Below are 113,631 nucleotides of genomic sequence, written 5' to 3' on the forward strand. Positions count from 1 at the left end.
AAAATCAAAATGTACTCTTAATTTCATCATATCTTCATATATGTATGTATTTTTCTTTGTATAATTTTGTCCATGAAAAAGCTGCAGAAACCAATGAATGAAATACTGATTAAGAGTAAATATTTCATGTCTGTATGGCAACTGTCATTGGTTCAAACACAAGAAGTGATTCAATCAAGGCCACCACTCCTCACTATCATCATCTGGCATCATCTTCATATCTTTGGGCATGGAGTGTTGTACATGATGAGGAAAAGCAAGGCATCACTACCAAATAAAAAGGTCTGCCTGGTGATCACACTAAGCTACAGAGTACCCAACATTCCACATCTCAGGTCCAGTTTGGGAGTTGTCGGTCAGTTTGGCATTGACCTGTAGGACACACACTGTGTAATGACATTTGTGGTGACTGAATTTACAACAAAAGAAGAAGAATTGTCCAATTTTGGTTGACAGTTATATATCATGACTATCAAATAGATGAGGAAACACTTAAGCACACCACAGTATTGATACTAAACAATCACCCTCAAGCTGCATAATATGTGAGCAAATATCACTATGCTAGAATTCTGTTTCAAAAATCATGTACTCTGACATTCATAATGTTCAAGTTTTGAAGCATTTATTAACCTGTAAAAGGCCAGACAATGGATCTCCCATAGTTTGCACAAACCGCCAGAGAAGCAGAAATATCCCTCAAATTCATGAAAATATCCTGTAGCTAAGGGCAACAATGCAGCCATTTATTCAAATTTTATTGAATGCTATAACCGCTAAATGAATTGAATGTTAGTGATTTTGATATAAAAAAGACAGTTTTCTCCCCATTTTAAAATGATATATGAGGTTCCTAATGCTTCATCTTTTGTTTGCCAATAAAGGGTAGTTCTTATGAGAGCTGTCAGTCTGAATGCACTCATGTGAAAATGTAGCTGGCCTCCTTAGGTGGTGATTAGGCACATGCATGCACTGATTGGAATTGGGCTAATAATTTTCAACCACAATATTGTCATACTTTTATTTATTAATATTTTTAACACAACATCAGAGACATGGTAGTGTGCAGAACCATGCAGCACAGACTTTTTTCACTCCCAGAAACACTATTGTTAGATACTGCTCTTGGCACAATTTAGATTTTGCAAATTTTCACTAGGCACCCAGGCACGGATAGTTGTCATTTGAAGAAAATCTCATCTTCACAATTAAACTTTAACAAACCTGGGAACCCACACCCCTCCCCTCCCCCCCCCCCCCCAAAAAAAAAAGAAAAAAAGAAAAAAAAAAGAGAGTAGAAATCAACATTTTTGACTTTAGAGGTTACAGTGACAAAATATCATGATCTACAAAAAGGAATGTTACGGTAGCTGGGCAGCTACTTGTGACTGATTGGAAAATGCCTTTATTTTTATTTTCTATTTTTCAATAAGTACTAACTGTTTAAGTTTACTTTGCCGTTTAAAACAAGACACCCCTATTTTCTACCCCATTCACGACCAGAGTTCCAATCTTAGGCTACTATAACTGCTATCCACTCTAGACCAATTTTGACACCAATGAATAACCTAACGTACACCATGTTTGTAAATCCTGTGCTGCCACACTGCTTTATGACTCTTGTGATCGAACATCAAATCTTGCATTTTGCACAAGTACATTTCATTTGTGTTTAATGTGATCAGAAAGAAGGATTACAGGAAAAATAAAACGCAAGGCTTTGGATCTGTCTGTCTGTCTGTATGTATTGTAGTGTCCTTGCTCCAAATTTTGTTGGTGCCCCCTTCTGTGCATGTGCAATGCTCAATGCTTCAACAATTTCTTGCAATTTAACTCACTGCCTATGGAGAAACTGGTAAGTCCTGTACAAAGTCTATGAGACATTTACAGAGTCCAGTAGGAAGTGGGTTGAACTGAGATTCAATGAAGTCATGTTTAATAACTTCAAATCACCAGCGATGTTCAGAGTTACTCCCGAGCATACCTGACCTACTTCTATTACATATTACTTTGAAAAGGTTACGGAAAAACAGGTATGCATGTACATGTCTCACTTTGATTTAAGTAAAGTTCCTGATACCTTTCCTTCAATTTTTGGCTTATTTCCTGGACATTTTGATCACTTCCTGGCATTTTGTAAAACTTCCTTTTTCTACTGCAAGAAAAAAAGAAGAAAGCAAGCAACAAAGTCTGAAGTGTTTCATTGCAAGGTCATTTGATTCTGCTTCCAAGAAATATGAAAATTAGAACTACCGGATCTTCAGATTGATTTTATATCTAATACACAATATGCGGTTCCTGCCAATCCAGCTTTTATTTGAAGTTCTGAGTTTTAACTACCCAAATATTGCAAAAATAGGTTACCTTCCTGCTCACAGTTTTTGTGTCATTTCAGTTTCGAAACACTATACATGCTTTGATGAGGATAAAATACTAAAACTATCAGCTGCTTAGGCATGGCTTCCCCTGTAACTTCATAACAGCAAAATCATGACTTGGATGCCCCACTGCATCATACTCATACACGAAGCATAGACCAGCCCTACACAGCCTGTAACGACTGAATTCATAGGCAGTGTGACCTCGGCATACGTTAACGATCAATTTCAGAACTGCAGCAGCAACAGTGTAGCTACATGTGTATGAGGCTCCTCTTCGAGGAGAGTTTGACAATCACAAGCACAGACAGACTGGCGATCTGCCCTGGGAGCTTAAAGGACAAGTCCACCTTCATAAACATGTGGATTGAGTGAATGCAACAATATTCGTGGAAAACATCAGTGAAAGTTTGGGGAAAATCGGACAATCCGTTCAAAAGTTACGAATTTTTAAAGTATTTTTAAAGTAATTTTCCTCAAACTCTCACTGATGCTTTCTACTAATATTGCTGCATTCACTCAACCCACATGTCGATGAAGGTGAACTTGTCCTTTAAGGGGCTTTCACATCTGACCAGTGTAGAGTTACATAGTGCGGTGTACCAAATATGCCAAGATCAGGCTGCATACTCATTATAAGATATGTAGAATCTTGGATCCAAAGGATTTTTTGTCAGACAGGTAAAGGGTAGCACACTATTGCATAGCAATTGCGTACAGTAGAGTAGTATTGTGTACACTTGCACACAAACTGCCCCTTTCCTGCATCCTGTGCTCTACACCCAAAGTATGCAAAATAACTGAACGTGTGTAATTGTTAAGTACATCTTGCGTACCCCTTTGCGTCACTCATCATATAACATGTTACACAGGGCACCCTAGGCACAGCATAGAGCGGCGTAAGCTTGGTGTAGTCAGTATGCAGCACCATGGAACTCTACGCGGGCCCCGTGTGAAGAACGCCTCTTTAGAGCGTTGCAGCTATCGGAGTAAAGCTGTAAGCGGCGGCCGTTGTCACCGCATCTTCTTCCATGACGACCGTCGCCATGACGAGGAGGTGAAGAATCTTGCCAGGACCAGGAGCAGCATGATGAAGAGGATCATGGACATGACAATCACGTAGTGACTGATGCTGCAGGGTGGGGGAACAATTTTTGAAGTACTGTAAAACAAGGAATGTTCGCCTGCATCTTAATTTCATGAACTTCGCAAGAGCAAAGATTCGCAAAATTAAAATGCACGTGATAGTTCTTGCCAACACTATACGCATTGAATGTTAGAGGCAACTCGTTAAAATTTCATGCTGCGAAGAAGGCCATCGGCTCCAATCTGCGAAAATTTCATGCCGCGAAAATATCATGTTTTACAGTGATAGCTTTGTCATCAATTTTCTCTCACTAACTTATTCAAATCATCTATTTTCAGGTCATTATCCATCCTAAAAGAAAACGTGGATGAAGGGAGGAAAGCTTCTTCAGCATACTGCATAACATCAAAGGTTAAGACTGGACTTTAGACTCTACAAAAGTGAAAGGAAAGTCTTAGTTTGGAGTGCATGAAGGAATTCCATATGGCTATACACACACTACAGCAAAATGGCTTTGAAGTCATAATTTCTCTACATTGTCACAAAATGTGGCTCTTATGTCCACTTTGTGACAACATTAATGACTGTCATTTGTTTCTGTAAGAAAGATTCTTACCCCAGAACTACTCCATGACATCTATCACACTGATGAAAATTGATAACCATGGGGTATCTTATTTAGATTTCTTTTTCTTTATAAATCTGACAGTTTATATTGAGACAAACACAATATCTATACACCACGTCAGACCGCTTTTTGATGACTTCTTTCTCAATTATTACTTGATAATATATCAATTTGCAACGTAAGAGAAGAAAAGGAGAAGAAGAGGAGGAGGATGAGGAGAAAGTAAAAAAGGAGGAAGTACAACATGACGAAGGGAAAGACGGGGTTTCTGCACCGTTTACAAAATCAAACTTCACGACTTTTCTATGACGTTTCCATGCAAAATTGTACAAAATCCAGGACCCCTTTTTTGGACAGCACTTTCAAGAAAACTTTATATGTGGTTAGTGTTAGATGAATAGAAATTACTATTACATAAATAGTGTTCATGTAAAATGTCAGTGTGTTTACTACACCAACACTGTCTGTGGCAGACAAGATGGTCTGATTTCATTTGATAAAATGTTTTCCTTAAACACCAAATAACACTTAAAAGAGAAAAAGAAAAAAAGATGATCACTAAAAGGGCAAAAGAAAAATCCATAAATTTATATATTTCAATGACTTTTCCATGACACATTTTATAATTCTGCATTTTCCATCACTTTTCCCAGCCTGGAAAAACATTTCGAAATTCCATGACTTTTCCAGATTTTCCATGACTGCAGGAAACTTGGGAAGAGGAGGAGAAGAAAGAAGGAGAAGGAAGAGACGAAGGAGAAGAAGAAAAGGAGGAAGAAAAAGAATTAAAAAAAAGATGATAATGGTGATGATAACCGCACTGACCTTGTGCCAATCTCCAGCCAGCTGCCCGAATCCTTGACCAGGAAGAAGAAATGAAGTGCCATGGCGTCGGAGAGGAGCACCACCACCAAGTAGAGGCTGGCCGTGGGAAGACGTAGCAGTATGTGTACAGCCTGGAAGGTGCAGGCCACCAGGAGGAACAGTATCACGTTCTGGAAGCGGATCACAAAATACAGGCCATTTAGAAGAAGGATGTGACATTATGCAAGAAGTTGCCAATTTGCACCCTTTCTTAATCAGGCTCAGTATCATTAAACATTCTCTATTTTCAAAAAGAGTACAAGATATCACATTTCTTCCAGTGATTTAAAAAAAAAATCTATCTTATTCATTAATACACACATTCCATTAGAATGTATACTGCATAAGCTATTATTTTCGCAAGGGTTTAATTTTTGCGATTTTCACAAATCACGGTTGGACCGCGAATTTAACAATAAGCGAAAATGTCGCCATGTCCAAGGGTAATAGTGCACTTAGGATAGCCTCGGTGTCAATTCACAAAAACAATATCTCGCGAAAATGTCCAAGACCTCCTCCTTCACAAAAATATCTGTCTGCAAAAATAACAGCTTATACAATATATGTACAAAACAAATACACAAAACATGACATTCCACATCAAAGAAAACACTCAACAAAATGAAAATGGAATCTCCTACGAAACCATGACTCCCCTCCCCCCGCCCAAATTCACAGATACTATTCAAAATCTTTTTATCATTGTGCTATCAAAAGGATTGCTGTATGATTTCATTCTCATAAGCAGATGAATGAAATACTCTTTCTCAAACAATTCTAAGTAGTAATCAAATAAACAGTTAAAGGGACATTCCAGACGATTTTCGTAATTTCACATCATGTAGTACATCAATCGACAACTCCATGTATAGATTTGTGGAATTTATTGTGGTTCTTGAGCAGAGAAACAATACTTTGAAAAACCTTAAACAAATTACACTGAACAAGGATGATGACATCATAGGAGGTTCACATATTTCAGAAATGTAGCAGTGTAATTAAATTGCAATACCGCTTGCTTGTGAGTTCACCTGTGTATAATCTATGCATGCCTTCTTCTTTTGTTCTGCTTCCTTGAGCCCCAACTCATACATTCTTATGGTGACTCTGCCATGTCATCATCCTTGTTCATTGCAATTTGTTCTAAATTTTGAAAATATTCTTTTTCTTCATCCCAATTATCACAAATTCTGAAACTCTGTCCTCAGTATAACTAATTTATAGTTGTTCAAATGTAAAAATCTGAAACTCATCCGGAGGTCTCCTTTAAGGAATCAGTATCATAATACAAATGAGCCTCTGTCTCCTCATGTATTAGTAATTCCTCTCTCTACCCTGTACATAGCTCCTCCTCCCTGCCCCGCCTTCCCTTCCACCTACCCCTCCCCTCGCTTACTCTCCTACTCCCTTGTATAACATTAATACAAACATACATACACACGCAGACACATAAAAACCAATCCAATGTACTCCGATTCTAACACATATGTACTGAAACCGGATTTTGAAATACAAGAACTAAAGGTCCATTCAGTTTCATGTCACAGTTGTAGTTACTCAACTCTAAAATCTTTCATGTGCAATATAAGATCATGTTAATTGTTTTGTCGTACTTAATGTTGACTATTAAGCATTTGAGAATTGCGAATCATGATCGTGAAAGAACCACAAGTGGATTAATTGATGTTTATCCACTGATGTTGATAAATGGTCTCACTATTCAAAAACAACAAGGAGATTAATCCTGGTCTTTATGCTTTATAATAATGTCTCATCAATTCTGTTTGATCTTGTAATGGATTTTGAATTTCTTTCCGACGTATAAAGATGCACACTTGATAAAATTACAAGGCAATCATTCAGGAGATATTCATTGCTAACAAGAAAGTAATATCTACCTGAGCAAAATAACCATTTCTTTAATACTTGGCACTTATATACAGGAGCTCCTTGTCTGTACATTTGTATTCTTTGGGCACATTTTTCAGTATTCTAGCTCAGTCTTTGAAACAGTTTACCTGGAACAAACTTGCAAGTCTGGAAGGATTTACATGTAGAAATAAAACTGGTGTATGCCTCTTCTTAACACAACTTAAGTCAGCACAAGGCATAGAATGTACTGTAAAAGTGGAAATTTGTGTGCATTTAAGGCAACCAGACACTGGTGCAGAAATAAAAGCAGACAAAAAATTTTGCTTGTTCTGTGTAACATCTTTTATCTCACCCGGCCAAGCACGAACATTTATGTGCACTAAATTTCCACTTTTACAGTACTTCACAGAAAGGAGAATCTGTTTCTTAAAGTTGGGGGAGGGGGTAGAAGAGGTTAATCAATGTATTGTCTGACCTTCCACAGGAGTAGTGCCCCCATGACAAACGGGTTGAAGACGGTCAGGAAGCAGTAGACGGCCGAGGGGTCAAAGCTGTGCAGGATTCAGAGAAAACAGAGACCAGCATCAAAACCAAAATGTAATCATTCACGTTTTGATCTAACATGTACAGGTCTCCTCATTTTCAAACAGTATGAGCTGACGAAGCATGTTTGCTGGCTGTCGAGATTGCAATTTCCTCACTTGGACAGTTCAAAGTATGTTAACAGCACAAACATGCCTTCAGAAGTAAAAATCAAAGTTTTAAAAGGTGATTGAAAGGTCTTTATGAGCACGATGACTCCAAACCAGTACTTAAAAACTGACATGAAGTTGGCCTACAGAATCCTGTGAAAGATGGGCTGTCCATCAGATTCATCAAAGGGATTACTTCATTATGAATTGAACATTTAGGCAAGGTCACCAAGTGGCATGAGGTCAATGACCTGAAGCTGCCGGTGCACACTCTAATAGATCTCAGAGTTTGACTTCTTGACAGTAGCCCTCAATCAATTCCAAGTGATGAAACTGGTGATGATGGTGACCGTGGAGATGATGAAATTCTCGTCATGGTGATAATGACAATCATGGTCAATTATGGCGGATGCTGTCAAGATGATTGCATTGATGATGATGATGACGATGGTGCTGGTAGTGATGATAACGATGATGGCGATGATTGTGGTAGTAGTGATGATGACAATAACACTGATGGTATTGAATATGGCTATTGTGTTGAAGGGGAAGATGATGACGGTGATGATGGTGGTGATGGTGGTGATGTTGATGATGGTGATGGTGATGATGGTGATGATGGTGATGATGGTGATGATGGTGATGATGGTGATGATGGTGATGATGGTGATGATGGTGATGATGGTGATGATGGTGATGATGGTGATGATGATGATGATGATGGTGATGGTGATGATGGTGATGATGATGATGATGCTGCTGCTGCTGATGATGACGATGAAGAGAGTGAATCTTTAATGACGACAAAGACAACACTCTTCCCTCCTTCCCTCACCTATTGATACTTGCGATGTTGCCCGTCCCGAAAAAAGCTGCGAGGATGAAGAAGACGAAGCTCCACGCGCAGCGAAGGTCGGACAGGACCAGAGTGCGGGGCGGAGCCCGCTCAAGATCAGACTCCTCCTCAAACGAGATATGATGCAGCTACGAGAAATCAGAGGAGGCAAAACAATTCTTTTATAGTGAATGAAGTCAAAAGTCTATCGCAAGAAACATCATCATCACTTGAAAGTGTGCATAATAATATGCAAGTTTTACATTCATGGCTGATATTACACAGTCATATTGTGAGAACATTATTAGGGATTTTTCCCTCACACTTGATCAAAAGGAGGAACATCAAATTTCATTTTGCACAAACCACATAGTCTAGTATTCTACATGCCAGACCACATTTGGGTGTCAGCGCTGGTTCACAATTCCAGTCACACGGAGGTATTGGGGTCGTGGGAAAGCTACATACATGGAGAACCACAACTGGTTCATTTCAATCAGTGTATGGCTAACCACCATCCAGCGGTGTGTCCTTTCAGAATACAATGACACACCCATAATGGTTGTAATCTGTCCAAATGTTTAACATCAGAAATTGGCGGCTTTATGCTGTGAAAGCTGAGTGATATGGCTTGGTTAAGAATGGTTATATTTAGGCACTCTCACGTTTCGTTTCTACCAATATGAAGTGAAAGAGGTGTAAAAGATAAGTTGTGGTCTATTGGCAGAAAGAAAATAAGTTGTGGTCTTTTAGCAAAAAAAAAAAGAAAAGTGAATTTTGAAGAAAAGTTTAACAAAATGTTTGAACATTTGTCACTCATCACCACAGTGCAGAAAACACATAAACATGTAAAATAAAAAGTCACACTTTATACATCTCTTAAATTTTAACAGGTATGTGTCTTTTCATTCATAGGTATGTGTCCTTTCATTTAACGTTAGCGACAATGAAGTTTGGTCATTATTCTGTGCTAAAAGGTGTGAGAGATTGAAGGAGCTCTGAAGCGACAGAACATACATGTGACAAAAATCATGATTGTGGTTATTGTTCTTGTTGTTGTAATTTTATACAAAGTTTCTGGTTTAGATTTCCACCATTGTGTTCACAGCCTGGGGGTACTTCAGCAAACGGTCATCCCCTCTCTGCTGGTCACTTTGTGATTACTGGACACAATTTCCCAATAATCTTGGGACCATCTAATCTAACAAGGCACCCTATCAATGATGGTTTGATTCTAATAGAATGAGTCCAACTTGAGGGACACAAAAGATCAACTGGCAGAGTCTGTGGAGTATGGAATAGACCGGTTCTGTAATGTTTTAAGACTCTATGTATGCGGTCTTTGTTCACAAAAGTTGCCCTTAGCAACCACAAAGCTAGCTGGAGGCTTGCCTGACATAGCAACAACTAGGTGAAGTCCTGCCTATGAAACTCAATGGAAGGGAGCTTCGTTACTAGGCTGTTTGGAAAGGAAACATCCATCAATTGTAAGAAATAACAAAAAACGGTCGACTGATAGGAACAAACCGCTCACCTTGACTTTGTCTTGCTCGTTGAGGCTGAACTCGCAGAGGATCCAGAAGAACATGACGTAACACAGACAGAGGCAGAACAGGCCCTCATGACTGCAGGTTGAGAGTGAGGAGTCAAGGTTGCTATGACAACCGCATCAATCGTAGCCTGATAGGCCTGGTTGGCCTTACTATGCATGCATCACACACATTTGGGGAGGGGCTGGGGAAAAGGGGGAAATCAGGACCTAACTGTACAACAACTACAAAAAAAAAGTAAAATAAAATGACTTAAACTTGATACTTTGATAGCACCCTCTAACAATGACAGCAACTACACTTGTACAATAGCTAGTAGAAATCCTGTGAATGCTTTGTTACTTGCTAATACTGAGTATACTTTAACAGGAAAAGTTTCATTAAAATCTGACAAAAAATAAAGAAGTTGTGAACTTCTTAAATACATCACATTATTTTCTGAAAACAGAAATATCCATGATCTCAATCTGAAGAAGTGGGAGACTTTTGAGAGCAAAATATGATGACCTCATCTGATTTGCATAGAACTTAGCCTGACATCCAGGTAATCCTTGGAAAAAAGGAATGAATGAAACATTACAATTCCATTAATTCCTCACTTTTCAATCTAGTCCTAGTGACATTTTCACCATTGTGCTTGCTTTATGTTACTCCATTAAGTCAACTTGACCATGGAGTGCTCTTTACTTTTAACCGCTGGTCATTGGAATAATTTGTCCTACAAACAACACATAGAGACCAATCAACTCTTTGTGTACCACACTATTCTCAGAACGCAATGCATGAGCACTTCCAGAAAGCGTTGTCTTCGTCAAAGCCGTGTCACTTACTATCGAAGCGTTAATGCTAGAAATGGAGTAGATCAAAGTTGTACAGAAAACGGCAAGGTCTGCTGTGATGTGAATTTTACAACAAAGCTATGGCTATGATGCTTTCAGTGTCGTGCGGCATATTGCGATTTATTGATCGGTTTGTGCTTGGTTACGTATTTGAGCAAAATATGCGAACTTGGCACACCATCGACTGAGTCGGGCATATGAACATGACACATTAAGAGTTAATGTTCTATATCGTGGAGGTATACAATGTAGAGGAGACTGGTGTCTGTGTTCTCACTGCACAACAAGGATACGATGTGCTCATGAGCAGGAAGACTGAAGAAAGGCTGATGGCTAACGAGAGGAGGCGGTGACTGATGAGCTCGCTGGAGAACCGCGGCAGGACGAACACACCCAGCAGCATGGCCCAGCTGAATATTTTGTTCGGGAGTGGGACGCCCTCTTTGCTGGCTATCTGCCGCCAGGTGAGGTGCATGACGAGGACTGAGGCGAGGAGCAGGCCCGTCTGGATGGCGAAGAGGGGAACGTTCATCCCGACCGCGGACGAGCGTCTGGAGAGGTGCCTCGTCAACGCCACGGCGCTTAGGGCGGACAACGCCCCTGCCAGACCTCTGTGATGACGAAACAGAGAAACGACGATGCAGACAAGCATACAATAAATCCATATTCATAATTGACAGGTGTTGATGAGAAAAGCCAGTCAAACTTGATATTCATACCATCTACAGGTCTCCTAATTACGGAGACCTCTCCCCTCACTCCCACACAGGCATCCAAAGCTCTTCACACGCCTCGGGCTATTCTGGTCAATGAAATTGGGAGCGGACCACCTGGTTCCACAGTTACGTCAAATGTCAGTTCAAGTTTTTGATGTATTTAGCAGCGAGAAAGGGAAGTATTCCTTTCACTTTCCTTCAGCTTCTTTGAACATCCAGGACATCTTTCCTATCATCAGATTATATTCACCAATCTAGCAAAAATATGACATTGCACCCATTTATGGAATGCTTAATTTTGCAAAAGAACTTATTATTTCCAGCTACAATGGCCCTATCTCTTTTCCATACGACCGCCCATTAGCTTAATGACTTGTAAATGAGCACTATAACCACAGCAGGGAGACAGCTAAGCGGCAGACAAGCAACAATCTATGCCGTGAGAACGTGGAAGCTGCAAGAAAGACACAATAATTGAAAGTACGAAGGAAAATCAGCATTGTCTAGGACATATGAAGGAAGCATAGGTGGACAGATGATATTTTATCTTACGACTATAAACAATAAAGATTCATTTATTTCCATGTCAGAAAGCGATGACAGATATTCAACTACAACGACAACAGCCATGATACCCACATCTTCTCACTATGCAGATAAAATGTGACCGTGCACCTCAAAACGAACATAAAGTCGCACACACTGATTTTGCGTGAGGACTGAAAATAAGTGAAATGGGTCAACCTAGCCGAACTTGACTTTTTCATATTTTCTGAAAGAGCTGGTCTTCTTTTACATTATGCTAAAATTTGGTATCATAAAACGGACAGGAAAGTGTGTTTTTTTAGCAGTTTATCTCGAACATTTTTGGTAGAATAGTGTGATTAGGTGTGTCTTTAGAATCCCTTTTTCATTTCTGAAAAACCTTGTCCACACTCTTCACTTTCTACTAACTTTTGAAAGGATAGTGCTAGTATGCTTTGAAAGTTGACATTAATTATGGACAGAATGTGTTAATGAGGCATGTTTAATTTCAGTTTAATCTGATAATTCCTTCATTGTTGTTACTCTGGTGGTTTACTTCCTGTTTTTTGTCCCATTCATCGCACAGCCAGCACGGTTTGGTATTAAGCGCTTGAATAGACACTGTACTTCAGAGTCTCTTTTCTCAGTTCACACTTTTCCTGAGTTTGTGCTTTCTTTCCAATATTTAGATAGGTTAGGAGAGTCCATTTGATTTGAGTTATACATCATTTTAAAGCTTAAAGTCTGCTCTTTCAGAATACGGTCTTCACTGAAAATTCGTATCTGGCGACTTTTTGTTTGTTTTGAGGTGCAGGGTCACAAATAAAGTTTTGGGTGATCATGTCATGTGCCATAATTAACTTTTGCTTGCTGTCAATCAAAATTTATAAGGTATGTTATGAACACAACAACAGAATTGGGGAATGAAACTCGATGGACCAACTTCATGGAGGTGGTTTAAATTCAAACCATGGTTTATGTAAATTTCTTATGCGTAAATACGATTGACAGATTGCGTACGGCAACAGACGTCCAGTAACAAATGCGCGTTGATGCACGCATGTCAAAGGCACGCCTATTTCACGCTTATTTTAGACCATGGTCTAAATTTATACCTTGATCTAAGCTTACAGCACCTTTGTGAATTTGGGCCAATGGATACGCATGTGGACTGAGTGAATGAAGAAATATCAGTAGAATACATCAGTGAAATTTGAGGAATAATTGGACAATCCGTTGAAAAGTTACGAATAGTCAAAGTGGAACTGCCTTCGCTGGATATAATGAGCAATATAGAGAAAACATACAGAGAATTCAACAAAATTTAATTTTCCACGAAAAGTACACGTTCCATTGTTACTGACATATGTTAAGGGTAACACTCTTTATGTTCTCCGAAAGATATAAGTCCAGTGCTCTTTCATTACGTTGGAAGAGAGAAAACATGTACAATTTTCTGCATATTTTCTTTATATCATTGTCAATACATGACGTCACTAAGTGTTGGAGTCTTCCCATCCGGCGGTGACTGCACTACAACTTTCACAATCTATAACTTTTAAATGGATTGTCCGATTTTCCTCAAACTTTGCTGTTGTGCTCTACAGTATGTCAAAAAAAAAAAATCACAATCAGATTTTCGTACTGATATATACGTATAAATGCTACTTCAGGGTCTTGAAATGCAACATCTTAGCTCTATTTTGCAGAAAACCCATTCAATTTGGTTAAGCGGTCAAAGAGAAATGTGGATTGTTGTGAAGCATGTCATGAGTCTGATTCTTCCAAGTTTAGCACTTGGATGCTCTTATGTGTGAACACAATAGACAGAACTTGGAGGGAAGAGATTCCTGACTTGCTCTACAAAATTCCTCATTTCTCTTTGACCACTGAAGCAAATCGAATGGGGTTTTCTGTAAGATGTGGGCAATGAGTTGTAGTTTCATACCCTGAATTTGTATTTGGGTTGATTTACTGTTTTTTTAATCATTGCGGAGGGTCCAGTTGTAATTTTCTTGGGGGACATACGGTACAGATATTGCTGTATTCCCTCAATTTACATATGTTTGGGTTCCATTCTACTCAAAGTAACGACACTTTTTTTTTTGAAGAAAAAATTTTTGAAGGTAGGAAGAAGGAAGAGATAAATCTATTCTGTTATTTGAATAAAAGAAAAACCACAATATGACAAATGCATGTTACTGCATTAAGATTGGTACTTTAACTTGAACGTTTAGATTCATCAATGAATATTCGTTGTGTTTGGAAAGCAGGCCAACCAGAACGAAAACAAACACACCAGTATTGCCGTCACCAACACGTTACAGCTTCATGTCAACATTTGCCCTCTGAGTCTGAGCATGGTGCAAATGAGTAATCATTGTTTTTCTTCTTTTTTTTTCTGTATTTGTGTTGGCTAGGATGGCTGATTTCAACCGAAGACTTTCAGGAATTTAAAGCAAATCCTGGAAAAGAAGATGAAGGGCGAAGGTGATACTCACACGAGGGGGATGTTGGCATCTCTGCCAACGACCGGGAGCAGAGGAAATACAGCCAGCACCAGACAGGAGACCAACCAACCAATGGCGTACACCTATTATCAAGATTTAAATTCAAAACACAAGACAGAAGAAGTTACACAGACATCCAGTAACCTCTAGCTTTTCTATGCTATGTATGTTTATTTTTTTCTAATCGTTTAGTTTCATATGCACGGGACCATGCAATGCAATTTTGTATACAATTATTGCATAATACAATAGCATTTATATTAACTTTAAGAGTAACTTTCGAACAGGAGTTCCACACTACAGTGCCAGTAAAGGTTGGTTCAATGACATCAAATGTGATTTTCAGAGAGGGAGAGCACATTTATTGTATGTGCAACCTTTGCTGGAGTGTACATTTGATAAGTGAGTGAACTACTTCTTTAATTTGAAGTGCCGTAACATTGCAAAAAGGTGAAATAAAGTGAAAATCAAACAAAATACTAGACTCTTCACTACTCTTTATAGATAGCACAATCCACAAGATGTTGGCATGAGGGTAGAATTTACCCCCACAAAAAAAAAAAAAACACCACACATACAAACAAACAAACAAACAAAACAAACTGAAAAAGGGATGCTTGTATGAGTTAAAGGTAAGGAACACATCACTGAAAACTTGTTTAAAAGTGGAGAAATGATGAGAAAGTTGCATATGAACTTCAGATAACACAGATCTAGTTTGTAGTGTAAGTAATGGACCCCTCACTGTCCACTCATAGCGAGTGTCCAACAGGTGACTGCGAACATGCAATGCAGACAGCAATTGAGAGCTACCAGTAAAATGTCATAAAAGTCCACTCTTGGACAGCAAATATGATTTGTCATGTATTATGAGGGTAGCAAGTCTGTGTTTAACATAGATCAACCACCCTCCTGACTAAAATTGATTCATTTATCAGCTGTGTGGATGAGGGGAGGTGGTGGGGGGGGGGGGGGGGGGGGCACAAAGTTGTGGTACTTGAGAAAAGCTGTGAGTTTTAGCATGCGTACATTATTGGCTTGACAGCAAGCGGCTCTAATTATGGCGTAAATAATATTAGCCTGGCTGATTATCAGAAGGCTGGACATTTTGCATGCCACCACGCCACAGGTTATAGGATTGAGAAGTCACAACATGAATCACACATGATAAAATATTGTAATTTTTCAATCCACGCCGAGCATTTTCATTGCAAACTTCAAACAAAGTTGGGAAACTCACAAAAAGTTGGGAAACTCACACTCTCATTAGCGACTTTTCTGGCAATGTTTCCGGCCGGCCTTAGGCACAACTGCTGGGTAACTTTCATGGAATGTTGCAACTTTCTGATGTTCTGATTTTTTTTTTTTTTTTTTTTTGCACTGGCAGTGTGAATGACCCTGTTGTGCATATATATCAGTTCTTTCCTAGTCACCACATACATGTATTTAATTTCATTAATCTTTTCACCAGGTGAAATCGAAGATCCTGCAAGAAGGTATCAACTACTACACGAAAGAAGGCGTCGCCACATTTGATGTGGCATCCATGGTACAAAATGCCGGTACTAAATGAGAACATTTAGTATAGATCTTACAAGAGCTGCCATACAACACACACACTGCTATTCAGCAGGTGAAATTGAAGATCCTGGTAATACTATAAGTGGTTAATTTCCTGCTTCTGCAGTATAACACATGATCACTTACCCGTTTTCCAGGAAACCTGCCCTAGCAGTGGCAAGTAAAGTCAAAGATCACGTCGGCTTCATGTTAGCCAAACACAAAAAAACAACAAAAACTCTTCACAACAGACAAACATTTGCTGCAAATTCAGCGAGTACTACAGTGTCTGCAAAGAGCTATAACATTCTACCAATTTTCATTTTTGTAAAAATTCAAAATGTCTCTCTCTACTTTAAAAAGAAAAAAAACCCACAAAATAAACAACCTTATTTTATTCTTCTTTTTAATTAGTTGTCACTCTTTCCTTTGTTCAGAGCTACCAAGTCTCACACATTCTGCATGAGACTCAAGCATTTAGGGTCCGTCTCACGATCTCACGTATGGTGCCCATTATTCTCACGCATCGGGCGATGTCTGCAACTTGGGCCTATAATAATGAGCATAGCTCAAAGGATTCAAGTGATAGTTGCAATTGAAGGTATATATTTCCCTTTTGTCTTTCAAAATAAGAGAAAAATATCAACTCACTGAAGTACCGGTATGCACTTGATCGCACCATTAAGAGCTAACAATTGAAAAAGCTCCCTATACCGGGCCGTGGGAAGGGGGAAAACCCCTCCCACACCCTTGCGCGTCGAGATGCCGAGTCATGAAAATCTCACTCATAATTTTTTTTTGAACTTGGCATCCCTGTTTGTTTGCAGCATGATGTCCTCTCTTTGAGTTGACACTCTACTCAGGTAAGAAACCCTTGGTGGATTCAATGTAGAAGCGAAGGGCAAACACAAGACTATTGCGGCTAAAATCGACAAGCGTGGCATGCCCAAGAGAGTGGTAGCCTGGACAGAAATGTATCTCAGTGATTGAGGGTAAGGCAGTGTGGGTAATGGTCTCACTCATAATTAAACGATGTGACAGATTTACCAACACTTTATAGTAAGCACTTCAACAGCAGCCAAAACTGCAGAAAAATTTCCATGATAACAGCACTTAATTACAAAATACTGTATACGCCATATATTTTGCGAGTCTAAATTTTCGCGAATCTGGACTTCCAGACAATTTCGCGAGTGGATAATTCTTGATCATGGAGTCCTGTACGGAATGGAGAAATGTATACACGTACGTCACATTCATATCGGCATTAGAGTCAATATTTTCGTGTGTTTTTAATTTCTCGAATAGCAGCTGACTCGCGAAATTTGCAAAAAAATAAAAACCTCGCAAAATATTCGGCGTATACGGTAATCATCATTATCAGCGCTGTGATTGGCATTATAGTGACTCTTTATCATCATCATTTTTTGTGCAAGTATCATCACTATTATTATCATCATCACTGTCATCATCAAATTATCATCACCATCATCGTCATCCTTTATTACTATTGTCAAGGTATATAATTATCACAACTTACGGCAAATTTGAAAGGGAGAAACATAGTGTTCGTCCAGGGATTGATAGTTCCATCACACTGATGAAGAGATTCAGATTTTGGAACAAGAAATTGCCCTGCATCAGACTGTAAAACCAGTTGGTAATGGCTGCTCTAAAGATGTCTTGGTAATGGCATAATTTATAATGTGTGACAGGAGCGCAAGAAGTCATCCTGAATTGGTGAGCCATGCATCTTATAACACCTAAACCACTTTCTTAAAATTATGCTACGGTCACACTTTTGCACACACACTTAAAGGTACACAACAGACATGGAATTCCAGAGGGTGCTGCTGGATGGCGTGATGATCGGCGCCATCTCCATTACGATTAACCCTGTTAGTTCTAGTTAACAAGTTAACTGTTAATAAGAGTAGATCACCTATCTATGCGTAAGTTTTTACACTAGCTAGTAAGCAAACTTTGTCAAGGATTGGTATGTACTAGGCGGAACAAGCCAGAAACAACTGCGGAATAGATCTAGACAATCTGAGATTGAAATCATTTCAAATATTTTCAACATACTCACGATACAAATCATTTTATATTCAGACATCAGGAACATATAAATGTGGCAGACGCTGTAAAAGCGGACATTTTTGCGGTGCTGAAATTTTTGTGCATTTATCGCAAGCAGAAACCAGTGCGAAAATTAAAACACAAGAATATTTTTACTTGCTGTGTGTTCCAGTAGTTCATGTCTTGATTCCACGGAATTGGAAACACGCCAAACTAATCTTAACCGGCTGAGCCCAAAAAATTACTCACGCGAAAATATCCACTTTGACAGTACATTAAACACGGGTCCGTGCAACAGCGCCCTCTTGAGTCCTGGGTCAGTTTCCCTTTAACGTCTTCCAGTGAGGGGGAGACAAAAAAAAAAAAAAATGATCCAAGCCTAATCATGGGTCGATGGCGTGGGAATTTTTGATAGTGGATCATCTCTGATGACCCCAGTCTCCCTTTTTCCCCACTCGGTCATTGTCTTTGTCCCTTTCACTCCCAAGCTTTTTTTTTTTAATTTTTCTGTCTCCGTTCTGCAGCATCCAGTCTGGCGCTAGCTACGCTCGTACCTTTCATGAGATCGGCCCGATGCAGCGGCTGTCCGAATGATCACACGTGGATCTCGTGGGGGGGGGGGGGGGGGGGGGGTGGGGAAAATTACCACTGAGCATGGAGCTACCTGCACTGAGGGTCTCAAACTCGGAAAAGCACTGACCTCGTTTGCTAGCGATCTACCACATGGGCACAGCAGTCTCTGGAAATGAGCTCTGATGGGAACTCACTTTTCTGTCTGTCTCTTTCTCTCTTTTCTGACATTTTTCCCAGATCTTGGGAGTAGGAAGTCCCTCGAGATCATTCAAGTCAATCTGAATGCCTCTCTTGTTCATTTTTTTTTTTTTTTTGGCAGTTCTTGCCTTTATGAGAGCAATTTCATGTTCTCCTGCATTAAAGACACTGCTTAGCATATACCTAGTGACTCAAATTTTGACAAAAATCAAACTTTCCTGACTAAGGTATACAATGATGTTTAAATATGAAGGAACACTTTCCTAAGTAGAATTTTGAAAAGTATATGTTGTCACTATCAGGCAGTATACCAACAAACATCATGCTGTAAAAGTATTTCAAAACAGAACGGTCTACATTTTTTACTGTACATCAGTTTCTCAGATTTATATTTTGCACAATATTGGAGTCACAGGATGTATGTAGGGATATATAAAGCGACACTGTACACTGACACTGGTCCAACGGTCCCTGGCCAGCAAAAATCACTGTTGGAACAGTAACTCTTTCAGGAATAGACCAGTAAAAAGTGGAAAAACTGGATACCTACTGGTCAAAGAGGCAGTTTGGACCAGTACAAAAAAATGGGTTTGTGTGCAGCCCTGAATAAAGAGCTTCAATTTTTCTTTTTCGTTTTCTTTTTCGGACTGACGCACTGTGAAATAGCACCTTTAATGTCCCAGAAAATATAATAGCTCAATAAGTGTGAAGCTCATGCACAGATCCTCTTGAAAGCAGTTTCCACAATCTTTACTTCTTTCTTGTTTATCTTAGGGGGAAATTTCTGAGGATGAGTATGTGGTGTATCCTGCTCCTAGTAGTTTTGTTTCTTTAAATTGCTCATAGTATAAAACATAATGATACATCCAAGTGAGGATTCTGAAGGCATGCAAACTGTCACTTAAAAAAATCCACCCAAAACCAAAGACAAATGTAGATTGAGTGAAAGCAGCAACATTAGTAGAACACATCATAGAAAGCTTGAGGAAATGGGACAATCGATGCAAACGTTATGAATTTTTAAAGTTTTGGTGTTGGAACCGCTGGATAAGGAGACTACTAGAGGTTATGACGTCATGTGTGGACAACAATATCAAGAAAATATAAAGGGAATTCCACAAAAATTCACTTTTCTAGCATAATGAAAGAGCACTTAACAAACCACTTTCAGAAAGCAGGGGGAATAATTGCTGCCCCTAACATATGTCAGTACCCAGGCGATGGAAGGTGCAATTTTCGTGAAAAATTAATTTTTGTGGGGCAGGTCCAGTTGGGGTTTATGACCATTTCTCTCTCTCTCTCTCCTACTTGCTTGAAACTTGAGTTTCAGAATAAGTAGCCATCTTATTATGTTTTGTGGAGGATTCTGTCAGCATGAATGGGCTAAATATAGCTGGACTGGCGAGTCAAGTGGTTTATTATGACCCGTCACCAGGATACCCTGAGAAAAATTGTAGACATCAAAACTGGCAAAACAGCACTGTATGGGAATTTGACTGAACTATAACAACATGTTATGTTTCGTTCGGAAATGGGATACTCGATATCTAGAGGCCAATTTCCCAATCATTTTCTTCCCGTGGCAGGTTTTAGAAATGAGGTGTGAAAGCAAAACTGAAAAAACAAAACAAAACAAAGAAAGTGAAAAAAAAAATTGAAAGAAAAATTGTCAGAATCCATCATAAATAATTTGGCCCAATGTTTCAGTGGGTATTGTCCCCTAAATTTTGCAAAATTACAAGATGAGGAAAGTAAGAGCATGACTAATGACAAGATGTCAAAAAAGACAATTTCTCTCAGCAAAGGGTTTCCTGCATAAAAATACAACTTTACACTGTGGAGTACTTTTACACCAACCATCCCACTTTACAACCATGCTCTGTGTTTGGCAGTGAAGCCAGGGCTCTTACAGAGCACAACCACCATTACACCAAGAATGGTGATGATTTTTCATGACAGATTTTTCTCTTTTTTCACGCAATCACACAATACACATCAAATCAAGACTAAATTACCACTGAACATCTCTTAAGTAGGCAAAAAATGGCTTTGTCACTAAAATATAACATTCTATTTTCATTTTTCACACTCAATCTTTTGAGAGCAGCTTTGGTTTTGTCATGAACCTGCTGTGTTTTACGCATTAACAGATCAAAACTTTGGTTCCAAACTTAATCACTTCTTTATCTCCCCTGTGGCATAGAAGATAGTAACTGTCAACAGGACATTACATTTTGGTCTTTAACCTGTTGTGTACTGGAACCTGGTGGCCTGCGTATTAAGTCTCTAGAAATTCAGAATTCAGTATGGAATGGGTTTACAACAAAGTGCTAGAATACACTGTGAACCAGAGCTCAATATCAACTCAGTGTCAGTGTCTACCAAACTTATAATCAACTAATTAACAAATTGCCCTTTGTCGATGTAAATGAACACTGTATGTTTTGAGGAGAAGCTGGGATAAAAATCCATGGGAGAATACATACTCGGGTGGGATTTGAACCCAAGACCTCATGATATGTTGCTAGGCAGGCGTTTTATCCACTAGACTACTGAGCTTTCGCCCGATAGTCAGTGATGGTTCTACTCGCTTATAAATGGCAGAGGGTACTGCATATTTACCTAATGATTCTTGCACCAAGTTGTTTTTAATGCATTTGATTGACAAATAAAAACAACTTGATGCAAGAATTATTACCTTGAATACACAGCAAGATCAATAATTACAGCTTCTCAAAATACAGGGTTTCGTATGACTACAAAGACACCTTAGTGAGTTTCCTTAGCAAAATAATCATGACAGATCTTGGTCAGTACTTTTGTTTCGTGATGCAACAAAAAAAATACTAACTTCTCAAGTATCTAGTTGGACATCTCCGAGGTAGCCCCTATGTTTACAATGTGTTTTAAACTTGAAAAGGGTGGAGTTGATACTGTGCCATCACTAATCATATTTTGCGTCTATTCAATTCAGATGCAACCAAGCCTAAAAACTGTAACAAGTAACACAAGAGTCGTGAAAATATTTTGACACTGAGTTGATGGGTACCCCCCATGCACGACACAATGAACAAACAACACCCTGATGAATTACGCAGAGCTATAGGAGAGCAACTCTTGCCCCATCCCCGTGGCACCCAGGCCGTGTCGCAGTTGCGCAGGATGCCTGTGCCAGGAATTCTGCTCGTAACACGCACGCACGCACGCATGCAAAAAAAAAAAAAAACTGCACTAGTAATGAGCGTGATTGGTATGGTGTGACCGAAGAGCAAGGTTTTTCACACGAATTGTTTGCAAAATTTGTCATCAGTATGAAATTGCACCCCGGGAGTGCCCATACGTTTGTCTTTGAGTCACGGTGGCATCTTTGATGATCACCCGCGAAGGGGCGTCACTGGAAGGGGCGGTGGGGGTGGGGGCAGGGGAGAAAAACCCTGCATGCGGTCTTCAGTGTCGCAAAATGACAAAGGCACTTTGGATAATCACAGGCTGGAGGTGGAGGGGCAGGTGTTGAAACCCATCACCTTCAACCCTAAACTGTTACAGAAGCAGGGGGGGTCAAAGTCAGCATCTCTCCGGTTTAAACAAAGTCATTGTCTGGGCGGGGGACATTCATCACTGTCTGTCTTAATTGGTTAATCCCAGCGCAGACTGGTTTATGCAAACCATCCAGGCACCATTAATCCCCACTCAAGTGGCATACATGTACGTATGCACTCTCACAATAATCCAGCACCCCCGGCAACCACATACTGTGCACAAAATTGATTGATATTAGCACAATGTCAGTACCTCATTTGTAATTGAATGTGACTCCTGATAAATTCAATGCATGGTGGACACCCTGTCTCTACAAGAAATGCGTTTATGAGGAGAAAGGAAGATCATGCTGGTAGAATAGAATCTATTTCATACATCTCATGGTCAAATTTTGTGTTTAATGCATTGACAAAATAGCAAGACAGATATATATGTAATTGTGGATAATTATGCACTTGCTCTTAAGATAACATTCAAGAATTGCCCAATTCTTCATGACTCATTTCTAAAAAGACAGAACATGGCTTGTGCTACAACCAAGCAAAGGCTTTATACACAAGGGACAACCTGTACCCCTGATTCACATAGTAAAGTAGCAATCCTGAAGTAGAGGCTTTTCCAAAAATCCCTGTAGAGGGCGACATTTCACTCACAGCCTGATGTGGACACTTCCAATTTCTGCACTGGCAAGGGAAGAAAACATTCCATTTTTTTTTTCTCAATCCCTCTCCCTCTCTATACCAAATTGCTTGGTGCATTTACACAAAAATAATCTTGAACACTGAATTGTCATACTTTCATCTCGAACAATCTGAAGTGCAACAATAAGCTAATTGTACCCCTCAGCATATAGGCATATTTTCATCAATACAAATACCATTACACTGCAAACGCAATTTTTTGTTGTACTTCTGACTTCTTTATCTTAAGGCCATGTCACACCGTTCCGGGCAAGCTACGCGGGCTTGTAGCGAGGAGGTAGTTTCCAGCACGTAGAAGATTTTCAGCGGGCGAACAAGAATGTTTGCAATTTTCATTCATGCCTTGTCATACTGCACGGGGAAAGTTTTGCGGCTTGACTAGCGGGGAAACAAATTTACTCCCCGGAGCTCTCCGCAGTTGGTCCGCACCTGACAGTATTTAGCGCGTAGTTGCCCGGAGGTGCTCACGCAAGTCCGATTTAACCTCAGCCAAGTTTTGAGCATGACCAAAACTTTTTCCGGGTGAGTCGCGGGAATGCCCGTAGAGGTCCACGCAGAACGCCAGTAGGAGGCCCTTAGCGGCAGCACTTCCCAGGCAGCTCCCACGCAGGTACTTGGCAATCTCGTATGCAGCCAAGATAATACAATTCTGTGGGATTTCAGCCATTCCATTAGAGGAATTCCTTCACTGAGTTGTCAGCCCCCACGCGACTGGTACAAAGGTCACACAGTATACTCGCAAGTATAATTTAAGTAGAACGCGTCCAGCAAGTAAGACACATGCGCTGACTCGCTCAAATCCTTTTCCGCTCTCAGGAATGTCCGGTATGCTGGAAAATCCCTACATGTAACAAGCCTGAGTAGCTTGCCCGCAAAGGTGTGACAGGGCCTAAACACGGTTGCGGGTAAAAAAATATGCGTGCGCACCTCCGAACGACTACGGTTGAGATACATGCTAGGTACTGTCATGTGCGGATCATCTACAGGGACCTCCGGGTAGTCAAAATTGTTCTTTGCAAGTCGCACGCAAGGCTTGCCCGGAAAGGTGTGACACGGCCTTTACAGAAAGGGTCAGTATACACCTTTGTAGATCATGTGTCTCCAGCAGCAAATTTATCAGGAAGGGGTGGGGGGGGGGGGAGGTATGCTTCTTTGAGAAACATGTGACATTCCTAGCAATCCATATCTACAAGAACTACAAGGGGTATCCTTGAAAGCACAATTATTGGAGCGGGCGAGAGAGACAACTCCTCTTGCGATGGGCCTACAGAATGCCACAAAACTCGCAGTTTGCTAGCCCATAGTCGTGGCTGTGACTTGCACTAATGGCGTTTTATGAGTTTCAGATATAGAGTAATTCAAGTCAAAATTAAAACTAATGCTCCCCTCGTTCTAATCTTTGTTCCCCTTTAAGTCTTAACAAATTCATTACTACAACGATACTGCAGAACATCATTTACATTCATTTCTTTAATCAAGCATCTACTACCTCCTCACTAAGAGTGAGCGTCTTGATTTCAGTAACCAAGAAAAGCTAACTCTGTCATCCTATATCACTCCATGACAGACGTGAGGCCAATGCCTCGGATGACTAAACACATCCCATTGGGGAAAACCACAAAGTGCCACGAAGCTACTGAAATGGGGAAAACCCCATTCATTGATCGATAAATGACTTTCAGGTAGACCCCCCCCCCCACACACACACACACACGCCCACATTCACACATTGCATCAAGGCATAATTAGAACAATAAAACGGTTATAGCATTTCATATACTACAGGTTGTAGCATTCTGCCAATGGACTCAGACTCAAAATACAGCCATTCTAGATGATGTACCTGTGGGCCCATTCACACAAAAGAATAATCACGTTTTTAATCGCGTCGCAAAAATCAATTGTAACTGTTCACACATGGCGATACAAAAATCAATTCAGCCGCAAGTGTAGCCCTTTAAATCTCTCAACTGTGCATGCCTATGAAGCAATTGCCGGAATGTGACTCCAAGCATCACTGTGTGCAGATACCTGGTGTGGCAAGCTGCATACACCCGCGGAACGGGATTAAAAATACATTATGTTCTCTAATTTGTGTGGGTGTGTTGTTAACACACTGCATGGGGCAAATTATTTGCAATGGTTTGAAAAAAATAAATGAATAAAGATGGACCGATCTTGGCATTGCTACGTGGATCACGGGAGTCGAAAGAATCATTCTGCGCAAGAATTAAATTTTTTTTGGATCGGAATACATGTAATCAATTTTCAACTAGAAATATCGCTGTGGCAACTGGTATGCCTCCTTCATAATGCACGGTTCTCCTACTACGTCTATAGTGCAATGTCTTGACAATGTCTTGACCCTAATGTTCCCAAGAGAATCACTGTCAGGTAGAACATGCATAAATATGTATTAAGTTTCATGATGATACCTTGAGTCACTTTCGAGATATGGAGGAAGAAGTGAAATTTAGCACTTTAACTTGACATTTGACCTTTTGGCAAGAGACTTCCCACAGAATCTCTATTGGGTAATATATCAAGTTTCAAGAAAAATCCTGCAGGCATTGCATAAATATTTATTTATTTATTTATTTATTCAGTTTTCTTTACCCAGGGTAGCCCCATCAGTGGTTTACACACTGTTATCCTAGGGGGCCCTGCAACAGAATGACAAAATATAACAGTTCAACAAACACAAAATAACAAATCAAGGACAATCCTTTTTACATCATAACATCAACACAATATCAATACTCTTTGTAAATAAAAAAAAATGCAAAATTAATCCGTCACGATAATAATACACAGACTCATATTATTTGAGAAAAAAAAATAATACCTTAACATTAAACAGGAATATCAAAAATACCAAAATTCTACCCCAAGTGAGATATGTATGCTTGAAGAGAGGTGGCGTTTCGGACTTCAGCGGGGAGCCGATTCCAAATACATGATGCATAGTGTGAAAATGATTTTTTTCCTGCTTGAGTTTTAGCTTGTGGGATTATGAGACCATTATTACTTGTGTTTCGTGTACGATATGAATGTATGTTACCAAGGGGCATAATGAGTTCTTGCACATATTTGGGCATGTTGCCATGAAGTGTCTTAAAGACTGCTTTACAAGTGTTCAAACGCCACCTCTCTTCAAGCGTCATCCAATGTAACCTTCCAAGCACCTGGTTGGTTGGCACTGTGTGATCCACTCTCCTTACCACTCTGGCCATTTTCTTGTGTTGTTTGATAAGCACATCTTTAAGGGTTTGTGAGCAGTTTGACCATGCACAAGAACAATAATCAAAATACGGTAGGATTAACGAGTTTGCCAGGATTTTAGCGCTACTTTCGGTAAGGTATGAGGGAAGTAGTGACATTTTGAGGAGTTGACCTCGACCTTTGACCCACTGACCTTTGACCCCTGACCCCCAAATTCCCTAGGTAATCACTGCCAGTGAGTACATGCATATATACATACATGAACTAAGTTCCGTGAAAATACCTTGAACCATTTGTGAGATAGTTATGGAGAAAATGTGAAATTTCCACATTTTGACTTGACCTTTGACCTTTGACTTCATGACCCAAAACTCTCTCTGGAGAATCTTTATTTGTTAATACATGTATACACTAAGTTTCAAGAAAATACCTTCAGGCATTGCATGGATATGGGGGAAATAGTGAAATTTTGAGCATTTGACCTTGACTATTTGACCTTTGACCTTGAGCATGTGCGCCTTAAAGTTGATAGGCACAACTTTGCCCACTCATACATATACATGCCAAGTTTCAGTACGATACCTCAAACAATTTTTTAGTTACACTGCCCACAAAATTGATTACGGATGGAAGGACGGATGGACGGACAACCCAAAAACATAATGCCTCCAGCACCACTTCGTGGCGGAGGCATAAAAAGTTAATTTCGGGTGCATACAAATGGGGGACTTCTGTAAAACTCTATGCAAGCAAAACCTTAAGAGGAAAGATTCTAGTAGGCTGCTTCCTCAAATAACTAGTTGTGCCTTGTTCCAGACGCTCTCATCATGAGACTATGGGTGCGTTCGAGCGCTCTAAAGCGAACCAAAGCGAACTGAACCAAAGCATACCGTAACGAACTGCACCAGATTTGAAGCGTTGGGGCGCTCTGTTGAGAAAGCGTACCTCACAAGTTATTTTTAGAAAAGATCACACATTTTTGTAGCAAGATTGTCATCCACCTGGCACTTGAACTACTTACAGCTATCCCGAACAAAGAGAATGATGTCTTTGCATTATGATGTATGCTCATGATACGCGCATGCTTTACAGCGAACTTTTGGTACGCTTTTGGAGCACATTGGGAAGTGGTCCGCTTTTGGCTCGGTACAGTACAGTACGGTACACTTTTGGAGCATTCGAGCGCTCCTCTGGCGCAGGTACGGTACGGTACAGTTCGCTTTAGGAGAGCGCTCGAACGCACCCTTTGGCTGCATTTATCATCATTCTCATATTTGAAATGCGTTTCACTATCCACTATCAAATCGTGTTTGCAAACACCTTTTGGATCGCATTTCTTGAGTTGTTGCATTTACCAAATCTGTCGTAAGTCGATTGAGAGGCCTTGTCATTGCGCAGTTTGACCCAAGGAGCAGAGATGTGTAGTTGGCAGTTGTTGGCGTGGGCAGATCCTAGCTACTAACACATTTCAAAACGACTTTGCATTTACCATCTGTACAGAAACAAGTTTCTGGCTCAAATGTGTTTGTGATCACACTTTTTTCAGCGTTTCAGAAACACATTTATAACCCCATAATCAAAACAGCTTTGCATTAATCAACTGCAAAAAACTCCCTGAGAGTTGTCTGGAAAAACTGACACTACGCCAAAAATGAGTTGATAAATGCAGCCTGAGTTTCTTCTGTAAATGTAGCATGCATGATCACATCACCTCCCTGTCTTGGTTGGAGAAATGAAAGTGCCGCTACAACTTTCAGTTTGTTTGGGTTTTTTTTTTCCCACTGTGGATATTATATAGGTGAAAAGTCATTCATACTCAAAGTTATAGTCACACTGTGCAAGTCTTCATTTAGTAGTTCAACCACCTCACAAACATACTTTCCGCATTTAAAATTTATGACTCTACGAAGCAGACACGTCTGATAAGTGTTAAAGGCACCTGACAAGCAGACACTACTGTTAACGCTATATTTTTTTGCACACAGATATATATATAAATGAGTTCAAATCTCTCAGGGGAAAAAAAAAAGAATACTGTTTGTAGTATTCCAAGGAATTGAGCAAGAGGCCAGATAGCAAACTAGTAATAGTAGTCACTTGTAATGCAACACTAGTGTGTTGGCCTGGGACAGTGCGTGCAGGGCAACATTTTGTTTGCATTTTTCTCAATATTCTTCGAGGTCGAGAGCCCATTCGAGAAATTTGTGAAAATAAAACCACCACAAAAACGTTAAGCACTTTAATATGATATTTAATCTGGCATTACCCCACTATTCTAACTGTTGCAAAACTAAGTGAGCACGTTGTCATTCCAAGCTCTTAAAAGTACGTGAACTGACAATGATCTAAATCATCAGTGATTCTGAATGCAACAGACATTAAAGGGACTGTATAGTACTGGTTTAGGTAGGGATTCACGTTTCGAACATTCCTAAGTGAGATAATGAAAAGCCTCTTATGAAATATGAAAGAGCATGTAATTCAACGAAGGATTCAATGTTCATTCGATGAAAATTGGTTTTCAAATGGCTGAGATATCCCAAAAAGTGCTAATAATAAAAGGCGACATGCCACAACTTTATTAGGATATCTTTGTTTCACCTTGTTTTTGGATATCTCAGCCATTTCAAAACCGATTTTCATCAAATAAACTTTTGATACCCCTTAGAATTGCATGCTCTCTGACATCTCATAGAGTAGTTTCTGAATATCTCGCAAAACTTTAAAAGCTAAATCTTCACCTCGACCAGAACTGTACACACCCTTTCATACTGATGTCATTTGTTTGCTGACTGAAAGCTCCTTATGATAGTAAGAATATGATATGTAGCAAAATGAAGGAATAATTGCCCATGATTTTGAGGGAGGATAATATTGACATTTGCATTATTTTCTGTATTTGACAAAGCACAGGTCATGTCTGTAAATTCATTTATAAGCAGAAAAAATGCACACAAAACAATTTCAAAATTTGACTGGCAAATGCTATTTAGCAGGTACATGACATCATTTTGTTGTGATACTTCATATAGAATATTTCCAGTGAGATGAAAGGATCTTTGTATCACCAATCATCTTGTAGAGCAATAACCCTTTGGCCCAAATTCATGAAGGTGGTACAAATGAAACCATGGTTTAAACCATGGACAAAAACCATGGAGCGCCAAATGTTGCATGGAATATTTCGTTATGAAATTGGTCATTTCGTCGACAAAATGACCGTTTCGTTAACGAAATTATCATATCGTGGACGAAATGTTCATTTCGTTACAAAATGTTGTCATTTCATTACAAAATGTTGTCATTTCATCAACGAAATCACTGATTTCGTAACGAAATATTCCATGCGACACTTGGCACTCCATGGTTTTTGTCCATGGTTTAAACCATGGTTTCATTTGTACCACCTTCGTGAATTCGGGCCTTTGTGTGCTTACTGGCACAGAAAACCCTATACACTTGTACAGACTACTGTACACGCCAGATATTTCGCGAGGTTTTAATTTTTGTGCACTTCGCAAGTCAGGTGCTCTTCGCGAATTTAAAGACATGCGAAAATACTGACTGATCCCGACATGAATGTGACGTGCATGCATACATTTTCTCCGTTCAGTACTGTGCTCCACGATCGCAAATTTAACCACTCGTGAAATTGTTAGGAAGTCCTAATGAGGGAACAATTAGACTCGCTTAATATGTGCCCTATACAGTAATCTAAAGTCTCTGAATATAAAGGGCAAAGGCAGCATAAATGCCTTTTTTGAAGCTCAACTGACAATGTGCTGGTAAAAAATGCACACTGTCGGGCTGTTGTAATTGTTGTTATTGCTTTTTATTGGGGGGGGGGGGGGAGAGAAGATGTCCCCAGATCTGGGATGGCTGGTTCAAATTCTTTGAGAGCATGAGTAATACTGATGGCATGGAATCCTCTTTCCTACAACAAAAGTTGGATGACCTTCCCACTCCATCAAGATCTAGGGCACACACAGCCCACTGGCAACCCAGTTTGTTTGCTGCTCCAGTTTTTTCTCTCCTTTGGCGTCAAACAACTGAAGTACGTTTGAAGAATCACAAGACGCCCCGTTAATCTCTGCCCCTCCCATTTCATCCTGAATGTTCCTCTTTATTACTTTTTTTTGGGCTCTTTTTTTTGGTTCAGGGTCTTAATCCGTTTGTCTATCGAAAATGGAAACCGCTGAAGAGGAACTTTAGATTGGAGATTAAGCACGGCATTGCAATTATGCCATGTGGGATTCCCAGCATCCTGCAGCTGTGCTCAGCGAGGAAGTGCAGCAGTACCTGGTACTCATAGGTACTCACACTGTCTGGAGGCTTCAAAAGCTTTGCCCTCATTGTATCTTGATGGGTGAATAAAAGCGAAATCATGTGACGAGTGTGAAATGTCACCTGATAGAGGAGACCCTTTTGTTTGTCTAGATGAAGAAGTTACAGACATTCACAGACAATTGAAGTGACGCGAGAGGTATACTGGTAGATGCCAAGAATTTCGCGGGCGTCACATTTGGCGAAATCAGGAGTAGAAAGACAATTTTCGCAGGTGGTTGAATCCGTGATTGGGAGCGCGAATATTCTAGTGCTTTCGTATGCTCAGCGTATTGGCATAAATGTGCAAATGGAAGGCTAGACATCTGTGTGTAGCTGTTGCTTGCCCATGCTGCTTGTACATACAGCACATCATTCTCATACTTACCGGTAGTACTCATGTAACCGGAGTAACATACTTTTGCGGGTTGTTGATTTCAAAATGATTTCAACTCATGAAATTCAAGCAAACAAAACCCTCACAAAATATCCAGCATCTACGGTATGCTATTCCTGCCTGCCAAATGCGTGACACTTTTTTTTGTGCTGAAATGTGACATACGCCATTCTGACACCAAAGGCTATGTTCTAACAAAATTTGGAAGATGCTGGAAAAACTCCCAGAAGGGGGTCTCATTTCCAACTAAGGACTCCTGCCATCGGCTTTAAACTTGATGACGTTATACTACCTGATTTGATGCATAGCACATATTACCGGTATTCTAACCCCATTGTCTGTAATGACCTGGGGATCCTGTACATGATCTTTGAAGTCTATAGCATTGCCAAAAACAGCAGGAGCATAGATTTGACCATCATTTACCTGAGTGAAGCCAACAAAAATATGACCTTTGACCCCATAAAAGGCAGAATGCTAGGGGAACCACTACCAGAGACCATGGGTCTAAATTGCAGCATGATGCATGTCCATACAACTTTGGAAAATCAAGAAAATCAATGAAGAATATCTATATACAGAGCACACACAAGAAATAATGCATAGTGGCTGCCTAGGACCCAATAAAAAGGTAGAACACTGGGGGTTGCACAACCAAAACTAGTCCAGGCCAAGATTTGACAATGATACACTTTTGTACAAAACTTGCATAAAATCTGACCAAATATGTGGCCAGTAAAACAAGACGGCTGCCCTAGGACATATAAAAGGAAGAACATTGGGGGCAGCATCATAAAAAATTCTAGGAGTTCAGATTAGACTATAATAAACTTCCACACAAAACTTGAATAAATCTGTCAAGAAATGTGGCTAGTAGAGCACACACAAGGAGACAATCAATAAATCAACCTTTTTGAGTATATAAAGGCAGATCAATGAGGGCACTATCACCAAAAGTTACGGGCAGTATGAGATTTTTTTCATGATGTACCTCTTTAAGAAATCTGAAATAAATCCACTTGGTTGTTGTCTTTTTTTCTGGTCATCATGTCAAAAGAAGTACTATTTATTAGGCATATCAGAAACAAAATGACAGGCTCATACTCCTTCAATGATTAAAGTGTGTATTTGCAAGTGAAAAAAAAGATGTTTCTATTCAGTTACTAGTCACAGTTCATTAATCTGAAAGTTTACAATTCCAAAAATGAAGTAACATTTGTTGTTCTGAAGGTTCTTTTATCTGAAAAAAAAAAGTTCTTCATTCTGAATACACGTCCATTTATCCAAAACCAAAATAAGGTTCTTAATTCTAAAGGTTCATGAGCACGCACCTCTTTTTCATTTTCAGATGAACAAACCTTCAGAATGCTGAGCCTCATTTAATTTTTAAAATTACAAACCTTGGAAATAACCAACAGCACCCAAATTACTTACTTACAATTTTCATTTGCTAGAGTAATTATAAGTTAGTATCCCTCAACGCCATTCAATCCAGGGTAGTTTCAAAACCACAACCACGCAGACTTATATTTATACTAGAATTTAAAAATAAAAAGATGAAAAAAAAAATCTACTCAGTCCAACAAGCTATCAGCAAATATTTGAAGAAAGTTTTTTTAAAGTCAGTGGACATTGTATCTTGTTTTGGATGAGAATCAACATGGCTCTTAATAGAGCATGCATAAACCAGTTCTGCACATTGAACCATGGCAACAATCGCTATGGTAACAGAAGACGTCCTGTTTGACAAGTTTCCTATGTCAGAGACACCATGATGTACCTGGATCCCGTCCAAACAGGACATCTTTGCGGAATCCGAGGAGACGTTTCATCATGCGGCACTACATTTCAAAGGAACGCGTTGGATAACGAACCTGGGCTACGACAAACTAATAAAAAACAAACATGACTTTATGTCTTCGCTGTATTCCCAATGCCTCAGGGGAGGGTCTGTGGATCCACCTCCCAAGCTTCCTCCTTTTCTTCCTGAATGGTCCTGTCACTTGTCCCACTCCTCCCCCCCCCCCCCCCAAAAAAAAAAAACACAAAAAAACACACACACACACATAACAAACAAAACACAACAACAACCCATAGTTTTCTGCCATTTAATGCTCAGTTTCAGATTTGTGTAACCACCCTAGAAATGTAATGCTGAAACACTATTTCAAAAGTTTTTGTTGTTGCATTTCCTTCCTTTCCGTGTTTGAATATATGCTAAAGAGATAAGATTAAACAAACAATGCTAAAACAATAACATTGGTAATAACAAGAAGAGTTTTATGCAACATATGTAGTTTTATGTGTTACACCCACTACTGGCAACAATACATTTTCACCTAAAATCTCAAAGCATACCAGACTGTGTAAAGGGTGGATAAGTAAAGTGCTCACCTCCAGCCCAAAGATGAAGGGGGGGAAAAAAAGATAGATCAACCTCAATTAACCATAAAAAGGGAATATCTAGGGAGAAAGGTTGTCAAAAGGAAATAAACAAACACACCCAGTCAAACAAATGCTCGATAAAAGTCTTGCTTCCTTCCCTTGCACTGGAACCCAAAACTGCTGGCTTGATTCTGAGAACACCAGAATATGAGCGCTGCATGATATTCAAAGCTAAGTTTGGAGTAAAGTTCGGCCAGAATCGTTCCACGAAAAGATGCTTTGCTTGAGACTAACTTTCAAGTGCCATTCCTTTCACAAATATTTATTCATGCACTGTAGATCATTCTTTGATACTTTTGTTTCATTTCACATTTGGAAATCAGGTTTCCAAAAATGTTCAGCTTCTTCTATTTAAAAACGTTGGCAAAAGTTTTAAGTTTCAGGAGGATGTTGTGCAAGATAACAGATTGGTTTAGTTGATGAGCCACAAAGATGCTACATACACACACACAAAGGGGTTTCTAGGAAATCCCAGGATGGTTCTAAGGGCCCATTCTTAGTCAGGGCACATTAGTTCTGGCATCGTACTCTAGCCTCCAGTTCTGTCCAGATCTATTCTTCATGCCCTATTTTTACTTCATTCACCTTGGCACAAGACTGGGCAGTTCAGGTTTGTCTGGGATATGCTATAACACCTTGAAGCACAACTTCTTGCACCCCTATCACAACAAGCCCATTCACATACACTGAAAAAACATGATTGGAATCGCAATTCGTTGTTTTGGGGAGTTTTTTTTGCTCCCTTTCATACGTGTGTAAGCAAAAAAACAAAACAAAACAGAACAAACAATTGCGATCCAAATCGCACTAGTCCATGAAGAAAAATCCACACCCACATTGCGACTGTTTGAGCGAGGCCAATGTGTGCATGTGTGAGCCTCAGAGTTTGACCTGACCTTGACCCGACTGTCTTGAAGTGTCCAACATGTGCCTTACATTATGGGATATTTGGAAAACGGTATTATTTTGCACACCGTTGATAATCAGCAAGTAATTGTGACTGTCCAAAAAGAATTGTGACCATTTCAGAAACGTCACAATAATAGTGGTGCGCAAGTTGTTGCGACTTGAAACTTGCTAATAGGCCCATACTGTCTCACACATAAAAAAAAAACCTGGTCACTTTCGTCATGATTCAAATCATGATGCAAATATTCGCGACTATCGGTGGCAGAGTGAATTGATTTTTATATGCATATACCATAGTGCACCTTGTACTGGCAACCCACATTCAGTGCAAACAATGCACATTACTGTAAAAGTGGATATTTTTGCGCAACTAATTTTTCGTGCTCGGCGGGGTCAGAAGAGTTTCGCGTGTTTTTAATTCTGCGGAATCAAGACATCAACTATTGGAATATATGGCATGCAAAAATATTTGTGTGCTTTTATTTTCGCTCTAGTTTCTGGTTGCGCAAAATGCGCGAAATTTTTCAACACCGTGAAAATTTCCACTTTTACAGTTCATCAATTTTTTGATTGCCTTTGACATGGAAGGGGGAGGTGAAATAATATCAGTCCAAGATAATTTAGTAAACTCATTCATAAATTCAAGAAAAACAACAGAACTTATGTGACATATATAATTTCAGCTTACATGAAATGGGGCTAAAAGATTTATCTCTTATGTATGAAATACAGCAACAAAGTGTGATGCCATTGCCATTCATTGCCATGGAAACTGGCTCTAAACAACCTCACTTGGCTCGAGTGTTTATGCTCGGACCTGGTTCCAACCCACGCTGCAAATAACAAAAGCAAGACTGTGACATCATCACTTTGGTACTCTATAGGAGTGACACACACACAAAAAAGGGCATGGTAGCAACCATAGCCCTATGGGTATGTGAGTGTGTTTGTGTGTATAACATGCCACACTGACAATGGTATTGCACATGTAATGTCTATATAGTAGAGTTGGTGCTCTCTTTGTGTGTGCAGTTGTATTTGTGCCAAAATCCAAAGCTGGTATTTGCCAAAAAACACCTCGTAAACTTTTCAGGGGATGGGGTTGTTAGTAAGGATCCTGATCACAGAGTATGTAGTCAATTGTAACTCTAGATGAGATGTTTTGTTCACCCCTGAAGCAGGGGCGGATCCAGGAATTCCGTAAAGGGGAGGCACCTTAGCAAAATTAAAGGGGGGTGCACGCATCCCCCCATTTTTAAAAATTTCTTTTGTTTTAACCAAAAACAAAGAGGGGGCGCACGTCCGGTGCGCCTAGCGCGCCCCCCTCTGGATCCGCCACTGCCTGAAGTATATCGAGTCTGATGTACTGTAAAACATGATATATTCGCAGCATGAAATTTTCGCGAATTGGAGCCAACGGCCTTTTTCGTGGCATGAAATTTTCGCTAATTGCCACTGGCCTTCAATGCATATAGTGTTGACAAGAACTTTCGCGGGCATTTTAATTTCGCGAATCTTGGTGCTCGCGAAATTTGCGAAATTAAAATGCATGCGAACATTCCTCGTTTTACAGTATTCTGCATCAAAACCAGTGTGCATTTGTACCATTTTAAAATACCATATTTGCAAGTGTGAGTAATGTAAATTCATCAATTATGGGAAGATTGCTTTTAGGTCTGTTTGTTTTTTCCCTATTCTTTTTTTCAGATGCAAGACCTGTGTTTTTTGTGACATGCACTGAAAGATCAAAGCATTTATCTAGAATCTCCACAAACTGAATCTATGCATTGACTTGTATGTACACTGTATGTATGAAAAACAGTTGATCTTTGAAAACGAAACAAAATAGATAAAATTGTATGGAGCAGCATTTTCAGTTGATATGTGCCATTACAATATAATGTCATACTCCCTGCTTTATTCTCCAGGTCTTTAAGTACTAACAAAAACATACCGGTAATAGAAAACATAATAGTTGTGGTACTTGTTGCTATGCTTTTAGACAAGTAATAAAGAAAATGAACAGCCTGGCAAACCACATCATCTTTGACTTTCCCCATCTATTAAACTGGTTTGAAGGTATGATAAGACACAAAAAATAGCAACAAGTATGCACATTCAAGGAACATAGTTTATAGCTCTCTGTTTAACACTCTAAGGTTTGGTTATCAAAAAAAACCTCTCACATAAGTCAGATGAGTTCGCACAAGCACCTTGATATCACATGTCCAAGCACAACACTTCCCAAACTAATTTTCCAGATAACCGTAATCCATTTGCAGACTAGCAAGGGCATCAAGAAAAAATAAAAAAGGAGGGGGGAACAAAATGATTTGGTGCTGATAAGAGTCCACTGACCCTAGCACAATTGGGCAAATTTATTACCCAACACTACAGCCAACTGATTGCCATCATCAATTACCACTGCATGGGACTGATAGCCCTTGGCAATGGTTGGCAGTACAGCCAGACACCGTGGCTTAAAAGGCATCAAGCTTTTAAGTGTCTCACCAAAAAAAAAAAAAAAGGAAAAAAGAAATACATTCTGGAAATCCAGTTCCTCCGAGTCCCTCACAGACAAATATTCTTCTTAATTCACCTTGTCGCTGAATTTCATCTTTTTGGGGGGCACTGACTTTACACCCCCCCCCCCCCCCCCCCAAGCTGATAGTAGCTTCACATCACATGGAAATTTACAAGTGGGGATTTTTTTTGGAAGCCCATGCTTCACATGAATGTCCTCATTTTTCAAGGTCTGTTCAGTGAAATCACCCCCTCACAACATATCAAATTCCAAGAGCATCTTTGTTGGCTGTTGCGTTCACCCATGCCTTTGATATGAATATGGACAAGAGCGACCCAAAATAGGCAGGTTGGTAATAAAATCTACAGTATGCTTCGCAATCCCCTCACACAACATGGTACTGTACTCTTACAGAATATTTATGGACACAAACTTCCAATGACTTGTGTGTGCTCACTGGTGCGTACGATATAGCTTTTATTTTTAATGTGCAAACTGTCTTTAGGCTTCATTCGGGACGTTTTGGCCTCTTGACTCCACAAACATGAAACTGACCAGAATGAAATTGTACACAATCACTTCACTAGCCCAACTCAAACTGGGGGGCAAAGAGTCGAGTCATCCGAGGAGGGGAAAATGATTTTATTCAAGATCAGTCGCCCATGAATATTACCTCTGCCTTTTCATCTGCTTTTGACCTTTAACCTTGATATAGTTAAGGAAATTAGCTTGACTGCCTATATAAACATCTCAACAGGATTACCCCTGCATCTAAAATGCGACAACAAGCGTGTATGAATGAAAATAGGCTTTTCAAAAATGGAAACAAAGATAAAAAACAGGGAATTTGTTACAATAAACACCCCTTTTTTTCTACCATTCCTTAGCTGTAAACGGGGAGTGAACATTGCTCATTTACCCCCTTTTGTTCTCTTTGACACCACCTGAACCCTTTGTGTGATTTGAATGCTGATTGACTCATAAAAACTCCACAGAGTTGCACACACTGTCAAGGGTCCCTGGCACAGACAGTGTCAAATGTCCACTCCCATCCAAATTGTGTTGTCTGCCACAGAAATGTGGAGTGGAAAAGGCAGAGACAATAGCAGGCGAGATAAACTCATCTATCCAGATGCTCCATGGACTCATCTCATGTACCAACTTTATAGTAACAGGAGCACAATTCCAGGCTCTTCATCTCTTATCTTTACCTCTTTTTCATTGTCAATATGAACGAAGACTGACATCTAGTTGGTTCACCAACCATCTCAATTCCCTGCATTTTCTCATCGGGGGGAGAATTTTCCAAGGGAGTGAGAAGCCTCTTTTTGTTTGGTCACACCAAAAATGAATCGATTATGGGACATACCTTGTTTCTGCCCCTCTGCTCACTGCATAACGGCCACACCGCCACTCCCAGAAGTCCGAGCGAGATCACCTCCCGGTGGAAGAGGCTCAACACGAGTGTTTCTATGGCAACCAGGCCCAGCACTGCAGCGGCCACCACCCTCTGCCAGCTGTACCTCGCAGCAATGGCCCGTAATGATCGGCGGAACACGTCCCACCTATCAATCGAGAGATAAAAATCATTCCTGGTAGAGGGCATCGTCCTTGGCACGAACGCTTGGATCCTGCCTCTGGCGAAAATGTCAGACCGCATGACTCATGCATTGTAGCCCTGTTTACTGACACTCCATTTTTTCCCCCTTTCTCCAAGTATACATTATTGAACATCAAATGCAGTGTCATAGCTAATAACCTAGTGAGAATTAATACCCCAAATCCAGTTAGCTTTGTTCACCTAAACACCGACACCCATAAGCTTTCTTGATTTCTTTCTCTATCCTATTTTCTTTGTTCTTTTTTTTCTGGTCATCACACTGAAAGCAGCAAGGTTATCACCATATATGGTGCGAAACAGCGCGCTCTATTCTCAATGATCGTTAAGGTCAATCACGCCCATTACTGTCTGAAACAAAGGAGACGATTAACGGCCATGACATACACTTAAAACCGCAGAAACCAAAGCACCAGCCCTGTTAACATAACGTGGGATACTTTTTATCGTTGGACCCATGTGCAACAAGAGTGGACGTCTGCCAATATTCTTGCATCAACATATGTGTGACAGTTTGATTTTCTCGCTGCCCACGTCACGCACACGTAAACGTGCGGATGTGGCTCAATGAGATTTTGTAATTTCCCGACTGGTCGCGTGATCGTAAACAACCATCTTTTAACAAAGTCTAGTGGCTTGTTCAGAGAACCAATTTACAGAGCAATGCAGGAAATGTGTATCTGTATTTTTTCCCCATATTACCTTCATCCTTTATACACACAGTTCCACGAATAAATTATAACCGTCATTGAATCTTAATAAATGAAGTCCAAAAGAGAAATATTATGCCAATATCATCACTACTCGGGCTAATCAAAACAATGGCATACATTAAGACCCAGCAAAATGTGATAAATTCTACATGCCCTGCATTATCATCTCAGTTAGGTTCTAATGGTGTTGGCTAGGTACAAAGGGCAGTAACACATACATAACACCGTACAGCACATAAGGCAAGTAGCTAATTTGCATCAAAAAGAAAGAAAGAACTAATGGAACAAGTGAAAACTCACTTGTCATATAATGATAGTTCACACAAACTATTACATGATTGAAACCGGTATTTTTTTCCCAACAGGGCCAAACAAATTATATTTTGCGGGACAAAGATAATTTATGTAATGTATACTGTGTTTGATGAACAAAGATCTGACATAAAAAGAGCAGAGAAATGTAACCTGCTATGGCTTCACTGTTTTGACTGTTCTCCTTCACTATTCTTCCCAAAACAAAATCTTCAGTATCTTCCCTTCTCTTATTCTTTGACATCCTCTTCTCCTGCTCATGCTCTGCCTCTTCCTCCTCATTTTTTTTTTCTCTCCTGAAGTTTTCTCCTCCTTCTGGTCTCCTCCACCTCCTTCTTGATACTCTTTCCTCCTAATCTTCTTCCTCCCTCTCCAATTGTTTTCTCCTCCGACTGCTCTTTCTCCTCCTCAAACTCTTCCTCCTTTTCCTCTCCTCTTCCTCCCCATCTTCCTCCTCATTTTCTCCTCCTACTGTTCCACCTCTTCCTCATCCTCCTCTAACTCCTCCCATCCTATCCTTCTCCTCTTCCCCTCTCTCTCCTCAATCTCCTCTACCTCTTACCCCTTGTCCTCTTCATCTTTAGTTGTTCTCCTCTTCTGCTCCTGGTCCTACTTTTTCATCTCTTTCCTTTTTCAACTTTCCCTGCTCCTTCTCCTCCTCCTCCCCTCCTCTTCCTCCTCCTCCTCTTCCTACTCATCCTCCTCCTCCTTCTTCCTATCCATTCATTCATCTTCATCCTAATCATTCCTCTGCTTGTGTGCATGCAAAATGGTCAAACCACATCTCAGCATTACAATTCGCGAGGATGCAAATATATGTGACTAATGTATGGCATGGTGAATGCCTACTGAACTGTGGGTGGATTTGTTTTTCTTTTCAGAACAGTTAAAATTAAATGGAGATACATAGTCACTCACAAATATTCATGAGTAAATGGTGTCATACCATCTCCAGCAGGTATGACATAAAGGCTGCATTTAATCCAACAATATGCATGACAACTTGTCCTTTGAGTTGCAATAAAATCATTTCCTGTCCTGTACCAGTTTCCATAGCTTGACGGTAAAAATTGTCATGATTATGCAATTTTCCCTCATATCAATTTTGCATAACCTCCATGTCAAAAAAAAAAGGGGGAAAAAAAAGTAAATAGCTTTGTCATGGTGGCAAAAATGACATCTACAATGTCAGTGCCAGCTACATTTGGGATTTCTTCCGCCTATCCTTGTAATAGAATGACGTGCGAAGTGAAGCTCGGCCAATATTTGAAATAAAGATTGACAACCAACACCGGTCTTCCAATTACAGATCTGGGTTACAGCTAACTACTTTAACCCGCTGAAAGTACGCCATGGTGCGATTTGCCCCACGGTCATTTTGGAAATGACATCGCTGTGTTTCACATAACTCTGTCTCTAAAACAAAGGTATTAAGGATATTGCAATTTATTTGATACAACTATTATTTTCCTTTTGTTTATTTATCAATGTTTAGGTGTGGAAAACTTGAGAAACACTGAGTTACAGAGCAAATGGAGTTTTTAGAGTGTTGTGATTAAGACAGGTATGACGCTGCTGAGCATTTGAGCAATTTGTTGTTTTACCATATCACATTCTATAACAGTTCTTTTCTTGTGCATGTCTATCTTATTAAAAATCAACTCTGAAATTACATGAAAAAGAAAGAAAAATCTTCCAACACCCACGAGATCTAACTTTGTGATTCATGTAAACACATGACCATAACTTAGATGCTGTAAGGGTGCTTCCTTTTAGAGAAACACCCCATTGAGCTCCAACAACCTATTCATCATCTATTCATTATCTGTCTCATGCAGAGTCAATATGTTTTGTAAAAAGATTTCTCCTCACTGAATAATAAACAGATGGTAATTCACACTTGAAAACCTTCCAAAATCCACTAGCATTCTACTGACCACATTTCGCGTAATTACACATCAATAAGAAATGTCTGATCACCACTGGTTAGTTGTGCAACTAAAAAAAAGGGGGGGGGGGGGAGGGGAATTGTCTACTCTTGAATGCGCCTGACTTGATTGAGGCTGTTTCACACCCACGAATCATGATAGTCTACCACACCTGTCAGAAAATGGCTGTATGAGCTTGTAAACAAACCCACAGAAATAATAATAATAATAAGAAGAAAAAAAACCAATACCAAAACTTTTTTTTTGGCACACACTACCATAGGTGAGTCAGACATGGCATGTGTGAAAAGACTGTGTATAGTTTCTCTGTACAAGATATGCACTTCCTGCACATGGGGCCTATCCTCTTCCCCAAAAACAACAAAAAGAGAGAAGTGTTTGTTAACCAGTCAATGTTTGTTTTTCAGGTAGTGAACAGATGTGAAGTAACGCAGAAAAGCTTGACAGAATTCACATCCTGTATGCTGGCATATTTTTTTTCACAGCACTGATCACTGATAGTGTCCAAAAGTGCACCCTCAAGACTTGTACACTTTTGGACATGCCAAACTAACATACACACATATACTCACAGACACACAAGAGGCAAAGGAAGTGGGGAAACTCTGCAAAATCAGGAAAAGCAGACCGAATGATGCTCATCGGATGTCATTTTCGAGACTTTATAACACCTTTCTGATTTCCTTTCTAATCTCGTCTTTCTGCCAAAAATGCCATGGATCCATTTTTCCTTTGATGAGACATGTGGGTATTTAATCAACATGTCTTGCCTCAGCGAGTGAAAACTATAGAGGGAGTGCTTCATGGCTGCTTTATGGACAGCCTGTTGCAGACTGTGGCTCTTTGAAGGAGAATTCCAGAACAGTTCAAAGTTAGTCTCATTAGAAAGATTTTATTTAGATTTTACAAGCACAACAGTGAAAATCTGATCGAAATTGGATAAAACTTGAGGAAGCGATGAAAATGTAAAGTTTCGCTAATTTTCGGCAAACACATCTTGAACAGTCAATATGAATGTGCATATGAGTGAACTGACATCATCGCTTCAAAACCTGCCATATTGCTTGTACACAAAATCTTGAAATTTCCTCTGTTTTGTTCAAATGCAATTATGCCCTAGTCTCAAATCTTAATATATCTGACTGATCATTATTTTGAAGTTATTAAGCCAGGAATAACATTATTTTGAACAATTTTACAGCAGAAGAATGGAATTTTCATATATTTCTTTTTATGATCAATGGAAAATTGCGAGATGATGACATCACCAGCTCACGTAATAATTTGCACATTCATTTCACTGTCCAGAACTGCTTTGCAAAAATTAGTGAAACTTCACAATTTCATGATTACTTCCCCAATTCTGATCTGGATATGACCAAATTTTCACTGTTGTTATAAAATTGGACTCTTTCTCTACAGATAACCTTTAACTGGTCACAAATTCCCTTTTAAAGGTGCCTCCAATATGACGTAATTCCCCATAGGGCTAAGATGTGACACATCTGGTTTCCATTAAAAAAAAAAAGAATGCCTTTATGTCAATTTTGTGAATGTTCTTCTTCAAACATACATCAGTCACACACCTCTCCATTTATACACAGCCCATAAATGGCCAATCAATGACATACTTGTTGAAAACTAGGGGATTACTGGCTCGTTTTTTTTTTTTCTGCTCCCTTGACACAATCCTCTGACCATTCTCACTGTAACTCCTTACCAGGTATCTGGAGAGTCGACTCACAGACTTCAATGCAAGAAGTGCACGCATGCACCAAAACACCCCCATCAATGCCACTCATCTGCTGTACCAACATCCATCCCATCCATTCCACCTCGTACCTTACTCCACCCATCACCTACCAACGCCCAAGTTAATCCTCCTGGATCTATTCTAAAATTGATGCACCCCAACAACAATGGAACGCCTTGATCTCATCGATGACCACATTGCGCCGCCACCCACACCAACACCCGCCACCCAGCCTGATGTGGCCGACAATCTCCTTGTAGGTCCGCACTCTCCACACATAGGTCGCCTCCACTTAGGTTACACCTCACCTTTGATGAGGGACAGCCGATTTGACCAAAATGTCACGCACTTAGAGTATCTTAGTTATTCTCATACTAGATCTCGAGCTTTTGCTCATTTATTTTTACAATTCTCCACTGCTTTCTCCTATCATATACAGTCTGTAGTTTAACTTCTCCTCAATTTCATCTTCTTCCTTCCTCTTTCTATTTCCTACTTTCCTAATGACCCAGTGGTCCTTATCAGGACCACTTCACCACTTTACAGTTATTTACAGGGACCAATATCTCAGTTCTTTGGCCCCCTTTTGGGATTACATTTTCACTTTGTCTTCTCTTCCACATTCATCCTTTTAATGAAGTCCTTTTTTCAGGACTATACTATTAATCATTATTCTTTCTCTACCACAGGAGTCCATCCCAGGATCCATTCAAGTACTGAATACACCATATATTTAGCAAGTCTAAATTGTCGCGAACTGGGACTTCTCGACGATTTCGCAAGTGGTTAAATTTGCGATCGTGGAGTACAGGGCTGAATGGAGAAATGTAGGTGTGCGTGGCATTCAAGTCGGGGATCAGAGTCAATATTTTTGTGTCTTTAAATTCCCTTATAGCATATGACTCGAGAAATCTGCAAAAATAAAAACCTTGCGAAATATTTGGCATATACAGTATGCATTCTCAATCGCTCACTGACTTTGTCTTTTCTCACTTCACTTTGTGATGCAAAGTTTCTAATTTCACCTTTTTTTTCATTTCTCTCACCTATCTTCATGATTTTCCAACCTTCTCCTTTCCCCTCTCCTGCCTCCTTTCTGCTTCATCCTTCTCATCCCACTGACTTCCGAACCCTTCAGCTGATTTTCACTCTCACATATACCTATCCCTGTCTCTTATCCTCCCATCTAAATTAGTGCAACCTCAACTTCAGTTCACTGCTGCCCTTCGACTGCCACCATTTGACTCCCTCCATGCCGCTTCCCTCCTCTACTCTCCTCTCTCTCGATTCTTCTTCTTTCGGCAGCCAACAGTCCTTTCAAGGACTACATAAACATGATGTTACCCAAAAACCTCTCTTCCATACAAAAGTCATTAGCATTGAAGTGATATGATAAATGGCTGATGCATGAAATTAAAAAAATAGCTGAATTAAACATGAGGTATCTCTCACAAATGAAATAGGTTTACAAGATTGGATGAATGCGACCAATATCAGCAAAATGAAAAAAAAAAAAAGAAAATCCTCTTGACACTGCCATTTTAACTCTAATACAAAAAGACTTCATATCTCAGCAACGTCTGAGGAGTTAATATTTCGGATGTCTCTCAGATAAGTTACCTCCTAGCCACGGCATACCACAGTGGAATCGGGAGGACAGTGTAGATGTAGTGCTTCACAGGAGAAGACTGAACTGCCAGGAGAATGCTGATCAGACCGGCCAGGGCAGAGAACCCCGGTAGCAGCCAACGCGGTTCTCTGTCGCCCCTGGCAACGGATGCGGTGGGTGGTATGGCCAGGTCGGTGTGGTGCTTCAGGAGAAGGTGAAGTATGTAGCCCATCCAACCAAGGTAGCTCATTGTGACGCTGGAGCTGTATGCCACAACAAAAAGCACATCCGCTACATCACTGATATCACTTTCCACCATGCAGGTCAAAATTTTGCAGCACAAGGTAGTGCAGCCCTACTGGAGAGTGACTGATTTTTTAAAGCAAGCATGTGGAAGAACACTCCAGGTATCAACACACTCACAGGGGCAAACATATAAAATATTGGCATGAAGTTTCGAGGAAGAAATCACATTAAAAACAGTCAGATGCACATTAATTTGATACAGTCTTTATCTATTAACATGTCATACGTACTAATGGGGATTGTTGGAAAAAGTACTCCTTGAGCTGATGTTTCAGGTGCTCTTGTGGAGTGTGCAAAAATCTAAAATTTCTAATTTTCTGTCAATTCACATGCTGTTCTTCTGGCGCTCTCAGCTGATGAATAAATTTGCATAAAAATTGTGACATAATAACTTCTTGCCCTAAAGTTCATGTGATACCAATCTATGCCTCAATTACTCGAGGCTTCATACTCAATGAAACAACAAGCAAAGCTCCATCTGTCTTGTACTTACCCAAGAAAAAAGCGGTCATAAGTCTGATAATAATTTAGCCCATCCAAGGCCACATCTATTAGCTTCTTTGTTTCAATGATCTGTTGAAAAGATATTAGACATGGTAGTACACTGTGAACAAATGCTGCTTGTGTTAGCATTTAACACACATACTGAAAGGGCCAAGAGAGTGTTTACAGTACCTTAAAAATGTGGCAATAGATGAAACTAAAACTCTAAAACCCTCATAGTTCCCAAACTGCTCCACAGCACTAAACTGCCCCATATTACTAAACTGCCAATTTTTTTTTTTTTTTTTTTTTTTTGTACATATGTAGTATGTATGTACATTTACTATAAACACTAGGCCTCCATTGCATATAAGGTTACCCTTGTCCGATTTGATCACAAAGTGAACATATGATGGCAGCACTTAATGTGTGAACTAGCTAGCGCAATCAGCCAAGTATAGCATGACATCAACAGATCACTTGGTGCAATGATATCAACAATACCCTGAAAAGCAGTCCATATCTGTATAACATGACACCCCTTGAATTATGCCGTAGGTTTAAGTCCCGTGTTACGGCATAGGTTGATGATAGGAAAGGATACATACAGAAAAGTTTTATGATTATGATAACAATGAAATCTATGAATGCCTTATGACTATATCTAATACTGAAATCTTTGAAAGCTTCCGCGGCGGTAGAACGTTGGGTGGTAGAAGGCTTAACCGTGCACCACGTATTCTTTCTAGGGTATGTGTTTGGCCCTGAAAAGGGCCTACCTAGTCCAATGTTTCGGCAAGCATGTTCTGCCGTTCAAGCATGTTCTCGCCGAGAATGGCGAGAACATGCTTGCCAAAACATCGGGACTGGGTAGGCCCTTTTCAGGGCCAAACACATACCCTAGAAAGAACATGTGGTGCACCGTTAAGCCTTCTACCATCTATATCTAAAACTATTCAACATATCAATTCAAATCATATGTTTCAATGAAAGCAGTCATTGACTTTCTTTGCAAAACACAAACTTTACAGTTATCGATTCTGTCAAAGCTCCAGTGCAATAATTGGTCTGGGAATGAGGACTACAAAACAAAAAGTGTAGTGTAGATGTCACACATGCGCTTGAAATCAAAATCCAGGTGCTCTCATTAACTTTGTTCTCACTTATCTAATCCTTTCCGAATTCTTTCACGTATTTCTTCATTAAGTCATCCACACATTCTTCAAGATATTCATTCATTGAGTAACTTATTCTATTTTTCCGTTGGTTATTTTTTTTTTCTAAATAGATTCACAAAGACACGCATATGTCCCTGGGATGACAAGACATATTATTTCAAATTAACATGTATTAAAAAAAGCAAAACAATGTTCCTACATTATTGGCATCAACATTGATGTCTTTTTTTTTCATGTTGTGAATATAAAAATCCTTCTTTAGCTCTCATGAAAATTCACTGTTTTGAGATGCACGGTCTTGTTACCCCAGGGACAATATGGAGTTCAAACTTCTGAAACATTCTATCTTGAACTTTCAGCTGGATTGAGACTTGTAATCAAGAGAAAGATTAGTGGCTAACAACAATGAAATACAAAGATGAGAATGATGAAAAAAATGAGAAGTGACTGCTATCACAATCCAAGAATCAAGGGGGTTTCACCTCACTTATATTTCTTACATCAAACACTACTTAGCTATTTGTTCCTGCACTATTCTGGAAACCATTTAAAACAAAAATGATCATGGCATATTTTGGAGTGAAACATTTTTCCTTCTTGTTTTCTGTGGGATTTTTTTGTCTTCCGCATTTGTCATCTTGGCACATTCTCTACTGTATAATATTGTTAATACAGGAAACTGCTCCAATGAGTGAAAGATTCCAATGATTTTCAGAATGTCCTTTCAAACCAATCTCATTATGCAAATGCTTTTGAAAGCGTGGTTTAAACAAACTGGATAAAATGTGAGAGAGTGTGCACAGAATTTGTGGCTCTCATAGGACGCTGGGACAAAACTGGAGGTCACGATAATTTCCCGGTATGAAAGTTATAGCTTCATTCCAAGCACTGCAAGCAAATCATATACTGAAAAACCAGAAACCATCATGTGCATAAAAATTTAAACGAATTTCTTGAAGAGCAAAGATTCACATTTTCTATAAGTAAAATGCATGCGAAAGTTTTGTCTTCAATGCATTGAATGCCAGTGGCATTTTGTGAAAGTTTCATGGCACAAAAAAGGCAATCGGCTCCAATTTGCAAAAGTTTCTGTATTTAAAGTAATTTCCTGCACTCACTGCGTCAGCAAAGACTCGGTTCATCATGTGGGTGTTGATTCGCTTGAGAAGCGCCTCCTTCTCACCTCCACTCAGTCTCCTGAAGGGAACGAAGAGCGCCCTCAGTGTTGTGGCTTCCTTCTGCGTCTCTTTCACCTATGGCCATGAATTTACACAGAGCAAAATTGTGAGCTAGATACCTCTCATCATGAGTGTCTCGGAGCATGAAATGTTCCTCCCACTTCTCCTCTCTCCTTATTCCTTCTCCTTTTCCTTTTCCATTTCATTTTCTCTTTTTTCTTTGTCTGAACTAATCAATATCATTGAAAAAAAAAAATGATTCTTAGTTCAGCAGACAAAATGTGTCTTTGTGTCTTGCTTGAAGGTTGCTTGAATGTGTCTTTAGATTACATCGAAAGAAATCACAAATATTGAAACAACAATTGAACTCACATGAAACTACGGCCGTGGGATGGCAAAACAATGCATCTACATCCAACATCATTGCCAGGAAATCGAGTTTGAAGTTTCGCAAACCTACAGCCCTTTTTTCTGTTTTTGTGAAACACTTCATATCTTACCCTAGAAGGACCAACAGTATCAGTAATACAGTGAATGCAAATTGATTTCACTAGACCCTTTATTTTTAGAATAATTTGAATTCAATCAAAACATACGTTGTTTTGCCGTCTCAACATAACCATTCTATTGCCATTGCTACGGCAAAACAATGTAAGTCTCCATCCCTGGCGCGCCTATAATGTCCAACAACGTCAATATGCACGCGCTTCTGCAGCCGCACGCAGCCTACTCCTGCGTAAACATGTAGATGGCAAAACAACATATTGCATGCAGATACGTTGTTTTTCCAAGTCCATGCCCGACGTGTGTTGAGCAGGAGCAAGCGTATCATCGCTTACATTGTTTTGCCAACAAAATTTGAACAATTCATACTGGGAGGGGTCGTCATATCTCAGTAACGGAATGGGTTCTGATTTCAAGATTAGGTCAAGAGTTAGATTATACTAAAATAAGTTGAGATATGTGACTAAGTCAATTTTCATGAATTTTAGACATATATGTTGTTTTGCCATTTCATGTCCAACTAGGCAAAACTCTGCCTGGCATTTCTTTTCATCTCTTTCTGAATGAACCGACCCCACTGGAGAGATGATGAGAGGTACAACAGCAAGAGTTGGTGCAAGTTCGACAACAAAAATGTACATACTGATGACTCTGAGGAACACCAAATATTGAGAACAGACACATTGGACTCACATCGAACTGGGCCAAAATCTGCTTGGCATTGGTCAGCAAGCAGCGTGCCTTGTATTCCTCACCGCCGTCCAGGTATTCGACGGGGAGGACGCCCCACCGAGTTGAGGGGGTAAGGCACGCCTATCAGAGAGGCCATCAGTGGGGCGATGTCCGCCTGGTTCACGTCGATGCGCTCCACGTGGTCCAGATGCCACTCTGTTCAAGAGTGAACGAGAGAAAGAACGTTCAGTTCAGAATTTGAACCATCTACCCATCTGGATCTGGTGATAAATCCCTCCCCCCCCCCCCCCCAATCAAACATCCCTCTCCCCATCCCCCCCCCCCCCCCAAAAAAAAAGGGCAGTGTGTGTTTTCAACACAATGTCAGTTGAGCTTTCAAAAAATTCTCAATAAAGGGACTTTAGAGGGGAATGATATCCGAATATATATGCGGATTGAGTAAGTGCAGCAATATTAGTAGAACGCATCAGTGACACTTGAGGAAAATCAGACAATCTGTTTCACAAGTTATAAAGTATTCAAGTTTTGGTAAACTCATCGCTGGACAAGAAGACTACGACTGATTGTGAGGTCAGCGCAGGACAATGAAAATACAAAGAGAATTTTACAAAATGTTATTTTCTGCAAAAAAAGTACACATTCCCTCAGTTTGTTACTGATATACATCTATGATATGGGTAATATTATTCCCACGGCTTTCTGAAAAGAGGTAAGTCAAGTGCTCTTTCACTATGCAACTGGGCTTTGGGGGCATGGTGTCTATTTGAATAAATTGAGATCCTACCACCCTAGGGATGCTACATGGCAGATTTGGTGAAAATAGTCAAGGGGTTTTCAAGAAGCTTAAAATGTAGAAAGTTTATGCATGACTTGTGACACAGATGTTGAATGATCACAATGGCTATTCTGAGCTTTTGGTTCAGGTGAGCTGAAAAAAACAAAAAAAACAAAACAAAACAAAACAGATTATCAAATTTTCCTTAAATTACACTGATGTTGTCTACTAATATTGCAGCATTCACTCAATCCCCATATCAGATATATAGATTTGGGTATCATTCCCCTTTAATAATAGAGGTCTTACCTTTCAAGAAGTTGTCACTGAACCTCTGATCCCCTCCTGCCCTGGCTGCTCTGATGCCAGCCCCCCAGGCTACCAGGGGGGTCAGAGTCTCTGAGGGATGGCTAGCCCCATGGGATCCTGCAGGCAGAGACACAGGGGGGATGGAAAATATCACAAAATTTGATTCATAGGCACAAATGAATACTTACACAATTGTCATATTACTATATACTTTTATTTCATCACACCATTCAGATACTGGTATATGATCAAATCGTTTGTTTCCAAAAAAAAATGGTGAACACATCATGATAAGTTTTTAAACTCATTGCCTTTGTGCTGCAACCCAACCTCCTGAACACTTTTGTGAGCACCATTAATGCGCAGCAGGCAGAAACAAGGAAAATTTGAAATAATTCCTTCTCTTTCTTTACTCCATCATTGTTTACAGGAATATTTCAGTGTATATCCTCAGCTTTTTATCTGTACTGCTAGTTCAACATGTGCAGTGTCAATCAGTCAATTGAGCAAAAGACAAAAATATCATAGACTCCTTGAATAGACTACGAGCGTGAGTGTGGCAGAAGAGACATTGCAACTGATTGACAAATTGCCCTACATCGACAAAAATAAGCATTGAATTGATCAGTGTTTTTAGTAGTAGTCATAATAAAAGAAATCATGGGCATATGTACTCAAGCAGGATTTCGAAACTTACGACCTCCTGTTCTCTGGGACAGGCGTCACCTCCACTAGACCACCGAGCTTTCACCTGACAGCAAGTGGTGGTTCTCATCGGGCGGAAGCTCGGGGGTCTAGTGGAGATGACGCCTGTCTGGAGATCAGGAGGTCATAGGTTCGAATCCTGCTTGAGTACAAATGTACATACGCCCATAATTTCTTTTATCATGGCCACTACTAAAAACACTGATCAATTCAGTGCTTATTTACGTCGATGTAGGGCAATTTGTCAGTAAGTTGCAATGAAAACATCTCGACAGAAGAATTTCATGAATTTGAAGAAGAGACATTGTTTGTTTCACCCCAATCTGTCATGCCGTGGTCAGCGGTCAGCACATAGGCAGTCTTCCCGTCGTGCCCGAAGGTGTCCTCCAGGGTCTTCACCACGTCCTGTACCCCTCTGTCCACCAGGCGGATGTTGTCCAGATACTCCCGAGAGTATGGCTTGTGCGAGTGACCGTTGGTGTCCAGACCAAGGAGGTGCAGGAAGAGGACGATGCGATCTCTCCGAAGTTTGGCGTTCAGCGTCGCATCATCTCTGGCTCTGTCTAGGAACTCCTGTCATTTAAAATTTTTGCACATTGAAAACGTTGGAGGAGCTCCAGTTGCTCTATATGCGGTAAACGTGGTATATTTCAAGGTGTTTTTATTTTCACAGATTTCTTGAATAAACCAACATTCATGACATTTTGTGAATTTGGTTAATATGTATCCTAATCAAATGATTGGCTGAGAGCAATCACATGACCAGTTTTTTATTTTGCCCAACATGCCCAGCAGGCATAAGTTTTTACCACTGACCGTGTACTAATGACCAGTACTAATTACTGCTCAGAGATAAGCACATGACTGCGACTTGCTGTAATCACGCTCAATGATATCATAATTGCATACTTTAGCAATGCGCACTTAATTAGTTACCAGCGCGCACTCAATCACCTATTTACCGTCAACAAGTTTGCATTCAGTACCGGTATGTTTTGGGCATTTCTTCGGACATCTTGGCTTTTTCAAATTTAAAGCAAGTTCTACATGTAGCTGACTGGTATTCATCTGCGAAGGTAAATGAAAAAATAGTTCATACTACCATTCCTAAGGCAAATAATGCACATTTTTAAGTTTGGGTCGTTAGTGGAGATGCAGTCTCGGTGATTCACAATGTTGTGCAGCATGCACTTATTTGTATATTGCAACATGTTGCATAAATGTTGTATGTATCGATTCCAAGGTGGGAAATTGCAATTTTTTTCTCTCGAGAAGTGACAATATTTCATTCTCATGAATCACAAATTAATCAAAAATTCAACCACTTACAAACTTGCCTCACAAGTCCCAATTGCTTATACAGAATTTGCTCATGCTTTCATCAAAGCAGTGTGATGGGAAAGCAATTTATTTCTCTGTCTGAATGACACAGAGACAACTAAATCAGTGGAATTTCAAACATCTTGTATACCTTGACCCTGTCAAAGACCCAAGTGTCCAGCGCAGATGAATCGGCGCCTGCAAAGTCCTCACTCTCCGCCGGATACATATGAATGAAGACGTGATCCCCAGATGCACCTGGAATGCACATTACATAACATCCCAATGACATAGACGCAGGTAACGCAATTTTCTGTAAATTTTTGTCATAGTTTCCAGACTTATTTCCCATTCCGTGTGAAAGAGGCTCATGGTATTATCTAAGCCCTATCACTTCTGGTTCTAGAGAAGATTGTTCAAGATTCCTTAATTTTAGGGGGTTTGGGCCCCCTGGGGGCCCCCCAGGTGGGCCATGGTGCCCATGTAAACAAATTGAGATCCTATTCCCCTAGGGATGCTACCTACCAAGTTTGGTGAAAATCAGACATGGCGATCTCAAAGTAAAGATGAAAATGTACAATTTAGGCCCCATTAGGACCTCTCCCCACCCCCTCCCCTGGGTCCCAAGGGGGGCACCCTGATTCTGCCATGAACAAACTTGAAACTACAGTCATCAATGTACTAGCTCATAGTATTAACTTAGCTCTATCACTTCTGGTTCTAGAGAAGAAGATTTTAAAGATTCCTTCATTTTGGGGGGTTGGGCCCCCCCTGGGGGCCCCCTGGGTGGGGCATGATGCCCATTTTAACAAACTGAGTTCCTAACCCCCTAGGGATGCTACCTGCCAAGTTTGGTGAAAATTGGTTTAGCGGTTTTTGAGAAGAAGATGAAAATGTAAAAAGTTTACGCACGACGGACGAAGGGCGATCGCAATAGCTCACTTGAGCTTTCGGCTCAGGTGAGCTGAAAAGGGAGCTCCGATTATTCATCCAAACACCATTTATGAATCTAGCTGGTAGAACTTCGAGATTAGCCTGTCATGAAGAAAATTGGTCAAGTACTTTATCACAGCACTTCCTATACAGAAGTGAAAATACACCAGATGGTGGACTACACTTACTCGAAAGAAGAGAAGAGGAGAGATTACTTACTATTTACCACAATATGAAAACGTACCCTTTGCAAACATGGGAAGGATGTCGGGGCTTCCCCACGACCATGTGTACCTGCTTTCGTTGAAAACAGAGTCAAATTCCACTGGGTTCTCCTTCCAACCTGCAGAAAGATGATTTGCATATGGTCAGAATGTCAGTTTCACAGGGAGTAAAACCTTTAGAATGTAGCCTTTAGAATCAATTTTTTTTTTTTTTTGCTCTGTGCTCAGGTCTGATAGTAAACACCTTGTGTCTGGATGTATGACAGCAGAAGAAACAATTCTGCAGCAACTTACTTTACAGGAATCAAATTGACAAATGAAATGCTAACTTATTTTGAAGATGGTCCACACAAATTTATTGAAAGCTGTCAAATTGGCAACACCAAAATGTTGCCATGACTACACGCATTTACACTGTATTTGTCAAACAGTAAGACGTGCATCATTGCAAATAGACAAACGTCCTCTCATAAAGCCAAGGAGAAAGTGTTAATTTAGAAATCTCAGAAGGGAAACGTACAATGTACATTTGAGAATTTTCTCTTCTCTTGTCCAATGTGTAGAGCTGTATTCTACAAAGACTTTCAGACAAAGTCATGCGATGATGCCACACACAATCAAAAGTTCAGTTTAATAGGGCATTTCAAAATATTCATTTTTGCTGTCAAATGAAAAAAACAAACAAACATGCAGAGTTCAGTCCAAAAGCAACCGTGGTCACTTCACTTGACCAAGGTGCTGAGTGAATTCTGATTCAGATATCAACTTTCCGTTAAGAAGTCATATTTGGCTGTATATCACATACAAGAGAAGTAAGTTTGATGAATATCTATCTCATGTGTTCCATTTCAATGTCTTCTGGGTTTTTTTTTTCAGCTATCTGCAGCTTTTGTATTAAAGCAGAAATTTGCAAAACACACTTGAAAGCAAATCTCCCTTTTGGAAGTACATATGCTCCTCCTGGCTTACCTTTGGCTACAGCACTGACATCTTCATAGAATCCTGCGATAACAGCAACATGGCCAGGCCTGGATTCGGTCGGGACCCTTGTGTGGGAAACGCCCCAAGATCCCTGTTTCTCCATGATGTTCCTAAAGAGAATACCCAGCAAAGAGAATGCAAATAATTCTAGAGGTAGTTGAGGTGTTGATGAAGTATTTCATCGCATCCTCTGATTTTGATTTGTCAAGAAATGGATTTTAAGAGGCTTAAAGTGGCTTTAAGATGATGTATGATATGGCCCAGTGTCGGATATTAAAAACAGCTTTAAAAAAATGAGAAAAACTGTCTCAATGTTCATGCGCCCTGTTCAAGATCCTAACCTGTTTTTATCTTAGACAACTGTCTCATAATGATTGTGATCATGCAGGATGGCCACTGTAAACATGCCATCATGTACTTGAGCAAGAGTTTGCACACTTAGCAAGAGATAGCTTCTGTATAAGCTGTTATTTTCACGAGGGTTTAATTTTTGCAAATTTCGTGAATCACACATGGGCCGCAAATTTAACAACACGCAAAAATGTCACTGTGTGCTAAGGTAATAGTGCACTTATGAAGATCTCTGCATCACTTCGCGAAAACAACATCTCGCGGAAATGTCTGTGATCCCCTCATTCGTGAAAATATCTGTACGCGAAAATAACAGCGTATACAGTGATTATGCATGTTATGTGGCAAAAATTTGTTCGCTATTCTATAAAACGGATGATGCTTTCCTTGCATCATTACGAATAGTGTGTATGCAGGAACTATAGAATCTAGTCTAACCCTCAAGGCTGCACCTCGCAGGTTATCAATTCTATAGTTATCACAGGGGTACAATTCCTTCTGACACACTCAGACCTGTGCATCATTCATATAATGACACATACAGACCTGTGTACACCCTAGCAATGGGGGCAGAATCTCAAGCTGGTCAAAACAATATGTGACTCTGCATCACAAAATCATCATAAAGTTGCCAGACATGGATTTTTAGTTGAAAGGCCATTCCCAAATGAAGTGACATTTTTGCGCATTTTGTGTGACCAGAAGCTAACGTAAAAATAAAAGCATGCATGTACTTTTGCTTGTTATACGTAACACTATTTAATGTCTCTATTCTGCTGAATCATGAATCGCATCTTTTACCCAGCTAAACACAAAAATTACTCACACAAACATTTCCACTTTTACAGTGTACAAATAAGTCGTACCATACCTCAAATAGGGAGCCCTTGTCCTCCCCTCTTCATTGAGTTCAAACAGCTTATCGGCTCGAAGGCCATCAGCCACGAACAGGACGAGTCTCTTGGCTGGCGGCTCGTGGGGCGTGGCATACGGGGTCATGCCGTGGACCAGAGGGGACGTGAAGTAGATGTCGAAGATGGAGGCGAACAGGATGAGATGGACAATGAAACCGACAACCACGAGCACCAGATTCATGATGGTACATTCTGCCAGAAACATATGAAGAGTATGACCGCAAAATGGGTAGCATTTTTAAATATTTTAAGTTAATTCCACCATGAGGTAGAGCAAAATAGAACCTTTCCAATGATATTTCACTCATTGCATAACAAGGAATATTCTGAAAGTGATGATTAAAAATATGCCATATTTTCTTAGTGTTTTTCTCTTTTTTTTTTGCAGGTTTAATTGCAAATATCTCAAATTGACAAGAAAGGATTTAACTTGTTTTGAGATGAAACTCTTGATTTGCAGAAGGCACTATACTGTACTAGGATATAGCTCTTTGCTAGAGGCATACTTTGTAGCCCAACAAGAAAACAGATATTCATATGACACACATACAAAAAGAGTGGCATATAACACTAAATCAACACTGTTAATATTTGACCAAAAATATTCGAACTGAAGCAGTTTACAGAAAGAGAAAAAGTTTCATGATCTATTCAACCATACGAACCACCCGCCCCCTTCCTGTTCTTCTTGAATATCTAAAATTCAGGTGAATGTTGATATACATACCTAAACTTTCATATACCATGTTTAGAAACATTAATCTTCAGATTGCTAGTTGGGTCATCCACAATTGTCAGTCTATCACAGGGTAGAACACTATCTAACTTTTCATACAATGTATGTTTATTCTGTGGCATTTTCAGCTGCACACAAAGTTCGAAATGTGGAACCTTGCAGTTGTCCAAACAGAAAATCATCAGAATCAGATAGGGTTTGCTGTCTTAATACCTTTATTTGGCTTTGTGAACTGTCATTACTAAGATCATAGTATATTCCCAATTTTTGCCAGTCAATGGTCATACGATACCCTTAACCAACAGGTTACATGATCCACAATTGCTGGACTCATCACTACTAAATGCAGTATGTTCCTGTGTTGCACAGCAAAAATTTTACTGGATTAAGAGACATGTGCCAACTTATTTCTGTACTCATACAGTATACATTTGTGATTCTTTGTTGTTTATATATTTCATACATAAAAATGAGCTAAAGAAGTTCTGAAGCTTATAATTTATATGAATATTTGTTCAGGGGTTGGCAAGCCAGGTTAAAAAATTCCACAAGGAAGAGCATCTACGTCAGTACTCAGCAAAGTGCAATTCTTGATACAGTGAAACCCCGTTATAACGAGTTCGGTTATAACGAGGAACCGCTTATAACGAGGTGATCGCGTCGGTCCCGTTTTCCTTTGCATGCAAACCTATGGCAGAACGAATCGGTTATAACGAGTTCAGTTATAACGAGATTCCGGTTATAACGAGGACAATTTCGGTGCATCATTATAAAGAAAAACATAAGCAATTTGATCGGATATAACGAGGTTCCATTTCTGGACCAAATTGTCACTTTCAAACACGCGACAAACGAAACATTGAAAACTGAAATGACGCTATCCACGTCTTTTTCCCGTTTTGCAGAGAGCCGTTCCTTCCATTTTTTGTTCTAAACCACGCAATAAGACACAGGAATGCCTTCCGATGTTCCTACTGAATTATTAAACATAATCATTCAATTTTCTTTTTCGCGAGATACGCGTGCGTGATAGGTCAGACCACAGCGCAACGAGGAAAAAAAAAGGATAACGCATTCAAAAACTTTCATGTAGCGACATTTGTGGCCAAAAATGGACAATTGGAATGCGTGTCAATTATCATTTAATATCCTTTCCATTTTTAGTTCCGAATTCCAGTTCTTTTGCTGGTTAGCAAATATGAGTGTGGATGATTAAATCATCGCGCTCCCGCCGAGTGACAGTAGCGTAAAAGTTGTTGAATAACGCATGTTAACCTATTTAATCGCTGTTCAGAAAAAGAAACAAACGCATTTATTTAGTTTGAATAGATATGGATTTGTTCATTATCATTTAACAAATGATAATTTGAATATGAGTGAATATGATTAAAGCCGAAATAATTAATGAAATCATTGCGATCCCGCCAGGTGACGGTAGCGTAAAAATAGTTGAATAACGCATGTTAACCTTCGAATCGGTGTTTAGAAAAAGAAACAAACGCATTTATTAGTTTGAATAGATCTGGATTTGTTCATTATCATTTAACAAATGATAATTTAAATATGAGTGTGTATGATTGAAGCCGAAATGATTAATGAAATCATCGCGATCTCGCAGGGTAACCGTAGCATAAAAGATAGTTGAATAATGCATGTTAACCTACTTAATCAGTGTTCGGAAATACAAACAAATGCATTTAACAGTTCAAGACGGAATCGATGTACAAAACGCGAAGAGATTTTCGGAAGAAAATAAAGAACGCATTTTTAATCCCTTCGGGCGCAACGATCATGCATTGTATAAGATTACAGCCGAAATGATTCATGAAATTATCGTATTCCCGCTGGGCACTAACAGCGCAAAATACCTCGCAAGTTAACGGTAAACAACGCATGTATGTTACCCTGAAATCATCGCGATCTCGCCAGGTGACAGTAGCGTAAAAAAGTTGAATGACGCATGTTAACCTAAATCAGAAAAAGAAACCAACACATATATTAGTTTGAATAGATCTGGGTTTGTTCATTATTACAATTTAGCACTGCATTTCACAATGAAGATTTTTCTTTCTTTCAGAATGGTCAACCAGGTACAGATTTGCGTACAAAGGATCACAACCTTCCACATTCAATCCTGTTGCATATTTTTCAAGAACGGATGTACAAAACGCGAAGAGATTTTTGGGAAGAAAATAAAGAACGCATTTTTAATCCCTTCGGGCGCAATGATCATACATTGTACAAGATTACAGCCAAAATGATTCATTAAATCGTCGCATTCCCGCTGGGCACAAACAGCGTAAAAATACCTTGCAAGTTACGGTAAACAAGGCCTGTAAGTTACTCTATTTGTGCTGGTGTTTAGAAAAACTTCACAAACAAGAATTATTACAATAAAGATTTAACTCATTTCAGCCCCTACTTTTTCATCTAATTCACAAATAATTTCCCTTTATTCTCTCAATAATAATGATCCATAATTGTTTAATAACAACGCAAAGGATGTCCTTAAGTTTCATTTATGGGTATATGATGTCGTGCTTATGTTTTTCTTTGTTTTTGAGGCGTACGGTTATAACGAGGTAATATCGCCGGTCCCACAGACCTCGTTATAACGGGGTTTCACTGTATGATGACAAGGATCAAGGGTGAAACTTGCATAGGGGTCTATGTGAAGCTGGTGGATGGCTCACAGCTATGCAAATATTCACATGGTGCAAGTCAAAACTACCTCCAGTGTACAGTTTGGAGCTAGCATGCATGCAGAAATGCGAGTTCTGAAGCGGAATTAGGCCATTGTGGGCAATACCATTATTAGACAGAAAGATCTTCTGTCTGGAGGAGTCTTTTATTTCTTTGATGTTATCGCTCTCCTCTGTAGGCAGACAAAAGGTTGTCCTGTACCTCGCTGTAGGGAAGCTCTTAACCACGCACTGTCTCAATGGAGAATTGGGTGAGGTACAACGTACCTCACCCTTCTCGATTGCTTCTAATTCACAGACCTAGATCAGCAAATTTAAACTCATATAGCAATATCAACATTTCAAGAATGCATTGCACTCACCAGATTAATGAATTATCCAACATTTTGGTAGAATTTTCATGAAAAAAGATGCAACTACCAGCCCATTGGTACGGCCGAAACAGCTCTTCAACATATGAATCCGTTAGCCAATCACATGCAAGGTAGATTTCTATGTGTTTTATTAAAACACGTTCCTCGCATGTGATTGGCTAACGGATTCAAAATGGCGACTTACAGCTAGCGAACGGCAATGTTGTGATATGGATACAAATTTCTGCGATGTAACCTAGTTATTGTGGGTATTTCGATTGCACAATGTGAGAAAGTTACCCCAAATATTGATGCATAATGTGTCATGTCATATCAAACTTGTTTGAATGTAAAAAAGCTGTATTAAATTGGGTTTGTCATAACGTTTGGTCTGTGCATGACCGCTGGCAGAGCATCCCTACAGCACCACACAGGAGCCAGTATGATAGCCTTCGGTCTGTATGGGAGGGATCAGTGAAGCCAGATGCAGTCTCCACGGAACATATCCGCGATGATCGACCAGATACAGAACGATCTTTCGGTCAATGCCATTATTACTAAACCGGTTTTGATATGGAATGTTACTACTACTAGTGTACTACTAGACTAATGATATTGTTAGATCTAGAGTAAAATATCCCGTTTGCAGCAGTTTAAGCATTGTTAAGGGTTTTTCCAACTTGTAAACAAATCAGGCAAATTACGTGTATTTTCAACCATTTCATATATCATAGACAAGATTATTCATTTAACGCAATTGTTTTCATGAAAGAAATTTACCATTGACCGACGCAGTTTTCATGATTTACCAGGGCAAAACCCGGCACAATTTTCGCCGATAAGGGCGATATGCGACGTAGTATTTCTGCTTGCGGCACGATGTACAATCCCTATGCAATGCGCGCGTGCTCCGCGATCTTCAGCTGAACGCCTTCACATGTCTCGCGAACATTGCGTAAGCGCCAATTCCCAAAGCGAAAGCACGTGAAAATAGCGGGTGCACATGCATTGGCCGCAAACAAGATCGCAATTCTGGCGGTGTTGTTGATGTCTTTCTCGTGTTTTTCTGAATTTTTTCGATGGTAACATCCACTTTCCGAACAAAAATGGCGGCCCACATCGGCTCGCGAAAGTTCTATTTTATGTGAGGATATGTTTTCAAAATCCATGAGCATCGGGAAAACGACAAAAAATCAAGTTTCTTGGACCATTATTTCTTAATTGTTATGTTAAGAAGTACCGAAAATTTTATTTTGGATGCGATATGTTGTCATTTAGGTGAGAAAATTTCACTTTCGTCAGAGATCGTGCCCATTTTATCGGTTGGTTTTTGTTGATTGCTAGTGTGTTAGTATATGTGTAGTGTGCATGTAACAGTGCAATGCTGTGTTTAGCTGTATATTACCGTGTATGTTGTACCTGCCGCGAACGGCTGCACGGCCGCTTACTGACGCAGTTACTCTAATTTAACTTATCGTAGTTATGGGTGAACTCGGCCTAGCAGGTAACCGCATTAAGCGGTCATTAAGTAGTTGTACTGTACGCGCTGGGTGCCGACTTTTACCCTCTAGGCCGAGTTTACCCATTCATTGCCTTAACTTAGGCGGGCATAACTACGGTACATATGTACAGCTAGAATCTAGATCTACACCACACCAATACACAGCAATGAGCAGTCTAAGTGGTTTGGGTTTGGAACCACACACAGAGAGAATTTGTGAGAAAAAAAAAAAACAAGATCCAGAAAAGCTTACCGATAAATTTTTACTGACTGGGGAACCAATATGGCAATAATTTAAATATCGAGAGAGATCCTAACTGCGACCAGCCCCAACGTGCAGCGGTCCGCGTGCTAGAGAGATCCGAGACAGTGATTGCACTAACACAGTAATGCATGCACGGGACTGGCCCTCTTCAACCCGCTGGTCGACGTACTTTTGCTTGAATTGGCAACTTCCTCGGTAAATGAGATCCATAAGTCTACTATATCCCATAGTTTGCTTGCTAAAAGTCTGCCAATATATTGATCGCGATGTATGGGATATTAGACCACACACAGCTTTCTCACGCAACAGTTAATTCATTTCTTATACTCTTACCACCAGCGAACAGGAAGGCTTCTAATCAGCAGTCAGAGCAGCATGCGTACCACAGTACGCGTGTACAGTATGTATGTGTGTGTGTGGGGGGGGGGGGGGGGGGGGGGCGACAGAGCAGTTCCCCCCCCCCCCCCTCATTTTAACTTTCCACTCGGATTTTATCAATGACTTGATCAGTAAATGAGAAAATAAACCAACTACTACACAATCTTGAACAGCATCGCAAGGCAAACAAGGCAAATCTTTTATGAATTTTCCAGTTATATTTGAGCATTTTTTGGTAGAACCACAGAAACAGCTCTGGCAATAATTACTGAACAGCGCCAGCTTGTGGATGGATACTGCAATAATCATAATTTCCATAGCATACTGATTATAGTACCCCTCACAGTCTTACACATCCTATCACATCAGTCGCTTGAATTTCTCAGTAGAAATGAGACGTAAGTGTTATCCCCAATAAAGAGAAGAGTTAGCAATTTCCCACCTTTTTAGAGACAACTTGCACTGCATTTCTGCCACAGTAAGAAATATTTTCCCAAATAATTTCGCATATATTGGTTGACTTGTGCAAATTCTGATTACTAGTATTCTGATTATTTACAAGAATTTATCTGAGTCTCATCACCAAAATGAATGTAACACTTACTGTGCTGATCCTTTAATAGTTGCGAAGAACTGGAAAATCCAACTTCATTTTCTGTTAAAAATCACGCAATCACTGCTGGGCAGCTCCAACCATCCATTAACTCTCATCTTGTCGTCTTCTATCACTTTTATCTTTTGTCTTCACACTATATTAGAAGTTTCTCTCTCTCTCTCTCTCTCTCTTTCCTTTCTGTTCCTGCATGACAGCGACTTAGTGTAAGGATTTGTCCAAGGTGTGTGTTTCAGGTGAGTTAGGTTTCCATTTCTTAGTTTCTTTTGTATTTCCGCTTTTTTAGGAATACCAGTATATCAATCATATACTGTCAAACATGATATATTCGCGGCATGAATTTTTTGCGAATTGGAGCCGAAGGCCTTTTTTGCGGCATTAAATTTTCGCAAACTGCCACTGGCATTCAATGCATATAGTGTAGACAAGAACTTTCGCGTGCATTTTAATTTCGCGAATCTTGGCGCTCGCGAAATTTGCGAAATTAAAATGCACGCGAAAATTCCTCGTTTTACGGTACTTTGTTGCATTACTTGTGCGTGGAATGCACCCTACAAGCACTGCTTTTATGCATTCATCCCCATTTCAAGCATTTCTGTATTAAACTTATCTTTAACAAGCATTTCTGTATTAAACTTATCTTTAATTATGTATTGTGATGTAATTCATGTATTCAGTTTCTGTAAAATATTTATGTTTCTGTTGAAAATGGGATGGATGGATGGATGGATGGATAGATGGATGGATGGATGGATGGATGGATGGATGGATGGATGGATGGATGGATGGATGGATGGATGGATGGATGAATGAATGAATGAATTAATCATAGAGTAAAATATGAAGCATACTGGTATACAATTGTCACTCCCTCCTCCACACTGCTCCAGGATGCTTCACTGGCCTTAAACCACACCACCATGATCTCCCATTCCTCTCTCTCACTCATCTTCCTAACAACGACCTCATTATGTCGACCTCACTTCAGCCATCTCGTTTGCCATAAAACACAACGACATCAAAAACTTGGGGGCCGATTACGCTAAACAAGATCGTTTTCTACATGTTTATTTCATGAGAAAATTTCCACCAGGAGAAACTTTCCCCTTTTTTTCGCTGCCGCTGTACAGTGGCTAAACTGTGATCACATTGTATAACGATAGAATACAGTGGGTCAATTAACAAGTCAACATGTTAATACACATCAAATATATCCACTGATGACCTCGTGTCGGTCTTTCCGCCATCTCTACCTCGTTCGAAACAACAAATGTCTACATTTGCACACAAAGGCACAAATGGATGCAAGGAACTAGTACACTTTTGGAATTTCTAGCTACCTGCCGTGTTAGACCTTTTATATTTTCTTCTTCTTTTTTTTTCCAAGCTCTGTATACCCACTGTGTTTTACTCACTAGTTATCTCCTTCGAAAATTAATAACTCGTAAACACCACTAGTGTAACTTCAATGCCATATAACAGGAGTCCCTACGATAAATGTAGAGACTGCAAGCACATATGTAATACACTCAATGACATGAAATTTTCTCTGATCCTACAGAGCTCCAGCAATATCACAATAATGGGAAGAGGAGGATATTTAAAGGGAGAGATGACATATATCATCACAATGAATTTGGTTAATGTGTATAGGAGTAAACAGATGTAGTCCGAGAAGTGTCGTCTACCTTTAAAGCAGAAAAAATAATATGACAAGAGATGCCAGATATCACACACTGGAGATATGCATTAACATGACTTAATTTTCTGTAAACATAAGCTTTGGAAAGTGACACAATGAACTTAGACACAATTCTCACTTTCTTCTTCTTTTCTTTTCCTTGTGTGTGTTGAAAAAACCCCAACCAATTAGCCATCTAATGGCATCGTACTTTAAAAGCATACACCTGTTAAGATGAGACTTCTGAAAATACTATACCAGTGATTCTGTCTATTTCTGAGCAGTGATTTCGCACTGGTCTGGTACCGAACCCCAAAGGACTTCCTAATGCACTTTTACTGTGATGTACATCAGTTGTCACAGACAGACAAACAAACAAACAAACAAGAAAAGAGCAAATCATAAAATGGCCTGTGTAATTTTACATCCTGTTTGAATTCCTAAGTGTGATGAGCTACTGCCAATTTTATTTTCTTTATAGAAAGTTTGCTGTTGTCTATAAACTTTGCTGCTGATGCACATTGCATAGCAAGACATGCAACTAACATAACCGACTTCAATTCCTCTCACAGAGATTCTAGTTGATATAAAAAAGTAAGAGAGGATAACAATGTGAGCTGGCTAGCAGTAATCTCAAAATAAGAACTATTGGTTATTCAATACTGCCCCTCAGGTCCTATATAAATAATATATAGAACTTGTTACGGCTTCACATGAGTTGTGTTGTGATACAGTCTCTATTTATTTTGACTGGGTGTAACAAGAGACAAAAGATGGGTGCTTGGTGAATTAACCATCGTCAAAGGAACAACAAAGACTAAGTATCATGCAACTTGAAGGAGGGCAGTGGCACACCACATGTCATTCAAACTCCTTTTAGCTGTTAGCAATGTGGGCTTGAAGAGGAGTTATATGTTTTATAGATTACTGCAACAAACCCATGTCTTGTTCTACAATACAACAACTACGAGCTGAAATGCAAGTATTCACCTGGTTAACCGCATTAGGATATTTCATGGTAGGCATTTTACCCCTACTCTGCATTTTAATCTCCACAAAGACATGATCAGTTTTTCCAAACCCTTACAAAATGGTGTCAAATTTACTCCAATTATTCACTGGGTAGAGGCTGACATTATGAGAAGTCTCTCAAGTGATGAAGGATTAAGCTGAGATAACTGTGAACGTGTATGCTGCAGGCTTCCCTATATCCAGCGGGTCTAGAAGCATTCCAAACTGGTCATACTGTTTGGCTACGGGTAAATGGCCTTCAAAGTCATCACATCAGATATGAAGAAACATAACAAAGTGCAGTAAAAAACAAACAAACAACAATTCAAGATGCATCCACTGGTATCAACACAACGCTTCACAGGAGAACAACAAATTGAAAACTGCTTCAACAATGCCAACACTCTGTGTCCAAAAACGTGGCACAAATTCAGAGACATCCAAAAAATACAAAACAAAATGTGATACACCAAATTGTGCACTGGCCAAGATGATCCAAAAAGCTGCAACAGTAATACACCCATAAATTGTCATCCTGACAAACATTGTTACTTTGTCTTTTGTTTGTTTGTTTGCTGCTATCTTTTTTTTTTCCGCTGGAAAAGGCTCATTGAAATGCAATTTGCAACATCTTCAGAATGATCCAAGCCAGGACGAGAAACGTTTCATGTGAGACTAAAATGACTCTGTCTGTAAATAAACTCCAGCTAAATCAAGCCAGAGACTTAAACAGGCTTCCCATTAAATTTCAATAACATTTTGAAATCTTTGTACTTTAGATAGGTTTAAATGCTTCAAACGAATGTGTTCGTATGTGCTGCCATTGTAATGATTCCCTTGTTAATGAAGTCTACTTATGAATGTCTTGTCATGCTGACTGTTAAGTATAACATATGTTATTAGTAGTATCGATTCAAACTGTCTGAATTTCCTCTTTCAAGTTGGGAGGTTTTCAACGAGAACAAAACATGGGGATTATAGGTTAGGGACATAAAGGTAGTTAACATGTAAGGACACATAACTACGAGAATTCACACAGGTAGCTTTTACCATTTAGGCCACTACAATAATCTTCAAACAGTCAAACTTCACGTGAAAGTAACACAAAAATTCAATGGGTAAGACGCACAGTCCCAACATCACACGACTACCGGTAGTACATTATATGCAAAATATATGATTCGTATTTGGGGACTGGAGAGAAGATTGCAAAAAAAACACTTCACAGTCTCGGCAGAATACACGACATACAATAAAAACGAGTTAACACGCTATAGGGCTGGCTCCATAAGCATACCGCCAGCTTTGCGAGATTTTTCTCCCACAATTGAGGAGTTGACCGACTAGGTTTAAGCAGACTCGATCAGGACCAACAGGACCAATGACGCATCACCGCTATAGAGAGAGCAGCAATGCAACAAAAATAGAGATATCTACAGCTTGGCCTCCTCTATGTACATGATAGATATTTACATCGTCAGTGGTTTTGTACTGGCTGTATAATCCACTTAAGTACAAAACAAAACTGAAACAAATTCACAAGCTGGAGATTAAAAACCCAAGGCCAAATATATATCTGTGCCTGACACTGCGGAGGTTACAGTGAACATGGGAGGTGCAAGGTCTGCCCAATGAAGTCCCTCCATGATGTGAACTGTCCACTCCTATTTACATTACAGGCATTCGGTCGGGAGCCAAACACTTGTCATCACCAGCAGAGGGCGCTCTAGAGACAGAACACATCATGGTACGACATTGGACGACACAGAACGAGCGCATCAAACAGACTTGTAGAGAAAGTTCCGTCTTCATTTTAAGCGGTTCTTTGACAAAAGCTTTGCATTACATTTTACCCGTCGGCTTTTCTGTCAGTTCGGCTGAGCTGATTTCCTGACTCACCCTACAACAGTGGAAAAATGAACTCAACGAAGTGAAGTCTGTCATTGGTCAGCCATCTCTAATTTAATTTGAAAAATTGAGCAGATTTCTCCTGAGAATATGACAACTTGCACATGCATCCACCCACAATGCAATCTGCAAAGTTTGCCTCTTTAACCTACATAATAAGCCAGTGGCATCAGTACTTCCCCCAAATTTCCACACAGTGATCAAAAATGAAATTAAAGATGTGGCCTAACATCGTTCCAAAATATCTAATCTGATGTTGCATATGGGCAATCACCAACAGCAAGACAAAATCAACAGATGCACTAGGTCATGAGAACCCCTAGGGAAAATAAAAGATGGCCATGGCAATCAAAACACATTCATTTAACTAGTGAGAGGCCACAGTTCTCTTTGACATGTAACATCTCATAACATGCAATATCATCAGTCTTCAACTGTGGCTACCAACTTAAAGAGAGAAAAAAAAAGAAGAAGGGTGAGACCAACACATTTTCTGTGGTTCTTTAACAACAATGGAAAAGAGAAACAAGAACTTAATTCTCTACTGTCAGCTGCAGTTCATAAACATATAGATGTTAAGAATATGGGGTACAGATATTAAATGAGAATACATGATAAGCCATCCATGATAGAAAAAATTGCTCGACTCGGGTTTGCCACGACACATTAGAGTACCAATATCAAATACAAGCAACACTTTCCTTAAATGGCTAGCTACAGGCTACTCAGCTTATTGGTGACAGCCCCTCTCTGGACGAGACATACGAGTGTAATCTAGTTAAAGAGGGTAATTGAGAATCAGAGTCTACAGTTTAACACAGGCTTTGAACAGCATCACTAAAATTGCTTCGTGCCTTTGAAGACTGATCTGCTTCTCAGTGATTGTAACGACAATAACTAACAAAAAGAGGACTGTGTTTTTGATTTGTGGTTTTCTAACTGGTGAGCCAATGGAACATAAGCGCGTTTACTGTGCTCTAAAAGCAGTCATTTAATCAGTATTGAGATTGCCAGCAACCAGACTCCCTGAATGTGAAGATGATCCTCAAGGGCCCCATAGACTCCACTTGACACGACACGGTGAGTGCAGACGACTACTGGTGCATGACACAATTCCGTCCACTTCACGGCGAGTCCTCCTCTCTTTTGCGCAAAATGGAATATATATTCCATGCGTGATGCAATATACTCCCGTGTACGGTTGGAATATAATCTGGGTGACGGGATGCGGATCGACACAGAGAGAGACTGGACTTGCGGGGGAGACGGGCAGATATTCTTCAAAACAGCGACAACACACAAGAAGAGGAGCGATAGCGCGCACACAGAGTACCATCCATCCAGACTGCAGCAGCCGTAAGCCCACCAAAATCCCGAACCCATCAATCCCCATCACGTGCCTGACCTCGAATGCATGCACGGTGGGTGGTCGTGGCATCAACCGGGCAGGAGGTCGAAGTCGCGGTTGACCTCCACAATGGGGACGTGGGTGGAGGTGACCTGGGGTGGGTTCTTGAAGTCCCACAGCTTCAGCTCCTGCAGCTTCAGCTCCCACTCCAGCTTCTGGATGGCGTACAGCGACGACGCTTCGTGCTGGTGGCGCTGTAGCAGCTCCTCCTGCCAGACAAGACCAGAGAGGAGAAGCGTTATATCGCTATTATCATGTCACCCAAAACATCTTAATTATCCAGCATTTTTTTGTGTATGTATGTGTTGGTGTGTAACTAATACAGGGCTCAACATTCTTCTATGGTGGCCCGTGCCAGTCACTAAAATTGATGAATTTGAAATTTTGGTGGCCAAAATCAAAGGAAATGTGAAATTTCATTTTAATTTTCAGGTGCCCAATCAGGCCACCAAAAGATAACCTTTTGGGAAATTGGTGGCCCAACATCAATCATTAGTGGCCCTGGGCCACCACTAATGTAAAGCCCTTATTAATATTAGATGTTAGCACTGTAAATATATAAACAAACCCAAATTCATCATCAGAAGGGATAACTGTTGGAGGTCCCAATTGCCTGTGATTACAGAAAGGCATGAGCATTTGACAGTAGACAAATGAAAATACAAACATATCATCAACACACTTTCTATTCTACTGAGTCTCCTCGCATTTCCTGCATTCTCTGCAGTGTAGTTCTGCAGGAGTTCATTTGATTTGAATGACAAATGCTATGTTTCTCCAGCAAACATGTCATGGAATGTACGATGACAATGAGGAACAAAAGTACAGATTTTCACAAAAACACTGAAACACTTCCTCACCTTCAGCTTTTCGTACTTTTCGACGACGTCTTGTAACCAGGAGAGTAGATGGCGGCCATTGAAGCGCTGCCTGATGCTGCTCTTGTCTTCAGGCGGCTGGGTGTGGAAACGGTGATTAACAAAAACATGGAAATGAGTACACGACTTCACAACAAATTTATCGATGACTGATATGAATCCTTTCTTGCCCTCCAAAATCCTCCTTTTCTTTGGCTTGGATTATTGTAGTAATTGATTTCAAACCAACAGCATAATTATACTTATTACCCAAATTTACACTCTATCCATATACACAAAACTGCACACTTGTAATTTGATACTTTCACAGGGGCTCACTGCAATTCAGTGAACTGAGGGAATGCAAACCTCACAAACAGCACTGAAGTATTCTGAGGGCTGAAAAGACACATTTTTCTCTCTTTTTTTGTATGTGGAAAAACAGTATTTTCACTTTTTCCTGCAATAGACATGTGTAGTAACGCAATTTGGGGGAAAATAGTATTTTCCATGAATCCTGGAGTATTTCTGCCAAGAAAAACAGTACAAAAAATACTGATAAAAAAGTAACAGTTGGCATCTTTTGTTAGGTTCTCAGGAGGAAAAAAAAATCATCCATGAATTCAGGCACATTACAGAACGTGCCTATCAAATCATTTTGACTGATTCCTTACTGTGCTATCTTTTACGGTGACTGAGGCCCTTCTTACCAGGGGATCGGGCATGTTGTACACTTCCAAATCCTTGAGGACCATGCACACACTGAAGGGAATTGTTTGGTTGACTAACGCCCTCGCTGCCCGCCCGTGACACCGTACCATGTCCTGCTCGGCAGCCAGCATCAGTTTCTCCTGAAAGAGTCGCGGTCAACACCACAAAAGAGGGTGACGGTTAGAAACGCAAAGGAACGGACAATTTGATGAGGCAGGAAATATATCCTTGGTCTTTATAGGGAAAGACCCTCCCCATCCCCTGTGGCACATCACACAAGAGATAAATGTTTTACACTTTGTTTGCACAAAATACTGCTCACTACTTCACAAAACAATGACAACGGGATTAGAATTACGAGTTGTATGAGGCAAACATCATTCTGTTTGGGGACATAGGCCCATATGAGAGAGATAATGATGTTTTGCTTTTTTTCTCTCTCTCTCAAAGTTTCCCTCTTAAATTTTTTTTTTTTTTGGATGGAAACATTTCTCAATTATGGAGTTGATACACATCATCCCTTCAAATTTCTTTTTGGATGGAAACACTCTTCAATTATGAGGGTGATACTTCAGTAACTTTTTTTGTTGTTGTTACACTGTAGAGATAAACTGCTGATCACAACTTACCCGTTCAATGTAGTGTCTGAGGCGAAGCTCATGTCTGATCTTCTCTTGCTCAGCAAACTGCGCCAGAAGTCCGTTGTTCAAGTTGCCTGGTGCTGCCATCTATTGGCGGGAAGAGACAAATATATCATTGGTAAACATCATCCATCGTCATCACACGATACGAATATGACTTGTCAAAAGCACATGAATTTTAATGTCTCGAAAACAAATCCTGCAATACATAATTCATGCACACGAAGCCAGTGTCGTGCAGCCAGTGTGATTCCATGACAATATGTTGACTGATTTCCATGACAGCCTTGTTATCATATCATATATGCTACGGAATGTAAACAAAAATATTGAAGATTTAAGATAAAAAAGAAATGTGTAATGTGTTAAAACAGTTTGTGTCCCGATAGCTTCAATTCATGAGCACAAATGAAATGCTGAGCTTACTTTTGGTTCACTGAATTCAATATAACTCGTTTTCTGAAGTACAAAAAAACATGCCACATTTGTTACTTACAAGATGCACATAAACTTTCTGACTGGATGTAGTGGATGGTGTATTGGTATTGTAAGACAATGTTTCCCCCATCATTTGAACGCACCTTAAACCTTTTACACAGGACACACTCTATGATGAAATTTCTCTTGATGATTAGATATTACCAGTACACGTGAAAGGTTGAAAAAGCGAAAAAAGCTAGTAACGTCAATGCACTCTGCTTAACTTCTGCTGAATACCCTTGGGAATCATGCCACAATGTTGGAATGACATGGACAGACAGTTCTACCTAATCTTGTTATCATACCAAATTATTTGACAGATCAGGGCTGATCAAAGGAAAGAGAGAGAGCAAAACACACCTTTGGGATGACTTGAACAATCTTGTTGTCAGGGTCTGACTGCAGCAGGTAGTTCTTCCTGTACATGAGGTACTCGTTGTAGCCGCTGGGTGCCTTGGGCTGGACCGAAGCCATCAGGGTCTTCTGCCTCTCTGCCACCTGCTGCCTGATGTTGAGGAATGCCTCGATGGAGTTAGTCTTCTCCTGCGGGGGCTGCGGGGCCTGGTTGGAGGCATCCTCCATCTGCTGGTTCTGCCGATGCCTGGCCATCTTCCGCTTCCTGGGGTGTGCCTCGATGGTGGCCTCCGCCGTCTGCGCAGCAGCCTGGGCAGCGGCTGCAGCAGCGGCAGCGGCCTCCACCTGATTGCGCCGGCTCCTGGTCATGGGCTGAGAGAACATGGGCTTCTCTTTCTCATCCTTTTTCTCCTCGCTGGCATGGTTTTCATTGCTGTTGGTAATTGCCGAATTTGATCTCAGTGTCCTCGTCACCTTAGGAGCCTGTTGTTTCTCGTCTGTAGTAGATAGAGTTGGAGGGCTCAGGTTCTCGTTCACTTTTTCAGTTTTCTCGACCTTTTCTGCTGGTTTTTCAGTACCCTTCGGTGAACCCCTCCCATTTCCATTGACAGATGACGTGACGTCGGGGCTTCCTCGGGCAGGAGACCTCCGACGCTCTGCTTCCTTAACAGGACTTTTCCGCGAATTGCCATTTTCCCCTCCTGACCCACTAGTCCTTTCATTCACAATACCTGGCTTTTGATCAACCTTGTGACTCCCAACAGATCCTGAGGCACTTGTGGATGATACGGACGAAGTACTTGCTGATGCGTTGTCTTTGGATTTGTGCGACGTGTCGCGAGTTCGTAGTAACAAGGATTTGATCTCCCCGGCATCATCACCCGACGATGATGGCGGAGAGACGATGTAATATTCCCGTGCAACGGCGGGCAGAGGGGATCTCCGATCGGGCGACTTTCTCGTCGTCGCCGACTCCTGGACCTCCTCGCTGACACGGGGAGAGGACACTCTCTCGTGGACCTTCGCATCATCCTTCTCTTGCTCCACTGTAGACGGCGTGGACGTCGTGGCCTCCTCCGTCTCTGCCTTCTCCTCCTTCCGAGAACTGTGGCTGTGGTGCCGGTGATGCTTCCTGTGAGATTTTTGCGAGCGATCGCGATGCTTTTTCGACTTCTCCCGCCCATGGTGCCTCGTTTCATGGGAGGAGTCCGATTCGCTCCTCTCCCGCGAGTCCGGAATACTCTGCGAGGGGGTTTCCCTGCGACTGTCTGTCCTCTGATCGCTGTCTGGCTCGGAGCGCTCGCTCTCATGACCAGACGAGTGTTTCCCCGGACTGTGAATTCCAGACGTTTGTACACAGTTTGACGACACACAGTCCTGCTGCTGAGACAATGAGTCACAGAGTGTCGGTGACTCTGAGTGCTTGGAGGAAACAGTATGTGCACTTTGAACTGGCGAGGACCTCGTGGGAGAAGTCCTGGTCCCAATTGTGACCGGCTCCGGCCGTGAATTTATTGGTTCTGTAGTCCTTACATCATTTTCATTTGCATTAAAATCATACTGCGATAGTCCCGCCGTGCTGTCACTCACCGATTGCACTTCTGTCTGAGGGCTTGGTGCGCTGCACGACACTCTAGCATTTTCACTCTTGACGGATGATAGAACAGTACTCTTTCCAACAACAGTCCCATTCTCACTGGGACTATTCTTAAGATTCCACGAAAGTATTCCATCATTCACTGTAGTACTATCAGCTTTACTCGCTACATCTTTTGTGTCCGTAGCCATATTTGAATCGTCTGATATATACAAGTTTGTCTCACTGACACAACTGTCTGAATCCTCCTTGACCTCCGTCAAAGTCACTCTCGTGACTGGCAAGGATTCTACAGTTCGCTCCGGCGGGGCTACCGACGTTGAGATGGACGGACTTGGCTGCCTCCGCTCTTCCACTACACACTCTAGCTTGGTCGACGTGGAGGTCAAATGGGGGTCAAAAAGGTCGCTTTCTGAGGTTGTTGTTGATGAGACAGAGTTTGGCGCCGTGATATCGCGCACTTTTGGTATTGTTCGTGTGATTTCCATGACGTTGGAACCGCCTTTCCCTGATTTGTCTGGAGATGCCCAGTGGATGGTGATCTTCTGTTCGCTGCTTCCGCTGTCTGGGGTGAACTCGTAGGGATCTGACATACAGCAAGGAAAAACAGAATGTTCATCAGGTCAAAAATGCTTCTGTAGCACTAAACATGAAGAATGTTATGCCCCACAAACTGCAATGTCGTGCTCTGTCATTGAAGCTAGATGAATATGGTGCACAAACAGCAAAATATCAGTTAACTACAGCAACTCATTTTCACTGCTAAAAAAACAAACAAACATGATTATTGAGTTTTAAAAATTCATATAACTTTTTAAATCAATGATTCTCTTTCAGTTACTCTGACATGACAAGATTTCTCAAATGCAATCAGATATCTAACCGTCTTGCAGCTCGGTGCCGTTCTTCACACTGTTGGCGATGTCATTGTGACCGACAACAGGGTGGTGGGGGGAGGCCACGCTCTCCGGCGAGGACGGGGACGGGACCACCGGGTCGGAGCTGTCGCTGCTGGAGGCGTTGATCTCGCTGTGCAGGAGAGCCCTAATGTCATCCATGAAGGCCAGGTCGTGGGGCGCCTTGCCACGTTTGTTCACCTGCCATGGGTCAGCGCCATGCTTCAGAAGGAGCCGTACAACCTGTTGCGTTAAAACACAGAAATGTCACAGATACATCATACATATGCAGACATTTTGCAGTGGGGGAATTTTGGCGTTTTTCAGGCCACGTTATATGAACACATCTATATGGTAATTAAAAATATGCACACGTGGTTTCACACATATTTTGTCCTTCGTGAATCATACTGATATAAGTCAGGAGTCAGCTGTCAGTGAAATTAGAAACAGGCAAAGTTCATCTAACTAGACTGAGCACACAAACTTGATAGCTAAAAAATATCTACTTTTATGGTAGTAAGACAAACAAATTGGCAGGGCTGCCATGAACATGTATGGTATCAAAATTCAATTATAATAAATTACACAAAATAATACATAAGCTACAGGTGGTAAGACGGTCAGAAATACGCCAACTCTGGCCCATGTTCGAGTACCTTGGTGTGACCGTTGACAACCGCATCGTGCAAGGGGTACACGCCTCGTGCAGAGGAGTCCATCCTAAAGCAAAGGTGGATAGTGACATGACATCATCAGTTCACAGATCATTAGTGAAAGCAAGTTTAAAGGGGATGGCTAGTAACCGATCAGTGGGAATCAATGGGAATGCTGAGGGATGATTGTTCCAATCCCTGTGGGATTTATTTAAGAGTACATTATATATCTACTGTTGTGTGAAAATTATTTGCTTCAGAACGGTCTCATATTCAAGTATATGCAGATTAATGCCCCGTCACTGACCAGGGACGCTTACCTGGAAACATTTAACTGTATATTATTTGAATATGAGACCATTCTGAAGCAAATAATTTTCACATAAAATAGATATATAGTGTACTCTTAAATGAATCCCACAAGGATTGGAACAATCATCCTCCAGCATTCCCACTGATTCCCACTGATCAGTTACTAGCCATCCCCTTTAAAGACTAAATAAAAAGACAAAGAGGGTAAGAACAGATGAATTAGATAAAGATATGGGAAAAAGAGAGAAATATAAAGAGAAAAATCGACAAGGATATGACTACCTGACACAACATGGAGAGATTTCAATTTTTGATAATCTAAGGATAAAAATAAGAAGTGACTACAGGATCAAAAAGTCCTTTCAGTTCTTTTTATAGTGTAAATTCTTATGGTAGCATGGACTCTTCCACTTCATTCCATCTTTCCAGCTCACTCAACCAAAATTACTGTGAAAGACACAAACTGGTTATTTATTTTTATTTCTTTGTTTTGTCTTGTCTTGTATTTTTTTTCTGTTTGGGGGGGGGGGGGGGGTCCTGCGTGGAAGACCTTTCTCACCGGCAAAGTCCTGGACATTGACATCTGCTCCCTGATTGATAAGGTTCTTGGCTACGTGGGCATCTCCTCTGATGGCGGCCATGTGGAGAGTAGTCTCCCCCCTCTCGTTGCGCTTGTTCACCTTGTTCTTGACTCCGCCTGAGCTGTTTGGTGTGGTGGGGTTGGCTTGGGGCTTGACGTGGGGTGTTTGGACCGCAGTTACTGAGGAGTAAAGTGAGACGTGCAAAACTGGTATTAACTCACAGGTGTACGATTCTGGCTCGGGCATCACACGCTATTATTCAATACTGTGGGTTCTGTTTTTTCCTGCGAAGTAAGATCTGTGTTTCTCATTGTTATACATTTTTCTAGAAGTTTTGACTTTGTGAGGGAAATCATGGCCCCCTTCCACACACACACACACACACACACACACACACACACACACACACAAAGAAGTAAACAATTCTGCATAAAAGTGGTTCACTGAAAGTGAATAGTGTATCTGATATCAGGGAAGACATGAAGACAGATGTCATTTGATTTTAAGTCTGCATTAACAGTTCTCTTCATTCTCTGAGTTAGGACCACAATTTAATACACATAAAGCTATAATAGATCATCAATACAATACAATGACAATATGATGGTGATCCTCAGATTAAATGATCTTGCTTTTCTTAGTGAAAACAACACACACACACACACACACACACATACATACATACACAAATATAAAATTGAACAAAAGTGACACTGATGCAATCATCCGAGCACTCACCCTGGTTGCTATTCTCCTCGTTGGCCGTCATCTGCATCAACAGTGCCAGCTGCTGCCTCTCGGAGAGCGGAATGGACCTGCCAGGGGTCCCCAGCAAGGTGGGGCTCCCCGGCTGGGAGCCTGGTGGTTTCTTGCGCTTCGGGGCTGGCTTACTCGACTTCTTGTCTGCACAGGGAAGGAGAAACACATACAGCATTGTCCAGTAACATTCAAAATTTAGGAGTGTGATTATTAAAGGTATGAACATACGAAACAAATAAAATTTGAAATAAACCTCCAATGCTTACTAACATAATCTTTCACTATGATATCCATTTGAATAGTATAAATAATCTTTTGATATAATATACATGTAGCTGTACATCAAGAAGTCCTTCCATGAAATGTCAGATGAAAAAAAAAAAAAAAAGAGCTGAGCAGCACATCATGAATAATGTACATTTGCGACTGCAGGCTACTTTTTCTCTCCATGTTAGTACAGTAGCATTATGTGCATCAGTTACAGATTCAAACAGACTGAATGTCTTCATTTTGTCAAAACATGAACAGCGCTCTCTGTTGGCAGGGATTTGCACAGTCTGCTATTAGCATTTCCTAGCTGCATGTCTGAGGGAATTCCTTGAACTTGATGTCCTAGTCCTCCCTCCTTACAATGTACATCACAACAAACAGATTTCCACAGAGACAAAAGAGAAAAAGACAAGAGAAAGAGAGAGGGTAAATAGACTATTGAAGAGGAGAAATGCAGGAGTGACTGAAGGACTGTTCGTAATTTAATCATTATACCACTGTAAATTGATGCAAATCAGCGTGATTCAAATCTTGAGATATTTGCATTAATTTGCATTGATCACTATCTTTATCTTTACATTTTTGCCAATGTCGACATAAAAATCTCACCAAATAGTGTGATCAGCATCACAATCAAAATCCCAAGAAATCTTGCGATTACATTGGAATTACTGCGTGCGATAATTTAAGCCGCGGAAAGTGGCTCATCGGTAGAGCAGATAATCTTGCAATTTTCTCTCCCATCATTCAAATCGCACATTACAACACTGCACATACACAAGGGCAAGGGTCATCATTTCGGTATATTTCACGTCTGCACAGTTTGATTAAAGAATTATTATATTGCAATAATTATATTGCAATCTTGCGATTAGTGCAATTTTCTGTCCATTTGAATGAGCGTGCAAATAAAAAAAAAATCTCAGTATTTTGATGGCAATTGACATCCAGCTATTTTGTCTCTGTGCAGGGTCATGTACATAAAAACACCATCACAAGTGACCTTTTGCCTCCGAAATGCATCTCCTAGAAAGAAAGACTACAAACATGATAATGGCACCTCTACGAGAAATATAAGATTGGAACTGAAAGAGATGGGGCATTCAGATTTTAACTTTTTGTGAGATAATCAGAAACTACTCATGAAATATCAAAGAGCACACAACTCTAAGAGAAATTCAAAGTTTATTTGATGGAAATCGGTTTTGAAATGCCCGAGAAATCAAAAAGCAAAAAGCAAAGTAATACAAAGTGATCCTTCTACTATGAGGACCCATTTGTTTTTGGATATCTCAGCCATTTCAAAACGAATTTTCATCAAATAAACTTTGAATTTCTCTAGAGTTGTACAGTATGCTCTTTAATATTTCCAAAGTGGTTTCTAATCATCTGGCCAAAAGTTACAATCTGAATTCCCCAATCTCAACCAAAACTATACCATCCCTTGAACAGGATATGAAAGTGAAAATTGCACCACTTGAATAATTAACACTGGTTGGGGGACAGACATGTGAATCTTCTCTTATCATTGATAATGGTCTTACAAGTACTTGGCTCCTGTCAGATCACAATAATCCCTCATGTCACTCATCTCCATCTAACCTCTGGATTTCCAGGCCAATTAATCCAAACAAAAACAACCGCACCATGAAACTGATACCACCATAGACAAGAGTGTAAAAAGGAATCTCAACTTATGTGTGGATAACTGTCCAAGCCTTGTGCAGATACAATGACAATGGTCGACACTAATAAGATTCCCCCCCCCCCCCCAAAAAAAAGAAATCCATCATGTCTGGCATGTTTTCCGGGGAAGCAACATACTGTATACGCTTTTATTTTTGCGTACAGCTATTTTCGCGAATGAGGAGGTCACAGACATTTTCGCGAGACGTTGTTTTCGTGGATTGACACCTACACCAATTTATACTATTACTCTGGCGACATTTTCGCGTGTTGTTAAATTCGCGATCCAACTGTGATTTACGAAATTTGTTAAAAATAAAACACTCGCGAATATAACAGCTTATACAGTATGACATAGGAAAAGCCACCTCTCCCTCGCCTTTCACATCTCAGAACCGGGCATTACATATCAAAATCGCACATGCTCTGGGCTTTCTGATGAAACGGATGAATACAGTCTTCTGAGGGGTTGAAGACACTTTCAATTGCAAAGTGAACATACTAAATAAAGATATATTGGAATCTGACATGCTGAATGTGAGACTCTCTATTCAGCTTGTATTCTCCCAGCCAAACTTTGCCGTACAGAGGATGAACTTGGGAATAGAGCATGTATGTATCAAATGTCTGGTTCAAATACTCATACACAATGTCAAAATAGCCTTACATGTATGAAGGTGTCTGGTTTGCTTTTGTTGTTGTTGTTTTTATTTAAAACAAGAACAACGTCTTTAACTTCTCATTATCACATACAAATCTGAATCTACAAATCTGAATCTGAAAAAAAGCATAACATGCACACACAGATACACTGTACAGTACACTGCAGTTCACTGAATTATCAAAAACAAAACAAAATTATGGTATAAGATTATGGGAGGTGACATGTTCAGTATTCTGCTGGTAACATTAAAAAGGGCTATAGTTCATCATTAAACACCAAGTTCAGAACTTGAAATATAAGAATACGAGTCTCTTTGCATAGCCTACATCCCAAACTGTTGGTGGATTTAATTCTTGTTCTTGAAAGCGGAACCTTCAAAGTCTGCCCGGAAGTTATAATTTTGCTTGTGTTTTGAGGAGATTTTGTTTCCACATTACCTTAGTCTCTCACAATAACTACTCTCAGTTTCGAAGTACTGGCTTTCTAGAGGATATCTAAATGACCACTTGAGGGAACAGACCACTGATTCTGGGGTACAATCATTCAGAAGACACTGAGCATAATAGTAGAAGAGCAATTTGCCAGGATCTCTTCTTCGACAGAGCATCTGGCTTTCAAATTCTGAATTCTTTCAACAAAAGAGCAATGCTGCCTCTTTACTTCACACATCAGTCTCTCACTGCATTAATCTCTTAAGCTGTACACATTTGTAGGCTGTTTCAGAGAATCCCTAATAGGCTTAACAAACAAGCGCGGAGAGGGGGGAAGCACTGTAGCACCTGCTCCTGGATATCTGATTTCCTTTAGTCCCACTTATAGACTCTAGCGTGAGGAAATGAGTCAGGTGATGCTAGAGCGACTATCTGCCAAATTAAACGAGACCTGACATCAGGCTTTGCAGGGTGTGCAGGCCAGTATGCAGTAAAATGAAGGAAAATGTGTCACTACACACAGTACCTTCCACCATCAAAATGTTGAACAGTTCCGAGAAGAGGATGTGTGCTTGAAAGCAGTCAACACACAAGCCATACAGACATATCCATATCCATAAAATCATCCCAGACATACCTTTCATACAAGATACCAACTCTCTGATCAAAATAAATGACATCAACATAAAAGAAATTTAAATGCTGTCAAATAGTAACAAAGTTATGCTATTAAACCAAATAATTCTGGCTGTTTTAAGTGCTTTTTTATAAGAATTTACATCATTGAACTCCCACTGAACATATCATGTCAAGGTGAGGTCTGTGAAATGTAGAGTAATTGTACATACAGGTTTTGAATGTAAGTTCAACCCAAAACTAAAAGGGCTTTCACCTCTCAGGAGGTGATATAAAAAAGAGAAAAGAAAACTATATTAGGAAGGTAATTTAAGTAGGCCTACACGGTTGTATAATGTATAAATGCATCTGTGTGTTTCAAGTCTGGGAGACATCCTGCAAAAACTTATGATGTTGTCCTTTTTGCTACCACAGAAAATCAATATGGACATTTCAGTAATCAACGGGTCGTGAGCTGTCAAAGGCATAGTTTACCATTTGCAGATGAAACAAAAACCCTGATTTAGTACGTTAAAATTTTTTTCGAAAATGTGAGTTAGGGATAGAAACAACCAATGTAAAAATTTGAATCAGTAATAATTAATGTTACATCGTGTAAGTATTGTTAAATATATATACAAAATGTGAACAAGAGTTATAATAAAAATGTTTCTAGACTAAACTGTCTACAGTTATGGCTTATTGAGAAAAAATGTGACATCTCCTATTTCAGGCTTTATTGCAAAATTTTTACATGGTAGGATGTTTTGAGATACAACTGATCTACACATATATGCATCAAATGTCATATCTCAAATATTCTTTAAATCACTGCTCCCAATGGAAAACTGTACCTTTAAGATGAAACAACGCCCAAAAATCTGCCACTTACCAAAATACACTGATATTTTTACCTTTTACAAAACAAACAGTCCATATTTTGACAAAATGAAAAAAACAAACAAACAAACAAACAAACAAAAAATGAACAATAAAAGCTATTCACTCAAGTGCCCAGAGACATTGATAAATTAGACTTGGCAATGTCTTTGCAATGAAAGCTCAAGTCAATTACTATCAATCGATGGAACATTGAAATTGAGCGTGATTTCATCACACTTTTGTAAAACTGTGCATCGATGGCAATCTTTTCGGCAGGTGCACTAATACCTCATGTACCTAGGGTGCTCTTTGGCAGTAGGAAAGGATTTAAAACACCATGTTGGAAAGAAAAAGAAGAAAAAAAAAGGGCAGACAGAAAGCGCTCTCATTAAAAAGCAGCGCGAAGCCTGGCCCTCAATCCCTGACTACCGTAAACAGGATATGAGAGAAAATGGCTTCCATTAGAAGCCAGAGAGGCAGCCTCGGACGGACAGCAGCTGAGCACTCCCTCCCCCAAGCAACAGCCCTTCCTTGGCTTCCAGAGACTAATGGGGGTGAACCACACAGGGCTTCAGCAGATTTCAGTTTGCCGACAGTTCGTTCATGTAGGCCTACACACTGTAAAACCAGAAATGTTCGCGTGCATGAAACTTCTGCGAATTTCGCGAGGAGCCAAGATTCGTAATGGTAAAGTGCACCAGAAAATGTTCGTCTACCCGATGCACTGAATGCCAGTGGCGATTCGCGAAAGTCTCATTTCGCGAATGTTTCTGGTTAAGTACAGCATAATGTACCTACAAGTGTATGTAACTGCAAAAGACAGGGCATAAAAGTAGTGGGCATAATATTATGGAAATCTATGCAATTTCACAAGTAAAAATGAAAAATACAGTGTTATTCTATTCACTAGAAAAAGTTTGTGATTTCCCACCTTTGAAATAATACACAACCGGTGCACTCCTGTTTATGGGAAGCAATATTTCAAGAACTGTTTATGTTACGTGCTACATCAGTTGACAGGTGACATTTGTGAAAACATAATGGTGTACTGCATAATCATGTATCATACAGTAGCCTAGTAAAGTGTATTTGCCGTTTGTTCCTGCTACAGAGACATACTAGTAACACAGACTCTGTGCCAAGGCAAAGCAGGTTTGCATGATATGGAGAGCAATAATTTTTACCAACTTCATATGCTTTGTCACATAATGCCATTCCTCCTATGTGATGAGTCTAAAGAAATCACTTTGCGCTATCTACTTGTACACACACATCTATGCCTAAATGATGCAAGACTTCACAACTACACTTGCCTCTTTTTTGTGAAACATTTCAGTATTTCACTTACGAGTGATATGAATTGAATCTACATTGCACACATATGAAATGAGATGATTATCAAACAGGAATTACATCATATTCGCTTCAAATACAGCCTTTAAGATGGTATTATTATCATGATCTGCCAATTCTTCCTAAGTGTACAGGTACACAAATGTAAGATGACCACAAAACAACTGAACAATTCTATAGTAGATCTTCATAAACTCATGGCAGGGGATGTAAATTCAACATTCACCTTTACCTTTGTACTGCACAACATTCAACTGTTAAATCTAAAAGTAATGAAAACTGATTTTTCTTTTATTTCTTCTCCCAACAGGAAAATGCAAACAACAATAAGCAAGGTTACATGTACATATAAAACACAACAGGAAGTATTGATAAGAACCAACATAAGCTCCTGTGTACATTGCCCCCCCCCCCATATACACATCATGCAAATTTGCACAACTCATTATCAAAGCTCAAAGACATACGTGTAAAACATAAAACATGTAGAAAAATCAGACTCTCCTTTTTTTCTTTTCCTCTTTCTTTCTTTTCATAGAATGAAAACTTGGCAGCTCTGTCACAATGTCAGAGTGCGATATGATTCAGTGCTTTTTAATAATATCCAGGGCAATTTTACACCTTGAGCATAGTGCAGTACTTGTCTTTCGATCTCTTTGAAGAGCTAAGCTTGGTGTCTCGTGAATTTTAAAAGCAAGGTTGGAGATGCTATAAATGGACATTGTCAGCATGTCAATCATACGCTGTCATACTATAGTGAGAATCTTAATGCTATATATACCTGTATTACATGGCAAAACAATCTGGAATGTTTTGTATGTTTGAGAGTTCTGTCTATCATTCAACAGTCACAGTCATGATATGTGGGGGGGGGGGGGGGGGGGTGAATCTTTTACAAAAAAAAAAACCCAAAAACCCAGCAGCAATCTTTGTCCTGTACATTATACAACACCTATTTAGAATGTAGCTATCCAATTGGTCGATTGCCCATCACGTGACATTTAGTGAAAAGTTCCATTGCACGCTCTGGCTGTCTCAACAGTGCAATTTGGTTGACCAAAATGTTCCATTGCATGCGCTCTGATGTCACAATAAACAAACATGTGCCGCGCGCACTCAACAATTACAAGCGCACTTTCAAGCGCGTACTTTTGTCACTCATTTTTGTAAACAACTTTATTTCGCATACGTACGTACACATATACATATACGGTGACTGCGACTGTGAGGCTTCTTGATCATCAGTTCACGGAAAATGGTTGCCATTTCTATGCTAAATTCAAGAATCTGTGAGTATCAAATCTGTTGACGTTCAAGGTGTTGCATAAAACAAATAGTGTTTGGTCTTTACTCGTGCAATGGAACCAGATTTCGCACTTGGTGAAAGATGAGGCGCACTTTTCAACTCGGCTTCGCCTCGTTGAATAGAGCGCCTCTATCTTTCACCTCGTACGAAATCTTGTACCATTGCACTCGTGACCATTCACTATTTGTATATAATTATTTATAAGCCTATAACCTTGTCTAATGTCACCCTTAAAACGCACATACACTATACATTCATAAAACTTTTGTGTCTGTCAAATCTTTACAAAACACAGAACTTGACATTATAATACACATTTTGCATTAGGCCTATAGGGAATTTCATTCTTTGGTACTAATTCAAGGAACTTGCTGTTGTTTAAAAGACATGTATTGACAAAAAAACAAAACCAACAACAAACAAACCAAACAACCCAACTGTTCACAAGCGAAGTTACATTGTAGATAACGGAGGCCTCTACATTTTGTCTTCATCTTGCATTACAGGCAAGTTGATGCCTTGGTACCAATTCAAGAAACTTGCTGTTGCTTACAAGACATTTAAAAAAAAAGAAAAAAAAAACCCTTTCACAAGCGAAGCTAAGCATAATTTGTCCTCATCTTGCATTACGGGGAAGTTGATTCTTTGGTACAAATTCAAGAAACTTGCTGCCGTTTACAAGACAAATACGCAACAACAACAACAATAATGACAACAATCCTTTCACAAGTGAAGCTAGATTATAAAGAGGCATGTGACGGGGATAGCTATCGAGGTCGTTTTTGCCTCTGACATGTTGACTGCTGACTCATGCAAGCGTGCACAGCAATGTGCAGCGCTGTAATGTGGAATCCGCCTCATTTGCAATAACAAGGAGTAATAGCGGCATTGACGCAATTCAGCCTTGGACGCGAATAACTTGCATTGGGGAAGAAAATTTTTGCATGGTTGAAGAATAATGCTTCCCATCGTTGTGTACAAAATCTTACGGTAATCCATCTGTCTTGTTGAAATAAGAAATGAAAACTAACACTACGTCACTCAAGAATACACTCACCTTTAGTACCGTACCATAATTATTTAAAATAACCGTTGGCATTTTGGGGGCGTCTAAATACATGTAAATTTCCTGGAAATCTATAGTATTATTTCCCCTCCCATCATCACTCGATAAGTTTCCAGTTAATATATTATTCTGAGGAAAGGTCTGAATTACCTAACATTCATCTCGACACGATACCAGCTTACTGTATGTATGAAAGGAATCTATTTTTCAGGGTTGAAAAAGGGACAAACAATCTTGAAGCGAGGAGTCATATTACTCTATTAAAAGCTTTAGAAGATGACATTTGTGGTGCAAATGTTTGATGTAAGACTCTTGCTTTAGCTTTAATAGGAAGTAGTACACCTGGATCTGACACTCCTACTTGATTTGTCTTGTGGGAGCTCTTAGCTTGCCATCGGGTAGTAATTTCAAACACTGCAGGATTTAAGCGCTCATCAAATATTCCTGAAATTTTTGAAGTGTCACTTTAAACATAGGTATACACTATACTGCACTTGGAGGTCCATTCATATATTTCACATGGATCGAAGCCCAAAATAAAAAAGTGCAACACCAAAGCAGAATCATAATACTTGGGTTTTGAAAGCTGATATTCAGGATTCTAGTTCCAGGAAATCACAAAAACACGAAGGTATCATTTGATTGTCAGCAAAAGGCAAAGAACTTTATATTTTAGAATTGTTCAATGTCTTAACATGGGAAGAAATTGCTGCATCGACAACATTCAGTCTGCAGTGTGAACGTGTCAAAACCTACAAACACCTTTGAATGCAAAGTCCCTGTGCAAAAACATTATTTTCAATGTCTGCAATCACTGTACTCTTGCAAAAAACTGATGTAACAATGTTCACTTCCTTTTAATTCTTAATAGACTGGAAAAAAATGATAATAGCAGTAACAACAACAACATCCCAAGTTGGAACTCATGCATTATGATAAACCCAGTCTGGAATTTTCCTTGTTTTACATCATGAAAACTATACAAGAAGAGAAATTTATAATTAGTATATTACCAACAAACTGCATAGTACTGCCACAACCAGCAGGTATAATGTAGACTGTAGCACGGATACCTGATGTCGCCCTTTGAGCGGGACACCTTTTCCCTCCATTTGCCAACCCAACTGCATTTTGGGTTGTCAATTTCCTGTGTAGCCAGGATGCAGATCCTGCCTGCTAGTGGGCAGGCCGGGCAAAGTGCCCTACTCGCAGCAATTACAGCCTAAAGGTCAATTCTCTTGTTACAATGTGTACACGATGCACAGAGATGCACTGTACAAAACAGAGCCCACTCTTGTACATGTAATACACAGGACTGACTCTCTCTCTATGCACTCGCAAATGCTGAACTACAAAGATTCAGTCTTATTGGATACCCCGCTGTCAATTACAGAAGAGTATACCCCAAGGAGAAAGTTATTCAGAAGGGGCACACACTTTCAAAAATACACTTGTAATCCCTAACGTCAGTTGTCTATCACTCTATCATCAATTTTGGATAAAGGCAAAGACAAAACACAAAAGCCTGCCATTATAATTTACAATGAAGGTCATCAGCACATACAATGTATGAATGCATTCAAGGTTGTTTTTCTTTTTAATTGCAACTGACTGACAAGGTTGTAATTTATCAGATGCAGATTGTAGTATACAGCATGTGGGCTGCATGGCCTTTCTGTGTTCAATACAACTGTAAAACCAGAAATTCATATTCACGGCATGAAAACTTTGTTCATGAATTGACTCTGGCATTCAATGCACTGTGCAGACAAAAACTTATACATGCAAATCTTGGCTCCTCAAAAAATTCATGAGAATTTCATGCACGCTAAAAATGTCTTGCTTTACAGAATATTCTTCACATATGCATGTTTTGCCCAAGAATGTTTTCTGCATAGCCTCTGCACAGGTTTGGTAAACCGAACTTTTACAGATCAGGGTGCTACATAAGCACTGGCCCGATTGCCCGGGGCAAGTGAAAATCAAATTTGGGCAAGTGTTTTTTAACATTGAGAACAAATGCTTGCCGAAATTGGGCAAGCAAAAAGTTTTGAAGCCACCTTTTTTCACTTGTTCCCCCTGACAAACCCACAAAGTCAACCATACAGAAGCCCATAGATAATGGTTGTTAAGTGATGCAACACACTTTAAATTTCATTTCAGCAACTTTCCAACACTTATGTGAAGAAGCCCCAATGTTTTGTTTTGTTTTTATTAACACATGATTTTCTGAGTTATTTCTTTATATTTTGGACTTTCTTTTCGGGCAAGTAAAATTAATGTTCGGGCAAGTGTTTTGCAGTAAATTTGGAAATCTGCTTGCCCGACCCAGCAAGTGGTAAAATAAACTTATGTAGCACCCTGCAGATGGCGAGAATGGTCTGAAGCTCGTACTGACTGGAGGATCACAAACAGACGTATCCCTTCCTTCAATTCGGTGTACCTTGCGGAACACCACATGCTTGACAAAATCACACAAAATTCGCGGGACAGATTTACATAAATTTGCGGAACATATGAGCATGCTGGAATTCAAAACCAACAGGTACACACATAAAGGTATTTTGAGACAAAATATCACTAGGTTTTATTCATCAGCATCCAACATCAAGATTAGCAACATCAGCTACACTCGTCTGGTAGCCTTGACAAGTGCTTTTCGCTGGGGAAGCCTCTGAGCACTAACCCAAGTATTCTCCATTCATCCGCCCATGAAATATGAATGAAGTTGCGTGGTGCAATTTTCTGTAATTCTTTTACGATCTCTTCTCCGAAGCAATAAACAAGCTTTGAAGCAATCAACGAAAGGTCACAGCAAAATGTCAATCAAGCTCCGAGAGCTATGTCCAATGTAATTGCACTCCATCCATACGTGAACCTCAAATTTTCCCCAGTTGCCCCCTAAAAATTCATCACTGACAAAGGCAGCACTGTGAGGCTTACTTGGGCTGGACTGAGCTACAGAATTCATACAAAATACAACTAGACTTCACTATCCGAAGCTACAGGAATCTATTTAAAAAAGAAGAAAAACAGAAAAGTACAGATGGGTATGGGAGTTTCAGCGCTTAGAAACATTGTAATAAGCGCTTTATAAATAATATTTATTATTATCAAAGTTGTATGAAATGGAATGTCATTCCATTGTTGTACGATCACTCCACCACAAAGCAAAGAAAGTGTCATTGACTCACTGTTTAGACATTGTATAACTGTACATGCTATGGGCTGCTGGTTTCAACAGAGGGTGGACAGAAACTGTCCATTCTCACTACACTTGATAAAACTACATGTACGGTACTAGTAGTGTGATTAATTTATACTCTGTTGGCCACAGTACACCAGATACTGCGCCCGCAGCTGTGAATTGCACACAGGGCTAATTGTTTACAGCTTCCTAACGAAGTGACTCACCCTTATATCTGTCGGGTTGTAACACCACATGTCACTTAAGTCTGGATTTCGCAGAAATCTCCTTCACCATACACTGGCATCCAATCAATTTACTGGACCACGGCCACTCGCAGTTACAGTCACACATCCTAACCAGCGATAAGTATCTTCTTCCAACACATGTAACAGTTTCGAAACCCTTGGTTTCGCTCCGGTCATTACTTCCCCCATTATGGCAACATTTTATTGAATCACAGCTAGTCAAAAATTTGTCAGATGGTAATGTACCGTGTGTGTTTCAAAATGACAAATCTAATCACAACACACAAATTACAATAAAAAATAAATCATATAATCTTTGATATCCTACAACACTGCATCACAAAGACAAATCCATGTTGGATATCAATGCAGTAGTATTATGTACCAGGAAGTATCGTACCATAATTTGTGCATTCATACATCCAGGAAAGTTCATAGTGCACTGCTGAATAATCGACATGAGACCAACAACAGTTGATTTTAATGAATTGTGAGGTGCCATTCTTAGAAAAACAAAAACAAAACACTATGTCACCAGCAAATGGAATAGGGATAAAAATTTGCAGTAGCAACAGGGCTCCACTGTGCTAAGGCTATGCTGTTCGCAATGGTAACACATATATACAGTATGCATACAATACTTTATATTAAACCGATCAAAATAGACAGGTGTCATTGAGAAGCAGTACTAGTAAATCACTGAAATCAATCACAAGGTGACTGCAAAGAGATTAAAGCCACTGTTTATCATAGGGAGCAGTTATTAAAAAATGTTTGAGTTATAAAATCACATTTGATGCACATGTATAGTTCATTTGTATCATAAAACATTGTACCATATAAAAGGATTCTGCCATAAAGTCACAAATATAAGGAGATATCACTAATTTTCTCGATAAACAATAACTGAACGGTTTATACATTATAGAAACGATTACAACAAAACTATTGTTCACATTATGTATATTTAACAATACTTAACATTGATTATATTGATTAACATTTTTACATTTGTTGTTTCTATCCGTAACTCACATTTTAGAACTATTATGAAGCACTATAGCTGTTTTTAAATCTTTCTTTTATTTAACAATCTACTTAACATTGATAATACTGATTAACATTTTTACATTTGTTGTTTCTATCCATAACTCACATATTAGAACTAATATGAAGCACTAAAGCTGGGTTTTTTTTCTCCGTAAATGATAAATAGTGGCTTTAATAGTAATCCGCATGTAAAGACATACCTTCTTCGCCATTGACACTGGTGTTGAACAATCTTCTCTTGAGCGAGGTCTTGTTCTCTGCTTTTACTGACTGTGGCATTTTTATAGGCGGCTGTTTTTCCTGCAGTGCAGAAGGACAAATTGTAATGAAAACGTTATGACAACACCAGAGAAAATTATGAATTTACAACCAACGAATTTGTATAAACACTTGTACACACACACTCACACAAATTGTTTTCATTGTTCTACATAACTGCCACCACTGAAGTCAATGGCTTAAATATTCTTTTGGCAAACTTGATGCTTTGAAGATAGAAAGCTGATAAATAAAGATATTCACAATCCAATACTCTCTTTTTCAAAATGGGGAAAGCCATCCACATTTAATCAAATTTCAGATTGTTTCTTAAACATTTTCTCTGCATATAACGTAAATCCAGGAAATAGGTAGTTTAATTGTTGTCGCCTTGCTTTCAAATTTTGGCTTGATTGGGGGGGGGGGGGGGGGGAGTCTTAAGTACAAACACATTTGGTACCATGGTGAGTTATTCTCGGTAAAAGGGTACTTAAAGCGGTTCCCATATAAGGGCATGTAAATAATAGCCCTCCTTTTCCTGTTCTCGCACAAGTGCTCGATAAAACCGTAAAGAGAAAAACAGAAAACAACATCAATCGCAAGGTTATGCGGATGGGGAAAGGGAAGCGAGTGGGCCGTGATGTGTCCGGATACGTTTTACAGGCCTGATGCCGGTCTATGTATGTGGTATTCTAGCCAACGCACACAAAATCAAAGCAGGTTGTTTTGCAGTCTTTTTCTTCTCGTGCAATCTTTAAAAAGGCCAACATGTTCTTCGGGCATGAGCTCTACATCTTTTTGTTTTTTTTTCTGCTTTAATCAAGGCCCTTTATAGGTTAGATTATCTATTTGGGTTTGTCAATACAATGCAAGTGTTGGCGACTGAGCAAAACTGTCCTACTTTTTATTTTCCCCTTCGGACTGTATTGCCGTCTTTTTTTTTTTTCCTGAATAGTGTCTTCAACAAAACTCAAAGAAATCCACCAGTTCCTTAAAATCATGTTGGCATCTCATTCTGCATTGAACATTCACTCTGCAGTTATCATTTGCCAATATGCTGAAGCAGGCATATATTGCGCATCAATATAGCCATTGGACACTAGGTAATGTAGGCTGTGTTTAAATCAACAAATCATGCACATAGTATACCCGGAGCAACGGAAGATTTCAGGAATACAGTCAAACCTGCCTTAGCGGCCACCTCTCTATAGCGGCCACCTGTCTATAGCGGCCACTGAAAAATCCCCCCGAGAGAAAAGCCATGTTAAAGACCCTGTGTATAGCGGCCACCTGTCTAACGCGGCCAGCGGCCACAAATTTTGTTTCCCGCGGTAGATTTTAACCTGTCTATAGCGGTCAAAAACCCGATGGAGCCGTAGCCGAGCTGATAATTCAGGGTGTTTTTCTGCTTTTTAGCCGTGCCAGTCATTTCTGGGCAACATTCAGCGATCGCCACCGTTGCATTCATCACTTATTCAGTCACAATAATGCACTAATTCATGACTGTGCACATGCTACATCTAGTGTACTGTGCAACAATTTCACAAACACCGGCATTGTTCTATGCATGATACACACGTGTGCATACGTACACACATAAATGTACATGTATATACAACAATGATACATGTACATGTAGGCAATGCACACAAAGTTGGATTACCTGTCTATAGCGGCCACCTGTCTATAACGGCCACTTTTTCCGTATCCCTTGGGTGGCCGCTATAGACAGGTTTGACTGTACATATTTTATTCGGTGTTTACATTGTGAGGTGTAATTAAATGTGTACACTCCTGTTTAATGTGTATGATGGGTGTTTCATTACATTCTGTATCACATTTCTGTAAAACCAGCAACAAAAGAATTATCTTAGGGTGTATACATAGAGTCAGTTTCAAAACAATATTTTGATAGACGGCTGTGTAATAGCTTTTGTTTTGTTGTTTTTAAAAAGGCTTTGAGCTTAGATCTGGTGAGAACCCATACAATATAACAATTACTTTCAGGATCAAATTCAATGGTTGAAAGTACAATCATCATACTTGCTATATATTTTATAAATATTTGCACTCTGCATGTACGTTAATACATACAGTTGGCTTCTTTTGTTTGTTTGGGGTTTTTTTCTCTCTCTCTCCCTCTTTTTTGAGGGGAGGGCAGAATTACTCATCTATTGTATGTGATCCATGCAGTACATAATCCTAAAAAAAAGATGATAATAGTTTGATTGAATTCTGCACCTGTTCTCAAGCACTGAGCTCAGAATTGCAATACAGCTGAAGCTAAATGTGTTTCACTTGCAGTTAAAGGAACTGTTTACCTTTGGGAAGAGTGATTTAAAAAATGTTCAAGATATCACATTTGATGCATACATGTATGTGTAGGTCTGTTGTATCACAAAACATCCTACCATATAAAATTTTTGCAATAAAGCCTAAAATACACTAAGGAGATATCAGTATTTTTCTTATCAAACCACAACTGTAGATGGTTTAGTCTAAAAACAATTTTATAATAACTATTGTTCACATTTTGTGTATTTAACAATACTTTGATTAGACGGATTCAATTTTTACAGTGGTTGATTCTATCCCAAACTCACATTTTAGAACTGTTATAAAACACTACTGCTGGGTTTTTGTTTCATCTGCAAATGGTAAAATATGCCTTTAAACATCAGCTTTGTCAAGAAACTATTCAAATTACAAATGTGTAAGACCTATTTAAAACTTTGAAGAACAAATTCTTGTCATGAATGCAACCATTCTCACTTCTACAGTCTTCTACTGTTACACACAAAAGTGTCATTTGCATCGGAAATCTGCTCGTATGGAAGGAATTATCAGTGGCAACTGTGAGGGGGTTCAATGTACATTTTGCATTGAAAAAAAAAAAAAAAGAATCATGACAAAGCACAGACAGACACATTTTGCATTAATTCAAAATCCCCCTCTCATATTCCCTCTCCGTGCTGACTGTGTACCCTGTAGTAGAGCAGGATATTTGAGCAAGATATATCCGAGCAAGACATGATGAGTATCAGTTTTGGCAATGACGTGACAAGACATGGGTAATAGATACCCAATGCAAACTTGTGCAGGCAGTCTCTTCTAAACAGTTTCGTGTGCCATATCATTCTACATGATACAATGTGAAAGGATGGAACAGCTCCATTGAAAGTGGTCTTTAAAGCAGCTATAGTGTAAAACCGGACTACACCCAGTTAAAAATAACCCTCGTTGTATAACCCACTACTTAGCAATTTTTCTTTCACTTTAAAGGGGAAGGCTAGTAACTGATCAGTGGGAATCAGTGGAAATGCTGGGAGATGATCGTTCCAATCCGTATGGGATTCATTCAAGAGTTCATTGGATATCTATTGTTGTGTGAAAATGATTTGCTTCAGAACAGTCTCATATTCAAGTAATGTGCAGATTAATGCTCCGTCACTGACCAGGGACGCTAACTTGAAAGCATTAAACTGCACATTACTTGAATATGAGACCATTCTGAAGCAAATCATTTTCACACAACAATAGATATACAATGAACTCTTGAATGAATCCCATAAGGATTGGAACAATCATCCTCCAGCATTTCCACTGATTCCCACTGATCAGTTACTAGCCTTCCCCTTTAAGTCGTAAACTGGGAATTATCTTCACTTTTTGGCACAAGTCGTCAAAACCTCAGCAAAATGAGTCATCTCACGAGTTTGAGCAACATCCTGACTCTTAGGCCTATATTTTGTACTGTTATACATTCGGTACAGATCAGCTTTCATACAGTACATGTGCATGCTGTATAAAGCCAGTTGGTAATTGGCTCATGAATGTACATATTAGTACGAATGGCCTTTCTTTTAAAAATTCTCAGTTGATTAGGCACTTCACCATTTTCAAAGCAGCATAATACATAAGCTTGCCCAATGCAACAATTTATGGAATGCCAGTTAAAAAAAAAAAAAGAATGAACTTGTGTGTTCAGACCAGGTGACAAGAATAGTCCCTCAGTTGACATTTTAGCAGGCATCCATTTCATTGTTTTGTATTGAATGCAATAATAACCTTTTTCTTTTGATATTGCCAAATACGTTGTACCAGGCTTGCTGTAAGGTACAATAGATGTGCTGGAAAGTACCAGATATATAAGGATTACATGAATAATCATCACATCACAGATGCTTATCTCAGCAAAGTAATAACCCATCATTATGCCTGTTGACCAGTACAAAAGGGTAACAGTGCATTTACAATAGCCTCGGTATCAATTCCCACAAACAACATCTTGTGAAAATGTCTGTGACCTCCTTATTCATGAAAATATCTGTACGTGAAAATAACAGTCTTATAACTGGTATACAACACATGCAAAAAGCACACTGCCTACAAACTGTACATGTACGTCAATACTTCCCCAATCGAAGTGTCTTTTTGAATTAAATAATGATAATGATTATAAAAACTTTATTCAATAGCAGCAGCATTAAATACTCCTTCATGATAGTGATGATTATAATGCCACAATAGTAACCATGTGAAATGGACATGATACAATTATGTAAAATAACAAATACTACTATGATTACACAGTGCACATTTACTTACTAGTACATGTAGTTCTATATTGTACTACTGAAAACACTACTTGATTAATGACTAACATAATAGAATTCATAATATTCATAACACCACCCTCATGGAATATAATTATTGCCATCTCTCGACAGTTGCATACAATGTACTTGAAATTTACCATAATTTCAGTTGGTACATGTACACATTTGTTTTTTGTTGTTGTCATTTTTTTTTTATTATTATTATTTTTTTTTTGCTGTTATTTCAAATTAAAGGGTGTGTACAATTCTGGTTGAGGTGAGGATTTAGCTTTTTACATTTTGCGAGATATTCAGAAACTGCTCTATGAGATGTCAATGAGTATGCAATTCTAAGGGGTATCAAAAATTTATTTGATGAAAATCGGTTTTGAAATGGCCGAGATATCCAAAAACAAGGTGAAACAAAGAGATCCTAATAAAAGGCTTGACCTGTCGCCTTTTATCATTATCACTTTTTTGGATATCTCAGCAATTTGAAAACCAATTTTCATCAAATAAACGCTGAATCCTTCTTGAAATTACATGCTCTTTCATATTTCATAAGAAGTTTCTCATTACCTCACTTGAATAGGAATGTTCAAAACATGAATCTCCACTTCAACCACTATTGTACAGTCCCTTTAAAATAAGAACTTTTTCTCAGAGGCAGTATAGCTTGTCCTGTGGCAAATATGGCATTTGACTGATAAAAAAACAACAATATCTTGTGTGCTACAGTAACCACACGAGAGTGCAACAGTATGTACATTTTAAGAGATAGGAAAAAAAAAAATCAATTCAAACTCTCTTTCACTGTTTTAGAGTATCTGTACTGTTCTAAGGTACAAATTAATGCCAGCTCCAGATGATATTTAGCAGGAACGAGGAGAGTTCATGATGAAAATGCTGCTACACCTTTAACATTGCCAGATTCTCTCTCAAGACTCGCGTGATCGGTTTTCAAGCTTCTGTCAAGCAAGGCAATCAGAAAATCAAATCTCATACGAGCATGTACATACAGAAGAGGAGGCTCCCATACTAGACATATGGCTACCACATGTATGTTCTACTGTAACTCTTGTTTTTGTTTTTTTTTTCAATCCATGGGTACCATCAGAATTTGTATTCCACCCCTCTATCTGCCTAATTGCTGCTGCATGCGTGGGTGTTCCGCCCCCCTACTACTTTCTGAAATGTCAGCAGTGAGAGGATCAATATCTCCCTAACTGGCAAAAAGACTGCCAATTATGTTCACTGAGGTTCCCAAAGTACACACATGGATTAAAGGCAAGATTCACAGATCAGTGTGCCAGTATGCAATTTGTCTGGTGAATGAAATCACTGATTTGAAGTTTAAAATTCAGCATACACGTGTATTTCTGCACATACAATGTAATCAGTAAGGAAGGCCCAATCATGGAAGGACAAAAAACAACAATGCATACTATGTACAAAATTCCATAACACAGGGTTTGCCCAACAGGGACTTATATAACAGGAGCTCTGTTAGTCAGAGGATTATAACATCAGTGGCATACAAGGTAAACCAAATGGGATTTTAATTGACTATATGCCGCCATGAATCAGTATTCCACCCTGGGGAGATGTGGTACAGCTGTGAAATGTCCACTGGCACACATAATGAGTACAGTGCTCACTGAAAACAATGTAAAAGGAACTCAAGAGACATTTCATGTACACAAAACAACTATAACACCAGTGAATATCTACTATGTTTATAATACACATCACAGAAGTGCATTAATATAGTTGCACACTGATTCTCAATCAATATTAATATTTTGAAACAAAAGTTAAATCAAACATGACCTGCCTCCTCTCATCTTGATAAAATAATGGAACTTGTATCATCTATTAAAGCTGGAAGTCAACATTTTTCGGGCTGAGAAATTCTGTCCATACAGTGTGTACCTGCGAGAAATATGAGAGTACTTGAAAAGACCTAATTCATGGTTTATCAGTTTTTGATTCCAAGGGTCTTAACATCAGAATTCAACATCAAAGGGGGTAGCTACTGTCCATACATGGCATACGTTATCTTTATTTTCCTGAATTTTGTGAGCCAACCAATGTTTGCAAGAATAGCTAAGTCTCAGAAAAATATTGCTCCCCGTGACAAGTGCATTGTATGTCCTCTCCATGATGGAATATTGTCAACTTTCTCCTTAAAAAGAGAAAATATTCTTTCTCATTCCACCAATGAATCACAAATTAAACTAAATGTACTTGCAAAATTGTCGCCTAGTCCAAATTCGCAAAGAAATTTATACATGTGATGGTGTGTACAATAACTACAGAAAATCAAGGTTGTATATCCGAGCACGTTATTAAATGCTTACAAATGCAAAATGCACACATCTTATACTGAAATTCAGTATCTCTCCTGTACCTTACTCTCCCTACAATGTATCAGTAGAAAAGCGTAAATATCTGTAAAGAGCTATCAATACATTTTCTACAAATAGATAAACTAAAAACCCAGAACAAAACAAACATCCTGATAAAGCAATTGCTCCCCTCAAGGCAAAAGGGGGAGGTTACCAGGTAACATGAAGTACCGGTAAATTGGGCACTGATGGACATCGGGCCAGCTAATAGTGAAAGCAGTGACAGTAATTATCGCAAGCCTTTTTACCCAGTGTCTAATTAAGATTTTATTACAGTAATCACTCATTGCTTGTCAGTCGTGAGAACAACAAAGAACCCTACTGGCTACAATGTACAAATCATGTATTTACCATCTCTGAACTATGCAAACTGGACGTGCATCCGCTAATGGCGAGCACTAGAACCAACAAAAAGTTAATGTGAAGTGGCTATTAGAAAATGCCAATGACTTCACTGCATTGTTGTTTTAAACAGTGTCTAAACATGTAACAGAATTACTGAACTTGTATCTCCAACGCCAACAATATCCACTATTGTACAGTGTATATGGCATCTACTGTAATAATAATTGTAATTTCTGAACTATCACATTCACGCTTCAACATTTGTAAGCTCCAAATATCCTGTTTTCCCTAGAACTGTAGAAGATGATTTTGTACATGCACAAATTTGTATTGTACAGTGGACTCCTGTTACAAAATTAAGTCCTCAGGACTGGCAGTTTTTTTCGTCAAATCGCAATTTTGTTACAACCGAACAAATAAACAATTCAAATGTATCGAGTGGATAATGTTGCGACCTGAATTTTTACTTTGTTTGCCGGAATTAACATGTTCGTTACAACGGGAGTGAACTGTATATTTGTCACTTGACATGGTACACTTTGTACTTACAACTCTTGTAACTAATGTGAAGTGCCCATTCACGTAACTGAGTATCATACTTACTTGACAGAGAATATTAAGTCACCTCGGGCTGGATTTGTAACCACTAATACACTATGATTACAATGAAATAACTTCTGAACAAAATTGCAGGTCTTACTATAATACTATCATGTACAAAAGAATAGGTGTCAATGAAGCAAACTTTATCCTCTTGAACTACACCTGTTCTCCAACACTTTCTTCTTGCTGGTACATTGTATGTACACGGTGTGAACACAAATTTTTTTAAATCATAATTAGGCATTCCAGTTCAATTGCACTCTGAGCATGACAAATACATTGTCATACATGTACAGTAAGTAGATCATGCTAAACTGACCCCTGAACGGGAACAGTGTGAACAGGACATGCCATATTTTTCTTTTCCAACTGAATTATAGATCAATCTACCCAGTCATTATCTGACAGGTCATGTACACCTACAAGTACAGTGTTATCCACAGCTTACACACAGGTCGGAATTGGGTAAGAACTGTTAAATACAAATTTATGTCGCTGCTATAATGAGTAAGGATAACAGCTACAGGATGTTTTCTTTATCATGACATAGTGTGAGACCATTTTTAAACCTTTTACACTGAACTTTTCAGTGAATGTAAAGCAGAAAATGTGCATGGGGTGAAAAACCTCTGTGATCATTTTTTCCTAAAACAATAACAAACATAAAACAAACTAAACAAATTGCATGCTAGAAGATCAACTTTGATGCCCAAGTAAAATATCCCGTTTGCGGCAGTTTAAGCATTGTTAAGAGTTTTTCCAACTTGTAAACAAATCAGGCAAATTATTTTCAACCATTTCATATATCATAGACAAGATTATTCACTAACGCAATTGTTTTCATGAAAGAAATTTACCACTGACCAACGCAGTTTTCATGATTTACCAGGGCAAAACCCGGCACAATTTTCGCCGATAAGGGCGATATGCGACGTAGTATTTCTGCTTGCGGCACGATGTACAATCCCTATGCAATACGCGCGTGCTCCGCGATCTTTAGCTGAACGCCTTCACATGTCTCGCGAACATTGCGTAAGCGCCAATTCCCATTGCGAAAGCACGTGAAAATAGCGTGCGCACATGCATTGGCCGCAAACAAGATCGCAATTCTGGCGGTGTTGTTGATGTCTTTCTCGTGTTTTTCTCAATTTTTTTCGATGGTAACATCCACTTTCCGAAAAAATGGCGGCCCACATCGGCTCGCGAAAATTCTATTTTACGTGAGGATATGTTTTCAAAATCCATGAACATCGAGAAAACGACAAAAAATCCAGTTTCTTGGACCATTGTTTCTTAACTGTTATGTTAAGAAGTACCGAAAATTTCATTTTGGATGCGATATGTTGTCATTTAGGTGAGAAAATTTCACTTTCGTCAGAGATCGTGCCCATTTTATCGGTTGGTTTTTGTTGATTGCTAGTGTGTATGTGTAGTGTGCATGTAACAGTGCAATGTTGTGTTTAGCTGTATATTACCGTGTATGTTGTACCTGCCGCGAACGGCTGCACGGCCGCTTACTGACGCAGTTACTCTAAGCCTAATACTACTGAAGGAGTATTACACAACATAAAAATACACGTGCAATGAATAAAATTCTGCTTATGTTTCCATGTCTACATGCTGCAATGTATTCTACAGAAGTACACAACATTTATAAGACCTGAATGCACCGGTGAGTGATTGCATCCTACAACGACTACTACAGTGATGCAACCTATTGCATAGGCCTACATGTACACTGTACCATGCATGATCTTTGTACCTCACAATATCATTACAGCAAATACAATATTCTTTTCTCTACATACAATGCAAGTCGGCAATGTCTGACACACAGCAGCTACAATGGTTTCGAACAGACAGAAAGAACAAGATCTTCTGTAGAGCTGAAAAACATCTTAGTCATCAGGCAGGAACACAATACTTGACGCACGGCCAAGAAATCACTGGAAATCTCACAAACCTTCTCTTTCCGTCAGTATTTAATCTAGAGGAAGGAAGTTAAAACCCTTCAGGACCATTTGTTTCTCAGGCCGGCCACCAAACTACCGAAAGACTTGCCGCAATTTTAGATTTGCAATACCTCCCTCGTGGAAGGCTGGGTGAAGAAATGGGCTGATTGTACACTTTTAAAATGACATTGATTTACACCATAGTAAGAACATGACTGCACACACACACACACACACACACACACACAAACACAAACACACACACACACACATCATAGTGACAATACAAAAACCTACCATACAAAGTATTCCTTTTACAATCAGGTCAGAGCATCACTGGTTTGAGACTTGCTAACATCTGGAGCAAATGCCTTTTAAAGGGATCGTACAGTTTTGGTTGAGACCTAATTTCAGGTTCCTAGCATTTTTTGGTGAGATAATGAGAAGCCTCTTATGAAATATGAAAGAGCATGTAATTCTATGAGGAATTCAATGTTTATTTGATGAAAATTGGTTTTGAAATGGCTGAGATACCCAGAAAGAGCGATTCTAATAAAGTGTGGGACCCACACTTTATTACAATTATTTTGTTTTACTTTGTTTTTGGATGTTTCAGTCATTCCAAACCCGATTTCCATCAAATAAACTTTGAATTCCTCATAAAATGGTATGTTCTGTACTATATCATAACAATTTTCTTGGTATCTCGCAAAAAGTTAAAAGCCCAATTCTCATCTCCACCAATACTGTACTATCCCTTTAAGTTCAGCTGACATTTCAATATAATACCTTTTTTCTACCAAAAATGTCATGCAACGTAAATTGTACCATGGCTGCATGGGAGAAACTCCTACTGTAGAAAGCTGCTTCATGACTCAGGAGCAAGTCAGCAGTTTGATACGTGCAAAGAATTCAAATAGTTGATGAAAACACATTTTCACTTTTCATATCGTTGTTGGTACAAGTTTGGCATCTCACAAAATTACAGACATTTCTGAACATGTCGTCACACAAATCTTTTTACATCTCAGGTGTGGACTTACATCGTGGTGCACCACAGCATGTAAAAGTAAATTAGAAGAATATTCTGATTCGACATCCCTCAATCATTGTCATTTATAACCACTATCAACTGTGCCTTCACAGCTTTTGAAAGATATTCAAGCACTCACAAATGGGAACTGAGGTATGGGCAATCTCAAATATTTCACATCTTTGTAAACCTACATTATCATGTACTGTCTTCTTGATTTTAAAGCTTTACAGCAAACTATGCAGACCTGCAAAATATCGCTGTTGACTTCCATTTATGTGACATTTTACGAGCAAACCTCCCTGTCACCGTAAAAAAATTAGCTACATGTGCACATAACATGTAGGCCTACATTGTACTATTGCATAGACCACATAACGCCACAAGTATACATTACAAAAAAATGTGTATGTTGCAAATTGAGACCTGTACAATTTTGCGAGGTCGAAAATGAGCTACACACACTGTAGGACCCTATACACCACATACAGGGTGTAGTTGTACAGTATGTCACAAGTTTGATATTTAGGAGATTGTGACCTGTAATTCAACTTTGCAAGAAGTTGAATTTGCAATCTGAAACCACAGTCGTGGAATAATAAGGAAGTAGGGCCTATCATCTCTTTTAAGGGAAAAAAAAAGCAATACCTGAGAGACCATAAACAAAATGCATTTGTGTTTTATACAGGAGGCAATATCTACAGTTTCCATGAGTTGCTAATTTTAGACAAATGAGTCAAATTTAATTGTATATTTTGTGAAAATACAAGACCATGCAATAACCATGCAGTATTCCCCTATGCCCTTTCCTTTCATATCACTTCACTGATCACAACTCAACCCCTCATGGAAATGAATTAAAATCATTAAATAATCTAGAGAATGCACAGCATTGGTTATGGGTCTCAGTTTTCATTTGAAAAAAAAAAAATCTATAGAGTGTGTTTGTTGGGGGGGGGGGGTACCATGAAGAAGCAAGGCCCTGAGTACATAAGAACAACAATTCACAAACTCTACCATAGTGTAAAAATCTTATCAGGGTTATGAAAGATCTGCTAAAGGCAACTTTTATGGAGGGATCACAGAGGTCCTTGTGTAGCACAAGGTTCATTTCAGCAGAAAAAATTACACTGGATGGTACACAAATCACACTGATTCACAGCCATAACTGCAGTTATAATGCATTATTCATAGATTGAAGTGGACATACTGAATGAACAGGAGATTTCAAGGTAACAGAAGACATACCATGCATAGCAGGTTTGAATGAAAAGCAAAACAAAACAAATAAACAAAGAATTCTAATGAATACTTGACTTCCTCTTTTTCATTCCGGTAAAACCCAGAAGTAGCCTTGCAAGAGGAGATTATTCTTTGATGAATAATTCTGCATTTTTCAGCTGCAAATTAGCAAAAATGTTCAACTCAAATAGGAGCAGAAGTAACATATTTCCAATTAACACATACACACACACACACACACACACACACACACATACACACACACACACACACACGCACACACATACACACACACACACACTCATGACACAGAGCAAGAGCACTGTTCAAACAGTGTATTTTAGTCATGAAATGATTCCACATCAAAGGAAAAACAACCAGCAAAATACAAAATGTGTCGCAACACAGGCGTACAAAAAAAACTCAATCTCCATAATAATACAGCTGTTTCAGTTCGTTCAGCCATCGGAGGGGGGGGGGGGGGGGCTTCAGTTTGTCTAACAATAGTTGATTCATGCACTGACATAGCTAAGTGCACTTGACTCATTGCATAACTGATTGAATCATCTTTTATTTTGGAAGCCCCCCTCCCCCCCCCCCCACCCCCCCCACCACCATGGCGAAACATGCGAGTTCAAATTTTTCATAGTATTATTATGTTACACCCAAGCTATGCCCGTTTCATCTCACTAAGAAACCAACGAAAGAACAATTTGCCATAAAACATCCTATAAACTCTTTATCCAGCTCGTCATGTTTGCCTCTTCTGTCCACCAACCTAGTTATGAATATATAGGGCAAGAGTCAGCTCGGTCTGGCCATACTTTCCAGCCCAATGCTCATTTCCTCGTCAGGCTTTTGTCAGGAATAATTCTCCCTCTCATAATGGAAACAAATATTTGTGTAGTTCATAAACGCGTGGGCGCGAGGCTACCGGATATTGCCTAGATGGTCAGTGGAAAATCGAAACAGGAGTCTACCGAAGATCACCATAAGATTCTTCTCCTCCACCCCCACCCCCCCCCCCCCCCCCCCGCCCATCGTCCCCATCACACCGAAGACATCGAGAGAAGCGAGGGAGTGTATACTGAGGTTGACGAGTCAGGATCAGACATGGTAAATGAAGGGAGAGAAAGAGGTTAAAGGGATGGTACAGTTTCGGTTGAGATGGGGCTTCAGGTTTCCAGCGGTCTTTGATGATGAGTCTTCGAAGTAATGAGAAACCTCTTATGAAGTATGAAAGAGCATGTAATTCTAAGAGGAATTCAAAGTTTATTTGATGAAAATTGGCTTTGAAATGGCTGAGATAACCAAAACAAAATGTGGGACCCATCTTCTAATAGGATCACTTTGTTTTACTTTGTTTTTGGATATCTCAACCATTTAAAAACCAATTTTCATAAGGTAAACTTGGTAGAATAGCATGTTTTTTTAACATTTCGTAAAATGGTTTTTAAGGATTTTGCAAAACGTTATAAGCTAAATCGTCCCCTCAACCAATACTATATCACCCCTTTCAAATAATGAAAGAAACGGAGGAAGCCTCTGACACAATTTAGGGCTACATCAATTAATAAAAAAGAAGAATGTGTAGAGGAAAGGCGTATGAAGAAAGAAGAAGGGAGAGAGAATGATATTTTGAAGAAAAAATACAAACAAACAAATATACTAACGAAATAACCATATTATGAGAAAGCACTGAAGAACCTGGGTGAAAAACGCAAGATAGCAGAAATAGACACATATTCATGAGAAAGAAAACTCCAAAAAGAGTGATGATAGTTCTATTATATGTCTTTTCTCCTACGCCGTTTGTATTCATTCTTTTATTTTATCATAGTGCTTTTCCATCATGTCGAGGTACTCATATCGCCGTACAATGTATAATTGCTGCAGCTGATGAATTGAGCGAAAGTGAAATAAGATAGATTGATGAATTAAGGGAAAACTATAATAAATGAAGACGAAGAAAAGGAACCACACAGAAGTTATACGCGTTCAAACAGAAAGAAAAATCAACGAAACGAAGCAAGATAGGGCGACGATGGATAAGGATAGACAGTGATAAATATGGGAGTGAATCCTTTGATGATGTTAGGAAGGTGGTAATAGAATGTGTGTGAAAGAGACAAGGAGAGAATGAAAGGAGAAAGAAAAGGAAAGAGAGAGACAGATGGAGGGAAGGGAGACTTGTTTCGACTATTGATTGGTAAGTGCTCTATGCGCGTTGGCCTTCTATCAATATTCAATTCATAAAATCACGTCACCCAGTCTTACTTAATGACAAAACCCAAACGAATGACGTCATTCCGAGTACAAGAATTCGCGGCGCCACGATCTAGTTAGACTGGCAATATCGATCGAGAGCGGGAGGTATCTAAGAAAAGCCGTCATCTCGACCTTTTCCTAAAGCTCGCTCAGCTAATTAAAGATTCTGTCGGGGCGTATAACTCATCCATTCGGCTGTTCAGGTAATTATATTCCTAATGAAAACTAATTTTTGTGTTGCCAAACATTTGCATATTCATTCTACCTATAATAGGTAGTCTTCATTTGATTTCATTCAAAATTTTGCGTCAATTTTTCGAGTGCAGACTTCGGGGTATAATACAAATTGTGGATGAACTGTACCAATATCATATGCCATTTCTAAACAAAATATGCCATTTCTAAACAAAATATGCCATTTTTAAACAAAATCATCAAAGGGATTGCATAATTTTGGTTGAGATGGGTCTTCAGGTTTCCAATTTTTTTATGAAATAAGAGAGAGCATACAATTCTAAGAAGAATTCAAAATTTGTTTGATGAAAATTAGTTTTGAAATGGCTGAGATATAAAAAAACACCAACAAAGAGGTCCTAATGGTAGGTGGGACCCACATTTTATTACGACCTCTTTGTTTTACTTTGTTTTTGAATATCCCAGCCTTTTCAAAGCCAATTTTCATCGAATAAGCTTTGAATACCTCTTAGAATCGCATGCTCTTTAATATTTCATCAGTGGTTTCTATACCAACATCACGCACAAAGTTAAAATCTGAATCCCCCATTTCAACCAAGCCTATGCCATCCCTTTAAACTCTCTATTATTTCAAAAGAATAAAGTTAGCACTTCATCTGATCTACTTCTTTGAGAACATAAAGGTACCTTAGAAATAGCGTTGTTGCACAAAAATGAAAAGCCTCATGGTTTCAAGCCTCAATTTCAATTCAATTTCAATTTCAATATATTTTCATATTACTCAATTACAAAAAAAAAATACATGAAGTATGACAAAGTACAAAAATACATGATATCTGGTTAGGATGCACAATAAATCATTGCAAACATATAGAACATGGAGGTCAATCAAGAAAATTTGGATCTTGGTTATGTGCTAAAGAATTATGAAGAAACCTACTTAATAGCGAGCTTCTTAAGCGTAGGTCCCAGTATTGAACAGATTGTAAAGACCGAGATAAGGAGCACGGATACAACATAGGACCAAGATATAGAAAACAAAAAGAAAAGACAAAAATACTCGGGGATATAGCACATTCTTCTCAAAGTGCTATACAGATAAGGACAATCAATAAACCGCCTGCTTCAGACGGATTAGCAGTTATTATAGCAATGTTGAAAATACAGTGTGATTATGCGACTAGAACAATTAGAAAAACTATACATTTGGGTTCTCAGATAAGAAATAAGCAAAAGAGATATTTGCACAAGTAAAGAGATGAAGAAGAAACGATTGAAGTCAAGCATAGGTATGCTATGCTGAATGTTTTCAATCCCCTCTTCTTCTTTTTTCATTCTCCCCTTCTCATACAATGTGATATACCTCTAAGTATGTGCGCAGAAATATAATTAACAAGGTTTACACAGGGCTAAATAAATAACTTTCTAGCGATTGATCACAATTTTAGCTGCTAACATTCTCAAAATATCGAAATGTCATGATCTCCGCAGATAGCTAGGAAGTCTCCACGATTCCTCTCCCCCTCCCCCATTTCTCTCTTCTTCTTCTTCTTCTTCTTCTTCTTCTTCTTCTTCTTCTTCTTTTTAGGTTAGAGACAAGAGTATTTGGCAAAGAAAGCGTTCGATCCAGCTGTAGAGTAAATAAAACCATTAACACCGACTGGAAATACGCCTGTCCTTGTCAAGTCAGTGCAAATATCCGATTTGTATTAATGAATTCTTACTTCCGCAAATTGATTGGGGGGGGGGGGGGTCTGGATCAGTGAGAAGGAGAAAAAGCGAGCGAGAGATAAGAGAGAGGGAGAGAGGGGAAGAGATTCCAGGCACTCAAATCACTTGGAGTTGAAATCGGCTTACTTTATAATCTGTGTAGATTCTGGCAGGTGACCTCGATCCCATTTTCGAATAAGTGTAGTGATTTATATTTTAACATAGATTCTGTATTCTGAAAATGCAGCGATAGCTCATGTGCAAGCATTGCTGTGAAGTAATACATGCTTGTTTATTATTCATGAAGTTCCAAATTAGTATCACCCACTATGTTTTGTTTGTATCTTTAGCATTTCTTTCCTCCAGGGTTTGTAAATAAAATTAATATAATACAAATACAATTCAAATAAAACGAAATACAAATAATGTAAATACAGCAAGGATACAAACAATGATTGATATGACAATAGTTATTTTTATATTGGGACTGCCACCATAAGTCTTCCAACACGTATTGTTAAAGTCTTTTTATATCTACCAAAGATAACAAAACACACATAAGTACAAATGTTTTGAACTAGAAGAAGTGACATGCACACACACACACACACACACACACACCCACACAAACAAAATAATTACGTATATTATGTAATACTCTTATCTATTATGTCTTCTAACTTTGGAATTCTTCCAATTCTTGGAATATTATTGTGTGTGCGTGTGTGTGTGCGCGCGTGCGCGCCCGTGTCTGTATATGTGGGTGTATGCGGGTGCGCGCGCGCGCGTGTGTGTGTGGGAAGTTACATAACTCCACAAGCATCTGTGTTTTTTTCCTGTTCCTGCACACATTGTTTTGATATTAGATATCAATGAAGTCCAAGAATCCAGGTATTAGGCCTAAGGAAGTAGGAGATGACACGTGTCAAGTCCAATGTCTCATGTTTTTCAAACACTTTATGTTCCCTTTCTCCATCCCCCCCCCCGCAAAAATACCCAAACCCTTGAGAATGACAGATGCGATATTTACTCTGAAGAATTTAGGCGTATCGAAGTACTTTATCCGTTCCATCCATCCATCAATAAAATCATAGTGATAGCTATCAATTTCTCTAAGGTATTGCTGTCATGGTTATTGTTGCTTTAGTTTGTCGCTCAATTTCAAATGGGGATGGTCAAGGTGCACGAACATCTGCAATTTCACTTAAAGAGGACAATAGTCATTCATCTTGTGTTGGCCCAGTGATGGTTCGTGATGTAATCCCGGGGACAGGTTTAATCTACGGAGAGTTTCACTCGTTACATCGTGGCAACATGAGGCGGACGGCAATCAATCTCCACACTTCATCACCGCGGCCTGGCCCCGGAGGGAACGTGGCGCCGCGCAGAGGTGGCGCCACATTCAACTGCGCGGAAAAGCAAAAACCGCGTGTAATATGAAGATGTATGGGAATCTCTTCTCTTTCTGTCACACACACACACACACACACACACCACACACAAACACATGTGTTTGTATTTATATATGTATATTTACATACACAAACAAACACACACACACACACACACACACACGCACACACACACGCACAAACACATGTATTTGTTTTATATGTATACATACACAAATAACACACACACACACACACACACACACACCATCTGAGGCTCATCTTTACTGTTACTCTCTGCAACTGCGCGGAAAGCAAAACACCGCGTGAAATGTATGAGAATCTCCTCTATTTCTGTCACACACACACACACACACACACACACTCGCACACACTCTTCATCTTTCTATCTGAAGCTCATTCATTCTGTCTGCCCGTCACTCTATCCCCCCCCCTCTCTCTCTCTCTTGATGCTAAACACTCCTGTCTCTTTCTGTCTCTTACCCTCTCACATATCAATCCATTTTCTTTCCTATCCCTCTTTTTTTTTTTTCATTTTCTGTCTGTTTGTGAATGCTTAACGAGAGCGGAAGGAGAAATAGATGACCTAACTGTAGATCACACAGTAACCCTTGACGTTCGCGATTTCCGGTTAGAGCAGTGATTTTCCAGGTAATGACGTGAAAATGCATTGAAAGTGTCTGTTTTGTTTAGTTTTTCTTTGTTGTTGTTTTATTTTGACTCCACTGCTGGATGTTAAACAAACAGTAATGCAGTGCAAGCATGCAAATGATCAATAAAAATCGAAAATATAGACAGATTTTCGGGGAAAATGATTTCAACAAAAGAGAAATGTTAGAGTTGGGAAAGACAACTAAATTAAAAGAAGAAGAAGGAGAAGAAGAAAGGAATACCACCTGTTTTCCTTCGGCCAGGGCCGGGCAGAATCAATTTCGGTGTGTCCGAGGATGCCTTCTCATCGTAGTATGAGCACAGCAATCCGATTTTTTTTTTTTTAATTATAGGGTATAAAAACACCTGTCACGTTATCTAACTGACCCATCGGCACAGATTTTTTTTTTTTTTTTTTTGTTACGATGTATTCGAAGTAGACCGCCCACACAATCTATTCGAATTGTCTCTTCGGTATTCGAAGAATCCTCATGCATTGTGTGTTGAATAGCCCAGCAATTTACTTCAGAATGTCTCATAACTCTTCAGTGTTTATTCAGGGAACTTGTCTCTTCTTTAGCCGAAGCGCGGGGATTTGTTGTTGTTGTTGTTGGTTTTTTTTTTTCATCTAAATGGCAACCAAAGGCTAAAGGTGGTGGTTGGAAGAGTAACAGAAATTCTGAAGTGAGCACATTTTTGAGCTCTGGGTTCTTTGCATTATTTTGGGGTCTTATATTTGAAACCCTCATCAGTGCCTTTCGAATTACCATTTCCAAGGTATTAGGCATTCGAGACCCTTTTTCTATAGCATTTAGAACCATTCTGAGAGCATTACTGAACAGTTTTAGTCGCAGTTAGGACCTTCTAAAATCACTTTACAAGGAATGTGTGTTTTATCATCTTTTTATTGGAAGATAGTATGAAAAAAAAAACAAATCTCTACATTTTTCTGTCTACCTCATTAGGTGATATACCAGTAGAGTATACAGACAACGTTAAGGCTAACAAAATAGATGGTTGGTTTTGGAGTTGTTTGATTCTTTGTTTGTTTGTTTGTTTGTTTGTTTGTTTGTTTGTTTGTTGTACTCACATAAGGCTGAGAGAATAAATATGGTTGTAATGTTGTTGGTGACAACTAGCATTGTATCGCGTGTTGTGTATTGCGTTATATACTGCTTCGTGAAAGAAATTAAACGCTTCATTATTCTATCTTGTCTAATCCTCGCTGTGCTGCAATAACTTTACTGTTATCATCACGCTTATAAAGGATTTTGAAATGTGTCTTGAGAGAACAACACCATGACTCGACACGTCGCAACAACAACAAAAAATCAACGCTTTAAAGCTTTTCATTGTCTGAGAAACAGGCAAATGAATTATTATTCACCTTTGATCTTAACCATCTTGCAGATTCTAATTCATTTTTCACGCTATGAAGGAGTGTATGTTTTTGCCGGGGCTTGGTTGTTACTTAGTTGTTTTTGTTTGCATGTCTGTTTGTCTGTCCGTTTGTTTGGAATATTTCTCGAAAAGTTATGAACGGAGTTTGACAGCATTTTCAGGATATGTCCGCAGTGGTAAATGGAACGAGATCAGTGATTAGTTTCAGTGGTGATCCGAATCATGATTCGGATCCACAATTTTCATAAAGGATAATTTTCCATTGACTTATAGTGGTGTTTTCAAGATTTTTACTTAAGGCCCCGTCACACTAGAGCGAATGCCCAACGAATGCCAAGCGGAAGCCCAACGAATTCGAAAATGTGAAGACAGTTTGCATGTCTGACGTTCTTTGATTTCATTAGCTATTCATAGGGATCCGCAGAGATACGCCAGAGATTTTGGACATAACATGTTTAAAGAATAAAATCGGCTCCAGCGTATCTCTGCGAATCCCGACGAATAGATAATGAATACAAAGAACGCCAAGCACTTTACGAACTATTCTAGTATTACCAATGGATGTTAACATAGGCTATCTTCAAATTTTCAAATTTATTGGACATACGTTGGGCATTCGTTGGGCATTCGCTGTAGTGTGACGGGGCCTTTACACAGTTTTGCGGCGTTAGTGACATTGTAGCCATTATGAGAGTGTTTGTAATGCACGAAGTTAATGGCTTTGCGATCATTGTAAATGGGAGAATCCGTAGAACCAAGGAGGTGGTATACAACAAACTCTGCCGTTGTTTTGTATGTGTGAATGAGCGCAATCTAGCAGAAGCAGCCAACGGCAAATGCTACACGACATTCTGTGTCGAAGCAGGTCCACGAAATAACTGAAGAATGAAGAAAAAATCTAAGATTAAAATCGCACAACATGCCATGCACTCTTCCGAGAAGTGCATTGGAGCCTTGAGCTATTGGCCCACACACGTAAATATTCGCCCACGATCCAGTGGCATTTCCTTAATGGTTGTCTGTATATTACTTGTGTGGGCGCCACTCGAGTGCAGAGGTAAACAGGTGTCTATTTTGACTGGAAGGTATTTATGCTACATTGTATAGTGCCTGACAAACATTTAGCTTATGGGATCTCTGAATGGCACTATAGTGTCAATTTTGTTTGTTTGGCTCTTTTCTTATACAGTGGAATTGTTACAGACTCTTTGAACTTCAGATTTTTTATTCAAATTCATGAAATTCTTCCGTCGAGATGTTTTAATTGCAACTGATTTACAAATTGTCCTACATCAACGTAAATAAGCACTGAATTGATCAGTGTTTTTGTATAGTAGTAGCATGGATCTACTACACATGGACATTAATCATTTCCTTAATTAATGCATGCCACTGTCTATGTCAAAAGTGTCACAAAAGCATTTTGGACATTCTTCCCTGCTTTGATCTTAATGATCTCCGCCGCCGGCAAGCCGGGGCAAAACACAACGCAGCTTTGAAAAATCTATAAACTAAATGCGCAGAAGATAACAACTGTCTTAAATAAGAATGCATGTGCAGTTGTGGTATGTATTGGTATAATCACCTCTCAGACATTTTCATTAGCGAAATGCAGGTACTTTTGAAGAGATAGCTAAGTTTGTGGCTAATTGATCATGATTTGTTATCTCATTTTCCACCTTTTCCGCACATTTTTCCAGAGTAAAAACAGATAGCAAGGGAAGAGGATATGTCTGTCCTTATAGGCAAAGTCATATGTGTGAACGCTAGCGAGCGAATCGATTATTTCCAATCCAATGATACGAGATCAGTCATGTTCTGAGGTTTGCTGCTTCTCATAATTGACGTTTATTCAAAGACGTTTCAGTCTGAAAACACGCATCAGCCAAATAAGACCAGAATTAGGGAAACAATTCTTTTGTCAGTGACGATGCGTGATCATGCAATCATCATTTTTTTGAGTCACCTGTATGTACTCATTGAGATGCGCATAGTTAGGTGGCGGCGGATCTCGTACTTCAAAGTGGCAGGTTTCGTTGAAAGTCCATTCGTTAGTAGGTCCATAGCCATGATAAAAGAAATCATGGGCGTACATACTCCAGCAGGATTCGAACCTACGACCTCCTGATCTCCGGACATGCGTCATCCCCACTATAGACCACCAAGCTTCCGCCCGACACCTAGTGTTGGTTCTAATCCTTATAGCATGCAGCGAGTACTACGTAGTTATTCATATTCATGAAATTCGTCCTTCGAGATATTTTCATTGCAACTGAAGAATTTGAATAATTCTTCAGAAACATAAAAGGGGAAAATGGGTAGAAACTTATGGAAATTCAGAGCATCACATGTTTTTAAACGATTCAGTAACAACAGTCACAATTACGTGATGAGTGTCAATAATTATCATGATATCTTTCATTTTTCGTCAAATTACCCTTTACTTATTATTATCTTTTTTCTGTCTTAAGTCAAGACTTTTTGGTAAACCATTATAATCTTGCTTTGAATAATCCCTGTTAGGCTCTGCTCATAATGGCGTTCTCGTGCGGTTTTCCACCTTTTCTTTGGGGATGAAATAAACTGTAATAAAATCATATAGATAGTTAAGCATGAGGTCAATTAAGAATGTTTTCTTTTAATACATAATACGTTAACGGTTTTTGTCACAATTTTCGATTCTATATGTTTTTTTTTCTTTTTTCCCCTTTGTCAGTAAAACGTCAGTGCAGAATCTAAACAGGTTTTTTTTTTCTACATATCTCTTGTTCCGGACGTTGTCGTTGTTGTTATTGTTAATGTTGTTGTTTGTTTGTTTGTTTTTTGGTTTTTTTTTTGTAAAAATGAATGTTGGCGGGAACTCTCACACCTAATTTCACCTACAGTTACAAGGATTGCAAGTGATGACCTCCAACTATTGCGACGAACTTGAATGGGTGCCGATTTCCATTGTCACCCCACCCCCTCCTTTATTTTTTTCCCCTCCATTTTTGGTGTCCGGACAATGCCTGATTGATAAGCTGACGGATGAAAAGAAACAGACGATTATCGAGGAACGCGTGAGTCGGAGTGTCTACAATCGATGTTCCCCGCAACCCATGGGTCGGGTCGGTCGATGGCCGGAGACTGGGGATATGTAAGAAATATTTGTGTGGGTGGAGGAATGGTAAGCGGCCAGTCCAGATTGTCGAGAAATCACGAAAAAACACCTTCTACCCTTATATACCCAGAATGGGTTGTCAATTTAAAAAGAAAAAAGAAATGTTTGCCAAAGAATAAGTTATTGAAGAAGAGCAGTAAGATAAAGGCAGCCAAAAGCATTGACTATTGAAAACTGAAAAGAAGAAATGAAAGTTTTACATTACAGCATGATTCTATACTTATTATGAAGAGATTGGTTGCGAAACAAGTTGACTAAATTCGTATCAAGTTTGAGATATTTGCAATTAAACGTTAAAACTGCTAGAAACCAACGAAAATATAGGACATTTTTAATCATAACTTCAAGAACATTCCTTGTTATGTGACGAGTGAGGTATCACTGGAAAGGTTTTATTTGCTCTGTCTGATGATGGAATACTAATACTTTCAAATGTTTTAAAATGGCGCTTATCTCTTAAAATGGCTTGCTTGGATAATGACGTGCAAAAACGTCATTATTGTCAAAATTAAGACACTTTGAATTATTGAGCTTGCATGAATTGTGTTTGTGTTTGAGAAAGTGTCAGTAAATGTTTGTAAAAAGAGATATAAAGAAAAAGAAGAATGAGAAGACAAATATTTCAAACAATTCTAATTCAAAGGTCTTCAAACTGTGAATGATTCTCCACAGACACACCTGCTATGTGTATAATGTATAAAAGAAAGATTTAGTGTCTTTTGTGTTTCACTCCTAATTTAGACCACTTGTCCGCTCAGTCCTGAAATTTGCAAGAGGGGGCTCAAATTTCGCTCCGATATCCGTATACAGAAAGACTTCGGTTGTACCATTTAAAATGTCTCGTGTCTCCGAAACAAACCCCAATGTAGTGCCCATAAATCTAAAAGAAAGCGTATCCTGCTTTCAGCTGGACAGCTGTTTGTTTGTTTGTTTGTTTTCAGCAAGGCCGTGTTTTACATTGGATGTGAGACCTATATCATAGGTGTAGCTGGTTGATAATTCGTTGTGCCGTACTGTCTGTAAAGCTGACGCAAGAGGGTGCGTTCAATACAAAACCTTCACATTATCAATGAGGTAACCACCACCACCACAACAACAAAATATAAACCAACCCCACTGCTCTCAACCAAAGGTGATCAGTGGACAGCGCGACCTAACATTGTCTGTACAGTTAACACAAGAGGACGCGCTTTAGATACATCTTCAGCCTTCTACAAGGTTTCAGCAAGGAGCTTCTTGGTTTCAGACGCACGCCACTGGAGCCGCGGAACGGGGGTGGGGGGGGGGGGGGGGGGGGGGGGGGGGGATAGTGAAAGAGGATAATGAAAATTAGCAAGAAACAGAGATTAAAAGATAAAGATAAGAATTACAAAAGAAATGATTACGTTTGTGACGACGGGGTGGGGGAGGGGGAGACTATTCCACAGTGCGGGACGATTGTGAGAAAAGGCATTGTCTTCCC

The 113,631-nt window shown here is 39.5% G+C and overlaps 1 protein-coding gene and 1 pseudogene across 1 annotated transcript; both read right to left on the reverse strand.

Moving 5' to 3' along the window:
* Positions 1–3,392: 3,392 nt before the first annotated feature.
* On the reverse strand, positions 3,393–55,962 carry LOC139735469 (GPI ethanolamine phosphate transferase 1-like). Its single transcript, XM_071646228.1, is given in 19 exon segments — positions 3,393–3,510; positions 4,919–5,088; positions 7,305–7,380; positions 8,357–8,505; positions 9,891–9,981; positions 11,039–11,356; positions 14,488–14,579; positions 38,337–38,532; positions 44,933–45,184; positions 45,721–45,800; positions 48,007–48,141; positions 49,264–49,356; positions 49,358–49,458; positions 50,348–50,464; positions 51,370–51,625; positions 52,524–52,630; positions 53,550–53,648; positions 54,499–54,620; positions 55,733–55,962. Coding segments are annotated over 19 exon segments (2,796 nt in total). The 5' UTR covers positions 55,957–55,962.
* Positions 55,963–66,377: 10,415 nt separating this feature from the next.
* LOC139735480 (uncharacterized) lies at positions 66,378–89,296 on the reverse strand (annotated as a pseudogene).
* Between the last annotated feature and the right edge of the window lie 24,335 nt (positions 89,297–113,631).

This window comes from Diadema antillarum, unplaced genomic scaffold (genome assembly GCF_040938485.1).
Source record: "Diadema antillarum isolate AM-2024a unplaced genomic scaffold, OU_Dant_1.0 scf00000028, whole genome shotgun sequence".
Classification (NCBI taxonomy): domain Eukaryota; kingdom Metazoa; phylum Echinodermata; class Echinoidea; order Diadematoida; family Diadematidae; genus Diadema; species Diadema antillarum.